A 115,185-nucleotide genomic window follows, 5' to 3' on the forward strand; every position below is an offset into this window, starting at 1 on the left:
TTCAACAGATGCTGAGCATTTCCGACCTTTTGGGCCAGTGAGGGCAGCCAGTTGTATTGTGCCCTGAGAAACTCTTAGAATTTGAAAGCACCCAAGCTGCTGTGTGGAAAATGGGATTTATGGGATTAAAGGTAAAAACAAGCAGAAGGAGGGAGGGAGAGGTTAATGCAATAACACTGGTGACATTATTACAGGTGTCATGGGAGGAGAAAGTCTAAAGAAGGTACCGATGAACAGGGTCTCGTGGGTGAAGAAACACGGAGCTGACATTGACCGAGCACGTTCCGTGTGTTTAAGAGACTGTACCAACCTCTTTGCAAAGGGTAGGTCACTTAGTCCTCTCACCACCCACAGTATCAAGACCCAACTATTCTCTCCTAGTTGACTAGGGATGAGCAAGGTGTGGGGCTGGGGTTAGAACCAGACTGTGTCTCCAGGCTGTGTGCTGACCCGCACCTGACAGCGCTGCTGCACGTCCTCGGTGAATGATGCAGAGTTATGGGACAGGATGAGGTTTCAGAGACTGGGACATGACAATTTTTAAAAACCCTTAAGCGTTCCACTGGAGGTCAAGTGCGTTGTACGTGTGAGTCTGGAAATCAGAACAACTCGGGGACTGAACATGGAATTTTTGGAGAGTTTGGAAATAGAAACTTTACTATGTTGGCACATACTGAAACTTTTACCCATGGAGAAAGAATAAGGAAGCACTCCAATTTAAGAAAGAAGACAGACAAAGTGTGAGGAAGAAAACGAGGGGAGTAGAGTCAAAACAATCTAGAAAGACTTTCAGGAAAGAGGACACAGCCAGTGTGCTGTGATTGCTACTGAGAAGAGAACAGACAGTGACCTTGGCGTACGGCAAACGAATCTCCCTGGAGACTCTGATTGTAGGTATTAAGGAATAACACAGATGCTGGGGAGAGCTTCAGGAGTATTTCTTACCTGAGCTTGAAGTGTCCTGCTACATTGTTCCCCTCTCTCTTGGGTCATCATGTGTCATCGATCCTGGCATCTCCCCAGCTGGAGATTTGCTTTCCTAGAAACTCGGAAAAGCAACAGAACGAAAGTCCTGCCTCCTCACCAAATTTGTCAGGGTGGTAGGAGAACGTCTCTTTGGAGACAGTTCTTTATTCTGTTTAAATAATCTGGAATTGAGTTTTTGTGATTTCATCCACAAAACATTCATGAATTCACTTGCAGCACCTCAGGAATGCATGTAAACACATACTATAGTCCCATTATTTATCCTTCATTTACTCACTCAGTGTAACAAACTATTAACTTATCGTCACATTACCTGTGAGAGAAGAGTGGTTAGTGATTTGCCACACATGACAGATAGAAAATGACAGTTCAGGACTTTAGTAACAGCAATAATAATAAAAGAGAAAACAGAATTTACCATGTGCCATGCTCTAGCCAAATGCTTTGATTTTATTCACCCTAAACCCATAAGGTAGATACTACTGTTATCCCCATTTTACAGATGGAAAAAGAGACACAAGGTTAAGGGGCCTGAGACGACAACACAAAAACTAAGCGTCCCTCTATGAGAGGTTTCCAGTATTTTTAAATCTGGGGGGATATTGAGAACTTACAAACTTCTTAAACTATACATACTCTACACCGCGATGGTCCCCTAAGATGCTTCACAAAATCACATACTTCAGGATGACACCAAGACACAGGGCTAAGCCGCAGTCTCTGCCATCTCTACAGGACCTCAGAAAAGGAGAGCATTAACCCACTTAGGTGGGCTACCTTGACTTCTCTATTGCTGACAGGAAGGGGAGAGATTTGAGAGGACAGATCAGGTGCTGCTTACAACGGAATCCTCCCCTCCCTTTTAACGAACTCAGTGATGTAAGATTGAAACAAGATACTTGCTTAAACACAAACCTTTATACGGACACCTAACCCAAATTTACGATTTCGTATTAATGTTCTCACTGTAAACTGACGGGTACAAAGTATTAAGCGTGAAAAACGAAGTACAGACCGTTCCAGGGTACATAAAGGAGTTAACAAAAGCAACAGAACTCACAAATGATAAACACTACCATCAAACTAGCAGAATAAATGGGAAATGACCCATATTGGTTAAGTGTGCAACTCTCTCTGGCGACTACATGGGGGGCCCTGAAAAGGGCCTTTGGGTGGGTGATATACAAGTTGCGAAGCAAAGACAAAAATGCTCAGCCCCCGAAGCCGTAGAGGGTGCGGCCCTGGCGCTTGAGCGCGTAGACCACGTCCATGGCCGTGACCGTCTTGCGCTTGGCGTGCTCCGTGTAGGTGACGGCGTCGCGGATCACGTTCTCCAGGAACACCTTGAGCACCCCGCGGGTCTCCTCGTAGATGAGGCCGGAGATGCGCTTGACGCCGCCGCGCCGGGCCAGCCGCCGGATGGCGGGCTTGGTGATGCCCTGGATGTTGTCGCGCAGCACCTTGCGGTGGCGCTTGGCGCCCCCTTTGCCCAGGCCTTTCCCGCCCTTGCCACGACCAGACATGATGACTCAAGCCTCTCCAAAGTTCTCAAACACCACGAGCCAGGGCGTCAAGCAGATCTTTTATAGCAAGGCGACGGACCTGTTTGAAAACATCAAGGGCAGGGGCGGGACCACACTCAGCTCCCGCCCACCGCCGTTTTCTCCCGCGCTAAGCTCAGCGCACACAGGGCAGGCGCGGCGCGTAATGCGACCGTCGGTCCTGGTGGCGTGGCGGGGCGGGGGGATGGGTGGCGGCACCAACGCACACGCTCTCCACAAAGAAGCCTCCTACCTGGACTTCACACTTCCCAGACAACCCGAGAAATACTCAGTTACTACTGGCTGTTTCCCTAGGAGACGCTGGAAATACAGTTTGAGGCTCATCACAGCTTTTTCGCTAAGTTTGTGTTTGTGTTATCAAGTCATGTCTGGTTCGCTAAACAAGGCTCGCAGGGATGCAGCTGGGTAGTCCTACGGGGGAACTAAGGAGAACGTTAAACCTTTCAAAGTCAAACCGGGTTCAACATCACTGAAGGCTGTGCTGAAGGTGGTAAATCTGTGCATCCCAAGGTGATGAGAACTTGTGCTGTGAGTTTCAAGTTCATGCCTTGAGCCTGTTCTTAGTTAGGCACAGTTTAGAGCTCGCGCGGTTTCTGCCACCGCGTTCCGTGCTCTACACCTTACACAGCCTCGAGCCGCGCTCTGGACGCAGCCTGCTGCCCAGCTCCCTATTTGACCTAGGGCAGTCTATATTCGGGTTTTGTTGTGTTTTGTTGTTGTTGTTTTGGTGTTTTCTTTTTTTCTTTTCATATGTCTAAGACAGTCTAAGTTACAGAGCACTGAAGTTTAGAAGGGATAATCCATGTGACATGTTTACTGTCTGCAAATAAACACTCACTCAACATCATTAGGATAGATTGTGGATACTCTCCGCTCCCCCCCCCCACTCCGTATTTACCCCTCTAAAGTGGTGGGCCTAACAAAGCACCCTAGTTTGCTACAACTTTCTTTCGAGAACTCCCTAAATAATGAACACTGAAAGATTGAATTCATCAGAAATTCCTTTGAGGAGTTGCAGCTGAATTGCAGAAATCTGGCTTCTCCAGGATCTGTGAGGAGGGCCTAGTTCATCAAAGCTGTTTTCTAAGTTGATGGTGCTTGGGGACAAATTCCCCATGGGGTTTCTACCCTCAGATACAGTGACAGGATGTAGGACATCTAGGAACTTGTATAGAACACAAATCCCATCTTTACCCCTACTATCCAGCAACTGAACCTTAGCGATTCCTGCATTTATGTATACAGGCAGCTACAACTGTGATGGGCGGGGCCTGTACAATGTGCCTGTGGCCAGCCCCGGGAGCTCTCAGTCATTTATACCCACCATTACACCTGCTATTAGATTACACCTGTCATTACACCTGCCGATCCTCCTGTGGTTAATTCTTACTCACAAGGGCGATCTTGTGACTTTAATGGATTAATAAAGAAACACATCTGTTAACATTTCAACAGTTTGGGATTTTGATAAATTTCATAATGGTATTGTCAAATAATTATTTTTGTATGTAATCCTATGTATATACTTTTAAGCACTTAAAAACATTGTCCTGGGAAGGGGCCCATAAACTTCCTCAGATGTACAAACAAGTCCATGACGTGAACTGATCAAGAACCCTTCTTTGGGATTATCCGAACCTTGAAAGACTGCGTTTTGAAAGCGAAGACTGTCAGAACGGTACACATCCTACCCCCAGAAGATGAACTGCCTTCAATCCCCCACTTTGGATGACATCTCCCTGCTTCAGGAGTCTCAGTGCAACCCTGCTAGTTTTGGTGAGGGGACAGAGCGGGAGTGGGAGCCGCCGTGGCCATATCAGGAACGTATTCCAGTTCAGTCTATGGTCACTGGTCTATCATCAAAGCCAAGCCAGACTCGTCTAACAACCCTGCTGACTGAAGGGCAACAAATTGGGGTAGCTCAAAGAATGGGTCTTATAGGGGTGCCTGGGTGGCTCAGTGGGTTAAGCCACTGCCTTCGGCTTGGGTCATGATCTTAGGGTCCTGGAATCGAGTCCTGCATGGGGCTCTCTGCTCAGTGGGGAGCCTGCTTCCCTCTCTCTCTCTCTGCCTGCCTCTCTGCCTACTTGTGATCTTTCTCTGTCAATTAAATAAATAAAACTTTAAAACAAAACAAACAAAAAAAAAAAAGAATGGGTCTTATACAACACCTGCCTCAAGGAGTTTATGACCCTGGAAGGCATGGATCCGGAAGTGGGTTATCTGTATGATAGACTTTGTGGGGACCCATTCAATTTCCAACGACTGTGTGGATGACTGGTTGACGAGATCTTCACGTGCCCTCCTTGCATGGAGACAGGGGATGGCACACTGCCTTCAACCTACGAGAATAACTGAGCCAGGGACCCTGGTCTGACCTCAAGTGAACCATCCTTTTTGGTGGTTTGGTTTTGAACTTTGTCACTGAGGCCAAAAAGCCAGGGATTAGGAATTAAGATCATGCACAAAAGTTTCTGGAAAATTCCTGAATGGCTACAGAAAGTTAGGGGGAGAAAGTAGGACAGTATTTTTATGTAAAGCCTTGATCCAGTGCTTAAAAATGTAATAGTATTTAGATCTTGTTATGCACCAGTGCAAAGGAATTGTGTAAAGTGTTCCAGCAGCTATATATTTAAATTGTGTGTGTTGAAGACCAAAAAAAAGATAGGGGTTATTTTTCTTAAATGAAATATCCCTCTTTTTCCACCACCGAAATTTTTTTATGAAGTTGCTGGCATTTGGGACAAAGTTTTATTAAAAGCGACAATTTATAAAACTGGTACAAAATAAGTAGTTTTAAGTTTCTTTGCACAGTTCTTTTTTTCCATTGGAAATGGAATTCATTGCCTTAAGTCTTTTTAAATAGTATATTATTATCTTTGGGGCTGGCTCTATGCTCAAAACCAGGTTTATTAATAACCTATTATAAGTGTTTCATCTGTTTGCAGTTAGGAAATGCAGAATTCAAAGTGATTGCCTAGCTTGTAAGCAAAGATAGATGCACTATCCTTTTTCTATAAAAATCAAGATAATGCCAAGAGCCCATTCAAGTAAACTGGGGGTTACTATTACCCTTTCCTGTGTGTGTTATGTAATTATTTTGGTTGTGAATATGATAATTAAAAGTCAAGGTAAATTTTATAAAGTATAAGAGACTCATAGTCATAGGAAACAAACCGAAGGGTGCTGTAAAGGAGGGTGGGGGGTGAAGGGATGGGGTGGCTGGGTGACGGACATTGGGGAGGGTCTGTGCTATGGTGAGTGCTGTGAATTGTGTAAGACTGATGAGTCACAGACCTTACCCCTGAAACAAATAACACATTATATGTTAATTGAATTTAAATTTTTTTAAAAGGTAAATTTTAAAAATCCTAAGGAAAAAAAAATGTGTCTGCATTGACTAAATAGTAAATGTATATCATATATATCTGATTCATTTTGTTTTTTTAATCACATATTTCTAAATCATATTTTATTTATAAATATTGATGTTATTATTTCATACCCAATTGTATGCCTCTATGTTAAGGTTTTCTTTTTGTTTCCAATTCCAATATACTAACCAAAATTTATAATTAAAGAAGTTTAACTGAACTGTATTTTTGCTTGGTTTGCATGATTATTTTACTGTTATTAAAATAAGCTATATCACTTAAAAAAAAGTCAAGGTAAATTTTACATGTTAAGATGTCTGATTTATTGAGCTTCAATTATGCCACCGTGCTTACGTCAAAAAAAAGTGGCACCACGGTGAAGCTGAGAAACATTGCTCAGTTGTAACAGTTTTTATCGCCCTCGCCCCGCAAGGACAACAAAACGCCCTGGTTCGGATGCATCTTCTCCCTCTTCTCTCTATTTCCGCAAGTCTACACACTTATATACGCTTACATGACCAATCAGCGAGCAGGGTACAGGAGGGAGCGAATCAGGCTGTGCACCTAAACGAACAACTTCGCTAGTAACCAATGCTGTTTACTTCCTCTTTGGGCGTTCCGCTGAGTCTCACGAGGCAATCCTAACCTGGCAACTAGCCAGGCGCCATCTTTTAATGGCGGAGGCCGCCCTGGCCAGGGGCCTGCCTCCGACAAGTTTTGATTTATTCCTTCTTGTGACCTCTTTCCCTTACTGTCTGGAACCATACAAAATGATACTTCATCCCTTATTATTGTAGCTCTGAGGTTATTGAAGTTATATAAACACATCTCATTCTCTGTTTCCTAAAAAGGAAAGTCTGCTGGCTGACTGACAAGTCTAAGCAGGGAGAATTAGGATAAAAGTATGTTGTGTTTTGCACACAAACACAGAATTTGTAGAACCACATGACTTTCCTAGTTGAAATCTCAAAGAGGGAGTTTCTCCTTTATTTTTTTTCTTGCAGTCAATGTAAGAGCACTCTGGATCTCTGAGCTTCTGAAGTGTTAGAGGTAGAAATGGTTTAGTAAAGATGTAGTTCATCATGTTCTATCTGTTCACCATGTGTATTTTTTCCTAACGTACTCAAAGGTAACGTAGCTGTTCAGCTCAGTGATGTTACAGCTAAGCATCATTCATAAGCAAATGGAGAAGCAATGCCAATCTAACGAATCAGAAACATTTATTTGATACTGAGTAGAATATTGACTCTAACACTTTTCTACATACAAATACCATAATCGAATTTTAGAAGAATTCAATATGTCATAAATACTTCTTAAAGATTTGACACTACTCTGTAGTATCCATATGTTGGTTAAATTTCTTACAAGCCCCATGATGGAAAGACTTGAAAGATGAATTTGAGAAAAACTGAGGATTATCAGGTTCTGTGAAATTATTACATGTGTCTTGCTTAAGTTTTGTTCACTAATTTATATCCACCCAATTACATAAAGCAAATTTTGGGGGGTGCAGAGAGGAGCATTGGGAAATGCCATGAATGTTGGTATGAAAACCACCCATTAGTAACAGTAATCTGATGGAGGTGTGTAAGGGTAAATGGCGATGATTTTCTCCACTCAGCAACAGTCAAGGTTATTTCATCTCCCTCTTAACATTTTATCTTGAAAAAATAATGTGTCTTAGTTTTCACTTTTCCCTTCAAAACAGAGATATTTTTCTAGGCATTAGGCCCCATCTCCTATTTTTGACAACAGAGAGATGTTTCCTAGGGTGAGAAGATATAACCGCTACATAATGTGTTATAACCCAAATAATTGCTAGATATTGGGGCACCTGGGTGGATCAGTTGGTTAAGCACCTGCCTTCGGCTCAGGTCATGATTTCATGGAGCCCCATATCAGGCTCCATGCTCAGCAGGGCGTCGGCCTCCCCCTTTTCCTCTGTCTCTCTCCCCAACACACACACACACACACACACACACAGACAGACACACATGCTCTCTCTCTCTCCTCTCTATCTCAAATAAATAAATAAAATCATTTTTTAAAAAGCCACTTTAAAAAAAAGTACTCTCTAGATGTGTAAAAAGATTCCTTTGGGATTAGCATAGTGGTCTCTCACAATATACAGAATTGTCACCAGCTCTATCCCCTGTTTATCTGACTTAAAAGAAGTAACAGATCCATTTTGCTCTGCTCTATGAGACTTGTGAGATTTTTTCCCTCCTAAATGTAGTCAGTACTGTGCTGAGTTACCTGAATGTAATTCTGTTAATGCTTACTCAGTCATGTGTTTTTTCTCTCTCCTCTACATTAATACAGAAAGATAACTTTGCTGACAGAGTTCCTTTAGTTCTTCAACATGTGAAGTGAACCCCGTAAGTTTCAAGTTCATTGACCATTTCTAATAAGAATATAGTCGCTGAAGCATCCGTCCTCTGTGTATACTGAGGTGAGGATCAAGACTGTCTCAGGAGGGGGGCGCCTGGATGGCTCAGTGGGTTAAGCCGCTGCCTTCGGCTCAGGTCATGATCTCAGGGTCCTGGGATCGAGTCCGGCATCGGGCTCTCTGCTCAGCAGGGAGCCTGCTTCCTTCTCTCTCTCTCTGCCTGCCTCTCAGTGTACTTGTAATTTCTCTCTGTCAAATAAATAAATAAAATCTTTAAAAAAAAAAAAAAGACTGTCTCAGGAGGGACATAGTTGGACTACTCAGAGCTCAGTGGTAGTCATTGGAGCTGGCTACTTTCTTCATACTTCCTCTGGACCTTCAATGGACTAAAAGGTCGCAAAGAACTCAAGTGTGCCTCAATTAATAAAAAAGAATGGGGGCTTTGTATGTAGAATTGACAGCTATGTCAAGGTGAATGATATATTTCAATTGGAAATGACATGGTGAGTTTGGTTATGTAGAGATTATAGGGAGAGTGTAGTCTGGTGTATGGAGGTGTGATAGCCAGAATATCCATAAGCATCCAGAAATATCCAGAAGCATCCAAAAATACAAGTTTGACATTTAGGCAAGAAGACAGACCTGAAGGGAGAGGCTTGGAAGTTATCCACATCACAGTAACTCATGAGCCCATGAAGGTGACTGGGGCAGTACCTTGAAGACTCCCTACATTGACGCGGCATAGACAAAGCTCTTCTTGGTACTGCCTCTCTATTATTTCCCCCATCAAGGACGTAATTCTTGTTCTTCTGTTTCCGATATGCACTGACTACTGCCACAGCCTGCCATGGCTCAGTTTTTCTGGAATTCATACTCCTCATTACTATCAATGAATAATCTTCAAAACCAACTATAATGAATCAAACCACGTTAAGAGGAGTAGGAATGCATTTGCTCCATAACGAGTGAATGCACAAAGTAAAAATGATTTATACTAAGTCGATTGTTCATCTGGTCTTACCCATTTGAATCACGTTCATATTTAAGTTAGTGACATTAACTTTCATGGTTCACTTGGATGTGCTAAAAGAAGTAATCAGTCATTTCTTGATTTTACAGGGATCAGAGATGAGGGTGAAACACTCACCTCTTAGGCTTTGCTCTGTGCCTTCCCAGCATTTCTTTCTTTCACTGTCATAGGGGAACACAGATTGCTACATGTTTTAAAATAAACATACTACATTAAAGAGAAAGAACTGGAAGTGATGAAAATAAAAATTAAATCACTTTCAACTATAAATGTATTCCCTATTCAAAATTAAACATTAGATATAATGTTTCTTACAACCTTATTTCCTTGCATAAGTAAGAAATATAGTAGCAAACATAAAACACGCTTTTCAAATATTGCTCGTCTCTCAAGTGAGTTCTGTGGATGTGTGAGGATGTGTGTCTTATATGTATATATTCTTTCATTCTATTACATTAACAGATTACCAAAGTTTATACTTCCCAGGCATGCCAGATTTCTGTACCCCAAAGCTCATGAATATTTTAATTCCTAACCCCCAATTCAATCACCGTAAGTAAAAGATTTTTTTTTAAACAAATAAAGAGGTCTAACTCTCTTTCATATCCTTCCTGGATTTCCTCTGTCACCATCTATGTTCACAGGACCAAAAACCGTGTCAGGAGGACGACACATTGCTGCATTCCCCGTTTTCCTGGACAAACCTTGAAATCCTGAAACTCCCAAACTAACACTCCAAATTGGACGAGAAGCAATGATAAAGCTTTTTCAAAGTAATGACTGTGTCAGAATTAGCTGAGAGCTAATGGATGGATGGACAGCTAAAGGATGGCAGCATCCATGATTCTCATTCTGTACAGAAAGAGACGAAGAGTCTATTTTGTTTCGTCATACGAAACAGGCTTTCTGGGTAAATCTCCATGAGAACTGAGCAGTTGTCGAATATATGAGGAGCCAAGAGTGTCTAGAATGTCACTAGAGAGCAAGAGGTTGGAAGCACAAAGGGAAGAATTTATATTTTAAGGGAAAATCGAGAAGTTGTCTCTCTGACCGGTGAATCTCTGAGAGTGTCAGGGGATTTTGAAAAAAGCGGAGACTAACGAGATACAAACTGGAAGAAGAAAGCATGAAGATCTCAAAGCAGGAGGTGTCCCGCTTCGCTCCCGAATAGAACCGGTGTGATTCCTCCACGGGAAATTTTATTTTTTCTGCTTTCCTCAGTTGTAACAAACACAATTCCGGGACAGAGCGGAGACTCGCTCGCTGTCAGGTTGGGGACGGAGCCGGGAGCCAATCAGCGCGCGGCGTCGTGGTTGTATATATACACACACGCGCGCCGGCCGCGCAGCTCAACTCCGAGACTTTCTTCTTCTTCTTCTTTTCCGCTTTTCCCGTCAGGAATCCCAACGCACGATGTCTGAAACCGCACCTGCCGTGCCTCCCGCTCCGGCCCCCGCCGAGAAGACGCCCGTGAAGAAGAAGGCCCGCAAGTCCGCCGGTGCCGCCAAGCGCAAGGCGTCCGGGCCCCCGGTGTCCGAGCTCATCACCAAGGCCGTCGCCGCGTCCAAGGAGCGCAGCGGCGTGTCCCTGGCGGCGCTCAAGAAGGCGCTGGCGGCCGCCGGCTACGACGTGGAGAAGAACAACAGCCGCATCAAGCTGGGCCTCAAGAGCCTGGTGAGCAAGGGCACCCTGGTGCAGACCAAGGGCACCGGCGCCTCGGGCTCCTTCAAGCTCAACAAGAAGGCGGCCTCCGGCGAGGCCAAGCCCAAGGCCAAGAAGGCGGGCGCGGCCAAGCCCAAGAAGGCGGCCGGGGCGGCCAAGAAGCCCAAGAAGGCCGCGGGGGCCAGCGCCCCCAAGAAGAGCGCCAAGAAGACCCCCAAGAAGGCGAAGAAGCCCGCGGCGGCGGCTGTCGCCAAGAAAGTGGCCAAGAGTCCGAAGAAGGCCAAGGCGCCCAACCCCAAGAAGTAAGAGTTTAGCTAGCTGAGAATGCTTCAACGGCTCTTGAAGTATAACTTCAACAGCCACACAGTTAGCCTTATGGAAAATGTGGTAGCACTTGGTTTCTCCACTGTCACAATGTAAGAAACCTAAAGTAAGTACACAGCAATCTTTCACAGAAAAGGTCATTGGCTCTGAAAAGAGCCTTAGAACTTAAGGTTGAAAGGTTCTCATCACTGGCACAGAAGAATTTAGGCCCTCTCGCCGCGGATGCGGCGCGCCAGCTGGATGTCCTTGGGCATGATGGTGACGCGCTTGGCGTGGATGGCGCACAGGTTGGTGTCCTCGAAGAGCCCCACCAGGTAGGCCTCGCACGCCTCCTGCAGCGCCATGACGGCCGAGCTCTGGAAGCGCAGGTCGGTCTTGAAGTCCTGCGCGATCTCGCGCACCAGCCGCTGGAACGGCAGCTTGCGGATCAGCAGCTCGGTGGACTTCTGGTAGCGCCGGATCTCGCGCAGGGCCACCGTGCCGGGCCGGTAGCGGTGCGGCTTCTTCACGCCGCCCGTGGCCGGCGCGCTCTTGCGGGCCGCCTTGGTGGCCAGCTGCTTGCGCGGGGCCTTGCCGCCGGTCGACTTGCGCGCCGTCTGCTTCGTGCGAGCCATTCCAAAATTAACCACAACAGGTTGCTGACGGAAATATGAAACCCTACCAAACTCTACTACTAGATATAGATACTCATTATGATTGGACAAATACTTGCTTCCTAGGGCTCCAAATGAAGATACTGGTAGTGACTGACATTCACTCCCTGAATCACATGACCTCCACTACATGTAGACCAAAAACTGTTTTCCATCAGAAATAGAAGGGAAAAAAACTGGGGGGGGGGGGGGGGGACCTAACATATTCCTCCAATCTGCTTGTTAACTGCCAGTGTTTTCAACTCTCGCGTCTAACTTATTTACAGTTATCTCTTATCTACCTCACCTGTTTATTTACAATGTCCTTTAGCTTTTGAAAGTATAATTTAATACCAGTTAGTCCAATGATTTATTTTGCTGGCTGAATAAAATTTTTATTAATTTATTTGACAGAGAATACAAGCAGGCAGAGAGAGAGAGAGAAAGGGAAACAGGCTCCCTGCTGAGCAGAGGACCCGATGCGGGGATAGACGCGGGGCTCGATCCCAGGACTCTGGGATCATGACTTGAGCCAAAGCCAGAGACTTTAACCCAGAGCCACCCAGGCGCCCCTGGCTGAAAAAAATTTTAAGTTTTGGCCCCTAAAACTGCTTTTCTTTAGATGGTTTTTGAAAAGATACCCTTGAGATGTGATTGGCCAAATAATTTTTTTACCCTCATTGGAGTGTACGAAGACTAATTTCAGGTCTATTTCATGAAATCTATTCAAACTCCGTTTTTTCAAAATTTTTTTTTCAAAATGTTTTTATGTAACTCCTAAATGTACCATTATCCCTGAGTTAATTTCATGCATATTACTATATCTCATTAAATACATAGTCATTCTACACTAACTGAAGGTTGTGTAAAATGGTGTTAAAAGACACCCAAAGTGTAAATGGTACAAAAACATCACTGTGTATCTTTTTAAAGTCATACTGAACCCGAGTTACAAGCCTCTGTATAAAAGACAAGAAATTCCAGACCATATACTATTGTAGTCCAGGTGGACCGGATTTAGGCCCAGCCCAGTAAAGTTGGATATTGGTTAACTTTTCTTAAAGTATAACTTCCAGATGATTTTGTCCACTAAGGTTCAAAAAAACTGCTTTCAATAGGATATATTAATAAAGGTATAATTTTATTAATCTGTAGATCACTAACTAGACTTGGATCAAACTTTCAACATAAACCAAGCATTACACTTCCCCTTATCTTACGAATGGCTTATAAGGCTACAGGAGGCCATTATTAATATACTTTTGAGGTGGACTCAACCTCTACATACCATTTTAATTTGTAGGTGGCAACTTTTTTTTTTTTTTTATGGTACTCTAAACTGAATGGCTAGTTTAACCTTTCTGAGGAGTTGGAAAACTAACTTCCATTCTTGCATCGATAAACTATCCTGCAGGGTATTTTCAATGAGCTACAGTTAATAAGGCAAATGTAAGCCCTTTCAATGAGCACGGGGGTGGCTCTGAAAAGAGCCTTTGGTTAAAATGGACCCCTCAATGAATTAAGATTCTATTTCTCCACCTTACTTGCCCTTGGCCTTGTGGTGGCTCTCGGTCTTCTTGGGCAGCAGCACGGCCTGGATGTTGGGCAGCACGCCGCCCTGCGCGATGGTGACGCGGCCCAGCAGCTTGTTGAGCTCCTCGTCGTTGCGGATGGCCAGCTGCAGGTGGCGCGGGATGATGCGCGTCTTCTTGTTGTCGCGCGCCGCGTTGCCCGCCAGCTCCAGGATCTCGGCCGTCAGGTACTCGAGCACGGCCGCCAGGTACACGGGCGCGCCGGCCCCGACCCGCTCCGAGTAGTTGCCCTTGCGGAGCAGGCGGTGCACGCGGCCCACCGGGAACTGCAGACCCGCCCGCGACGAGCGCGTCTTGGCCTTGGCGCGCGCCTTGCCGCCCTGCTTCCCGCGTCCAGACATTTTAATACTCTCTAGCGGGTATGCTCCGTAACGGAAAAAGAAAATGGGGATGCAAATCCTTCCAGCAAATGAGAAGCAATTATACTTACAAGCCGAATTGTAAATTGCGCGCTTTGATTGGCTAATACAATTTGGAAGTTTGCAACCAATGACAAAACAAAATTAAAGACACATATCCATAATATGTTGCAGTTTACATTTATTTATGCAATCGAAGTATAACTCTTTGAGCACTTCGGTCACATGGGAGCCATAAAATATGATCATTGTAAGCAGGGCACATATTTCTTATCTCAGAATCCTAGTTTTTATTCGTCATGCCATAGCCACAGAACTCTGTTGCCATCCCGGAAGAAGGGCTCCAAGAAGGCGGTGGCGCAGAAGAAGGACGGCAAGAAGCGCAAGCGCAGCCGCAAGGAGAGCTACTCGGTGTACGTGTACAAGGTGCTGAAGCAGGTGCACCCCGACACGGGCATCTCGTCCAAGGCCATGGGCATCATGAACTCGTTCGTCAACGACATCTTCGAGCGCATCGCGGGCGAGGCGTCCCGCCTGGCGCACTACAACAAGCGCTCGACCATCACGTCCAGGGAGATCCAGACGGCCGTGCGCCTGCTGCTGCCCCGGGAGCCGAAACTCAAAAAAATCCTGACAAAATGTCTTTGGATTGAACCCCAGAGACAATTAAGAGCCAGCCAATTTTTCAGCGTGAGATGTCGTGGCTTTGATAGTTAATGTAAGTGCAGAAGAGGGTTTGCTTTGCTGGAATGTTAGCCTTGCTGGTGTATGGTACTAGCGTCTTAAAACAGATACCTTTTCACTGGTGGAAAGAGAAAGGTACCAGTGTAGCTGATGGTAGGATGGACTTCCCTTGTCTCTACTGCCTTTTTTAACTACAAGTCTGGCCCATGTGGTGACAAGAGTGTTTCACTGAAGCTTGCTGGGATGTAGTGTCCTTTACATATTGGTTCTGTGAAAAACCAAGAAGGCTTAAGAAATTTGATAGCAGTATTTTTGTTTGTGGCATGTTATGCTAAAAAGAAACTGGCTTATTTCCAGATTAATCTTTGTACACTTCTAGTGGATTTGTTTGCTTAAGCCAATATAATTTGTAAGTACTAGTGGGAACAAACCAATGCATGAAAATTGAAAAACAAACATCACGGACTCCAATATGAGGTCATTTAATGGTAATGAGGACTTTCCCAAGGCTCCTTTAGTGAAAGGTGAGACCACTGGCAAAATTCCACATTGCAGTAATGCAGGCGGTCTAGGAAAGAAACTGCCTTTAAGGATATTTTGGTGCCTCTCCCTTAAAATTGTTATTTTCCTCCTGGGTGGACTTTATATCAGCTAATTTCTGTTCTACAAAAATTCTTTTTAAATTAAAAAAAACTTTATATGTGGCTGCCTGGGAGGCTCAGTTGGTTAAGTGTCTGCTTTGGGCTGAAGGTCCCAGGGTCCCAGGGTTGAGTTCCACATCGGGTTCCCTGGTCAATAGGGAGTCGGCTTCTCCCTCTGCCCTTCAGCCTGTTCCTGCTTGCTCTCTCTCTCTCTCTGACGAATAAATAAATAAATAAATAATTTTTTGTAAAAATGCATATGTCATTCTAGTAACACTACCACTCTCCTGGCATATGCAGATATGTATAATAATGGTAATGGGAATTTACACTTTTGTCCTTGTAATTAGAAACCTACTAAAAGTTATAAATGGCTGTGAATGGTATGCCACATGAGTTAAGTGCTAAGATTGCACATAGAAAATATTTTTAGGGCTTCAACCTACGTAGGAAAGAATTAAAACTATCTTATATTCTTGTAAAACTTCTCCCATGAATAACAAACTTTCTACTCCCTACACAGCACAAATGCGTGCGCACGCACGTACAAACACACACACACACACACACACACACACACACACACACAAAACAACATACAAAAGAATATATACATTTTCAGACAAAACAAATGCAACAAGGAGAGAAGTGTAAAAGGGTGATTTCTAAAAATACCAGGCAGCTGTATACATAAGCTTTTACTGTCCTAGTCAATTTTTGCTTTATATATTCCCAGAACTAAACAAATATCTAAACATGGTAATGACCTTTCTCGGAATTCAAGAATATCCTGAAAATATATATAGTAGTGTATCCATATATTCTTTCCACTTGTAGGACAGAAAGTACATAGCTTTCTATCCGATTTTTTTAAAAATGTGACCTGCGGTGCAAGGCATAGAAATGTCATCCCAATTATCTTTAACTGCTAACCTCTACAGGTCTATGAATATGCTGGGTTCCAGGACAGAGGACAATTAATGTTGCAGGTGGCAGTAAGATTGCTAATCACCTGATTTTTTAAAGGGAGATTATCCTGGATTATCCAAGTGAACCCAGTGTAATCACATAGATACTTAAAATTAGAAGAGGGAATCTGAGGACAGAACCAGAGAGATAACAGCCTGAGGGTCTGGCCAGAGATGGCTGGTTGGCTTTGAAAATTGAGAAAAGGGGCCCTTGAGCCAAGGAAAGAGGATAGCCTCTAGAATCTGGAAATGGCAAGCCAAGAGGTTTATTTTGAGAGAACCCAGAGAAGAATGCAGAATTCCTGACACCTTGATTTCAGCTCAGTGAGATCCATACCCAAATGCTGATCTACAGATTTATGAAATCAGAAATCTGTACTAATGTAAGGCATAAATTTCTGATACTGTCAAACCAGCAATAGGAAATAAATTAATACACCCCCATAGCTGAATAATTGATTCTATATTCATTGAGGTTAACATTATAACTAAACATATATGTAAATTTAAATGTGTAAATATTATCAGAATTACTATAGATGCATGTAAATTCTTCCTAAATATTGCAGGCCCCATAATGTTCAAATTTCTGTAGTTCTGAGGACAGCATTTTACATTTACTTTTTTCCTTGTGTTTAGGATGCCTGGATTTAAAGAGCAGCAACTCTAATGTCATGGAGTAACATTTGCTTCACTCATTGTAGTATTATTACTTCTGATTATAATTCTATTTTAAAAGCTTGCATTTATTATATATGAAGTGTAGGAGAAATGGAAAATTTTAGATGATAATGTTTATAAAAACCTTCTGCATTGCAAATCCCTCTTAAATGTGTATTTTTAATATAAATTGCAATTGTTTTCACGTGTCCATACTTTATTATAGTAATTACTAAATAGCAATGTTTCATTAAGTCTCATTTTATAAAGTGAGACACAGTGGGCGTGAGAACCAAAGATCATTTACATAGCAGAACATTCCCACCAAATTCTTCTGACTCTGGTCTCAGAATAAAATTCAAAGACACTTCAAACCCAGTAGATTTCTCAACACTTTAGTAAGTACTTTCATGTGAATGATATCCTCTCTCCAGCACTGGCCTATATATCTCATCTCTTTTCCGGGTGTATTCTTTGTTCAGCTTTCCTTAAGTGTCCTGAGTCACCTAAGAAAGGCTTGGTTAGACTGAGAGGAAACCCCATACTCTTTTGAACTGCATCTGGCCTCAAATTCAATTCTCTTCTGTATCCTAGAATGCTTTCCCCTACCTGGAAGAACTCAAGACGGTAAACTTGAGACTGTTAGTCCCTTGAAATCAAGGAAAAACAGAGAAAATGCAATAAACAAATGCTTTCAAATGTGAAGTAGTCATATCCCGTTAAATGAATGTGAATGGAGACTTGGAGGCAAACATCCCACAAGCAAATAGGAAAATATGGACTAGAGTGCAAAGCGCCAAGCTCTATAACACGGACACTATATAAAGAGAAATTTTAAAGCAGTAAAGGACTTCCAGGCTTCAATACGTGGTGTTAGGATATTCCTCATTTGAGGACAGTCTCCAAGGTAATTCCTTGTCAAAAGTGTATTTACCGTGGACACTGGAGATGGTATGTGGTAGTGTGGAAACCTGGCGATTCAGACACGAGCCCTTGGGACTCTTAATACCTTACATGCTAATAGCATTTTGTGTGTGTGTGTGTGCCCTACCTACACCAATTAAGAGAAATACTTAATATTACAACTCTTTGAAGGAGAATGGAAGTGGCTCTGAAAAGAGCCTTTGGGGTTGGAGGACAGGACGCTTACTTGGCAAGCTCACTTGGAGCTGGTGTACTTGGTGACGGCCTTGGTGCCCTCGGACACGGCGTGCTTGGCCAGCTCCCCGGGCAGCAGCAGGCGCACGGCCGTCTGGATCTCCCTGGACGTGATGGTCGAGCGCTTGTTGTAGTGCGCCAGGCGGGACGCCTCGCCCGCGATGCGCTCGAAGATGTCGTTGACGAACGAGTTCATGATGCCCATGGCCTTGGACGAGATGCCCGTGTCGGGGTGCACCTGCTTCAGCACCTTGTACACGTACACCGAGTAGCTCTCCTTGCGGCTGCGCTTGCGCTTCTTGCCGTCCTTCTTCTGCGCCTTGGTCACCGCCTTCTTGGAGCCCTTCTTCGGGGCCGGTGCTGACTTGGCTGGCTCGGGCATCTTGAACACTAACAACCCAATTCACAAACACAGACAAACACAAAAAGACCTAAAATGTCCGCCTGGATCCACAGTCTCCTCTTTTATAGTCCGTCTATGCAAATAAGGTATACAAGAATATGCGCATCTGATTTGATAACAAATTAGTGACGAGATATATGTAAATTTGAATGCGTCAAATGTTCTCTCTTATTGGTTGGATCGCCAAACTATGACTCTAACCAATCCCAACACGAGTTTTCCACTTCCATTCAGCACTATAATTGGCATCCTTTCGGTGCTCTCAGGACATTTCTTCTCGCTCTTCCTGTGAGTTTTTGCTCTCGGATAACACTCGCTATGTCCGGACGGGGGAAGCAGGGCGGCAAGGCGCGCGCCAAGGCCAAGACGCGCTCGTCGCGGGCGGGTCTGCAGTTCCCGGTGGGCCGCGTGCACCGCCTGCTCCGCAAGGGCAACTACTCGGAGCGGGTCGGGGCCGGCGCGCCCGTGTACCTGGCGGCCGTGCTCGAGTACCTGACGGCCGAGATCCTGGAGCTGGCGGGCAACGCGGCGCGCGACAACAAGAAGACGCGCATCATCCCGCGCCACCTGCAGCTGGCCATCCGCAACGACGAGGAGCTCAACAAGCTGCTGGGCCGCGTCACCATCGCGCAGGGCGGCGTGCTGCCCAACATCCAGGCCGTGCTGCTGCCCAAGAAGACCGAGAGCCACCACAAGGCCAAGGGAAAGTGAAATGTTAATAAAGCCAGCACTTCCTCCCGCAAACCAAAGGCTCTTTTAAGAGCCACCCACATTTTCTAAAAAGCGCTGAAATACCTACAAACCCTAGGTGACCTGTTAACCTACTCCTTAACTATTTGAAATCCGGGAAATCTTGTTACACTTCCACTGTTTTGAGTGTTACCTATTTTAAATACTGGGTAGCTCATGCTCCCCTAATGGCTACAAAGAGTTTATTACTATTTAAAGTATTACTTCCATCCCCTATGCGGTAAAATTACAGATTCATGAAGTAAGTTGCATAAAATGTTTAAAAATGCACGAAGACTCTCAAGGAAATTACAATTCTGTAAGGACCCATCTTAAGGGTGTAACCTATGTAAATGACAAACTATAATAATCAAGATCAAAATAATATCCACACGTTGAGACTTTTTTAGTATAAAAAGGCACGGTTTACATACAAGTGTACGTAATTATAAATACAGTATATTCAAACTTGCTACCAGAAAGTCTAAAACGTAGAAAGAAAAGAGAGAACAAAGGAGAGATAACTGGCCAATCACATGTCACGGCGGGCTTTTTAAATTTTTGGCGGACGGCATTCTTACTAAAAATTATTTTATTTCTTGGTTTTTGTCTTTTAACAAAAATGCCATGAATGTAGTGCATGAAAATCGACTCTAAATGAAATCTCACTTTTATGAACTCGATTTCAAGTAAACTAGGAGTAAATATGAACAAGAAATAAACTTTGATTCTATATTCAAATTTAACGGCAACCCAATCATTTCTCGCGAAAGCAACCTGAGAACCAATTAGATCACAGCGCGGGACCTGCGAACCAGAATGATCTATAAATACGGTCAGGAACTGCGGCTGGCTACTCTCTGGCCGGATTCCTCTCCTGCAGACGTGTCATGGCTCGCACGAAGCAGACGGCGCGCAAGTCGACCGGCGGCAAGGCCCCGCGCAAGCAGCTGGCCACCAAGGCGGCCCGCAAGAGCGCGCCGGCCACGGGCGGCGTGAAGAAGCCGCACCGCTACCGGCCCGGCACGGTGGCCCTGCGCGAGATCCGGCGCTACCAGAAGTCCACCGAGCTGCTGATCCGCAAGCTGCCGTTCCAGCGGCTGGTGCGCGAGATCGCGCAGGACTTCAAGACCGACCTGCGCTTCCAGAGCTCGGCCGTCATGGCGCTGCAGGAGGCGTGCGAGGCCTACCTGGTGGGGCTCTTCGAGGACACCAACCTGTGCGCCATCCACGCCAAGCGCGTCACCATCATGCCCAAGGACATCCAGCTGGCGCGCCGCATCCGCGGCGAGAGGGCGTAATCCAAGGCTGCTGTCTCTGGACTTTGAAAAAGGCTCTTTTCAGAGCCACCTACTTTGTCAAAAAAAAAAAGCTGTTGTACTGTTTACCGTGGGTCTCCTTTCGTGAAAGGAGTTTCTCTTCCAAGAACACTCGGGCCATGTTAGACGCTTGCAGTAAATTTTGTGACCCTCTTTTTGTCTGGCAAGGTCTCAATCCATCGCTTAATTTTAGAAAGACTCCACGGCTCCCCTGCCAGGGTCCCTCAAACTAGTTTGGCTTGATTAGAAGGGAAGAGAATGTATTCTAGATATTGGGTTAAGAGGAATAGCCACTTCTCTATTTACATGCAGCCTTCTGACCTTGAGTCTTAAAAGGACAACATTTACTATTAACACTGGAGTCAAACTCTAGGTCAATCAAGTGAAGTGCATATGTTTTTAGTGGGTCTCCAATCCATTCAGTATGCTAGAAAGCAAGTAAACCTTAATTTTTTTTCACGTGGAGAATTTAGTCTTCATGATTGTTACCTTGTGTGCTATCAAAGTATAAAACTCAAAATTTGCCTAGTCTCATACTGAGTTCTTCTAGTATATAAATAATAAATAAGAGATTATCAGGAAGATAAACCTAGTTCAAACCGAATAGGACATTTTCAAGACCATCAATAATTCAAAAAAGTGAAGGAAACAATATTCCTCTTCAGCATAAAGCTTTGGGGTTCCAGGCAGTTAAACAACAATCACAGGAAAGTTCCCTCCACCCTTCCTGTTTTCTACCTTAAGGCAGGAAGGGGTTAAAGGCTATTCTGGAGATCTCTAGAATCTTAGCAGCTCAGAGAGACACCAGAGAAATCAGCAAACCTTCCTGTTTCCTCCCACATATTTACCTTTCCAGGGTTCTGAAAAGCCTAAAACTGCCTTCCTTTGTCCCATCACTTCTCTGTGTATCTATTGTTCTTTCTCAAGATGCTGCATAAACTGCAGTTCTAAGGCACCTCTTTGAATTCCCAGGGTTTCTCCCATGTATATATGAAATACACGTTAATAAATGTCTGATTATTTTTCTCTTGCTAATCTGTGTTTTGAAACAGGGTTCCCAGCCAAGAACCAAAATGGATGAAGGGAAAATTTCCCTCCCCTGGAAAAGACTGAAATAAAACTAAAAGCGCAAATTTAGGTCAAAAAGGGTTATTGTCCTATGGCACAAATATAACTTCTAAATAATCTTTTCTACTGACATAATTTCCATCTCCAGTGACAAAACTCACTAAAATTATCAACATCCTACAGATTATCTAAATTCACAGATTTTTTACAGATATTAGACCCTAAATAGTCAAACAGAAGCACATTATCTTAAAATAAGTTAAAAAACACTAGAACAGGCCTTTTAGACTGTGCTCTATATGACAATGGAAAGAAAAGCAGTCTATCACTTTACTTTAACCTGATATTTGAGTATTTCTTAATAGGTTTCAGAGTTGTCCTAGTCTGGGTCTTCCTCTTGTCCTCAGTGACCCCATGACTGATGAAGAATCTGCTTTCCTCTCTGCACTTTCAACCTTCCTGCTCACCAGTGATGATTTGCCATGCTCTGGAGGGACTAGTGTTAAATTTCCCAGGCCCAAAGAAGTAGAAAGGACCAGCACCTCTATGACACCCTGTTTGTCTCCAGTCAAGTCAAAGTCACATGATATCACATACCTTTTCTCAAAAAGATGAAATTACAATTCAGAATATAGAAGATGAACATGTGACAGAGTTTACTTAAACCATCACTGACTGAAAAAGATAAAATGTTTGATCAGTTCAAAGAATACTAAAGAAATTAAAGTACTTATAAATAATTTAACATGGAAATATTGGAGTAGGATTGTTGAATGAGGTTGAAACAAAATGAGTAATGTCCAAGAGGTCATAAATCCTTGGGGATAGAGTAGTTCCACCTAATAGAAATTACCTGCATCTCTAGGAAATAGTCCCCTGCTAAATTTGCTATATTCAGTCAACCCTCAGGGAGATGATCAAAGTCCATCGTCCAACTATGGACTCAAGTGAAGCATTGTACAAAAATTTTTAAAAATAACAAAATAAAATGACATTAGGGAACAAAAGAGAGGCTTTTCAAAGAAAGCATTCCTCATCAAAGAAAGAAAAGTTGGATAGCCAGAAAAATGGTTGACCTTGGATTTCTTCAAGAGCAGGGTATCAGGAGATGGAGACTTGCTGAAATTCTATGCTAATATTGTTTTCTGAAAGTATAAAAGATACTTATAATTAATATTATAAAAGATGAGTCTTTCATCTTTTATAATATTAATTATCATGGCCCATCCTTTTTTCCTTACTTCCAAATCTCAGATGTGTCTAATAATGTGAATCCTTGCTGGAAAAAAAATACAAACATAGAACCTGTGAAATAAATTTCTGTGAAACTTCATGATGTAATTTCTTGACATTCTTACTATACTCATAAATTAAATAGTAAACACTGTAACTGTTTCTAGACTCCAAAGTAATTGACCTGTTTCTCTTATCTGTCTCTCTTGGTCTTTACCACAATTCTAAATACTGTAACCATTTTCTAAGCGTTCCCTTCCATTAGATGCTTTTTGTACTTCCACAGTGATTAATTTGCTTCTTTTTTTAAAATACCAGAATATATATTCCCTTGTACACACTTAAGCTCTTTCAGACTATAATTGGGTTAGTAAACATTTTTGGATGTTCTATCAACAAAACATACTTTCAGAAAACAATATTAGCACAGAATTTCAGCAAGTCTCCATCTCCTGATACCCTGCTCTTGAAGAAATCCAAGGTCAACCATTTTTCTGGCTATCCAACTTTTCTTTCTTTGATGAGGAATGCTTTCTTTGAAAAGCCTCTCTTTTGTTCCCTAATGTCATTTTATTTTGTTATTTTTAAAAATTTTTGTACAATGCTTCACTTGAGTTTGGTGTCACTCCCTTTAACTGGGTTTCTTAGAAATAAATATAGATGGTCCCTGAATGAAGGGGCACCAATCCCTCTCACAGTAGAAAATCTGGGTATAACTGCTGTCTCCCCAAAACTCAACTAATAGCCTGCAGTTGAGCAGAAGACATACTGAGAACATAAACATTTGATAAAAGCGTTTTATATATGATATGCATTACATACTGTATTCCTATAATAAAGTAAGCCTGAGACAAAAATATGTTACTAAGAAAATCATGAAGAGAAAACACATTTACCATGATCTATTGTGTTTACCAAAAACCAATCTACATGTACCTAGGCCCATGAAGTTCAAAGCCCTATTTTTCAAGGGTCGACATTACATTGAATGTCCGCCACTGCATTCCCAGTGCTCAAAAGTGGGTCCAGATTACTTAATCAGACAATGTAGTCCTAGAAGGAATTGTGTTTGCGGTGAGGTGGTGGTAAATCGGGAAAATATATAAATATAAATGTAACCATGCAAATTTAACACTGACCCCTAAACTCAAAGATTTACACTTTGAAAGATATAGAAGCAATGAAAAATAAAAAATAAAAACTGAACATAAATCCAGATTGCAAAATGCCAGACTGAGAGATTAAAGAATATCGGGAAGAAAGTCAGTCCCCGGGGCACGAAGACAGAATTTCCACAGGCAAAGCAGTTGGCAGGAAGTTCCACACTTGACCTAGGATTTACCGTTTGATTTTCAAACCATTTTTGTGATGTCGGGATGAACAGTTCCATTCTACAGAACAAACTGAAGTGAAATGGAGAGAACACGTCACAGAACAAACCATGGACCCCAGGTGAAGGGTAGGGAGGGTTCAGAGCGCAGGGACGGGCCTCCAAAGAAAAAGGAACCCCCACCCCGGACGAGAGTTCTTTCCTCCCTCCGCGAGACCATCTTGCCAACATCACTAATCTACCTTGACTTAAAAGACCAAAATAATTCAAGGGGAGGAGAGAGGCCAAAGCTTCGGCTACTTATAGATACTTAGAATTCAAAGTAATGTAAAATACGACAACGACTAGTCCACGGTGCGTAAGGATGTTTAGAGCTCAAAACTGAGAAACAGATTCTAGCTTGGCAGGTGCCATTATTTCAGTCCCTTGATAAACCAAAGAATTTTCCTACCAGGCCTTACCCAGAGCTTGAGAGAATTCAGGGAAGGAACAGGGAGGGCCCCGCCCGGCGCACAGCCTGGCTCGCGGTAGTGGGCGGGGAAAACCCGCGGGCTCCCTCGCCCCTCCCTTCCCCTCCCCCACCAAGCCCAGCCTCCGTCGTGGTTCTCAACAAGGTCCGCCACAGGGCTATAAGTTAACGCGAATCTTGCTGCTCTTTGTCCTCTTACCTGAAGCGAAATGTCTGGTCGTGGCAAGGGCGGGAAGGGCCTGGGCAAGGGAGGCGCCAAGCGCCACCGCAAGGTGCTGCGCGACAACATCCAGGGCATCACCAAGCCCGCCATCCGGCGGCTGGCCCGGCGCGGCGGCGTCAAGCGCATCTCCGGCCTCATCTACGAGGAGACCCGCGGGGTGCTCAAGGTGTTCCTGGAGAACGTGATCCGCGACGCCGTCACCTACACGGAGCACGCCAAGCGCAAGACGGTCACGGCCATGGACGTGGTCTACGCGCTCAAGCGCCAGGGCCGCACCCTCTACGGCTTCGGGGGCTAAGACTTTGCCCGTGGATTTAGTTTCTGTGAAAATCCTAAAGGCCCTTTTCAGGGCCACACACTCTTTCATTTGAAGGAGCTGGTGACATGAGTGTACGGACACTCGGCTTTATTCACATTTCTCCGCAGCAAGAATTAACAGGTGTTACCTTGTTACTGAAACTCGTTAATTGTTCAGATTACTAAAGTTTCAATACTGGGCTTTGCCAACATGAGGTTTTCTAAAATTTTAACGAAGCCATACTAGTTTACTGGCAATTCCTTCTGTCTTTTACAATTTCCTAAGCATGATTTAGTGATGCAAATAAGCCTCACATTCTCATAGGTTAGACTTGGTAAAATCAAGTTAACTATTTTCTGGGAGTAAAGCTTGATACTGAAGAAAACGTCTGTAATACTGTATTAGCCTGTTCAACTCCATTCTCTTTTGAAGTTTAGCCACATCAGCCCGTAGTTTTGCAACTCTAGAAAAGGGTTCCATGAGAAGCTCCGACTGAGCTCTACCAGTAAAGGCACATAGTGTTAGGCCTAGGTGGCAAACGGGTACTTTTCTCCCCCATAAAGTATTTATGTTTGGATTATGTAAACTGATTGCCAATAAAGTATTTTTTTATGACTATTTGACATAGGGAGAAAGCGCACGCGCACTAGTGGGGGAGTGACTGGCAGAGGGTGAGGGAGAACAAGACTCCCCGCTGAGCAGAGAACACTATGTGGGACTCCATCCCAGTACTGTGGGTTAATGACCTGTACCAAAGGCAGTCACTTAACCAACTGAGCCACCCAGGCGCCCCCAATAAAGGATTTTTAAGCCACAAAGATTTGGGGGTTATGCCTTTTCACACATATTCCCTATTCACACATATTCCCCTATTCCCAGCAATAGATAACAGATATTCTATAATAAAAGCAACAATGTTAATTCATCTCACAAATCCTCTGGTTTCTCAGCTTTAAATCAAAAAAGGGAGGAGCACAGGCTCCTAGCCCTATCCTGGGACTCAGCCACATGATATATTCTCACATGTACGTACTTGCAAAGGAAAGGCGGGACAAGCATCCTCCAAAATAATGACCAGGCAAATTATCTTCTGTGGTCTTGGCTTCAAGGGAAAGTCACTGGTAGTAGCCTATTTCAAAGCATTTTAGGATATTTGTAGCCTGTCTCCTTACCTCTTAGCATGGTTTCCTCTCTGCAGGCAAATTGAACCAGGATAATGTAGGGGCAGGGGAAAGGGGGGAACCATTATTTAGTTAACTTTCTTTGGGTTCTTAGATGGCTGGTATTCTTCCTCCCATCATCCTATGATGATGGCCACTAGAGCGGTTCCCAGGGCTCCCTCCTAGTGTTCACCCTTCTGTGATCTAGCCTGAGTGTGGACATGACTTATGATGGCAGAGATGATGAGATGGAATTTTCTGTAAATAATGAGGTTCTCTACCATGTTAAGTGTATTAGGTAACATGTCTTCCTCAATTGTTACATGCTGACTTTGATAGTCCAAGTATCCATGCTGGCAGGCCCAAATGACAAGAAATGGGCAGGGGCCCTCTTTAGGAATTAAAGGAGGCCTCCAACTAACAGCCTACAAGCCTTTCAGCCAACAGCCAACAAGAAAGAAAATGGAATAGTCACTCCTACAACCACAAAGAAAAGAATTCAGCCGCCCAGTGAGTTTGGAAGATGATATTTTCCCACTCAAGCATCCAAGACACCTCTATCCTAGCTAATATCTCCATATATAGGACTCAGCTACACCATGCCCAGACCCACAGAAACTGTCACATACTACATGTGGGTTGTTTCAGACTAGTAAATTCAAGGTCATCTGTTATGCAGCAATAGATAACTAAGCGAGTGAGCCAATATGCTTAGCCTCTTCCACAATCCATGTTCCATCTAAAATAACATATGAGGAACTGAAACTGCAATCATTATCTAATGGAAGAAACACATTTAAAAAAGGGAAAGGGGGAGGGGACCCTATAGTGGAAACATTCCCTTTCACGACTATATAAAGCTTCATACATATCCCCAACACTGAACCGGCACATATATCCATCAGGCCTTGCAGGCCTCACTGATGTCAAGCCCATCAACCTTGGCATGGACTCAACAATACATCTAAGTCATTTTACTTTCAGCAGCAAGAAAACAAGCTGTCTATGTTGAAATAATTAACACATGAAACCCGTTGGTTTCCATCCATATCTTGTGTGAGCCCTACAAACCCACATCTTTTCCTACTGTTTTTTTGTTTGTTTGCTTCGTTTTACTTTTGTTTTTTTGTTTTTGGTTTGGTTTGATTTGGTTTGGTCTAAATGAATACAGAAGTAAATGAGGGGAATAAAAACAAAAAATGAAAGTAGATCAAAATTAGGGTTTCAAAAACCAACTCAACACGCTATACAATTGATTACATCAATAGCAAAGGCAAAGTGAATTTTAAAATTGTTATTGTAAATTTGAAGAAGTATTTTTGAAGCAGTCGATATTAGTAGTTAAAATTAAAATTATAGGATCCAGTAATTCTTCAGGCCTAGTTCAATATCTATTCTATGACGACTAAGTGAGACTTGTTGTCCTTTGTAAAATAACTTCATTACAGGACTAACGTTAATGAAATACATAAAATTACATTGTTATAATGCGGGCTTTGCATTTAAAGCAAATAACCCAAGTACATATATTTAACTGTAGGCAACTTTAAGCTCCAGACACCAACTACAAAATAATTTTAAAATTTAAACGAGTAGACGAAACAGACGAAAAAAGTAATGAACGAAGCACAAAAACCAGACTGCCCTTTAGAGCCTTAGCCAAGTTCCTACTGTAAACATTCCCCCAAATCCATGCATACTATCAAAGAATGCTGAGAATATTTTTTATTAGTGCTCTCAATATGCAAAAAGTGAGTGGCTCTAAAAAGAGCTTTTATATAGCCAAATATAGGAAGACTTTCCTTGGCGCTAGTGTACTTGGTGAGGGCCTTGGTGCCCTAGGACACGGCGTGCTTGGCCAGCTCCCCGGGTAGCAGGAGGCGCACAGCACACCTTCTGGATCTCCCTGGACGTGATGGTCGAGCGCTTGCAGGCGTGACGCCTCGCCTGCGATGCGCTCGAAGAGGTCGTTGACGAACGAGTTCATGATGCCCATGGCCTTGGACGAGATGCCGGTGTCGGGGTGCACCTGCTTCAGCACCTTGTACACGTACACCGAGTAGCTCTCCTTGCGGCTGCGCTTGCGCTTCTTGCCGTCCTTCTTCTGCGCCTTGGTCACCGCCTTCTCGGAGCCCTTCTTCGGGGGCGGGATTTAGCAGTTTACAGCATGGTAACCCCGAAGCTAGAGAAATAGAAAAGAAAAAATGAAAAAAATGAAAAAAATTTAAAAAAGAAAAAAAAGGGGGGGAGAGGGACTAAAAATTCCCGAATGTTTCTAGCAAATATATGCAAACGAAGGTTTGGTCATTGGACCAAAACTGACCAGTAACTTACTAGTATGTAAATTAGGAAAACCAAACCGGCTGTTTTTATTGGACGAATAAACAAACGCTTTAAAGGACTCCGATAGGTTGATTTACAATACCGCTGGATTACTCTAAGTGCACACACACACACACATCCTTCCCAATAAAACCATATTTTTAAATTTTGGAAAATAAGCAGAAATCTTCGAATTTGGAGGCAAAACCAGGGAAGGAAATGCTACTATCGAGCCCAGTCCAGTCGTCCTTTAGCTTCTTTGGCTTCGTCACAAATCGTCCAGGGCTCCTCGGGTCTCTTCCAGCGAGAATCCCGAGATGCAAGACAGTATTGTTAAGAGATACATTTGAGGGGCGCCTGGGTGGCTCAGTGGTTTGGGCTGCTGCCTTCGGCTTGGGTCATGATCTCAGGGTCCTGGGATCGAGCCCCGCATCGGGCTCTCTGCTCCGCAGGAAGCCTGCTTCCCTCTCTCTCTCTCTCTCTCTCTCTCTCTCTCGGCCTGCCTCTCTGCCTACTTGTTATCTCTGTCTGTCAAATAAATTAAATCTTTAAAAAAAAAAAAAAAAAGAACTACATCTGAAGACTCGATCGTCGCCGTCTTTTTCATCGTATCCCATTGGAAACCTTTTCCTCAGGACATCTCCCCCGCAATTACACCCGAGCTGACATTTTTAATTCCTCAAAAACCAAACAGCATCGCCCAATCACCGCCATAAGTCAGACCCGGTATTAAAGAGCCCGGGGCTCCGGGATACCGCAATATTCATACGTGAATCCTGAAATAATGAAGTTCTTTATGCATTAACACCATGTCCTAGGAGACGATGCTACAATGAGCCAGATGTTTCCTGTAAGGATAACGAACTCAAGAGATACTTAAAGGGGAATTGGCAAATAAGGAAATACCCCCCAGACGGTCACGGGGTACCCGCAGGAAATGGCGGACGTTTCTTAAGAGAAATTCTAAAGCCCTTTCTCTTTCGAACATAATCTATTTTATCTAGCTAAACAGAAGAAAATTTCAAAATTTTGCGTAACGGTGATTAACGAGTTCTGAAGCACCATCGATGAAACAAAGTAACGGGGAAAAGAATTTTGTTAAAGGGGGCTGGGAAGATGGCGGCGGGTTGACATCGGCCAATCGGAAACGAGCGCGGATCCGCTGAGCCAATGACGGGTCAGTCGTGCACTTCCGGAACCGGGCCTCCGTCTACTCCTGGGTCACCACGATCCAATCAGAGCGATTCTGCTCCTGTGTAAAAGCAGGGCCCCGGGCTTACTCGTTTTTTGTTTTTTGTTTTTTGTTTTTACAGCTCAAGTGAGGCAATGGCTCGCACGAAGCAGACGGCGCGCAAGTCGACCGGCGGCAAGGCCCCGCGCAAGCAGCTGGCCACCAAGGCGGCCCGCAAGAGCGCGCCGGCCACGGGCGGCGTGAAGAAGCCGCACCGCTACCGGCCCGGCACGGTGGCCCTGCGCGAGATCCGGCGCTACCAGAAGTCCACCGAGCTGCTGATCCGCAAGCTGCCGTTCCAGCGGCTGGTGCGCGAGATCGCGCAGGACTTCAAGACCGACCTGCGCTTCCAGAGCTCGGCCGTCATGGCGCTGCAGGAGGCGTGCGAGGCCTACCTGGTGGGGCTCTTCGAGGACACCAACCTGTGCGCCATCCACGCCAAGCGCGTCACCATCATGCCCAAGGACATCCAGCTGGCGCGCCGCATCCGCGGCGAGAGGGCCTGAATTTGACTTCCTGACTTTATGCCAACTTTAAACCCAAAGGCTCTTTTCAGAGCCAACCACCTATTCTAAGACAGATGCCGTGGCACTCAATTTATTCTTCCATAAAGACCCAGCACCAACTAGGCACAGTCCTGAAAGGCCTTTGAGGACCATGGTATAATTAAATTCTCTCTAAAAACTACCGGTCTCCTGTGGGATTTCAAATACTAATTCCGCAGTTTTACTTTAAAAATCTGTTCTTCTTTATTTTAAACGCAGGCATAGTACAGTCAGGATTTGGTTTTCAAGTTTATTAGCTTTATCCTAACCTTTAGATATAACTAATTTCATCTTTTCTATGGTGGATGTTTTCTTGGTTCTTGCATTCTATGCCCTCTTCGAAGTTAGCTTTTTCGGGCAGTTGCAAGGGTTGACCCCTTAGTGGCTTTTGGGAACTAGACAGCCTTCGACTAACAATTCAAGGTTTCCAGGTATCTGTCCCAGAGGTTGCCTTGTTGAACATGCACGAACCCAAGGGGCCAGAATATTTGGTCTGCCCTTTGCCGAACATAATCTGAGGCCCAACTCCCTAGAGACCGCCAGGACCTTGAGGAGGGTGATCAAGGATATACTCCAATGCCTTTTATAGGGGGCCAACTCTTTGGTTATTAGCTGGGGGGTAGGGAGGGGGGTAGGTAAAGACCTCAGCTTTCCCTGCAGGCTTCTTGGCCTCCCTCTTCACTGGGATCTCTAATACAGGCTAAGCAACCAAGGAGAGCAGCTTGAATGGGGCTCAGAAAGTACCACTGGGAGTGAAGAACACAGGATTCGGATCCCCGTTAGTGACACTTTCTTGTTGTTGTTGTTGTTGTTGTTGTTGTTGTTAAGATTTAATTTCAGTAATGTATACACCCAGTTGTGGGCTGGCTGGAATTTACCACCCTGAGATGGAGATCAAGAATCACATCCTTTGAGCCAGCCAGCTGCCCCTTAACTGATACTCTTAAAAGAGGCTCTTTCAGTTTTCCTAAACTCTCTATATTATGCTCTAGATTAAATCTCACGAGAGTACCTCATATTTGTCCCTAAAACATGACCATCCTTTAGAAGCTGGATAGTTTTCTTGCAGAAGATAATCTGTTCTCTATCCCTATAAGAAAACAGTTTTCTGTTATTACTCATTCAACAGATAATCCTTTCCCATGGAAATAACAGGTTCCTCAGTTTTTAAACTGGTAGCCCAATAGAAAGGAAATTGGGAATCCTCTTCTGAAACCATTCGGGCAGTTATTTGGAAATGTAGAAGGATATTTGCTAATTGGGATAATCTATGCCATTTGAAAGGATTTCATCTATTTATATGCTTCAGGAAATTTAACTTTGGAGATGGGAGAAGTTATCCTTGACTATAGAATTAAGAAGCCTCTGTCAATTTTTTTATGGGCTTTTTCCCCTCAAAGGATCACAAAGGAAAGAGATTAGACAGGTCATACATTTAACAGAGACAAAGCAGTAAATAAGGTACACAGACAAGTTAGCCATAGTGAGAAGTCCTGGAGGTTTTATAGAAGAAATATTTGTTCTTGGAACTCTGAACGACATTGAGAATTGGGAACGTGGGAATAGGGATTCTAGGTCTCTACAGAAAAGAGTGTAGCTCTCCATAACTGAAAGCACTGGAGTATTGCATACTTGTAATGTTGGATAAAGACATTCATGCTGGACTGTGGTTTCCCAAATCCTGTACTGTCTTTAAGATTCTAGCACAGTCAGTTTTTTAATGTGTATTTCTCTCTCACCAATATTGGTTGTTAAGACATGAGGACATGATGACCACAAAAAACATTTTGTCATATCTTTAAATGCTATTTGGAAGGTCTAAAACATCTGGAATGGTCCTTTGCCTAAAACAAATGCTCAGAATCTTTTATACTTAAATTGGACTTTAAAATAAAAAATTAGGGTGCCTGGGTGGCTCAGTCTGCTATGCAACTGCTTTCAGCTCAGGTCATGATCCTAGAGTCCTGGAGTCGAGCCCTGCTTCTGGCTCCCTGCTCCACAGGGAGCCTGCTTCTGCCTTCTCCATCTGCCTCTCTGTTTGTCTCTCATCAATAAATAAACAAAATACTTTAAAATAACAAAAAAATTAAAATTATTGGAAAAAATGGGTGCCTATGTGGCTCAGTCCATTAAATGTCTGCCTTTGGCTCAGGTCATGTCATGATCCCAGGGTCGTGGAATCAAGTCCAACATCAGGCTCCTTGCTCAGCACAGAGTCTGCTTCTCCCTCTGCCCATGCCCCTCACCCCTACTCATGCTCTTTCTCTCTCAAATAAATAAAATCTTTTTAAAAATGGAGGAATAGGGGTTCCTGGGGGTCTCAGTGGGTTAAAGCCTCTGCCTTTGGTTCAGGTCATGATCCCAGGGTCCTGAGATCAAGCCCAGCATCAGGCTCTCTGCTCAGCGGGGAGCCTGCTTCCTCCTCTCTCTCCGACTGCTTCTCTGCCTATTTGTGATCTCCGGCTGTCAAATAAATAAATTAATAAAAAACTTTTTTAAAAAAATGTAGAAATAGATTACTGTTTGGTACATTATTGATTACAGAAATTAAAGATTAATTAAGTTCATGTAATTTTAATATATAATTTTCCAAAGTAGAAATAAATTTAATTAGTGGGTCACAAATTGCCAGAAGTCAGGTATTAAAGCTCCAAAATATAAGGACAGTTCAATCACAATCTACTAATATTATCTATTTTATACAATTATTATTCTATTACTGCTTTACAGATAAGAAAACTGAAGAAGGTTTCAGATAAGGGGGAAAGCCAAAACCTCTTCTATTAGGCATTACTATATTAATTAACCCTAACCCTAACCCTAACATCCCTTATCCCTGAGGGCTTTATTCTTAGGAAAAGCTGCCAGAGGAAGACTGACATCTTTATCTTAATTTTTTCATAACTGGTAAAGGAAATGGAATGATTTTGAAAATTTACAGGGTCCTATATGATTGTGAGGTTCTACTATACTATAATTATAACAGCCAGCTGCAAAAAGATATAACCAATGCACAATAAAAATATAACGTGACTATGGAAAATTTCTAGACTTTCTGTTCAGCATTCAAACACATTCATGTTTAAGACACATACACACACACAATATTTTTTTTTATTTTAAAAGGTATACATTGAATAGTAGTACTTGTTATCAATTTTCTAAGTAAATGTTTATTTTATAGGAGAAGAAGCACAAATATGATTCAGGTCACATTTCATATGTACCTACTGGTACACAAAGTTGTAGATCCATTTCAGGCTAACATGGTTGCCTATGATGACTAAAAGTCAACACAATTCAGAAATTCCATTTCATTCTGCATTCCCAACCTAACACATCTGACCATGGGTAAATATTGATATTTGATATCAAGAGACTTTTTTACCATTAAAAACTATAAATATTTTTTGTTTTCTTTTTGTAGTAGCCCCAACATATGGGGCAACATACTTCAGGAAGTAAGGAAAATAATGTATAAGTCAACAAAAGGGAATAAGGATGTAAAAGGGGCAGAGAGATTTAGTATTCTTGGCTTCCCACATAGAAAAACAGAAAACAAAATTACTCAATCTGCTTAATATCTGGGGATAATCTCACCTATTGGACAGAATTAAAAACTCAGTCCATTCTAATGAGATAATCACTTCACTTCTGTAAAAAATGGCTAAAAATGAAAAGATAAGAAACAATAGGTAGAGGCGAGAATGTGCAGAAAACGGTGCACAGTCTCATGCACTTATGCACTGGTCAGAATGGGAACTGCTACACCACAGTGCACCACTATCCAGCTTCCTCAAACATTAAAAGAGAATGCAACCCAATAAGCACACTACTGAGTATCCAAAAACTATGAAAACATTAACTCAAAGGGATACGTGCACCCCTATGTTTACTGCAGCATCATTTACAATTGCCAAATTATGGAAATAGCTCAATGTCCATCATCAGCTGATGAATGTATAAAGAAGAAGTGGTATAGATATAAACACAATGGTGGGGCACCTGGGTGGCTCAGTGGGTTAGGCCTCTGCCTTTGGCTCAGGTCCTGATCTCAGGGTTCTGGGATCGAGCCCCGCATCTGGCTCTCTGCTCAGCAGGGATCCTGCTTCCCCTTCTCTCTGCCTGTTTGTGATCTCTCTCTCTCTGTCAAATAAAGAAATAAAATTACACACATACACACGATGGGATATAACTTGGCCATAAAAAAGAATACAATCTTGCCGTTTGCAACAACCTGGACGGAGCTAGAGAGTGTAACACTAAGCGAAATAAGTCAGTCAAAGAAAGGCAAATACCATAGGATCTTACTCATATGTGGCATTTAAGAAATGAAATAAAAGAGCAAAGGGGGGTAGGAGATAAGGAGAAACCAAGAAACAGACTCTTAACTATAAAGAACAAACTGATAGTTACCAGAGGGGATTTGGTTAGGGGATGAGGATTAAAAAGTACACTTCTCATGATGGGAAAATAAAACAAAACAAACAAACAAACAAACCAAACCCCTCAGTCAATTAAAAACACACACTTAGAGAAGTGGGAAAATGAGACAAAGAAGAATAACATGCTAAGGTATAATTTAATGAGCGAAAAAAATAGGAGCATGTGAATGAATTTGCCATTAATAATAATGGCACCCCCCAGTTAAATATCATCAAAACACATATGAGAAGACTTTTTAACTAGGGGAATTTACTTATGGAGATGGAAGTTGAAACAGAATTGGAAAAACTCCCCCAGGTAGAGAGGAAAGAAGGAAATGGCAGGTGAGCAATTTGTTTGGAAAAAAAAAAGAAAAGAGGGGCGCCTGGGTGGCTCGGTGGGTTAAGGCCTCTGCCTTCGGCACGGTTTATGATCTTGGGGTCCTGGGATCAAGCCCCACATCAGGCTCTCTGCTCCTCAGAGAGCCTGCTTCCTCCTCTCTCTCTGCCTGTCTTTCTGCCTACTTGTGATCTGTCTGTCAAATAAATGAATGAAATCTAAAGAAAAAGAAAGAAAAGAAAACAAAGAAACAAATAAGGCATTGAAAGGTGAACGTGAGTTGTTATTAGTGTTAATTAATGCAAGCAGAATGTATTATGATGAGAAAAGACTACAAAGTTCTCACTTGAACCAAAGGCCATGGGAAACCAGGGACTCTATTCCTAAGACATGTTACAGAATGATCAGAATTGAGGAATTAGGGGCTGGAGCACTAGAACTACGAAGCTGGTTAGGAAACAATATCATCCCAAGTATGAGAGGAGAAGGAGCATGTAAGAAAGGAGAAAGTGTCGGTGGCCTGGACTCTTCAAACATCAACCTGATTTAGTGACTAACAGGAATAATCATTGCCTCAACGCAGTGCCGTGAATTCACTGTGCCTCCTCTAGCTCTAAAGAGTGGGGTGATTACTAAGCAGAGAGCAGAAAGCGGTTCCTTGAGCCTGGTCCTAAAACTTAATTGTGCCACAGACCTACACCATGTGCATAAGTACCCTCCCGCCTTTAAGAAAATTTGAACATGCACTTCCCACATGCCATGCTAAGACAACCAGTGGATCGACTGATATGATTTGTTGATTGATTGATTGGGTAGTGCGGCTTAGAAAGAACTACTCACACAGGCTCCTGTCTGAGGTTTTGCCATCCTCAAGCATCAATCTATTGGTTTTTCTAAACCTGGGGTTTTGCCACTGTGGTTGGTGGGACCAACTTTGTGCAACAAACAAGCATCAGAAACCCAAGCATGAGTATTTCAAGAGACCCTCATAGGGAGACCATCCAGGGATGTGACTAAATGGGGACTGGGAATGACTTTCCTGCCCCCTCGTCTTCCTGGTACAGAACACAGATAACTTCTTGACTCATGATTTGACTGTAACAAAAGTTTGGGGAGATGGAAAATAAATAAATTTCACATTCCCTCAATTTATCCAGATCTCATTCTCAAACAAGCCACTGTCATAAAGGTTTTTTGGACTCTTAATGGAAAGAAGAAATTAGAGTCTGCAAGTTCAATTGAGCAAAACAAACTCCTACTTCGGAGAGCTAGACAGATACTCATAGGCTATAGCACCTATTGTGGGAAAGTTTAAGTAGTCAATTTCAATAAGTTATTAACCAATAAGCATGGGAGAAGGATGCTGTAAACAAAGAAATTAAGTGAAAAGGTATTTAAACTATGAGGAATCTCTGTGCCCAATGGAGATATGCTCACCAGTCTATGACTTCTTTCCTACTATATTTGGACAGTCTGGGAAACCTATAGTCACCTTCTCAATACGTAAAGCATACAGGGTAAGAAAGCAACATTAAAACTGTTATCCACGTGTATTTCGTTAAAGTATGTGCATATAATAATGTTTCATTAAGAGCACATATAACTAGAAGAAGCAGGTAGAATAATGAACGTCAATGTCAAGAGTTCAGAATAAATGTAAACTTTATTTCAACATATCTGCAATACTTAAGTGATGAGAAAGCATCTGTGCTTGCCACTTGCAAGTAGCACGGCTGCACATTCCTAGTCCCCGGAGGTTTTTCAAAACCTCTGAAAAAGCCACATGCACTTGCAAAATCCATTATGATTAGCAGCCTACACACACAATTGAAGGAAATGCTAAACAACATTTATACTTTATGAAAATAAAAACAAAATGTTTCCCCATCCAGGTTTGCAGACCCATAATGATCTGAAGGACTCAAATTTTTGCCAAAATTTTCCAGTAAAATTAAGTGGGCTTCCCTGAAATAAGAAATAAAAATAAAAAGACCTCAGTCCTGGGAACAAAACATCCAGATGAACCCATCTAGGACTCATTTATTTTGCCCGGACCACCTCAACTCCTGGAACTTTCTAGCCAAACACGGAGCCAAAAGAGAACTCTTTCTTTTATCGTTTCTCTTTTCCTATTCCTTGCATATTCGGCAGAAATATTCCACAGCAAACCACGGCCCCCTGGAACCTCTCAACAATCTAGGGGATCTGGCAAGGAGGATGAATTATAAGCCATCAGAGGTGACGTTTACCTTGTTTTCTATTCCTTAGAATCAGGGTTGGAAATAATTATGCAGCTTGAGCGATGAATACCGAGAAGAGTCCCCCAAAGGAGGACTCCATGTGATCACGGAAAAGAATTCAGGATTCTCCATTGCTTCACAATATACACAACTTCTAATATCTCAGCCTCTAATTGGTGAAGTATTTTCTTTCTCTAGAGCACACGTAAGCCAAGAGTACCTTTGATTGGCTAACTCTCAACAGCCGCTGCAAACCAATGGGAAAGGAAATCTTACCGAACAGCCAGACTTCAGAAACCCCTTCCCCAGACTACCTCGAGGATTACACTTTCTTCTCTAAAATGTCCGGACGCGGGAAGCAGGGCGGCAAGGCGCGCGCCAAGGCCAAGACGCGCTCGTCGCGGGCGGGTCTGCAGTTCCCGGTGGGCCGCGTGCACCGCCTGCTCCGCAAGGGCAACTACTCGGAGCGGGTCGGGGCCGGCGCGCCCGTGTACCTGGCGGCCGTGCTCGAGTACCTGACGGCCGAGATCCTGGAGCTGGCGGGCAACGCGGCGCGCGACAACAAGAAGACGCGCATCATCCCGCGCCACCTGCAGCTGGCCATCCGCAACGACGAGGAGCTCAACAAGCTGCTGGGCCGCGTCACCATCGCGCAGGGCGGCGTGCTGCCCAACATCCAGGCCGTGCTGCTGCCCAAGAAGACCGAGAGCCACCACAAGGCCAAGGGAAAGTGAAGGCTTTCAACAGTTATTTCTTCCCAAAGGCTCTTTTCAGAGCCACCAAATTGCTCCTAGGTGAACTGTGACCCGAAATGGCTAAAATCCAGCTATTTCCGGCCTAGCTGCCCGGTGCGCGCTAAAAAAAAAAGACCCGTCGCTTTCAGTGAAAGCCAATCAGACTCCGGCGGTAAATTTTAAAAAACCTCGGGGGACTGACTACAAACGTGCAAACGTGCTACATGCCGAGAGAACAACAGGACAGGTGAATTTCCAAAGTAAACTTACTTACTCGTTAGTTACTAAGCTCTTTTGCCTGATAGAAGTGGGTGGCTCTGAAAAGAGCCTTTGAGATTTCCAAAGCAGGACATCCCGCTACAATTTTTTACTTTTTCTTAGGCGCCGCCTTCTTTCCCTTTGTAGCCTTGGGCTTGGCGGTTTTAGGCTTGGCCGCCTTGGGCTTCGGGGCTTTGGCCTTGGCTGGGCTCTTGGCCGCCTTCTTGGGCTTGGCAGCCTTAGCCTTCTTCGGACTCTTGGCCACTTTCTTGGCGACAGCCGCCGCCGCGGGCTTCTTCGCCTTCTTGGGGGTCTTCTTGGCGCTCTTCTTGGGGGCGCTGGCCCCCGCGGCCTTCTTGGGCTTCTTGGCCGCCCCGGCCGCCTTCTTGGGCTTGGCCGCGCCCGCCTTCTTGGCCTTGGGCTTGGCCTCGCCGGAGGCCGCCTTCTTGTTGAGCTTGAAGGAGCCCGAGGCGCCGGTGCCCTTGGTCTGCACCAGGGTGCCCTTGCTCACCAGGCTCTTGAGGCCCAGCTTGATGCGGCTGTTGTTCTTCTCCACGTCGTAGCCGGCGGCCGCCAGCGCCTTCTTGAGCGCCGCCAGGGACACGCCGCTGCGCTCCTTGGACGCGGCGACGGCCTTGGTGATGAGCTCGGACACCGGGGGCCCGGACGCCTTGCGCTTGGCGGCAGCAACACCCGTTTTCTTCGCCTTCTTCTTAACAGGTGTTTTCTCTGCAGGTGCGGGAGCAGCAGGAGCGGCAGGCGCGGTCTCCGACATTTTTCTGCTTTGCCAACAAAGACAAAAAGTACGCTCAAACTGTCAGAACGGCGTGGCCGGGAGCCCGGCGGCCGCGGCTTTATATAGAGAGCGGCTGAGTGGTGATTGGTCGCCTGCGCCGTGCGCCGCGCTGCTCAGAAGGGCTCCTCTGCTCCTCAGTGTGGCTGTGTTTCTTTCCCCTCGAAAAAGAAGAAAAATATAAGAAATCCGGGCATGAAATAATTAGAGATTTGGGGGAAATGGATCCAAGAGTCTTCGGGCTTCATTCCTGCCTTATTTGCTATACGTAGTTTCAAAACCAGTACCCTGAAACTTTGCCGATTCCCCCAACTCTCTTTAAGACCTCGGTCACATTGAGACAACTTTCAGATTTTCCTTAAAAATACTATTTCTCTCTCTTTCCTTTACACGTCTGTCTCTCAGGACATTGTTCTGCACATTCTTTTCTTTGTAGGTTTATATAAATAAGCTCATTTTTACTCAACTATACAAGGGAAGACGCTTTTTTCGCAAGAGCAATAGCACAGCTCTCCTCTAGTTGTTTGCACGAAGCCTTGGGGATTGGCACTGGGATAGAAAATTCTACGGACAAGATGGATAACTATTTTTTTAATAGATTCATTTTTAAGTATTACAGTGACCTGTGTGTAGACTGTGTTTGATCCCCGTGTTTAGGAAATTTAAACTTTTGAGGAAGGGGGAGGAGGAGCAAGGAAGTTCCATTCCTTTTTCACATAAAAAGTTCTAAATTGCAACTTTCCTAAAATAGTGGTAGAATAGATTTGTCAGACCTGGAACTGGCACTAGAGATCAACCACCAAATCTACAAGGAGGGAAAGTGAATTATGAAGCCTTAGAATGGTACTTCTACCTCATTTTACTAGTTAGGAGCTGAAAAACACAAACTCACGTATTTAAAACCCATCTCCTTAAAACTGGAAATTACTTAGTGACACCCTGTCCATAAGAAATGTTCCCCCCAATACTTAGCATAGAATTTATATATATCCTGTATTTTAAAATTATATTTCAAGTACAGATTTTATTTGGCTCTTTTCCAACATTGCCAGTAGGGACACAAGATTAGAAAGAAAAATTTATTCTTCTCATTTATATCACTCTTTCTGAATTCTCATAATGTTCCCTGGGCTTTTTACTAACAGAATATGAACTAGGCTGTCACAACCTCAATTATTTGGCTAAATGTTTCCACCTAAGAAATAGAACAAACATTTCTCAGCCAACGTGACCCACTTTACTGCATTCCTGTTGGTTTGCAACACAACAGACCTAATGAAATTAGGTAAGTGTTGAATAATGAAGCACAAATTTAATGCTATCTTCTAAATAAATTGAACTCTATGCTTGTTAAGACAAATAAACAAGAACAGTGTTTTGGTGCTAGCTCTCTTCTAACAAATACCCCTATTTCCAAAAATTTTGGTGTACTGGCTAACATTCCATGCTGACTTAAGAATTTTTTCAAATAAATCCAAGATAGGATCATCAATTTTGAAAATGTCATCTCTCAATGCTTAACTAATTCCACAAAAGTCCTTTGGCCTGGTTGTAAATAGTCATTTATTGATGGGCATGGACTGAAACGAGGCCTCTGGGACTCGAGTTCATGCTAAAAGCCAAACATGCATTCGTGTATAGACAGAATACATACAGGATTGGCTCTGTGGCACAGAATTCTCCCTAAGCAGGCGTTTCATGTGTGTCTACGAAGGGCTGTTTGTCTTCCTTGGTGGCATCAGTGTCAACAGCAGTGGTCCCAGACATTGCAAAAGCCCTATCCCTTTTCAGAGCAGAGGCTAGTATTAACCAGACCTAAAGATAGAGTTAAAACTCAGATTTCTAAAACTTTACAGTGTTGGTCATCATTGTAGTCAAAACATCAGTTTTTGAAAAGTCCCCAATTGAACAATTCCCCAATTGAAAACAATTGGAGAATTGTTCCCCAAGTTAAGGTAGGTGACACCTCCCACAGCAGATGCCACTGTTCTATTCTTGTACAGCTCTTACTGGTTTCTAGGGCTATGGAGGTTTCAATAAGTGAGAAGAACTTGGTGCTATTTCCTTCACTGTAGGTGATTTCTGCCCTTCCTGGAGGGCAATAATTGAGACTTGATTCCACCTGAAAAGTTCTTCCCCACATGTTTGTAGAAGGATGGGGTTTAGCTACGTATACTCAAGGCTCTGGCCTGAGACCCAGGTATTTATCCTAAGTGTAACATAAACAAGATTGTGGAAAGCTGGCTTGTCCTAAGGGACTGTGAACTTGATAGGCTCCACCTATTACTTTGGTTAGCACAAAAAAGTAGTGTTCCTTACTTGTGAAGCCTCAGTCTGTATATATCTTAAGATAATTGATTTTGCATTGGACTGAAACTTCTACCATTTATTTTATAGATGTAGAAATAACAGAAAAACCATAGTTGGATGAGTGATGGATAGTTCATTCAGGAACTTACGTTCTCCCAATTTTGCTGTCCACCTCCCTCTCATCCCAGTAAACCACTGTGAGAGATCTGGGTAGCGCAGGCCAGTCGGTGGCGGCTGTACTTACATGTACCAAAATTCAGTAATTTCAAAAGCTTAAGGACAAAAGTGACTGTAAATAAATATCAAACGTATACCAAAAAGAGTGAAGACAACTTAAGGGCTCTACAGCAGAGAGAGCACTGTGTTAGAATCACACGTGTTTGGGAGTGTCATGAGAAAACGCATCTATTTTAATTTCCTCCTATCAGATGGTCTCATCTGAGACCCACTTGAAACTCCAAGGAGAACTAGATCTCATTTTATTTTCTGTGAAGGACAATACTGACACAAACTTCCAAATTTGATTTTGTATATCCTATATGATCATCTTTGTAAATCTGATATTTGTACATTGATCTTTGCATGTACTAGACCCTAAGTTGTAGAATGAATGAATGAATTAGTGACTCTTCTTTGGTGCATGGGAGATCACTGCATCTTCAGTCTGAACGTAACTGTAACTAAGCTAAATTTCAAACAGTATCTGACTAAGGAGAATTCATAATCTCCTGAGTGCCTATACTATAAGTACCAGCAGAGAAGGATTTTTTTTTAATTACCTTTTATACTAGACAGAAGGGAGGCACTTAATATGAATGTATGGAATGAGAAAATACTGGCATTTGCATATAATAATAAGCATATCTATGTACAGAACATTAATTCTGTGACTCTTTGCACTTGGACAGTATTTCAGCTTATTAGCATCTATATTATAAATGCTGTTGATCTGCAAACTTTTACACAGCATGATACATCATCAATGTTTTGCTGACATAGATCAGTGGTAGGTGACAAGATCATAAGACCAGAATCAGAAGACCCCAGCTCTACCCCAACAATACCACTTATTAAAACAAGATTGGGTCTCTGAGCCTGGAATTCTTCATCTCTACAATGCAAATAGTGCTTTAAATTTTGGGAGCAAAGTGTGGAAATTCAATTAACATTTCCTCCCCTTCCTAGAGTTTCCTTTTTATCAGGAATGCTGAAAACCACCAAAGTATATATGTTCTGCCAAAGGGGAATATTCCCTGATCTGCCCAATTTAAGTAAGTGTTATTAAAATTGTAAGCATTAATACTTGCTTTTTTTTTTTTTTTTTACCTTCACTCTGCTATCCCTCGCTATTATGGACAACTGTAACGTCACTGCCTCCTTTTTTAATATACATGATTTAAAAAGAGGTGAAGAGATTTATACAATATCATTGATCTTAGAAACCCCACAGGCACAGGACAAGTCGCAGAAACCAGCGATTCCAGCCTCTGCAAGGACAGGGGAGTCAGATGCGGTCCCCATTCCCCGCCCCTCCCCTCGCTTAGCCCCGGCCCCGCCCAGGAAGGTGGGAGGAGGCGGAGGGGAGGACTCGTTCCCGCCTCCAGCGTTTCAGTTTCCTAAAAGGTCCGCGGGAGTGATATATAAAGGGCTGCAGGGAGCGCGTCAGTACTGCGGTGTGACGGCCACTTGCATCCTATCATGTCTGGTCGCGGCAAAGGCGGGAAGGGCCTGGGCAAGGGCGGCGCCAAGCGCCACCGCAAGGTGCTGCGCGACAACATCCAGGGCATCACCAAGCCCGCCATCCGGCGGCTGGCCCGGCGCGGCGGCGTCAAGCGCATCTCCGGCCTCATCTACGAGGAGACCCGCGGGGTGCTCAAGGTGTTCCTGGAGAACGTGATCCGCGACGCCGTCACCTACACGGAGCACGCCAAGCGCAAGACGGTCACGGCCATGGACGTGGTCTACGCGCTCAAGCGCCAGGGCCGCACTCTCTATGGCTTCGGGGGCTAAGCTTGGCTGCAGCTCCCGGGGCAGCAGCCTCGCCGCCCTCCCCAACAAAGGTCCTTCTCAGGACCAACCACTTGGTCACAGGAAGAGCTGCTCTGGGAAGACTTGTATCACTCGCTACTTCTCCGGTGTTTCTTATTTTGGACTCTAAACACGTGTCTTGTCCTTGGGTTTGTGGAGGCAGCTCCACAGCCATTGGCAGTTGGTGCCCAGAGATGGCCACGTTCAGCGAAACCCAGGCAGGAGAGGGGTGTGGCTTGTAGCTGCCAGGCCTCCCTGCCTCCCTCCTCAACTCTGTTCTGGCCTTTCCACCTAGGACCTCCTCCCTCCCTTCTCCCCGCTAGGCTGGCAGAAGAGGTGGTCTTCAGGCCCTGCTCATTTTGTAACTTTCAGAATCTGCCCTCCCTACCTGAAGACGGGTTTGGGCCACTGGATGCTGGGGAAAATGAGCCCTTCAGACCTCCATCAATTACTACGTCCTTAACTGTGTTAAACCTCCAAGTAATCTGGAGTATCCACATCTCAGTCATCCTTCATGATTATATGACTTTTTTGCACCATTAACTAAAAATACCCTTTCCAGTGACCTGATTGGCAAATCCAAAATAACACTAAACCTCTCTGCTCTGACCGACCCTGTGCATCCCTCCTCCCTTTGCATTCTCTTCACAGGGTTGTGAGGTGCCTTTCTTCCTGACCCAGATTCTCCATGACACTTTGCTTTGGGGGCCCGATTCCTCCCAATGAACAAACTTGTGTCCTCTTCCCATCAGTCTGAAGATCCTCCCTGAGTCATCTCTTCCAGACTCTTCCATAGGTGGTGGGACATCCAGGCACTGAGGAAGGAGCTGTGTATCAACTGAAAGGTGTCCCAAGAGGCCATCCCAACCTACTGCTCTTTGTTCAACGTAGTGTATAAGCTCTTAGGCCTAACCACTTTGGGGGGGCTTCATTTTCCTGTGAAGACCCCCACGAGCACATAAAAGTATTCAGTACCACGTGTAAGCTTTTCTTTTGTTAAACTGTTTTATGTCAGCTTCATTCTCAGGCTCAACCAGACACCTGGAAAGGGTAGAGCGATGTTCTTCCTCTTGCACACGGCCTCCCAGCCTGAGCCTCTCTACTCTTCTGTGACCACAGGTTCCTGCCAGATCTTTGCCTGTATCCCCCGCCCCCAGCCCCCGCCCCCGCCCCCCACCATCCCTCCACCTGCTGCAGAGACTTGAGTGATGCGCAAATTTCATTACCCCATCTAGGCAAAACCACAAAAAATAAAAAGCCTTCACTGGTTCTCCTAACACCTGCAGAAGGGAAGAAAGGCTCTTATGGAAAAGCAAATGACTTTGGAAAGATAAATGGGCCCAAAAAGGATAGATGGCAGATATTAATGTTTATGGCAAAGTCTGTCGAGGTGTGGTACCGACCTCTCATTTCTGGCAAGAGACAAGTGTCGCTCCCTAGGACAGGATGTATGATAACATCCCTTATTTTTCAGAGGATCTGCTTTTTTCTTTTTTTTTTTTTTAAGATTTTCATTTATTTATTTATTTGACAGACAGATTACAAATAGGCAGAGAGAGGGGAGGAAACAGGCTCCCTGCTGAGCAGAGAGCCCGATGTGGGGCTCGATCCCAGGACATTCAAATGCCTTGAGCACAAAGTTAACCCATAAGGTCGCATAGCGTGGGGTGGCAGATCCCCATCCCTTTCCCTCATTTAAGTTTCCTGCTGGAAAACTTCACCTGATTCTCCAGGCAAAATCGTGCCTAGGACTTCCTTACGTTCCAACACATGTGCTCCACACATGTACCTAACCCAGCTTCATTGTTTCCTATCCGGCTAAATAGCTGCCACACACTTATATAGCTCTCCAGATGTCTTGAAGGCGTGGACAGTATCTTCATTTTGACACTCTCAGGACCCAGGTAATGACCAGCACCTACTACTCACTTAGTAAATATTTGTGCAATGACTAAATGATTCAGTGGAATGGATAAGCTATCAGAGGCCACAAGTAAACTTTTATATGAATTCCTCTCCTTTAATAATTTTATCTGCTCCCCTAGAGCTTTTTCCTCTCTTACAATTTTCCTTGACGCAAATGTCAGGCTTGTGGCTACAAAGGGCTATTGCAGACTTTTAGATACAGATTGTAAACCCTCAATTCATAATAAAAATAATTTAATGATTCCCAATCTGGATGTCTAAAATAAAGATCCCTCCTGTTTCCTGTTCTCACAGGTCTTTATTTTAATGTCCACCTTTCAAAGAGGATAATTTTACCCAAAATTTTCTCACAAAAATGCCACTGTCATAGGCTCCTATGTAATCAAAGTGAGCCTGATTTCTATCACTATTTAATGAAATAGTCATATGTTGCGATAGAATTCCCAAGCTTTACTTTTCTTGCATGGGTTATAAGAGAAAGAATATAAAAGAGGGATTAGCAGCAATTTGGGGGGGGGGGAGTTGAGGGATCCATATCTGGTTTAAGTGTGATGCCAAAGAAACTATTTCTTGGGGTGCCTGGGTGGCTCAGTTGGGTGGGTGTCCAATTTTTGATCTCAGCTCGGGTCTTGATCTCAGGATCATGGGTTCAAGCCCCATGTTGGGTTCCATTCTGGGTGTGCAGCCTACTTGAAAAAAACAAAACAAAAAATATTTATTTAGTCCTATAACTAGGGTTGATCTTTTCTACAATGTATGAATTGCATTTACTTTCCTAAACTACAATGTATTTCCTAAAATACAGTGTATTCACTTTCCTAAAAATGTATGGTATTATGTTTTTAGCATATTCACTGATACAGTATGAAAAATAGTTATTGCAACAGAGATATTATGAAAATATTTAATCATCCAAGTTAATCCAAATGAACTTACTGTGAGTCAAAATGGTACATTTATTCAGATTTATTAACTGCCCTTCTGAATACAAGTTTAAAGTTCTGATTTACCTGCCTCTGTTGTGGGAAACAAAGGCAGAAGAAAAATGATATTTCCTTACTACCTACGGCCCTTTCACAAGTTCTTAAAACAGGCAGAGTGACCTTCCTTTTTAGGAACTCAGCTGCCTCAATATTAATACTTTACTAAGGGCAAAAGGCAATCATAGCCTGACCTCCAGGATCTTGCAAGTCCACTTTAACATATAAAAATTTCTTTGGAAACCTCCTTTATCTCTACTTCCCCCACCCCAAGATACGTGTTGGCAATCATCCTCTAAGCATATGACCCGCTGATATACATCTGAAGAGTTTCATGACTGAGTTTTTACTAAGTTTCCTAACAATAGCTAGGTCCTGGAAACTCAAGACTTACGCTATCCCTAACCCCCTCCCAACATTAAACTATGTAAAGAGCCACTCCTCCCAACCCTGGCGCAGTTCTTTCTGCCCACAGGTCCTCTTCCCATGCTCTAAGAAAATCACTGTTTCGGGCTCTCTGCTCGGCAGGCAACCTGCTTACTCCTCTCTCTCTGCCTGCTTCTCTGCCTACTTGTCATCTCTGTCTGTCAAATGAATAAACAAAATCTTTAAAAATCTAAAAAAAAAAAAATCACTGGTTTTGCACCAAAGATATCTCAAGAATTCTTTCTTGGCCATCTGCTTCAAGCCCTAATCTTTCCTACATCATATCCATTGATGTGGACTTTTAAAAAAATAGTATAATATAATATAAAGAAAAGATCAAAACACCATCTCATATAATAAATGAAAATATCACATCATAACATTTTAGTTTCAAGTATATATGGTTTGGTTTGGTTTGGTCTTTTACTGCAGAACTTGTAGGACAAAAAGTTTGTAAACTAGTGATCTATGTATTCTCTCCATCCAACCATTTGTGTGGTTGCCAGGTTAGAACGGACTTCACGTGCCCAGGCTTCCCAACAACGGTCTAGCCACCCTCACATCTAAAATGGAGCCATGTGGCCTGGCTCCGTGGATCAGTGTCCCCTTCGAAAGACTTCCCTTCAGAATTGCAGGATGGGACAGTAGAGACCAGAGCTTCACTTCTGCTGGGAGAGGAGCTGAAAGAAGGATCCAGACTTTGGCAGTAACAGCAGCCATGGCTTCCAGGGCATCAAGTACACGCTGAGTGGTGGCCTCTGTGACCTCAGTACCTGGAATGATTCCAAACATGGTTTCAAGTTTTGCACCTGAGAGTCTTCAGGCCTGGTTCCATAGCCCTCCCCAGGACGTGGTCATCTACCCCTTAAAACATCACCTTTCATGTTTGATCAACCAGAGTCAGTCAGTCTTGTTACAACCAAGCACTTGGAGTTTTTAAAATTTAAAAAAAAAAAAAAAAAAGGTATTAAATGGATTAAATGGTTTCAAATATTTTCTGGTCAAGTTTGTGTATTTTACGTACTTAAAGTTGCTTCCCAACACCAATGTGTAGGGAAAGTAAAATTATCGGGAGAAAAACAATACAAATTTTACTTTCCATATGCTCTGCAGTCTTCACAAGAACACGAAGACCCAAAGAAGTGGTTAGACCTGTGTATGTACAGCCTGAGTTACGCGAAAAGAGGAAATTATGGAACAGTGACTCGAATGGTAGAGGGAAGCTGAAGGAAGATGAGAGGTATTTTAACAAGGTCCACTTTCACAGATCTCTCTCCATCTCAGTTCCCATCTCTGGGGAGAAGAATGTTCTTTCCTCCTAGGACAGGAAGGGGCACCTTTCCCATGGAAATTTTATCTCCTGCTTTTTGGAAGGAAGGAAAGGGAAGGTCAGAGCACCCTTCTTGCATCTACTGTTTTTCAAGTGCCTTTAGATGAAAATAATCAATATTCTGATCTCTGCTTCTTTAGAACATGCTCCTCCTGTTGCCCATTGTGAGGGGTTATCTGTCACCTGTCCTGACCTTGATTGAACATCCACCTTAGTGCAAGGTGGTGACTCCACAGCACAGAGTATGGATAGGCACCATATCCCAAAGAGTTATTGGAAGCAAGCTGGTGCCCAGGTTTTTGGCTGATGGGAGGGGCCTTCCTCACTCCGGCAACTGCTGGGCCTCCTTCAGAAATTCCTTCCCAAACACCATGGCATTTAACTACTCACTGTCCCCCTGGATCTTTACTCCGGAGGCTAACCTACTCTTCGACAATATGGCCAGAAGTGACCTGGTCCATGTCCTTGCCCTCCAGCCAACTTCTATTCAAGGAGTGAGCATGAGGGGAATAAGACACAGGCTTCTGACACACATCATGGGACAGGTGTCCTGCTGTGTCTGTCCCCTCTCTGCATGCAGACAGATCATTACACTCACCTGTTCAGCCTCTCCCATAATGACACACATTCATTTTCAACGTGTTTTGTCACCTGTTTCATTTTCCTCCCATTTTTATTATTAAAATGTTCAAACAAAAAAGATGAAAGTTGAGTTGACCAATTATCTTTATAACCAACACTTAAATTCAATAGCTAAGCACAATTTACCACTGTTGTGTATATGTCTATATGCATATATATTTTTTTGCTGAGCCATTTAAAAGTAGATTGGAGACATCATGAGGCTTGAACCCCTAAATATTTCAATATCTAACTCCTAAGAATAAGGGAATTTTCCACATAATCTTAACATTACCAAACAAACAAACAAAAAAAAAAAGAAGAAAGAAAAGAAATTAATTCATAGAATGATTTAATATCCAGTCTGCATTCAAGTTTCCCCACTTGTCTCCAAAATGGCCTTTATAGCTTTATCTATAGATAGCCAGGATTCGATCAATCCATCTTGTTCAGTGCTCTATTACTTGAGTCTTTTTTGATCTTGAACACTCCTCCAACTTTTTGTTATGATTGACCTTTGGGAGGAACCAAACTAATTGTGTTCTATAATGTCCCACCTTCCGGTCTGATGTTTTCTCCATGTGATGGTGTTTAACTGACTCCTTATCCCCTGTACTCTCTGTAAACAGCAGCTTGAGGCATGATTAGGTTCCTCCACTTCTGTCCAAGGTGAGGCTCTATATTTATCACGCACAAGGGAAGGCTCAGAGGTAGTCGGTTTCTTTCAGTGGCACTAAATTACAACACTTAACTAATACACAGGAATGGGAGGGATGGAAGGAGTTGGGGGCAGAGGGTGGGAAGCATTACTCCCCTGTAAAGATATATTTTCCCTTTGCAAATAACATTGTTTGGAGATACTCAAACATCATTTGAATCTAGTGTTCCCCAGCTTTTTTCCAAAAGGTTTTAGCATTGGTAATCTTTGACCATCTCGTCAAAAATAGGTTTGACACAGGACAAAACTCTGTACAACAAATGCATTCAACAGGGCATATGCTAAAGTTTGTGCTCATTAATGTTTTTATTCTGAAGCTAACAGATCTGACTAGGCAGAACATAATATGGCTGGGAGACCCCACCACTTGCAAACACACACATACAAATGTATACTGAAAAAAAATAAAAACTGTAACACTAGAGAAAACATTGTAGCAAACTTCGCTAAACTATAGCTTAGCGTCGTTAAGAGAGGCCGAGCGGCGTGCAGAACTGCCGTGTCTGCAGGCAGCCCAAAAGATTCCTCATCCGCTAACCTGTCTAACCCCCCGTTTCACTACGTGCTGTAGTGATTTCACCACTTCACGCCTGTCGATCGTGAAAGTGTTCGATGCTACATTCGCAGCAGCTGTGTATATGTCTATATGCATATATATTTTTTTGTACAAACACTGGACAGCATCAGGTGACAGTTGGTGCCCGTGAACTTTCAACGTTTTGTATCAACACACCCCCAACCCCAGAGCAGCACCCAGGGGTATGTGAGAGATCCTTAGCAGAAAAGCAGGCGGCCCTGAAGAGGGTCTTTGGGTGAGAAACCAGGGAACCGGTGAGGAGAGCACAATGCTCAGCCCCCGAAGCCGTAGAGGGTGCGGCCCTGGCGCTTGAGCGCGTAGACCACGTCCATGGCCGTGACCGTCTTGCGCTTGGCGTGCTCCGTGTAGGTGACGGCGTCGCGGATCACGTTCTCCAGGAACACCTTGAGCACCCCGCGGGTCTCCTCGTAGATGAGGCCGGAGATGCGCTTGACGCCGCCGCGCCGGGCCAGCCGCCGGATGGCGGGCTTGGTGATGCCCTGGATGTTGTCGCGCAGCACCTTGCGGTGGCGCTTGGCGCCGCCCTTGCCCAGGCCCTTCCCAACCTTGCCGGGACCAGGCACAGTAAGTAGTCCCTGGGAATTACAATCAAAGGACTGTATAGGACTTCATACCAGCCCGCAGCAGTCCCTTTTCTAACAACTGTGCAGAATTCTGTGAAAACTTAAAACACAAGAAAAGTCGGAGTCCTCACCCCGTTTGTTTCTAAGGCCTAAAGTAGACACGGGATAGGGTGACTTACTGACATTTGGAAAATAAGAACCTCTAAACACAAGTTTCAGACATGTACAACAACGAAATGACTTCCTTCGTATATATGTACATGTGTTTCACGATTTATCTTTTCCATATATATTTTTGGATCATTGCCACACTGGAGTTTAATCAAGCCCAAGCCCCAAGAAGCAAAGGAATTCGTAAATATACCGTGGAGGAGCAGGCCAGGCTTCAGGTTCGGGATCAGTGAGTGGCAGCTTTCAAACTGTAACATTGAACCTGTTGATTTACCTGAGTTTCGGTAGACTTGCCGTAAGAATGTACAGCAGCAGTTGATAAGTTATTATAAAGCAAATGACTGGCATCTAGTTTGTGAAAAATAAGTTTGTATTGCCCAGGAATTCTATTCTTAAAAACAAAGTATTTTGGAAGGATTTCAAAACATTTCCAATACAACACATGAATACATACAGTGTGCTTTACCTAACAAATTAAGCATGTGTATTTCAACAATGAAGGGTTGCAGAGGAAAAGAATCTAAATTGTCAAAAGTCTGTTCTTTTCATATGGAGGACAGAAAGTGGAGAGCCCTTGTGTGGGCTTAGTGCATGTAACACAAGCAAAGCTATCATGAACTCTAAGGAAAAATATATTTGTTGAGCTAGTTACATGGTAGCTTAGCTTTAAGAAAATGTAAAAGATGTCCTTAGAATAAATAGAACTGTTAAATAAGAAATTTTAATTGCATACTTATGATGTTCAAAAAGAGCATGGATTAGCTCAGCCAAGTACCACATCAGAAAATTTGGAGATTAGGAATATCAAATTCTGAAAGTCCACTTACTTTTGAGGTAGGGGCAACAATATATAAAATATCACGTACCAACATAAATGAACCAAACATCAGCCCAATGGACTTGCCACCAGAAGAAGAAAGCAAAAGCCAGAGGAAAGCAAAAAACTGCTGCGGGGGGGGGGGGGGGGGTGTCAGGGATGTGGGATGCAGAAAGCACATTGTTTTCTTAAATTAACCACAGAATCCCAAGCAATGCAAAGTAGCAATCATTAAAGAATTGTCACAGCAGCTTTTTGTTTGATTGACTTGTTATTTTGCAGTAACTGGATTCACAAGAAGTTGCCCCAGTAGAGCCTAGATCCCCTTGAACCCATTTCCTCTCACAGTCGTATCCCATATAACCAGTGTCTGTTACAATATCAAAGCCAGGGAACTAATATTGGCAAAATGCTGTTAACTAGACTATCGGTCTTTTCAACTCTCACCGGTTTTACCCGTGAGTTTTACCATACACACATGATTAAATTTTTCTCCTGTTAATCTGTTTTTGTATCACTGTACAGCCAAAGAATCTGCAAGGGTAGAAGAAAACTTTTCCTCCCCAGTAGTCCTTTCTCACTAAGCATGATCCCCTTGAGATCCAGCCCAGTTGTTTTGTGTGTATCACTAGCCTCCCTTTTGTTGCTGAGTAGCATTTCATGCATGAATGCATGAAAATGTATTTAACCATTCACCCATTGAAAGCTGTGAAGCTGTTTCTTAATATTACGGCTATTGCAAACAAAGCTGTTATGAGCTTTCATGTACAACATTTTGTTTTGTGTCTCCCCAACCCCTCCTGAATTCTTGCCAGTTTTGTTTTGTGTTTCTAGCATTCCACCTTACAATTACATTTTTTAATGCAAAAGTAATGTAAAATGTAAAAATGTATGTAATGTAAAAAATGTATGTAATGTAAAAATATAAAAGTGGTGATGACTGGGGGCCTTATAACCTTCTTAATAGTCACAAAGAAACCACATGATATGTTGCTATTATTTGCAAGTTTGTGTCAAGTTTCCAAAATATTGCATTGAGTGACATTTTCAGTTGTTTCCAAAATCTGACTTCTGGGTTCTGTAGCGGGTAACTTATCTCACCAAGAACCTCTAATATTTGTTGAATAAACTGCTAATATCCTCGTTCTGTGGTTCCTGTCACAGGACTTGGGTTTTCACCAATGTGCAGCTGTTCAATTAGTTCCCCCAAAGCCTCAGGTGTTTAGTAATCCCCACAACGAGGGATAAACCCTGGGATGAGGCTAGGAGTTCCCACCACTGTCTGTGAAATCTGAATGATGTACAGATCCTCCATGGCGCTAGGGTTTTTTTTGTTTTTTTTTTTTAAGATTTTATTTATTTACTTGAGAGAGAGAGATCACAAGTAGGCAGAGAGGCAGGCAGAGAGGGAGAAAGGAGGAAGCAGGCTCCCTGCTGAGCAGAGAGCCCGATGTGGGGCTCCATCCCAGGACCCTGGGATCATGACCCGAGCCAAGGGCAGAGGCTTCAACCCACTGAGCCACCCAGGCACCCGGTGCTAGGGTTTTTATAGGATTCTGAATTTGTTTGTTGGGAGGAAACTGTAGAGCTGTTGTCTCCTTGGTTCTTTGAGGAGTAACAATGGATTAGGAACCACTACCTTTGCAAGGGCTGGGTTCTGCCCTAATGACTAACTCCATATTTCCCACACAAAACTAAGGTGCAGACACATTCTGCACAACCTTAAGGTTTCAGTTATGAGCCGCAACAAGTTCTGAATTCCTGGTGTGAAGATACTCAGCTACTACTCCAGCCCCAACCTTTGGTAATGGTGCCCTGCCCCTACCAGCTGCTGCCCATCCTGCCCACCTGCGCTGCTGCCGCCTCTGAAAACTCTGCAGAACCCACGCTTGAGGTACCAGTTTCCAAGACAAAAGAGTTGACCATTACTACAGGATGTACTGCTCAGTCAAGAAATGGACTGCCACCAAACTGCTCTCGGGGACCACTCCTCATGGGTTCCTGAACACAGGTGTGCACATGCCCCCGCATACGTTGGCAAACGTTGTGAACCCCTAGGATGCTTTCCAGGTTCCTCGAGGATCCATTCTTTCTCCTTTGATAATGAAATGTGGAAATCTATGCCTGGATTCCTGGCAAGTTGCCGTCGTGATTACGTTTTACGCATTCATGTGCCTGTCTGAATGTATCAACTGCTGACCTTGCAGACTGGCCCTGATTACCTATAGCACAGGCCGTGACAGCATGTTCGGTAGATTTCCTAAACCTGGAGCTATTGTTTTCCGGGGTGGATACATTACTTGCCACTATATAATAATTTCATAACTAACCTGAAAGCACTCAAACCCAGGGTTTTAGGAACCCCTTTTAAATACTCAGCCATACGGATGGCTCCAAGGAAAAAGCCAGTACTTGTTAAAACATGCTTTGCTGTAAACGCAGCTCAATCAGCTTCCGAGGAAACACGGACTGGCCAAGCGACGGATCAGACGTTTGGCGAGGATTCGGGCGAGGGCTGGAGCAGGGCAGTGGGCAGCCAGCGAGAGTGCACAGGATACCTATGCCACCCGAGCAGCACTGGCCGCCACTCCTAGCAGCCCTCCCACGCTTAGCCGGAGGAGGGGAGGCGGTAGAGGATGGGGGGTGCGGGGAGGGCGGAAATCCCACTCGTGCGGCAGCTCTTCAGGCCGAAATTGTAGGTGGCTCTGAAAAGAGCCTTTGGGTTTAAAGTTGGCGCTCTCCTTGCAGAGACTTAAGCCCTCTCGCCGCGGATGCGGCGCGCCAGCTGGATGTCCTTGGGCATGATGGTGACGCGCTTGGCGTGGATGGCGCACAGGTTGGTGTCCTCGAAGAGCCCCACCAGGTAGGCCTCGCACGCCTCCTGCAGCGCCATGACGGCCGAGCTCTGGAAGCGCAGGTCGGTCTTGAAGTCCTGCGCGATCTCGCGCACCAGCCGCTGGAACGGCAGCTTGCGGATCAGCAGCTCGGTGGACTTCTGGTAGCGCCGGATCTCGCGCAGGGCCACCGTGCCGGGCCGGTAGCGGTGCGGCTTCTTCACGCCGCCCGTGGCCGGCGCGCTCTTGCGGGCCGCCTTGGTGGCCAGCTGCTTGCGCGGGGCCTTGCCGCCGGTCGACTTGCGCGCCGTCTGCTTCGTGCGAGCCATAGTGAAAGATTGCAAACAGGATTTACAACTGAAAGGTCCCTCGCCCCGGCTCCTATTTATAAAGGCAACGTCCCCCTGATTGGTCCGAATCTTCAAATTCCGCGCGGTGAATTAAGTAACCTGGTGCGTCTTGTGATTGGCTACCAAAACTCACTTAAGAAAGTCTTGTGTCGTAATGTGCTTTTATCTTCTCACTTACAGTTCTCCGTCCCTTTTCCAGCCTGTAGTTTGTTTTAGACTGCCTTAATCGGTTTTGTTTTAATCCCCTTATTCGGTATTAACTTTAGGAGGACACAAAAATGAAAATTCATAGTTCCTGAGCTATAGTTTCAGAAGCTCTGCTCTTGGACCTGATTGACCCAGTCCATTTTCGTCCTTTATCGTTTCTCAAAGCTTCTGACCTTGAAGAAACGTTGTATTTTTTGCAGTGGAAACACCCTATCCCATAATTCCGAACGCCACTTCCAGATACCACTTCCAGACACTGGTTCTAGGGAACAAAAATCGCACCGCTGTTGAAATGTGACGGTCCCCTGAGCCTTAAACCTTAAATTTTGCCGACTTTGATCAAACTGGGAATGTCATGGCATAACTTTGAAAATATTCAGCTAATTTTTGTGTTCTCTCTCCTGCATTGAGTATCAGGGTAACTGCAATTTGGCGGGGAAAAAGGGTCATAAATTTATATCAGGCTTTTGTCTCTTTAGACGGGGATTTGGCAAGACACGCAAGACTCATAAATAGTTAATACTGACGAGACAAACTTCAGCTGTTTTTGAAAACATTTTTTTCTAATGGAGAAAAGGGGCTAAAGTTGTTGCCACATAAACAGCCAATCGGAAAGGAGATAGGAAGTCCCTTATTTGCGTAAAGTATTTCTACTGGCTGATTTGCTCCAATCAGGCATTAAGGTAGATTAAGCCGCTATTTGCATACAAGCCATATAAAAGTAGGCCAACCCGGCATCCAACTTTCATTTTAGTAGGTTTAGGTGTCAGATCCTCATCATGCCTGAACCCGCGAAGTCCGCTCCGGCCCCGAAGAAGGGCTCCAAGAAGGCGGTGACCAAGGCGCAGAAGAAGGACGGCAAGAAGCGCAAGCGCAGCCGCAAGGAGAGCTACTCGGTGTACGTGTACAAGGTGCTGAAGCAGGTGCACCCCGACACCGGCATCTCGTCCAAGGCCATGGGCATCATGAACTCGTTCGTCAACGACATCTTCGAGCGCATCGCGGGCGAGGCGTCCCGCCTGGCGCACTACAACAAGCGCTCGACCATCACGTCCAGGGAGATCCAGACGGCCGTGCGCCTGCTGCTGCCCGGGGAGCTGGCCAAGCACGCCGTGTCCGAGGGCACCAAGGCCGTCACCAAGTACACCAGCTCCAAGTGAGCCCGCCAAGTAAGCTTCTTGATATATACCAAACCCCAAAGGCTCTTTTCAGAGCCACTCATTCTTTCAACTTAAAGAGCTTTAATACTGAAATGTTTTAGTACTAGAAAAAAGCTGTGACCCAAGCTAAAAATTTCTATCTCCCACATTCCCATCCTTGTTTTCTCAGTAGCTTGTCTTACTGCGGCAGAAATGGCTTTAGGAAACGCAGAACAAAAAGCAAAAAAAAAAAAAAACCCTTGCTTTAAAGATAAGGTATTTGTAGTTGCTGAACTTTGGTTTAGAATTTCAGAAATTCTTCAGGACTAGCAGTTGCGAAAGTTCTGAGTTGTCCCTACAAGTTGAATATATATCGGGCATTCTTTATAGACTGGCTTGTCTAGAGAGCATGCTGTGCTCTGGGTCTGTGTGAGACCTACTTAGTGGAAAACAGGAAAATGTATACCTGGAAGTGTGAGAAACTAACTTTCTAGTAAATGGAAGTGGTTGAGGGGGAAACTTTACTGAAAAGAAAGGATGTCTTGAAGAATAACTCACTCAAAACTAATTATTTTGCAAGTAATAGAGACATTCAGGCTTCTTTGAAAAAGGTTAAACAGGACTTACAGGGAGAAGAGGAAGAAGCAACAGCAAACAGCCTAGGAACAGTGCAGTCTCTGGCTGTCAACACAGAAGCCAGGCGTGGGTAGTCTCCCCTTAAGAGAATTGATAGGAACCATTAGCAGAATATAATGTCAGCTATAGATTTTTAAAATACCTTGAAATTAATCTCAACCACGATACTTCAGTTACTGTCCTCACTTTTGACATTTCACCCTTCTAGACATTTCCCTTTTGGGGCAGGGAGGGCAGTGGTTAGTACAGAGTATTCTAGAATCGTAGATTAAATTCCTGTCGAGTGGAAGGACGAGGACTCTGAATTGATTCCCTCATGTATTGGAGCCTATTAAGTTCAGAAAGTGACAGGTACTTGGGAAAGATCAGTGAGCAGGATAGAAACAATCCTTGACCTCACAGGGCTCCCCGTCTAGAATGGACATTTTAGCAACCACACAGACTAACAGAAGGGGCAAGCCTCTGTCTGAAGATCACTTTAGCATTGCCAAAGCTGAATGGATTTAATCTTGAAAAGCAATTCTGGAAGGAAGGTAGAGTAAGAGACAATAATAAGGAAAAACAAGACAGCAAGAGAGGAGAATCGATGTAGAGGAAAGACACCCAGAGTTTGTGTTTATGGACTATAGTTAACTGCAGGGGCTCTACAGTTACACTTTCATCTAGCCATGTCTCATCTTTGATTCATGAGGATTTTGAGAAGTCCTAGTGGTATGTCTTACTAAAATACAGGATCTGATCTTGCTGAAATGCAGAAAGGAATGTTAGCATAGCAAATCTGGTCCATTGGTCCTTTTAAGGACTGTATTTTATTGTACCCCTATGAGTTAGTACTAGATACTCTTGGAAGTTACTGGTTAAACTAGATAAAAGTCTGTTTCTCACAGAGATACATAGCTCAGGCCTGGAATGGGGCCCCGCTCTCCTGAGGGAACTCCTCTCCCTGTGTGTAATGTGTGTTTGCTCTATTATTTGAGAATAGTCTCAAATACATTCTGCTATTAAATTCTGAGGACCAAGACAAGATCAAAAATTGGATGGATGAAACTCATAAGAAATGTTAAGTAGGTGATTTCTAAGTAAAACACTTCTAAGAAGTGTTAAATAGGTAAGCGAGGAATTCAAAAGCTGTATTTACCAAAAATCATAAATTAGTAGCCCAGAAGTCATGACACGTGGAAAAAGAAAGCAGAGCTCATGCGCTACACGTAGATAGGAAGAGAGGAAAGGACGGAGAAGTGCCAAGGATTTGTGAGACACCAAACAGTGATGAGACAGTCAGGATTTATATAGTCTTAAATTGTCCACCCATGTTCCACCCACCCACCCACATTAGCCACCTTTGTCCTCTGAAGACAACACCCACATAAAATGTATGGCTGCTTGGGGTGTCCCTGTCAGCCTACACAGGAGGCCATGTGCCTCAAAAATGGCGTGCCTCATAGTGTGTTTGACGACACTACAAACTAATCTAACACGTAAGTAATTTCCTACCTTTAGTCTAAGATGTCCACTCCAGCTCCAACTATCTTGTTCACATCCCATTCTGAAGGAAGGAGGAAAGGGTAAGGAGACAGCCCCACCCTTTAGTGAAATCCTGAGAACGGTGGAACACTTCCTTTGCTAATACACCGTTGGCCACAAATAGTCGATGGCCACACCAGCCACAAAACTTGGGGAGTTCAATTAGTATCTAAGAAAGGAAAATTCATTTCAGGAGACAACTACTTATCTGGAAATAAGTAGGTAGTTCCTGATTAAGTAGGTAATTATAAATTATAAATATTATTAATAAGAGGTAAACTGATGAGTTCTTACAGGAGGACACTGGAGCTTCCTGGTGCAACACAAATGAATTCTAAATATTGGCAATACTTGCTTCAGTTAAGAAGAAAATAAAACGATACAACTCTAGTTAGAATCACATTTTCTGTTTCAGACGCAGAGTGCTCAATGCTATTGGGAATCCCAGTTGAGCTAGAGGCAATCAGCGCAAGTCTTGGAAGATCAAGAAAACACGTTGGAAAGTGGAAGAAGACCTCCATGGGCAGATTCGTGAAAAAGATCAGGCTGAGTTTGGAGTCCAGTGGCAGCCCACTGGTTTTAATGTGCATTCCAAGTCCGACCATCCGGTATACAAGTTCAAGTCTTCCCTGCCTCAGTCCTGGCTTTTATGCTCTTTTATCTTAGTGGATTTTCTCAACTCCTTCAATCATTTCGTCAACTCATTGTTTATGTGTCAAACCTCCTGTAAGATTCAGTGTTGCCTTTATGCTAAAAGCTCTGCTCTCGCATTTCAAGAAACCCTGACAGGTTCCTCGGAGCCTTCCAAGTCTGAAATGCCTACCTCACTCAACTGGATGTATATCATTCAATTAAAACACAAGGGTGAACCAGCCATGGTCTTTGTTACTAGCACATGAAATCTTATCTTGTAGAGGACATGATAAGGTACGCAACTACAAAACAGCAATAAGACGTGCTTAAAATTGGAGGGATTTGAGGCCCACTACTTGGGCTGAAATTTGTGTCATCATTTACCAGCTGGGTGACCTTAGGAATTGTGAAGAACCACTTTGTTTCTATACTCTTTCTTCTGAAAAATGATGACAGTGATTATTTGGAACCTCAGATCTCTTAATTTTTATTTTAAATAAATTATCACACAATTAATACTCTTTTCCTTAATAACTGTTGTCTTTCAAACCATAAGAGACTCTTAATCTCACAAAACAAACTGAGGGTTGCTGGGGGGAGGAGGGTAGGGAGAAGGCGGTGGGGCTATGGACTTGGGAAGGGTATGTGCTATGGTGAGTGCTGTGAAGTGTGTAAACCTGGCGCTTCACAGACCTGTACCCCTCGGGCTAATAATACAGTCTATGTTAATTTAAAAAAATTTTTTAAATAACTGTTGTCTTTGAATCAGGCTGGTGGTCCTCCAGGAGATTAACACTCCTTTATTCCTGCCCTTGCCTCTTGGATCAGCATCCAAATTAGGTGTGCTCAGGAACCTGGACTCGTACTTTTTAAAAACATTAAAAATATGTGAATCAATACTGAATTTACCTAGCAACTCCAGCTTGAGAAAACAGAAGACAACCCTGGTTCTATCTAGTTATCTATCAGACCGCTGAGTATGCTCCCAACTTAGGATCTGTTTAGTCATCACTGTAACTTCTCCGTGGAAGGATTCTCTCACAGGTGTGTGCAGAGCTGTCTCCCTCCCAGATGCCTCCGGGGCATCTGAGGGGCCAAGTCTTCCCCACCCACCTTATTTAAAACTACAAGCCTCCACTACCACCCCACTCCACAGTCCTTAATCTTCTTGGCCTGTTTTCTTAATCTCTTTCCTACCAAAATACTGTATTTGTTTATTTTTGTTTATTTCTGGTCTCCCACAGTGAGAACATCCGTGAGCTCCACACAGGGAACTTTCCCAATGTTTGTCACTGCTCTGTTTCCGGCCCCTAGAACAATGTGGGACACATAGTAAGCACTCAAAAAGTTTTGGATGGATGGACAGATGGATGGATGTGATGAGGGAGCAGGAGGCTGGCTGAGGACAAAGCAAAAGCTGGCGCCTTGCACCCCCTCTTCACCCGCTCCCCTCCATATGTGTGGCATTCCTCAGGCACCCCTGACTGCCATAAAACGATAAATAGTTAACTTGCAGGGATCACAGTCCTGCAGAACAGGAATCTCCCTTGCCCTACAAGATGTCCTAGAGACCTGAACAGGGAGGTTACCTTATCAATAGCACAAATTTCCAGAGGCGAATAACTCTTGGTTCCTGAAGCCCTAATGTCCCCCTCCCACCATAAACTGGAGGAGACTGGGGTAGAAAGGAATGTAAATGATAGCCAGATCATAATGCCCCACCAAGAATCCCCCATTCCTTTACCACCTCCCCCCCAACCGTGGGGTATATAACATGCCCACCTTCACAACCCGGGGCAGCAGCTCTTCCTGCCCACGGGTCCTGTCCCCGTGCTTTAATAAACCACCATTTTGCACCAACGACGTCTTAAGAATTCTTTCTTTAGTCGTCGGCTCCGAACCTCCTCACCCCACCGAACCTGACTTAGGTTCTGGGACTTCATCAGATGGAGTGAAATTAAACCATGCAGGTAACACAAAATGGTCCTCCATTCTCTAGCAGCAGAGATAATAATTCCATGACTGAATTATTCAAATGACCCCTGTGTAAAGGAGTTCCCCTCACTACGCTTCTTCGACACTGTAGTTGGGCTACTAAAGGCCCCTAACCCACAGAGTTATTGGCTGGATTAAATAAAATGATCAATGTAGGAACCAAAGTATACTTTTGAACTAATGAAGTCACAGCTTTTTTACCTACACAATTTCCACAGCAGGTTTCATTAACACCCTTCTTGGACAACTGACGTAACAGAAACAGCTGTTACCCAGAGCCCGCAGCTGGCCATCAGAGGGCTTGGATACCTCCAGAAACACCGATGCTGACGGCCCCAGTGTAGTACAGGTGGGGAGCTCACCCCGGATTCTGACCCAAGAACCTCTTGCCTAGACCCTGAAGACATTTGCATTTGTAATCCGAATAAACGGGAGTCTGTTGCCTGAGGGTAAACATTTTGCCTGTGGCAAGACAAACTAGTGAATTTGAAAGACCAGGATATGAATTGCATTTAACCCCTAATTTTCAGAGATTTTCCCTTTTCTAACTATAAAATGCTCAAGGTCAGCTTCTATTTTCAAGGTCTGGAATGCACAAAGCAGGAAGAAAACTGGGCCATAAGTTTTGTACTGGAGCCCAATGGAGACTACCTAAAGCAGAACCTGCTTATATGAGAAACAGACACAGAAAGTCCTGTGTTCAACTCCTCTCAAGACCGTACACGTCGGAGCTAACGTCTACAAGCCCCTACTTGATCCTCTTCTCTCTGTTTCTCTGCCTTCATCTCCTCCGACTGTGCCCGGCCCATTGCAGGAAGCCTCCTGGGCAGTTCAGCAACCCTCCCCCTTTTTTTAAGGGTTTTTTTTTTTTTTCTTTTTAAGATTTTATTTATTTGACACAGAGAGAGAGAGCACAAGTAGGCAGAGAAGCATGTGGGGGCGGAGGTGGGGAGTAGAAGCAGGCTCCCCGCTGAGCAGAAAGCCTGATGCAGGGCTCGATCCCAGAACCCTGAGATTATGACCTGCGCCGAAGGCAGAGGCATCTTTCAAGTCTCTGAGTCTCCACTGATTCCGGATCTTCTTAGTGTCATCTGCACAGGTGGCCTTATCTAAGTCTCAGCTCCCCATGGCACTCCTTACTGTAGCTTTATTTTTCTCCTACTTACCGTTTAACATACTACATGTGGCATCTACCTGATGTATTGTCCCTCCTAGACTCACATGTAAATTCCACAAGGGCAAAGGATTCTGTCTGGATGGTTCTGAGTATATTCCCAAAGCACAGAAAATCATCTGGCACATCGCACGCTCTCAACAAAGATATGTGGAGTAAAAACACTTTTTTAATTCACCCACGTTAAGAAACATTTGTTGGGGGAATTGTCATGGCATAATGAGGTCTTTAAATGGTGGAAATGCTTTTAAAGTATTGAGAGCAAAAATGATACCATTTCCCTTATGATGATCAAGGCAGTGGGCGGAAGAGACACGGATAAAACATCTGGCTAGTGTTGGTGATGTGGAAGCTGGGTGCAGGGTACATAGAGTTTATGAAGCTAATATTTCTGCTTTCTTATATTGTGAAATGTCACATAATAAAAAAGTTTTTTTTAATGAAAAGATTAGGGGGGAAAGAAGACAAATTGATTAATAAATAATGGCCACGGAGAAAAACCAGGTGAATAAGCAAACAGGACTTTGTGTCCAGTGGGAAGATAGACAGGTCTCCACAGGTTGTCTGCCAGAAATCCAGAAGGTTCCTCTTTATAGCATCCCTTAAAACCCGGCATTGCCAATCACCCAAAGCAGACCTCATCATAGACTCACATGGAGTCTATACATAGTCTATATACAGAGCCCCATCCTAAGAAATTGCTATGAAAGTCAGATACTGTTTGATTCATTGCGGAGACTAACAGCCCTCAAGCAAGCCAGAAAATCATCTTTTAAGAGAGCATAACATTCTCTCTGAAAGCAAGCTACAAGAAAGCCTGGTTCCGTAGATAAATCCTTGCTAAAACTGGAGTCAAATCCAACAGGAGCTAAGCACATGATTAGAATTTATGTAGCATCTGTTCTCAACCCTAACGACCTATTGGAAGCACCTGAGTTTTGATTACTTTTGCCTGGGATCACCCCCACAGACTACAATTAAAATGCTACTGATTGGACCCCAGGTAAAGATATTTTTTTATAAAACATCCAATGGTCTGTAATGTGCACTCAATATTGAGATCACTGATCTCTATTAAGTCAAACTATCTTCCCACGTGCTTCTTAGAGAACTTTTAACTCTGATATAAATAAGCATGCTATTGTTCATTCCTGGTGAGAGTTCACAGTTGCTTTCTTGATGAGGCCAAAAATATTTTTTAAAATGGCCTTCTTAACTACTATTAGTGTAAACCACATGAGGTGAATCTGGTACAGTGTAAATCCTGACTAGCCCTGGGGGGGGTGGGGGGGGTGGCAGGGCGTGCAGGGGGGTTTCTGATGATTTTCATCTGTGGTTTGACACTTGATGGGTCAGAGTGTAAAAGCCATCATGACTGTCTTGGGCTCTGCTCCCAGTAAGCTCATTAGAAATTCTCGTAATTCTTTAAGTCAACTACTAGTCTGCTTTCTGCCTGTAAAGGTCATGTCATAGGAAAGCCCTAACTTTCAATTTCAACTAGAGATGGGAATTCAGCAAATTGGCTTCAAACGTGAAAAGACAACCGAACATGACCACATACATAGAGCTGGTTTTTCAACTGTCGTGGCCCAAACTTGTGGGAACTCACCCTTGCAAGGAGCAGTAGCAAACCAACAGCGACCTTCACCCAACTTCAACCTCTTATGGATAAAGGACCTCATCTTCCACCTGTGCCCGGAGAAGCTTAGAACTACCCTACACTAGCCAACAACCTTAGAGTGGATACTCCCCGTCCCAAGTCAAAGCGACTCTCGGGCTACCAGGTGCGACTTACATAGCATTTCTTCAGTCAGAAGTTACATTATGATATGCCCAGGTCAAGCTTGAAGGGCCAAGGAATGTAGGAGACCGCTCAGGAGCTTGCAATTCTGAAACCAAACACATCCTACGAAGTGTAAAAAACAGGAACCAACTCCAAAGATAACCTCAAAAGGCATGTAATACCTCAACAATTCGCAGTCACTATTACAGCCATCTTAGAGAAGTGGGTGGCTCTTAGAAGAGCCTTTGAGTTAATAGGACCAAAGAGGGGAAAGCTTTACGCCCTCTCGCCGCGGATGCGGCGCGCCAGCTGGATGTCCTTGGGCATGATGGTGACGCGCTTGGCGTGGATGGCGCACAGGTTGGTGTCCTCGAAGAGCCCCACCAGGTAGGCCTCGCACGCCTCCTGCAGCGCCATGACGGCCGAGCTCTGGAAGCGCAGGTCGGTCTTGAAGTCCTGCGCGATCTCGCGCACCAGCCGCTGGAACGGCAGCTTGCGGATCAGCAGCTCGGTGGACTTCTGGTAGCGCCGGATCTCGCGCAGGGCCACCGTGCCGGGCCGGTAGCGGTGCGGCTTCTTCACGCCGCCCGTGGCCGGCGCGCTCTTGCGGGCCGCCTTGGTGGCCAGCTGCTTGCGCGGGGCCTTGCCGCCGGTCGACTTGCGCGCTGTCTGCTTCGTGCGAGCCATCTTGCAAGGAGCTCAGGAGTAAAACTAAACTGAGGAGTAAGTCTGAAGACTTTACCATTATATAGACTCAGAAACCTTCCGATTGGTCTTGCATTTTTCAAAAGTCCCGCGCAATAAAGCCATTGGCTAAAGAGGGAAAGACGTGATTGGTGAATTACTACTAAACTCCGATTGGATGAATTAGTCAACATTCCTATCTCCGTCTTTATTGTAGACCGCGATCCAAGAAGTTAGCTTAATATTCTGCTTCATCTCAAATTCTAAACAAGTCACCTGGGGATCTACGTAGTGAGGCCTAAGATTCCGAGGGTCACGCTTTCAGAACAAACATGTATTTTCGTTTTTTTAAGTGGTTACTTTTACTGAACTGAACCTTGAGTGGCCTGGACTGACCCTTCCTATCTCCACTCTGGGAAACCATACGTTAAACGCCTAGCGGATGTACCAGTGTGCAACAAATGGTGACCGACTCCCGTACAGGGGCTAATTAAGCTTCACTCAATTCCTCCTTGAAACAGCTCGCGCCGATTTCCGGTCCTATAGCTCTACTTTCAATGGCTAAGCCATTCCAGGCTAGCACCCCTTCCACAGCGACTCACTTTACCCCTTTTCTTCTCGCTTCTCTAACTCTACTAAACACGACTCAGGGAACAAGGAGTTAAACTGTACATCTAGAGACAAGGTATTGTAAACGTTACCACCAGTAACTAGCTTTTCTTCAACTATAGTAAACCCTTGCTTACATACTAAGAAAGTCCCCTTACCCTGGGCCAAAGTACGATTAGACATCCAAAACAAGCGACACTAAGTAAGCTACCGTTGGCCTACCCAGACTGTAACCAGTTAAGGCTTACATAGTAGAAAAGCGGGACTCCGATTTGGCTACAAGCTTTTTTGTGAAAATGTGGACGGCTCTGAAAAGAGCCTTTGAGTGAGAAAGGTTTTAACTGGATACACCAGTAAGATACGTTGATTCACTTGCCCTTGGCCTTGTGGTGGCTCTCGGTCTTCTTGGGCAGCAGCACGGCCTGGATGTTGGGCAGCACGCCGCCCTGCGCGATGGTGACGCGGCCCAGCAGCTTGTTGAGCTCCTCGTCGTTGCGGATGGCCAGCTGCAGGTGGCGCGGGATGATGCGCGTCTTCTTGTTGTCGCGCGCCGCGTTGCCCGCCAGCTCCAGGATCTCGGCCGTCAGGTACTCGAGCACGGCCGCCAAGTACACGGGCGCGCCGGCCCCGACCCGCTCCGCATAGTTGCCCTTGCGGAGCAGGCGGTGCACGCGGCCCACCGGGAACTGCAGACCCGCCCGCGACGAGCGCGTCTTGGCCTTGGCGCGCGCCTTGCCGCCCTGCTTCCCGCGTCCAGACATACTCAGCAAAACCACAACGCACCAAAAAGAGAAAAGGAGCGCTTCACTAGGCAAGAGGCTAGAGTATTATAGTCTGCAGCGGTTTCGTAAAGCAGCCTATGCCGTGGGCCCAACACAAACCCCAGCCAATCAAAAGGCTCATACAAATCAACCATCCTCCTAATTTACATAGGGCGTTTACGGTTGCAAGGTCAATTTACTTAAAGTTGGATATATGGGGGAAGAGCCAATGAGAGTTTAGGATAATCAAGGAGCCTATCAGGGGTTAGGATATTTCAGAAACCAATCAGAAAGCTCAATTCTGCAATCCCTAATTTGCATACACACCAAATAAATAGGAGGGCGCTGGGCCGTGGGCGTGCATCTTTCGTTTTGTGGAAGAGGTGATATACCAGCGCCATGCCTGAACCCGCGAAGTCCGCTCCGGCCCCGAAGAAGGGCTCCAAGAAGGCGGTGACCAAGGCGCAGAAGAAGGACGGCAAGAAGCGCAAGCGCAGCCGCAAGGAGAGCTACTCGGTGTACGTGTACAAGGTGCTGAAGCAGGTGCACCCCGACACCGGCATCTCGTCCAAGGCCATGGGCATCATGAACTCGTTCGTCAACGACATCTTCGAGCGCATCGCGGGCGAGGCGTCCCGCCTGGCGCACTACAACAAGCGCTCGACCATCACGTCCAGGGAGATCCAGACGGCCGTGCGCCTGCTGCTGCCCGGGGAGCTGGCCAAGCACGCCGTGTCCGAGGGCACCAAGGCCGTCACCAAATATACGAGCTCCAAGTAAACTTGTTACCTTTGTCACCACTAACGTCATCAGGCTCTTTTAAGAGCCACCCACGTTGTCACTTAAAGAGCTGTAACTTTACAAGCTTGGTGAAAATAGGAGAACAAATGGTATTTGGTTTTGGTCGCTAATAACTATCTGGGAACACAAGTTTTCGGCAGGAGACCATCACCAAGGAATAAATCTGTAAGTAACCGAGACTACCATGCATTCTGCTTCGCTACTCCATAGCTACTAAAAGCAATACCCCTATGATCCCACCTCGAGAGAGGGCTTTACCCGTTTTCAGTTTTTCGTTCTCCCATTCCTCTAGATCGGGAGTAAGGGGAAAGCCGTTCTCCCGGGTTTGAGTTGCCCTAAATCAAAACAGGGGAGTAAGCATTCTTGAGAAAATGAAACTACTTTCCTCCACCCCCTCACTCCCTTAACTTTTTGTGAAGTTGGGAGTGGCTACAGCGGCATCTAATGGAACAGGGCACTGTCTGCAACTTGCATTTCTAAACCACAGTGGGTGACTGCCAGTCTCAAACGCGCGTCCTTCCTTTTCCACTAAGTTCTTCACCCAATATTTTAACGTAGCTAAATATTGCCTCTTGGCAAGGTCAGAAACTTCCACTAGTTTTCTACCCGGCTGAATACACAGGGGTTTAAAAGACCCTCCTTACAACTGGAAAACATGAAGGGGGAGGAAGCAAGTGAAAGTCTCCATCTGTGATTTGGCGCGCGGGGGTGGAGGGGGGGTAGGAGTTGCGGGGGAGGCATTAAGAGAGAGATCTGCCTCAATTTCTCAGCCTCTTCACTCCTCAGCCTTTTGGAGTCCCAGAGTTCTCCCTAAACCTCTCCGTGACCCCAGTGATCTTGTCCTCAGTCACATCCTCATTCCCTGGGATTTTAAGGGAGAAGAGTTAAAAAGGAATTACCATTCGTGTGCTTGTCCTTTGCCTGATTTCAGCCTGCAGTCATACAAAATGGAATCTCCCATTTTACAAGGGAATGACCTGAGGAATTAAGGTTAAGTAGCCCCTTACATAAATAAATAAAAATGGGATCTGAATCCCCATCTAAGGACTGTTGACTTTTTCTCAAACTAGAGACCGGTTGCAATAATAGGAATAGGGTAACAGGCTCAGAGGGAAAACTGACCATTAGAATAAAAGAAAAGTAAAACTGACCAGGAGATAACACTTGTGATTCGATGCATAGCACAGTTTAAACCGGCCAAAGTATAAAACAAGATATGGAAACTAAGGATCACTAGGCAGCAACTTTGGCTTTTCTGAGCACTGTGCTGTAGGGGGTAAACCATGAGCAGTGGCAATGTATAATAGCTCAGAAATCTGCTTCTCCTTATTAGCTACATGTCTTTATCTACAAGTCTCTACAAAGTAGATCTCTGTGAACATTAATATAAGTGATGTGGGAAAAGAAAAGCAAGGCAAAAGAAAAAATTAAATTTCCTTACTTCCTACAGCCTATTGGCAAGTCCTTGAAGCAGGTAGAGTGACCTTCCTGTGGGAGCTCAGCTGCCTCCACGTTTATACCTTGCCAGAGGCAATCTTAGCTTAACATTTTGGCAATGCCCCAGAATCCTGTAAGTCTACTTCAATACATAAAAATTCCCTTGGAAACTTTTTTCTCTACCCCCACCAAGATATCTGTTATCGGTCATTCTCCAAACATATGATTCACTGATAATACATCTGAAGAGTCTCATGAATGAGTTTTTACTAAGTAGTAATAAATGACTTTTTCCTAACAATAGCTAGCTCCCTCAAGGTCCTGAAAACCGTCTTTCCAAAATATCTTGAAAGCTTGTGCTGTCCCTTACCCCCTCCCAACTTGAAAGCATATAATGGGCCAAGCTTCATGGCCCCACTGCAGCTCTTTGAGCCCAGGGGTCCTGTCCCCGTGCTTTAATAAAACCACCTTTTTGCACCAAAGATGTCTCAAGAATTCTTTATTGGACATCAACTCTGAACCCCAACCGTTTCCTTACATAAGTGACTCAGGTTTGTAATGGGGTTTGTGAAGAAGATTCCCTAAGCCCCACAGGTAATTAAGGCATCCATTTCAGGCTCTCCAAAGCTGATTTTAAGTGCATTTGAAAACAGTTCTTGAAAAGACATATACAAGCGTGCCTTAAGGAAGAATCTCTTAGGACATGATACATTCCTGATGGCCTGTTTTCAATGCTAAATTTGGGCCAGTTTCTTAAGCCTTCCCAAGCATTTCCTTATCTCTAAAATGGGAATAATGAGCAGTAACCACCATGTGAAATTGCAGAATGATCAGTAAAAGAACACAATAAAGCATTTAGGACAGTACCTACTCAGAGGAAAGTCTCCCAAAATATTAACTGTAGCTAAAGCCTCTGGTTGAAGTGTGCCCAGGTCCCACAGGAAGGTGCGCGTGGTCCTGCCCATATTAGAATCTGAGTCTTGAAGCTTTGAACAAGGCAGTAGGCCACAAAAACTACCAGCAAGTGACACTAATTAGGTTTCCTTGTCTGGCAGTATGAGCAATCTATATCCCCCTACTAAGAGTCTAAACCACTCCTTAGAATATCTCTGGATCCTGTGAACTCCTTAGAGGACAACCTGGGCTTCCCTGGCAGACTTCCCTTGCCTCTGCCTGCCAATTCAAGCAACATGTGTCTCATTTTCCAGGGACGTCCTCATGTCTCACTAGTACTAAGGGTACCTCATTGAACAGAATGTTGAGTTATAAGGAAGGAACCCTGGAAATTCACACAAGAGCTAAGTAGGAGCTTTTTATTCCTGTTTTGTTCTCATGCCTCCAGTTTTCTTTGCCTAATTTCTCTGTAGCGTCTGGCCAGTCTGAAGAATCATCTTCAGAAAAGGAGCTGCACTTTTAAAGCAAGAAGAAAATCATGAAATTGCCATCCATAACCTTTCCCAGACTAGGGAATTCTAGGGCCACGCTTAAGATTGCTGCTGTGTTGCCAACAATTTAGAAGACTGCTATCAGTCTCATTTCATAAAAGAACTATACTTTGATACACTCAAAGGAAAATCAGATAACCTCAAAATAAGAAATCTTTATACCAAATAAATGACCCACAGTCAAACATTATGAGCAAAACATGAAACTTTATCATAGTAAATCACTAGAATTTGGGGATTGTTCATCACAGCATAATTAGCCTAGGTGGATCAAGACAGTATTACACTGGATCTAGTTTCTGGGAATTGCTTTTATCAGGGAACAATGAGTTGCCATATTGCTACATCTGGCTAAAGCTCATTTGTTTTCAGAGCAATGTTAGATTGTGTGATTATGCCTGATTGTGTTATAAATCACCTATCTATTGGTTGACATCTGCTTGGTTGTTTGCATTTTTAAAAAATGTACAGGAGGAGCACCTGGCAGTTAAGGGCCTGCTTTTGGCTCCAAGGGCCTGCCTTCAGCTCGGGTCATGATCTCAGTGTCCTGGGATGGAGCCCCATGTCCTACTTCCTCTCAGCTGAGTCCTGCTTCTTCCTTTCACCCTGCTTGTTCTTTCTGTCAAATATAAATAAAATCTTAAAAAAAAAAAAAAATGTATAGATGCTTTGCTGGAAAATATTAAGTAGAAATTTCATAATATTCTATTAATAACATGTGTGGATTACTTATAATAATGGACTATAAGGCTTAAAACCAGAAAGTGAGAAGTAGATATAATTATAGGGAACATTGTCAGGAAATCTGCTTTAACCCTGTCCCTCCTCCCCAACTAGCTAAGCTAAGCTGACTCAGAGACACTTTTTTCAATGTTAAAAATGAAGGACTCGAACAAATCATTGGTTTCCAAATGCTCATCTATGGTTAGTATCATCAGTCTGTCCCAGTTTTCTCTATTTTCTATTTTCCCTACTCTTTGTAAAAGTGAAAGTAAGGTCGGTGCAGTAAATTTTAATTTAAAAGTTATATAAAGGTTTTTAAAAAGTTATATTAAAGGTTAATTTACATGTTTTTAATCCTATAATTCCTCACTGATATATTGTCTTCTGTCTAAAATGTACAAAAACTGCCTGCCTCAGTCGTTTGAGTCTCAATTTCATTATTGGGCCTCTGCACGCAGGTAATAAAACTGCATTTTTTCCTCCTGTTCATACGTCTCGTGTAAATTTTAATCCAGCTAGAAGAACCTTGAAGGAAGAGGGCTCTTTCCTTCCCTATACTTAGTAATTTGGGGTGAAGAATCCCGATGCCTGTATCTACAGGTTTTAAAAAGTCCCGCTCATTACCTAACAACCGTATCTACGTGAGGTTTTCAAACTCAGAAAATTTCGGGGGCTACGCTAAACACGAGCTGTCAACCCGCGAGGGACTCTCCGTCCCACCCCACCCCCACCGCCGGGAGTGCCTCCGGGACCTCCGAGCCCGCGGGAAAAGCGCGGCCAACCCGAGGCCGGGGCGGGGCCGGCCGTTCCGCGGGAACTCCTCTTTGTTCCCCCGCCGCCCGGCGCCGCGGGCCTGCTCCCTTTGTCCCTCGCCCGCCCCGCCATCTTGGGCACGGAAGCCCGGCGGGGAAGGCTGGGCCGCAGCCTGCCCGCCGGGAACCCCCACTTCCTAGACATCAAGATCCGAGCGAGCACTTCTATCCCCGAAGTACTCGAGAACAGAGGCGACCCCGTGGGAAAGCAGACAATGCCACGTGAGCTCTCTGCCGCCACAAACACGCTGAGGGCGGCTTAAACAGACCCGAATGCCGCGAAGCATTGACAGCACAATTTAGTGAACTCCCGAGTCCGAAAGTAATCACGTTAAGTCAACGCACCAAGGAATAACTGTAATTTCTATTAGTTTTGAAATCTTAAAAGCACCGATGCTTAAGACGGGATAAGGAAGGCTGCAGCTCTCTCAAGAGACATGTGGGCGGCCCTGAAAAGGGCCTTTGGGATGAGAAGTACGGCGGGGAAGAACGGTCTTAGCCCCCGAAGCCGTAGAGGGTGCGGCCCTGGCGCTTGAGCGCGTAGACCACGTCCATGGCCGTGACCGTCTTGCGCTTGGCGTGCTCCGTGTAGGTGACGGCGTCGCGGATCACGTTCTCCAGGAACACCTTGAGCACCCCGCGGGTCTCCTCGTAGATGAGGCCGGAGATGCGCTTGACGCCGCCGCGCCGGGCCAGCCGCCGGATGGCGGGCTTGGTGATGCCCTGGATGTTGTCGCGCAGCACCTTGCGGTGGCGCTTGGCGCCCCCCTTGCCCAGGCCCTTTCCGCCTTTACCACGACCAGACATGATAGCTACACAGAAAAAACTTCCGAGAAATGCAAAGCGGTAGTTGGGGCAATCGCCTTATATGTGCAGATTGCGGACCTAATTGAAGACTGGAAGCGCGCGCGCGGGAACAGCCGTTTCCCGGCCCCGCCCCTCGCGGCGAGCTCGGTGACGTCACGGAGGCTGGGCCAGAGCGGACAGCCTCCCCCTCCCCGTCCGCCACCTTGCCCTCTGCAGGGACAGCTACAGCGCCCTGGGTCTCCGCCTGGGGATTTCGGACCCCTGAACCGCGTCACACTAAAGAAAGGAGAGTTAGGCACTGACTGTCTTGCCGCATGGCGTGCCTTGTGCGATCGCGCAGGCGTCTGCGTGGGCCTGGGCGCCCCCGGCCTTCCTGCGCCCGGGAACCGGCCCTTCCCTCCGCTGGCCTCGGCGCCGGGCTCACGCGGCCAGGCGGCACCTCCGTCACCAAGCCTGGAGAGTGTTCTTCCCAAAGGCGAACGCGCGCCTGGTCAGGGTCCCCGAAGCGGAATGTTCGCCCGCCGCGCGGAAGCCCGCCTTCCTTCCCTGTTGATTAAAGCTTGTCATTCTCCCTTGTGTATCCTGCCACCTCTCTTCTGCGTCCGAAATCTAAACAGGGTGCTCGTGTTGCCTTCTCTGCGCCTACTTTGCTCTCTCTTTGATTCTGGTAGCGATATTACTCCTAAGAGAACTGGCAGCTCGTGGGAACCGAAGGGTTGAAGCAAACAAGACCGTGCGTGGGTTCTTCCAATAGGAGGAATAGCCTTACTACACAGTTAAGAGTATTACTAGGAAGGCTGTTCTCCCAGAAGCAGAGTGGCGCAGCGGAAGCGTGCTGGGCCCATAACCCAGAGGTCGATGGATCGAAACCATCCTCTGCTAATAGGGTTTTGCTACCGCACCACTTTAGCTGAAGCTTTGTAGCTTAGTGTCACGACACTGAAAGAAAAGAGACCCAGATTTTTGTTTTGTTTTGTTTTGTTTCGTTTTGTCTAACTCCGGAGTTTAAATTACTTAAATAAACGTGAAACTGTTTACATTCTCTAGAGATAAATAGAACGTCGGCAAAGCACAGTTATTATTAACTAATATGGCTTCCCATAATAAACGTTATTTCTAGGGGTTGCCCAAGTGATAGTGCTATTGTTGCCACCAGTTATCACGACAGTCTCATTGCCACAGGAAGCCGGGGAAACGCTAAAATAAGCTGAGTGTGGCAGTGAGGGCAGGGATGGAAGTCCTGATAAATTTAATCTTCTATAAGTAATTCAGAAAGCCCCACTTGTTACGTAGTTGTGGCCATGGGGCTAGAGGGATAGACAAGAAATCTACCGGGCCGTCCCAGCGCCAAACCTTTGCAATTCAAGAGTCTTAATCTTCGAAGTAAATAAATAACAGTCTGAGCCAGAGTGTAAAGTTTTGGTGGCCACGATGGAACTCTGACCTGAGCAAACCACTTATGTGGTCGCTGCTGCCATCCTTTGCAGTCTCTAACAGGACTATTATCTATGCTCATTTTTTAAAGTGTATGTTTTATATATTTCTCAGAAAAGATCCCTATTCAGATATTTATGTGTCAGATACTGTGCTAAGCACAAAGTAGCCTACAGTCTAGACATATTTTCAAACAAGTATGTATAGTAGAATAAGACATTTCTTTTAAAAGATTATACACCAAATGTAGTGAGAATAAGGAAAAAATGATTGTTCCTGATAGCCCCATGATCAACCAGTAATTGGATGAATTTCTAGAAGGACTCCCATGACTGAACATATACTCAAAGTTAAGATTTATTACAGCACAGGGGAAAGTGCAGACACAGCAGGAAATAGATATTCTGATTAAGTATTCTGACAACCTAGCTCATAGTGACCCACTGCTTCAGGTACATAGGATAGCATCATGATGCAGTAATTAAGTGAACATTCCGGTATTTTAGTTTACAGAGTGTGACCAAGGGTCATCACCATGGCTACAGACATCTGTGAAAACTTGAGTAAAATAGGTTTGCTGCATTACCTTTGCCCTGACAATGCACCAGTTTGGAAAAGAGGTTTCTAGATAGGGAAATAAACAAATAAATAAATACAAGGAGGCATAACAGTTAAGAGTCTCTAGAGAACTACAAAACATTCAGTGTGCTCAAGCACACTGCACGGCACGGCAGTGAGGGAGATAGGAGGAGAAGGATTTGGGGAGAAAAGTAGAATGGCTGTATTCTGATCATCTCCCATTCACCCTAGAGGTGAAGGAACAGTCCTCCGCCCTAAACAATGCCAGATGGCCAGACACACCATGCTCAACACTGGGCAGATGAGATGGGTAGCTGTTTACCAGTCACATATACTCACAGCCTGGAGGGGGAGGGCACAGCATGGCACGCAGGTTGGCTAAGATCACACTCCCGAGTGACCAGCAAGGGCTGTGGGAGGTAAGCTTTGTAGCAGACAGAGAAGAGTGACCGCTGGCTTCCTCCAAAGGATGGAACTGGCTTATTTTCTTCCTTCCAGAACCAACAGAGAGGCGAAATCCATTAGGCTGAGGAGCTGGGATGCACCTGGTCTGATTGATAGAGAAATTAGCGAGGTAGAAAGCATATCCTATGAGAACAGGTGAATTCCCAGGACTGTTTAGGGCCCTGTAAGATTCAAAGATGCCAAAGGAGTCCTTGAAATTTTAGGTCTTCCAACATAATACCGAGCTGTGGAAGAAGAGATAAGGAAAGGGACAATCATAAGGAAGTTAATATGCAGTGCAAACAGCTTTCGATTTTATTCCTCTATGGGCAATAAGAAACTATCACCAAGTTTGATCAGAGGAGTAATATAATCAAATTTTCTAGCCAGAAACAAAAAATCTCTGCAGCTTTCAAGTTTATGGTCTGGTCTTTGATTGTGTCTTTGTTTTTTATTTGTTTTATCATAAACTATACAATAATGTCTTTTATAATGTATAGGGTTTTAAAAAATTATTTCTTTAACTTCAACTTCAACTTCAACATATACAGGCACAAGTAAGCGGACTAACGTATTGGAACTTGCAAACTTGATCACTTCAGAGAGAAGAGAAAATTATCCCTTCAGCCCGCTAAACCAGAAAGCCAATTCATCTGCCCACCTCCAAAAACATGCAGTTGAAATGATAGATGGATTGACTCCCCCGGCCCCAACCATCATTCACAGCCATAACCAGGCCCATATTAGCAACACATTTCTCGTCAATAATCATTAACTGTCCAAGGCTTTCATCATGATCTTCTGCTACAGATATCTGGGATATCTGTTTCTTAGGTATCCCCAGAAAGGACATTGACGCTTGAGGGGAAAGGTCATTGACACCAAGACACCAGTCATCCTCAAGAATTCTTTTGGCTGGAGATCCTTGCCAGTGATCTTCCTGAAGATTGTGTCTCCCTCCACTGGGCTGGGTGACTGAGCCTTGGCGATCTCCTCTTACCACTCAACCCAACACTAACCATGATGTTTTAGCCACCATCTTCCTGCTTCCAGAGAGAGAGGAAGAGAACGAGTCCATAATCAGATTTTCGCAGGATAAAGGAATCTTTGAGTTAAATAATACCCATATTAAAAATGATCGCAAAATTCAAAAATATATGTATTTGAGAAATTCAGCATGTTTTTATTGAGCTCCTACTATTTGCCAGATGTAATCCTGTGGATAGGGAAAAAAAGACTGTATAAAAGACTCCATTTCTGTGCTCCAGAAACTGCTAATTTAACATCACAAATGAGCCAAGAGGGCCAAAGCTCCCAAGGCCTGGGATTTTAGAAAATTAAGGTAATTCGATATGCGTATAGTCGACATTATCCTCAAACAAGGTGCATGAGGTCACACAGATTCACTGATGAACTCAAAAACAGTCATCCAAAATGTTACTTGAAATCTCTATCACTTTATGGGGCCAAGCGCTCTACAAAACATTATAAACTCTGTAAATATCTCGACCATACAAAGAATAATCTTATTGCAACACATTTTTGTGTTGAGTCATCTATTAACTGTAAGAATTGTTAACAGTCGAAATTTTTGTAATCCTACTGGAGTGTTTATTTCTCAATATGTGGAAGCTTCAGATAACACTAATGACCTTGGACCATTCTAAACCCCTCCTGAAACGCCAACCAAAGATTGCTATTCTTCTCCAAACAGATAGAGACACACGTGGGAAAGTGCTCTGATGTCACATTACAACAATCCAAGTAAGTCCCAGAGGAGTATAAGAAGTGGGCCCTGCAGGTATCCATGCAGGACAGCGAGAAAGAAAATGGTGCAGATGCTAAGACTTGCCTTCTGGGTGCGGTTTGCACAGTAACTGTCAGGAGGAACTTCCAAGGACCTAGAGTCTCAAAATAGTGAATGCGGACAATATGCAGTATTTTGGCAGCTTTCAGGTGCCATTAACAGCTTTTCTGCTCAGGAGTGGTAATGTCCATGACTTTTCTCCCCCTGGAGGACCCAAGACCGAAATAACTGTCAGTTCCTACCCTTCCTGAGTCCCGACTCGGTGGCCCCAAATAACCCTGATCATCTGGTTTCCCTTTCTTCAATAGCGAGAAACGCGGGTGGCCGGCGTGCTCTTTGACAACTCGGGACGGGTCGGAAAGTTCATTATACTTTCTAAGTTCTGCGGCAGAATGTCACAGCTGGGGACCACGTGGCCTAACGGATAAGGCGTCTGACTTCGGATCAGAAGATTGAGGGTTCGAATCCCTTCGTGGTTAGTCCTTTTTATGCACTCTCCCAAACTGCTGTATTTTATGTGCTGGGAAGAATCGCTCGTTACCTGTTTTCCAAACCCGTTTCTTTTCTTCTACTCTAATTTTTTTTAATATTTTTTGTTTTTAATTTAAATTCTACTAGCCAACTTCTAGTACACCAGTAGTTTCAGATGTCGTGTTCAATAATTTATCACTTACATATAACACCCAGTGCTCATCACATCAGGTGCCCTCCTTAATGCCCATCACAGGGCTACCCCATCCTTCCACCCAACTCCCCTCCAGCAATCCTCAGTTTGTTTCCTAGAGTTAAGAATCTCTCATGGTTTTTTCTCCTCTCTCATGACCTCCCACTCTGTTTTCCCTCCCTTCCCCGATGGTCCTTTGCCCTGTTTCTTATATTCCTCGTATGAGTGAAACATATGATAATTGTCTTTCTCCGATTGACTCATTTCGCTCAGCATAATCCCCTCCAGTTCCAACTCTAAAGAGGTCCTTCTCAAAGACCTGCGGAGAACCAGTGTCAAGACCCAAGAGAGGCTGAGAGTCAAAACTGGAGCAAGGCCGTCCCAGAAACTGAGGACTCCCAAGCTCTCCTCAAATTTGGATTTTAAGAGCCTGAGTTTCATTTTCACAGTTTCAAAGGAACCCAGGTCTGTAAACCGACCGTTCTCTCAGATTTGCTGAGTCCCAGATCAAGGCCAGAGCCCAGGGGCCAGGACAGTGGGAGCTTTTTGCTTCTCCTGTTTTCCTTCTTTTCCTTCACGTTGGTCTTCTAGTCTGAGTCTGCACATCCTTGCAAGATCTGGCTGCTGAAGTCTGTGTTACGGGTTTTCACTCTTCCCCCTCCTTTTCCTTCTTAACCTCCCTTTTTCCTTTGCTTTTATTGCTGTCAAAAAAGGATGACAACAGCCCAGATTCACACCTAAATTACAGAACAGAAAAACATAAGGTAATGAAAAGAGCCCAGCTGCTTACAGAGTGTGTAGGCAAGCAGGAAAACAGAGAAGACAGCTGCACAAAATACACAAAGACACATTTTTGTGCCTAAATAGCTGAATTTAATAATTTGGGATGAAGAAAAAGTAATTTCCAATTCTTGACTTCATGGTGAAACACAGTTCCTTCAGATCACGTGAAGGATGCTTTCACTGGGTGAAAGCAATGAATATTAAAACAAGGTAATAATTACATCTTCCTTTCCCCAGCCTCTTTTTTAGATGTTCGGTATGACTCTGGTTTTCCCTAGTCAGCTGTCGCGTCCAAATTGTACAGAGTTGGGGCTTGAGCATTTGTTGCCACGCATTGAGATTTCTCAGACTAAAAACAATTGCTATGTGTTAATGTCATGTGAAGCCACTCACTGTCCCTTCCTCACAAAACGTACCATGTACACTAAGTATCCTTTTATAAACCAGAAAAAGGATATACTCTCGAAAGAACTGAAATCATGAAGACAGCAGATGTGTGTGAAGCAGGCTCAACAGTGCAAACATATTTAAAGGCCCAGCCTGACTCATGTCTACTAATACGCCATTGATTGAAGTCAACCTCATGCCCCAGCCCATAGGCCAGGGCCAACACTCCACCTCTTGAAAAGCAATGGAGAAGTTACTAGACAAAGGGCTTGGATATAGGAAGGAATGAAAAACTGAGGCCAATACTTTAGTCATTTGAGGAGTCAATGCAGATTTACAAATTCTAGAAATCATTTATCCTTTCCTATTATCTTACACCTATTGCATTTCATCTTAAAAATGAGTTCCCAAGTGTATGAATTACATGGATTTTGAGAAAGAGAAGAGCAGTGCCTGACACTCAGGGCCAGGTCTGACGCTCACAGCTCAGCCTTGGTGTTGCCAGGAGCTGGCCTGGCCCTCACAGCTAAGCCCTGGTCAATTCCTGTGGAACATAAATAATTTTAAATAATTTCAAAGGCAAGGCCATTCTGTGACCCCTAGGAAGCAAGATAAAAACAAAAACACTGTCCATGATCATATGTCCTACTTGGATCTTCTCATCTTCCACACAAGAATTATTAAGATAACCAACCAATCATAGAGTTACTGAGTCACTTGCTAGATCACTGTGATCTTTTGCCTCCCTCATTGCAACAAGATAATATATCCAGCTTTGTTCAACTATAGTGTGTCTCTCATAGTCTTTGGCATAAGATCAATTATCTTGAATTTTGAAGCACTAAATATCACAGACATAAGGACAATGGACAGTTTTGTGATATCTTCCTTTCATCCATCACCTAGCCAGGTTAAGGGGAGAAGGGTTAAAAAGTTGGAGACAATATTTGCATGTCACAGGAGTGACAAAATTTTCCAGTTTGCCATATCTTAACATGCTATGTTTTTGTTGAGATATGGGCTGTCTTGGGCCATGTGACAGTCTTAAATTTTTATTTAAGAATTTTATCAATATTTTCCATTGTGGGGGGGGGGTGCTGGGTGGTTCCGTGGGTTAAAGCCTCTGCCTTCAGCTCAGGTCATGATCACGGGGTCCTGGGATGGATCCCCTCATTGGGCTCTCTGCTAGGCGGGGGAACCTGCTTCCCCCCACCCCCCGCCCGTCTCTCTGCCTATTTGTGATCTCTGTCTGTCAAATAAATAAATAAAAATCTTTAAAAAAAAAATTTTTCCATTGTGATTTTTTTTAACATTATATCATTTTTAGTGGTCTTCTTTTATTTAGGAGTTGTAAACCATCTTCAAACTATGTATATCATATAACCAGATATTGTTAGATAAAATTCAAAATCAGATATTGCTTCAAATTTCATGCTTTTGTAAGCCTCAATCTTCATGAGGCTTTGGATCATGACAAATGTTCTTCAGAAGAATTTTCTAGATATCAAAAGTCACAGTCAGTCGCAGGATTTGAACATGTTGGAAAGATTTCATCACCCTAACCAGGTGATCTGAAAGAACTTGGTTTCCATGAACCGTAATAAGGAAAGCCTCGTTAAATGATTTTTTAAAACAATTAGTTTGGTTTCTGCCTCCGTTTCCGCATCACCTGAGACAGGTGCTAGAGGGGGGGCGTTTTAGATACATCACCTCTACAGTCCCTTCGAGTTTTGTGATCCCACGCTGTGTACCCGACCCCTTGTTCTAGTTCACAGTAAAGTGAAAAGAGGAGACAGGAGAGATTTTATGGGATTATGTGCTCAAATTAAGATGTAACTGGCAGAAGAGGACCAAAGCAGGAAGAAACCAGTAGAGGCTGGAGCGCGTGTAAGAGATCTTTGATTTAAATTAATCCAACTGAAATACAAAAAAGGAGAATGGTGCCTTTCTTTGCGAATTCACCGGAAGAGTACCTAAAATCTGGGCCTTGCAAAAGGATTTTTTTTTTCTTGCCAGAAGGAGGCGCGAGCATCACCTGCGCGCCCACCACCTCTCGGAGGGCTGGACCGCCCCTGGAACAGCCGAGGTCACGGTTGGGGGGCGGGAGACCCAAGCGGGCCGAGGGAAGCGCGTAGGGGAAACGCCGAGGGGCGCGGTGCCTGCAGCCCCGGTGGGAACGCGGGCAGCAGGGGCCTGAGGGCCTCTTGCGCGAGCAGCTCAGGGGCGGGAGAAGTCGGAGAACTCGAAGTCCGGAACTAGGGTTTCAGGCCTGCAGTGGAGACCCCGGGGGCGCCCTGAGCCCCCGCCGCGGGAGCAGATTCGGTGCGGCGCTGCCAAGCAGGCCGTAGCCCCGGAAACCTCCGTAAAACGGTTAAAGAGGTAGGTCAGGTAGAGCGGTCTCGCCCGTTTTTGGCTTATTTCTCCACCCGCTTCCTGCAAAGCCCGCCGACCGTCTCGCTCACCAAGAGCTAAAACCTCACTCCACCGGCGCACTGGGGGAGCCGCCGACGAGGATGGGATTCGAACCCACGCGTGCAGAGCACAATGGATTAGCAGTCCATCGCCTTAACCACTCGGCCACCTCGTCACCTGCAGGGGAGGCCTCAGATAAGTCTTATGTGGCGATGCTGAGCACGGCACTCTCCGTTGTTGATTATATGTTTTATTAAGAAAGAAGACCTCTGTGCTTTCTGTAAGGGGCCTTCCTGCCTTGATAAAGGAAAAAAATAATAAAGAAGAGACTATAGTCCCGGGAGGGAGGGGTTTGGGGAGAGGAGGGCGGACCCGAGTAAAAACCAAATGCACTTCCTCAGGAAACCTGGCAGCCTCCGACGGAAGAACGGAGTTCATGGGTGCTTTGGTGTTAGAAATCAAGTTGGTTTTCGTCACTCCTTTAGGCCATGGACGTTGAAAGCACCATGAAACGAGCTGTATTGTGCCTGTTATTGCAGGATCCTCCTCGGCAGGGTTCTCAGATGTCTGGTGTAGAGAACATCAGCGCTTCTTAGAAAGAGCCATCACCTCCCAGAAGTGCGAGCGAGGGACTGGTGAGGAGCCGGGGCTGGGAGGTGAAGGTCAGATCCACTGGAACTGGTCCCCAGTGTCAGACCAGAGATTTCGGGCTTTATTAAAGAATTTTAGGACCATCGGACAGAGTTTTGTTTTGTTTGTTTTGTACAGGCAAATTTGATTTTAAAAAGATAATTTATTATTGTCATTTTTTTTTATTATTATTGCCTATTTCAATGCCCTCCAGACAAAGACCACCAGGAACACACCTGCAGTTGGATTAAGTTGGGATTGTTGCTGCCGCAACTAGGGAGGGCACACACCTGGAGAGACCTTGGAGGATCTCAGTTAAAGGGGGAGTTTTAAGACTTTCTTAAATACAAACGGCCTTCTGTGTTTCACATATTATGCCATATTGTTAACCAAACACAACATTCTTTCATGATTAAAAAAACAAAACAAAACTCTCAACAAGTTTGATACAGAGAGAATGTACCTCAACATAATGAAGGTCATAGACAACCTTCCCATTGGATATAACTCAAATAATGAATTTATCCGAAATTGGATAACTACATGCAGAAATTGAAATTGGACCTCCATCTCACACCACTCACAGAAATTTACTCGAAATGGATTGAAGACAATCCACTTATAGTTAGAGTTATAAGATAAGAAACCATAAAACTCCTAGAAGAAATCATGAGGGGGTTAGCTCATTGATGTTTATTTTGGCAACGATTTTTCAGATATGGCACCAAAAGAAAAAAAAAATCAACAAGTGGGAAGTCTATCAAGCTAGAAAGCTTCAGCACAGCGACAAGAAATCAAGTTGATGAAAAAGTAAGCTGTGAAATGGGAGAAAATATTTGCAAACCACGTGTTGAGAAAGGAGTTAATATCCAAAATATACAGAGAGAACTCAGACAGCTCAGTAACGACCAAAAAAAATCCAATTTAAAACTGGTCAGAGAACTATGTCAAACTAGACTTGTTGGCCTCCTCCTTCAGTCTTCCAGCTCCTTTGCTTCCAGGGGTCATTTGCATGGACCTTCCTTTCACAGAACAACGCTTCTCCAAAGAAAACATCTAAATGGCCTGCTCAACATCACCAGTAATCAGGGAAACGCAAGTCAAAAACACCATGAGCTATCATCTCATGTCTGTTACAATGCCTATCACTAAAACGTCAAGAGAGAAGAAGCGTTAGCAACTCCGTGGAGAAAGGGGACACACGGTGCACTGTTGGTGGGAATGGAAATTGGGGCAGCCACTGTGCAAAACATTAGGGCGGTTCCTCAAAAAACTAAAGACAGCAATCCCACTTCGGGGTTTTTATCCAGAGGAAATGAACACAGGTTATCAAAGAGATATCTTTGCCATATTGTTGACCAAACACAAGATTCTTTCATGATATCAAAGAGATATCCAAGAAATATCCCATGCCGGGTGCAGCATTATTTACAATAGCCAAAACGCAGAAACACCAGTGTCAGTGAATGAATGGAGAAAGAGGAAGCTGTGCACACATACACATTCATACTACAAGGATACGCAGAAACAGTGGAGTCTTACTCAACCGTAAGAAGGAACATGTCCTTTGTGACAATGTGGTTAGAACTTGAGGGCATTATGCCCAGTGAGACAAGTCAGACACAGAAAGACAAATACTGCGTGGTCTCACTTCTATATAGAATCTTAAAAAACTGAACACTGAAATTTTAGAAATACAGAGTAGAAAAAAAAAAAAAATACAGAGTAGAATGGTGGTTACCGGGGTCTGGGCGGGGGGGTGGAATTGGGGAGTTGGGGGGTCAAAGGGAACAAAACTTGCTGTGAGAAGATAAGTGACTTCTCGAGAGCTGATGCACAAGCTCGTGATTATAGTCAACAATATTACATTATATAAAGTGGTAAGACATCCTATCTTAAATATTCTCGTCACACAAAAAGGAAATGGTAATTCTGTGACACGATGAAGGTGTTACGCAATGCTGTGCAACATATAAAAGCATCAACACGCTGCACATCTCCCACAATGTTCTATGTCAATTATATCTCAAATTTGAAAAGAAAAAAAAAAAAAGGCAGGGGGGGGGTACTTATTGTAACATTTGTCTTCTGTTGGATGATTGAGGGAAGGGACAAGGAAGCCGGACTTTGTCCTGGGTCAGGAAGGGAGGGCATAATTCTGTGATCTCGTATCTTCATAAATTCTATCTTGAAAAAGGTAATAGAATGAAGCTAAATTTGGAACACTAGCGGTCCCTGGCTGCTTTTCTCTTTCTCAACTACATTCAAGGTCATTAAACAAAAATAATAATAATAATAACTCTGCATGTGTGCACGCACAGCTCTATGACGTGATCGGGATTCAAATTGCAGGCTCTAAGGAGGTACCAAGGAATGATTTAATAGATAGAAAATGTTAATTATCAAATCAATATAATAAATACCTGTAAACAGGTAAAAAAAATACAGAGTTGTACTTGTTTTTAAGCTTAAGAGGGTGACAAATTCTAAAATGTTTCTGGAAAGAAAAAAATGTATTTGGGTTTGGTGCTGTTAGAGCTGGAAACGGTCAAAACCTATGACCAGCGTTAAACTGAAGAGTTCATTGATTCTTTCATTGATTCAATCTTTCCAAGAATATTTATCAAGCTTCTCTTATGTGCCAGGCCCTGTTCTAAGTACAGAAACGAACACCATGCATAAAATCCCCTCTCCCGGTGAAAGTGAATTAGGCAGAAATAGGCAACAAATAATTAAAAACTCAAAACATACACTATGCCAGAAAGTAGCAAATGCCATGGAGTGGTAGCCAGCTGAATACGGTAGTCAGGGAAAAATCAGCTCAGTGGGCCTCACTGCTTCTAGCACATTCGAATCCAGGAGGAACTTTGGGAAAATAGCCACGTCTGGGCATTACACTCTGAGATTCTGATTCACCTGTCAGGAGTGATATTAGAAGAGTGATAGTTGAATTCTTCAATGCTGGCTTAATTGTAAAGAAAGATAAAGGAAAACTATAAAAGCTAACACACTAGAAGTAATTTTCCCAATTGGGAGGTACTGGGAATTGCTCTTGATATAGCAATCACTGACAAAGCCATAAATAAAATAAAAATCTGCTTGCAAAGTATCAGTCATAGCAGAAAGCCATTCAGCTTCGGGATCTCTAGAGCCTTTGAAACCCAGGATGGTCAACGTACTTTTTCTAAAATACCTTCCCTTCAGTGAGGGCTGGACCCAGGGACTTGCTCCTAACCTACAGAACACAGTAAATGTGATGGGATCTCACTCGCATGATTAGATTACAACAGATTGTGATTTCTGACTTTACCAAAACATTCGCACGGTTGCTTTCTCAGCTCACATGCTTTGACAAAACAAGCTGCCACGTTGGTAAGGTCCACGTGTCTGGACTCCAGCCAGCAACCAGCCCACAACTGAGGCCCTCAGTTCCACAACCTTTAAGCAACTGAATCCTGCCACACACAACGTGACTCTGGAAATGGATCCTTCCCCAGCTGAGCTCTGAGATGACCCCAGTCTGGCCCGTACCTTGAAGGCCGATCACAAAAGACACCGAAGCAGAAAGACCCAGCGATGCTCACCGTGGAGACCCAGAGTAACTGTAAGGTGAAGAGCGTCTTGTTTGAAGTGTCAGTGCTGTGGTAATTCATGCCGGTCCTGCTGGTAATTACACATTGGATAGATAACCAGGAAACTCAGGAAGGCCTGAAGGCCCAGAGAGCCTGTGGCTGGGAGGGAAGGCCATTGAGAAGGTGGAGACACAAGGTACCCCAAGATTGCCAGATCTGAGTTCAGATGTCAATCATCCCACCAGGGAGCTGCTCTAGAAGAGTCTCTTTTAAAAAAGGCATGTGGGGGATGCCTGGGTGGCTCAGTTGGTTAAGCAGCTGCCTTCGGCTCACATCATGATCCCAGCGTCCTTGGATCGAGTCTCCCTCTGACTCTGCCTTGGACTGACTTGGACCCTGACTTGGACGCTTCTCCCTCTGACTCTGCCTTCCACTCTGTCTGCCTGTGCTTGCTCTTGCTCGCTCTCTCTCTCTGACAAATAAATAAATAAAATCTTTAAAAATAAAAAAATAAATAAATAAAAAATTAAAAAAGGCATGTGGAACCTGGATCCGAATTTTTCCTCTGAGAAAAGTCCTCATGAACAGAATCAATCCAAAGAGCATTAATAGACATGTGCTGTTTAGTACTGCAGGCTGTGGTAAGCTGCACCATGGCTTCTAACAAAGGCCCAAATCCCAATCCCCAGAACATGTGAATACATTACCTTACCTTTATAGATGTGATTAAATTCAGGATTAAAATTAAGTTGAGATGAAGAGATTATCCTGGACTTTCTAAGGATACCCAGAGAAAGGTCAGAGTCAATAATAGGAAACATGACTGCAAAAGCAAGACGGGACACAGGGAAGAGTCCTCTGGAAGCTGAACATGGCAAGGACACAAGATTCTTCCCTGAAGTCCCCAGAAAACCTGGTGACATCTTGATTTCAGATTTCTGATCTCCAGAACTGTAAGAAAAGTAGACTGTGATCTTTGAGCCACTAAATTTGTGGTCATTTGCTACAGCTGCAGTAGGAAATTATTACATTACGTAAACGTTCTAATGTTCTAAAACATTGCCATGACTTGGGCTTAGCTATGAGGAAGTTTGCAGGGCTTTTTCTAGAACGATGTTTAGAGGCCACTGGAGTTTCTGGGGGCTTTTCTTTTGCTGTCACTGAGAACACTGGAGAATATGCTTGAATGAAAGAGAGTCAAGAGAAGGAATTTAGGGTCCAATGTCTAGAGAGAGTGTTGATCACCACACATGGGACCTCTGTGACAACAGACCTTCAAGGGAAGACATGGATACTGTTGCATCCGGTCAGTAGATCTTCAAAGTGTGCGGGTGTAAATTCAATCGAAGACACATTTAAGGAGGGCCTCTGGTATGCCAACAGTGGAAACTCTCAAATGACAATGATGGTGGGGGTTTCTCTCCATGGTCGGGACATTTTCAGGTCTACAGAGGATGTGCATGAACCTCGTAGGAAGAAAAGTCACAGGTGGGGCCTGTGACATATGAACTCTTCATCACCAGAAGCACATAATTAACGCCCGTGGATCTGACTGACTTCAGGCACCAGACCAAGCAAAAACAGGCACCAGGAGGGATTCTAAGGGGGCGGTGGGGGAATAGTCAGAGACAATTTTCTCTTGGCCAAGGACTCTATGTTGATTTGGTTGTGGATTTGGAAGTAAATGGCATGTGTAGAATTCCAGAAGGTGAGTAAACGAGTTAGAAGAACCACAGAAGGAAAACTGCCCATGGATGATGAGGTCCCAAAGAGATGTGGACTCAGATTACTGGGTTTAGAGCCCACAGTGCTCACCATAGACTCCTACACTAGATCTTAGCCAAAAGGCCAAGAAGCGATCACCAAAGAGTCCTTTACCCAGGAGATTTCTGATGGAATTGTTATGCACATTCTTGCTCCTGGCCCTTACATTTTGAGGAGCTACAGGAGTAGAAAAGAAGGAAGGGTTTCTGGCACAAAAACTGTTAGGGCCTTAAGACTAAAGCAGATAAGATGGACTTTGGGATCCTGGGGAGTCAGTGTGAGTGCTCTTCAAGGACACAAAGGTGGTATAAAAAGGTCATTCTTCATAAAGTGAGAAGATAGTAAGAATTACAGAACGCTCTTTAGATGGAGAGAGCGTGAGTGGAAAGATCCTGCCCACATACAAGGATGCAATAGCGATTTGAAATATGGGGGGAGGTCACCAAAACCAGAGCAGGTCCCACCGAGATTTGAACTCGGATCGCTGGATTCAAAGTCCAGAGTGCTAACCATTACACCATGGGGCCACATTGCACTTGTTCCTGACGGAATATCTCTGAATATTCAATGCAGAGTTTTTCATTGTGTTCAGCACGTTGTGAACTATAGTTAGAATTTCTTAAATATTAATAGAAAATCTGCTGTATCCCAGAGAGCAAAGCAACTGGGGCGCACACGCATCAGGAGCTTCTCAAGGTCACGTTCATGTTAGAAACTAATGGAACCCGAACCCAGAACTGAGGTCTAGGGTGTGAAACAGTACTTAGGGTATTCGGACGACAACCTGCTTCCTCTGCGAAGGAGGAGGGGCACAGGAGGACCGACGTAGAATTCCAGAAGAAAGCGCAGAAAACAGCGTCGACTTGCAGTGTCGCCTCGCCGACCGTGATGAGCTTGTGAGGTGCGCAAGGGCTCAGGTGTTTATGGCCAAGTCAATGCGCAGGTGTATTTAAGGGGGAAGGACACGAAAAGGTTGAGAGGTCCCACCGAGATTTGAACTCGGATCGCTGGATTCAAAGTCCAGAGTGCTAACCATTACACCATGGGGCCACGAACAACCGCTCTCCAAGGCAAGCTTTTGGACGCTCTTTACAATGAGTGGCATGTGAGTGGCACTTGAGTACCTGTCCGGAACAGGTGGAGAAGGTTCACTGTCCCAGAATCCAAGGAGGCAATAAACTTGCTCCGCGGGGGGTTGGGGGGCGGGACCCAACAGAGCTTATCTTTGCCTGGAACTTTCCCCAGGGTCCACGAAGGGCTTAGTACCGCATTCTTGGAAAAATCTAAACTTTGCATATACTAAATTCCTAACCTGGACAGTGAACATTTGCTACCTATGGGTTTATAGAAGAAACTGTCAACACCAAAAAATCTCTTAGGACATGTGTGAATATAGAAGATGCAAGAAAAAATTTAAATATAACATGGGAATTTTCTAGTAATTTCAAGGATTAAGAACTTTCACATTTCTAAGTTATTTTTACTTTCTTCTTTTGGATTATCTTCATTCTGTAATGGATCGATTGCAAGTGTAATAAAAGAAATTTTTGTTACATTTACTCTTATTTATGTTGCATATACAGTATTGTGTATGTGTTAAGTTTTATACAGCAAAACAGCTTTGTGTTTTTGTTTTGTTTTTTTTTAATGAGATTTAGCCAAGATCTGAAAACAGTTTTGAAAATTCTCTATCCTGTACTTCCTCTCTGCAATTCTGGCTTACTGAGTGGAATGATAGGAGGGACCCAGGAGGAGGAAAGATTGGAAATTTCTATTTGAGATATTGATTCCAAAACACCAAAGGTGCTCAGGAGTAGGATAGTAATGCCCTGCAGGAACGTCAAGCGGAAGAAGTAAGAGGCAAGCAAGGTTTCAGAAGTCAGACCCAAGCTGGATTTCAGATAAGGAAATAGAAAATTAAAGAAAGAATTAACCCTGGGCCTTTTTTTCAGCATCTTTATACAGTGGTCTCAGAAATGCCTAGTGTTTTCCCAAAATCATTTTCAAAAATATTCTTCACTCACTGTTACACTGAAGGACTAGACTGCCTGTTTACATTTCATGGGGAAATATAATAATACCCAGGAAAACGGTGTATATTATGCTATTTTGTGTGCTTTGCTCTTTCCGAAATTGGTCCAGCAGGTGTTAACACCTGGAAAGAAAACACTACTCCGTAGTCGGCAGGATTCGAACCTGCGCGGGGAAGACCCCAATGGATTTCAAGTCCATCGCCTTAACCACTCGGCCACGACTACACGACTGCTGACTGTTTGTCTGGATATATTCCCATGAGAAATAACACCTTTCCAGTTTACAAAATGACCTTTCTGTTGATTTCCATGACAACTGCTCTGGAGTACCTGCCATCACACTAAAAAGAACCTGCGAGATACCAAAGCGATTGCTAGGGTGGCACTCAGTCCCTAACAGGTGTAATGGCCCTCTAATCAGAGACTGAATTTCAACACACTAACCAGCCACACTGGAGAGATTTGCCTCTGTTAAAGACAGGAAACGGGATTTGCAACAAATTACCTTGGGGATTCTTACTCATCCAGAACTGGTCCACAGACCCTTTCTGATAGTGACCAACTTTATTCACTCCCTTTTTCGAAAATCTGCTTTTGAACCAAAAGTTACAAGAAGGATAGCAGAGGATGGTTTCGATCCATCGACCTCTGGGTTATGGGCCCAGCACGCTTCCGCTGCGCCACTCTGCTCACTCTGAAAGCATTGCCTTTTTCCATATTTAAATTTTAAGAAGATAAGCTTTGGCGCCTTCTGAATTTTCTGGTTATTTTTCAGTGATCGCTGCCAAGACAATAAGGATATCTTGATCTCCGTTCCAATAGGATGATGTTTCGGCTCATTAGAAAACAAAATGCATGCCGATTGGCATAATTTCTGAAGAAGAAATTGCAAGAGGGTTAACTTTAATCTTTCTCAGCCATATTCGGATACAAGAAACACAGTTACGTCACAGTATTTTTAGTTTGTAATTTTTTAGGGAAAATATTTTTACCCCTGCCGTGGTTTATGAAAAAAACGGACGTTGCATTGGCCGGGAATCGAACCCGGGCCTCCCGCGTGGCAGGCGAGAATTCTACCACTGAACCACCAATGCCCCACGAACTAGCATCCTTTTATTTGTCCTCATAGCTACAGTTCCATTGTCTCTGCCTTATTAGTAAAACATTGATATGGTATGTTTTTTCTCCTGGATTCCTTAAATCCGATTAAACAAAAAGCTATACGGAAACACTCTGAGAAAATTTGTGACCTAGAAGAAAGGTGAAACTGACATGTGGCCCTTGGAGACTTTTGAAGGTGAAAAACAAGTATAAATACCCAACATAAAAAACTGTCTTTCCTTCAAGACAATTATCATACGATCTCACTGATATGTGGAATTTCATAAACAAGGCAGAGGATCATAGGGGAAGAGAGGAAAAAAATGAAACAAGAAGAAACCAGAAATGGAGACAAACCATAAGAGACTCTTAATCTCAGGTAACAAACTGAGAGTTGCTGGAGGGTGAGAGGTAAGGATAGGGTGGCTGGGTGATGGACATTGGAAAGAGTATGTGCTATGCTGAGTGCTGTGAACTGTGTAAGACTGATGAATCACAGACCTGTACCCCCTGAAACAAACAATGCATTATATGTTAATATATATCTATATCTACATCTATAGATATACAGATATAGATATGCAAAGTCTTTCTCCATCCCCTCCCCACCGTCCTTAAATCATTAATGAAAACAAATTCTGAAAATATCTCATTTTTCTGATGCAAACCAATTCAGTTAACTACTAGGTCACAGCACTCAATCCAAGTTTGAAACAAGTTATCTTATTTTGGAAAAAAGACCTATTGTCATTCTGCTATGAGGACCCAAGCTTGGGCAAGGAAGGGATAGTCATCAGAAGTGAGAATAGTAAAGAAAATCCTGCTGAGGTCCATGTGGGGTCTTGGAATCAAAAGCCAAAGGGAGCCTGGAAATAAATAAGAATTAAGGCCCCTGTTTTTAAGGACTTTTCAGTAGTTTGGAGAAAAAGCCAACACAGAAAAACATTAATGATCGATGAAAATTATCTTTATAACGAAGTGAGTTTTGAGCTTGGGTTTCAGGGAGGTAACGAACTCCGAATCTGGATTATATGAAGCAGGTGAAAGCCAGGAGGTTTTTCACATGCCTCTATCTTGCTCTAGACTCTATCTTTTCACCTCTTCACAACAGAGAACTTACAGTATTTACTTGGCAGCTATGATTAGGATGCTTTGAAGGGGAAGAATGGCAGGAAGCTACAGCAGCAAATTAAAAGGCTATCAATGTTGATCTTAAAAGAAGAATTTGGGCCATAAAGTAGGTTTCTCCAAATCCTAACAGAAGAAAACAGAACTGGACAGAATAAGGCATATAAATCACCTTGGTACTTCTGAGGGAAACCGTGTTTTTTTTTTTGTTTTGTTTTTGTTTTTTGTTTTCATTTCTTCTTCCCCCTAAAAGGATACCTACAACTGACCCCAAGTGATTTGAACACGCAACCTTCTGATCTGGAGTCAGATGCGCTACCCTTATGCCACAAGGCCACAGTGAGGAGGAATTAGGATTTAAATCCTAGTTAATGCTTTATCCTTTCCTTCAGGTTCTAAAGATTTGTCTTTTTATTGGCGGAGTTAATCATTTTTGTCCGCTCTATCCATAACTTCTCTCATGCTTTGTTCAGAAAGAAAAGGAATTTTTAAAAAAAGGAAAAGAAAAGAAAAGAAAGGAATCGACCAGATTCAATATTGACGCAAAAACCCAAATGCTTCCTTTTGGGCGGAAAAAAACTCAGTGTTTTCTCATGCTCAGTCTTTCCACTTATTAAAGTTCTTCTGTTTGGAGACAAATCCCATACTTATTGGGTTTAGATCCACAGTGAAATGAGAGTCATAATGGTTATACATTTTGCGCTACTACTTTTCCTACAATTCACTAGACTCCTCCCTCTTCTGAAACAGGCCCCCAGCCCTGCCCAGCCCTGCAGTGCCCACCCTGGCCAGGCACCACCTCCCTCCTTTCTCAGCGTCTACCAGTTCCATACTCAACCTGCTGAAAAGCTCAGTCTCCAAAGTCAAGTTTAAATGACATCTCCTTGCAACTGATCGATCACTAAACCCTACCTGTGAAACGAATAATACACTGTATGTTAAGTAATCAAATTTAAATTTTTAAAAATAAAAATAAATAAATAACATCTCTTCCTAAAATTCTCACTTGCTCCTCTCAGTCAGAATGCGTGGGCCTTCTGGTCTGTATAGAAGGCCACAAGCGACAAGTCAGAGCAGGATCTCCCTCCAGCCTTGTGAGTCTCAGAAAGCGCTCCCTGGAACTGGAGCATGACATCAGCGGGACACTTGTTAGAAATGTTCATCTTTGTCCACACCCCAGAACCACCCAGTCAGAAGCTCTGGAGGTGGGCCCTGGAGGTCTGTGTTTTAACAAGTTCTCCAGGCGATTGTGATTCAGGGGATGGTTTGAGCATCACTTCCCCAGCCTGGAGATGACATACTTTCCTGTCTCAAGAAAATAAATGTCCAGTCTTCTTCCAGGGTGTAGGAAAGGCAATGGATGAGTGGGCTCGGGCTTCTACAACTCAGGGCCACAGATTGGGTTCGGGAGTCTAGAAACACATCAACCCTGTCAGCAGGGTTTCTAGATGATTCTCTTCTCCTGGGGTCCACGTGGTGTGTCTTCCTCTGTGTGTGTGTGTGCCAACCTCTTTTTATAAGGACACCAGTCATGCTGGGTCAGGGCCCACCCCTATGACCTCACCCTACTTTATGTATGTCTTTGGAAGCCCTGCCTCCAAATACAGTGACATTCAGGGGTGCTGGGGGTTAGGGCTTCAGCAAGTGAAGGCGGCTGGCTGTAGGACATGCAATCCCACCCCTAACAGGCAGTTTCCAGAAGAGCACCCCTGCTGACCATCCCTGAGCCTGGCCCTGGGGCATGAAGATGGAGGGTTTATGGGTAAATCTGACCATTTGGCCGACTCTTTGCTTTTTCCACGCGACTTAATTAGGATTCAGCTTTCTGGGATCTGACAAGTCATCTATCACACCTCCATGGGCCTCCCAGATAACAAACTACGGTTGCTGTGATCTCCTGTCCCCAGTTGTTTTTGTCCTAATTGAACTTCTCTGTTGGAGTTATTTTGAGCGGGGTTTCTGGAGTGTGCAAAAGTGAATTCTCTCATTTATCCACAATCTCTGCCTGCCTCCCCCCACCCCCAGCCCTTGGCTCAGGCGTCCCCTTCTCGATGTGGCCTTTTCTGCCAGATCCCTGTCCGAAGATAAAGCTCTTTCTTACTGGTTATTGCCGCACCATATTCCCCTCCTTGGTGGTTATCTCAGTTGTAACTTTACCATGGTTTTTTGACCATTAGGATCAACTGGTTTCTCCAACTAAACGGTGGGATTTCTTTTTTTTTTTTTTTTCCCCCAAGATCTTTAAATTCCAGTTAGTTACCATACTGTCTAATATTAGTTTCAGGTGTAGAATTCAGCCACTCGTCCCATAAGTGTAATCCCCCTGCTCATCACAACAGGCGTCGCCTGCATCCCCAGCCCCTTTTCCCCCAAAGCCCCAACCCCCTCCCTCCGGGAAACCTCGGTGTGTTCTCCGGCTTAAAAGTCTACACTGGAAGGTTTTTGGAAATGCCTTGGTTTATAGTGATAATTTCCCTTGGTGGTTGTTATACCGCCAAGATTATTTTCTTTCAACAAATTTTAGACACACATCCCCCCTCAGTTGACAGGAGGACCACGTGGCCTAATGGATAAGGCGTCTGACTTCGGATCAGAAGATTGAGGGTTCGAATCCCTTCGTGGTTGTCGGGGGTCTTCTTTATTCTCCCTTTCAGACACTCGGGTGACCTCGGTGGTCCTCGGTGGTCCACTTTTCTCGGTTAAAGTCGGCAAACACAATCTTCTCCTTTTCACAATAACCTAATAGCTTCTTCACCCGGGTTTGACTCCTCCACCCCTCACTCTTTTCTCTTTGTTCCTTTGTCCCCCTTCTCCCCCGAGCGTCTGTCCCCCGACAGCAGCGCAGCCTCTTCTCTGGGGCCGCAGACCAGCCGCAGTGGCTTCTCGGAAATGCAAACTTTCCCGGCCAGCCGCCCCACCCGGTCCCTCTCAGCGCTCCCCTCCGCCCACAAAGTCAGGATCTTTGGGGCGCTGTCTCGGACCCGGGGTTCAGCCCGCGAGCCCGAGGAGTCCTGACGCCCGCAGCTGCCCGACGCCTCGCACCTGCCCACCTGCGCACCTGCATCCCCAGACTGCTATAACCGCGGGACGTGAAGCTGTCGTGGGAACACCAGGAAAGCCTGTGGGGGGTTGGGGACAAGGCAGCGGAAAGGTCGAGCTTCACGATGCCCTCTAACAAATGTAGGTGGGATTAGATGACTCCCCATCTGCGATCCCCAGAGAAATCAGACACTCAGCAAAAAGCATTCACGATCTCAAAACCCTTAGGACCCTTAGGGGTTTGGGAAGCAGCGCGTGCAAGGTGTTAAAGGACCACCTCAAGATTAGTTGCTGATTCCAAAGGGTAAAAGAAATCTCCGAGGGACCCCTGACAAGTGCCTCCTCGAGTGACGTACATACTGTAGCGAGTAAGTCAAGCCCCAATTTTTAACAGAACTCTAATCTAACCAAAATAGACCTAATCGATCATTTTGACTTAACTTCTAGTTTGAAGAGGGTCAAGGAATAAATTGAAAGTTGCCTTAAGGAAACAATGAGCCGGATACGGAGAGTGGGACCTTCTACAAGAAGATGGGCTGGATTTTTTCTTTTTTTTTTAAGTCGATGTCAATAACAGCAACAATAAGCTGGCGCGAAGTTCTGAACTGAAACGGACCAAGGAAACATTACAAATCAAATGCAGTGCATGCATGAACTTTGACTCGATCCTGGTTAGAAACCCCAGCTCCGAAAAACATACTTAGAGAAATTTAAATAAGGCTGACATAGTAGATGTTTTTATAAAGAATCACCAGAGTTTTTCGTTATGATAATGGTATCCTGGTTATATAAGACATGGGCGTGGTTGATTCACGAGTACATTGTGATGTCCGCAAAGGAATTTTATATTCCCGAAGAATACGGTAGATAAGACTAATAGGGCAAAATGTTAACAGTTGTTGAATCGGGGTGGTGGGTATACAGATAATCCCTTACTTTTTCAACTTTTTTTACGCTTTAAAATTTTTGTAGTATAAGTTCCAATTTAAAAAAAAAAAAAAAAGTCTTGGAAGAAGCTGTCCTATTTAAACAGAGGCCCTAAAGAAAAGGCACAGAGCTCTCTCATTGCTGCCCCTCCTTGGATCTCTCCAAAAACCAACTTCCAGCAAGACAGAACTTTCTTCAGTTTCTTTCATATTCTGTGAGGCTTAGGTCTAGAACACCACACCCCTTTCCAACTTGGCTAACTCCTACACATCTTTCAGATCTGAGCTTAAATATGATTCATTCCACATATAGTCATTGAGTACCCACTTACCCATCCAGAGGCAGCAAAGGTAGAGCTGGACACTTTCTTCATGAAACTTGAAGTCTAATGAGTGACTCTCCAGGCACTTATCTAAGATGTCGGGGCCTCGGGCTAAGCATGACTCCTAGAGGCTACTTGGCCCACGGGACCTCACTTGTCACACTCACTTGTAAATGTTCACTTCTATAATTGTTTACTCTGGAAATCACTCAAGGAGCGGCTATACTTTTCTTGGTCTCCACTGAATAGCAGTACCTAGCAGAGTGCTTGGCATGTAATTGGGCTCAGAATAAAATTTTTGAAAGGATGAAGAAATGAATGAATGCTTTAAAATATTTTGATCTTTACCAAAAAATAGAAGACAGGTTTCCCTTTGGAACATTTTGATGGGTTCCTCTTTCCCAAATTTAAAAATGATGCTTACAATAACAGCTAACATTTATTGAGTCCTTATTCCAGGCCCTGGATTACGTGTCTGAAGACATAGGGTATCTGTAAGGACATCTGTCGGATTATTTATTGAGGATAAAGTTTCTACTTGAAGCATGAGCAACCTGGAGAGGCAGAGGGAGAAATAGACTCCCTGCCCAGCGGGGAGCTCAATGTGGGGCTCAATCCCAGGACCTCAGGACCATGACCTGAGCCAAAAGCAGATGCTCAACCAACCGACTGAGCCACCCAGGCACCCTAGTTTTCACATTTCCATTTATAAAATGTATTTTTCATCTCAAAGCATTTGATATTTGTGTTTAATTATTAATATTTTCCCAATCATTTAAATGGCTTAGTATATAAAGAAATATTTAGCCTCACCTGGCAATCACCAAAAGGGTTTCTACTAGGATCTAGCCAATCAAATCGTTTGTTTTAAAACAACCAATGGGTTATATGTGTATGTTTTTAAGTGGTATATAACAGAAGTTTAATATAGATTTCTAAACATTAAAAAAAGTACCTACTTCAGCAAGAATATGAGGTTTTTTAAAGGATCATTTAAAGGGGATAATTTAAAGAGAATTATTGCAACATATGGCGGATTTGTTTTCTAGAAAAGACCCAATGAGCATTCTCAATTTACCATGTGCTGGAATGGAAGTTGGTTGATTCCTCTTTGGTTTCATTAACGGGGATTCTTTGCTTCCCTCTCTTGTATTACTAAATCCTGAAGTAGTCTAGAATACATGATATATACGGTAACATGGAGGAGATCGAAAAACGCTCGTGGAAGATGTAGTCGTGGCCGAGTGGTTAAGGCGATGGACTAGAAATCCATTGGGGTCCCCCCGCGCAGGTTCGAATCCTGCCGACTACGATGGTTTGCCCTTTTACATACTTGCACCTTCTCCGCTCGGTGTAATTCATCTTCAACCACAGCCTACTTTTTTTTTTTTTTTTTTTAATTTATTTTTTACAGCCTACTTTTAAACATTAGAACATTCCCTCAGACTTTTTCAGGTTACATCAAAATGGAGTTCTTATTGACCACGAAAGAATCACTGTATGAGTGAACAAAAGCAAAGGAACCAATAGAACTCTTTTGTTTGAATTCTAAGGTTTTAGGGTTGGAAATCCTGGTAATAAGAAAAAAGGAAGTCGAAAGAAAAGATTTCACACATTCATATTTAGAGCAACATAGCAAATCGACTACTTCCTTTTTCTATAAGTGTAAGTAGGCAAAGCCCGTATGGGCCAGTGGCGCAATGGATAACGCGTCTGACTACGGATCAGAAGATTCCAGGTTCGACTCCTGGCTGGCTCGTTATTTTGGCTGTCCTCTTTCAGGTCCCCAATTCTCATCTGTTTTAGGCCACTATAATTATACATATAAATTTTCTTTTTAAATTTCTTTTGTAACATCATTTTACACAAAGTGACAAAATTGTTAACAATACAGCCACCCGTGATAATTCTCTACTCATTTCTTACATATGTAAATTTTCTTTAAATCACATCATTAAATTGATTGTTTTCAAAATTGACTAGTACTCACATTAGATGATAAAAACTTACAAGAAGGAAGACCTTTCATTCTTTGAAAGTAAAAATTGGGAGTTTTGCAAAGACTATTTCTAAGTACCAATTCTTTTCCTCTCTCTTTCTTTCAAGATGTACTTTTTCGGAACAGTTTTAGGTCCACAGCAAAATGGAGAGGAAGATACCACATGCACTGGGCCCCCCCACTCCCCCATTATCAACATCCCCCACCAGAGTGGCACATTTGTTACAATTGATGAACCTACTTTGACACACTGTAATCACCCAAAGTTTATAGTGTACATTACAGTTCACCCTTGGTGTTACAGTTCTGTGGGTTTGGACAGATGCAAGATGAAATATATCCATCGTTATAGTATCGGGTAGTGCATTTTCACTGCCCTTCCCCCACATCCTCTGAGCTCTCTGGGCTCTGCCTATTAATTCTTTCTCTGCCAAACAGCCTGACAACCGCTGATCACTCAGGGTCTCACCATAGGTTGGGCTTTTTCAGAGTGTCATATATTTGGAATCATATATTATGTAGCCTCTCAGCTTGACTTCTTTTACTTAGTAATATACAATTAAGTCTTCTCCATGTCGTCTAATGGCTTGATAGCTCATTTCTTGTTAATGCTGAATAATATCTCATTATCTGGGTGGACCACAATTTATTCATCCATTCACCTACTGAAAGGCATCTTGATGGCTTCCAAGTTTTGGCAATTACAAATAAGCGGCTATAAATATCTGAGTTCAGGTTTTTGTATGGACATATATTTTAACTTTTTTGGGCAAATAACAAGTAGTGCAATTGCTGGGTTGAATGCTAAGAGTATGTTTAATTGTGTAAGGAACTGGCAAACTCTTCCCCCCCTGGCTGTACCATTTTGTACTCCCATCAGCAGTGAATGAGAGTTCCTGTTGCTCCGCATCCTTACGAGCCTTTGATATCAGCGTTCTGGATTTTGGACATTCTACAAGTGGTGTTGTGGTATCTCACTGTTGTTTCAGTTTTTATTTCTCTCATGACCTATGATGTGGAGCACCTTTTTGTATGTTAATAAAATATGCCGATGGGCTTTTTTGACACCACCAAAGCTCCGTATGGCATACTGCAAATTTCGTTGGGTTTTTTGTTTTTTTTTTTTTTCCTACCCTTTTCACATAGACATAATTTAAAGAGTCAAACCTTTCACAAGATTAAATCTCTTCTTTCTTGCTCCCAGGGCTGAAGGGAGTAGATCGCCGTGGGGAGAAAAGAGTCTTGCCTAGCAGAGGATGGTTTCGATCCATCGACCTCTGGGTTATGGGCCCAGCACGCTCCCGCTGCGCCACTCTGCTACAGGAACTAACGGCCTCATAGTTAATACCCAGCTCTTTCCTGATTTGTCTACCCCACCCCCACCCCCGTCTTTTTCTTCAATCCATAAACATTTAAAAATGGGTTCTCACTTTCCCCTTCGGAGTAGTGATTTGTCGCTCAGCCTGAACTAACTCCTAAGAGAAGGGTTAAGAAGAAATGGAAAAAGGTTATTGCGGATATGTTTCCAAGGCTTGCTTAGATGGGACAACTGTTACCGCACGCTGCGTGAGCGTGTACATGATAGCACAATGTCCGCTGAGATCCCAAATGCCGTATCTTAAACTTATTGTTACACAAAATGTGATGTGTGACGGTGATGACGTAAATGTGCTTTCCCTTTGTTCCATGTTGTAACGCGATGGTTCATGATCTGTTGATGGGGGGCGGAAGTCTGGAGCCCCAGGTGAGAGCAAGACACACACTCCTGCACATAATCCTGACACAGAGTTTTAGGGGATTCACGGAACTTCTAGCCCAGCAGGCTTTCTCTCATTCCTCCTAGTCTCAATTTGACAAACAAAACTGTGTTCAGGTTTTCCGGGTCTGGAAAGGAACTGACCTCTTCTGTGATTTGAAGTGGTAAGAAATCCCAGAGAGCCAAGGGTGGGCTGGCTAGGGGACCTCTCCAGCATGGAAAAGCTGAGCCAGGTGTGCAGCAGGTGAGCAGAGGTCACCTACTAGAAGCAGATTAGTTGTCTGAAAAGACCTGCCAAGGTTCGGAAGTTTAGAAAGATATGTGGATGAAGAAATGGGTCTGCGAGCTCAGAAGCGAAGGTCGGCAGCTTTGGGATTATTAATGGACGAGTTGGTGAAATTCAGAATATTTGCAATAGAAGAGTAAAAATGTCTCTATGAGCTTCCCAAAAAAGCCCCAAAATACAACCTCGATATTGTATGCTGCCAATTATTTACTTTTTAAAAGTATTTAAATGAGGATAGCCAAGGTGAGAGAAAGCAGGGAAGGTACCTCTCGGTTCCTTCTTGTATCTCACTTTCCAGACCTGGACCTTCCCCAGACGCTAAAACTACTGACCCCGACGTGATTTGAACACGCAACCTTCTGATCTGGAGTCAGACGCGCTACCGTTGCGCCACGAGGTCCTCGAGGGCACCCCCGATTTCTTTACCTGTCAGCCTGATCCATGAAATTAATCCTCTGCGCGCGGTGAAGATCACGTAGGTGAATAAATATAGTGCCTGGCTGCCTCCTCGATCAAAATGCTGTCCCTTCGATCACTCCCCGATTCGGCTTTCCAGTTGCTTCTATTTACAGCCCTTCCGATCCTTTTTCATTCCTGTTTTTCTCTAGATACATTAAAAAAAAAAAAAAAAAAAAGATGTTTGGAGGAGTTTCGTTGGTTTTTGGTCTTTTTAGAAAAATGGACATTTTGTCTTTTTAGAAATACGGCTATTTATTGAAGGGCGAGGTAGGGGAGGTAGGGGAGGTAGCAAAGAAAAATCACGTGTCCTCTCTCGCGTCTGTCCGGGCGACCCGGGCGAAGTTCGAGTTTGTTTCCCGAGCGTAGACTGCAGCTGGTGCGGAAGGAGGTCGAGGCGGGGGCAGCGCGTTGTGAGGTTAGGGACCTGGAAGAGGGATGTGTTGGAGCCCGCAGCACTGGGAGCTGGGAAGAACCGGCCTTTCAGAACCGACCTTTCAGAAAGTAAACCACCAAAGGTTTGGGAGAATCTGAGGCCTCTTACCAAAAAATGGGTGTACAAGCGTGCTGCTGCCATGTCAACATAAATTTATGTTTGGGGTGGAAAACGAGGTCAAGTGTAATTCTGTGTGTTTAAAACTAAATTGAAAGATTCACACCCATTATGGTGGTTATTACCAAAAAAGAAAGACAAAGGTGTTAGCAAGATACGGACAATTTGGCACTCTTTTGCATCACTGGTGGAAATGTACAATGACGCAACCACTTTGGAAAACGGTATAGTGGTTCCTTGAGAAATTAAACATAGAATCACCATATAGACCAGCAATTTTACTTCAAGGTGTATAATCAAAAAGGTTGAAAGCAGGGAGAATTCCATTTACATGGGGGTTCCTGGAATAGTCAAATTCAGAGACAGAAGGTAGAATGGTGGTCACAGGGACTGAGAGGTGGAAATGGGGAGTTGTTTAATGGGGACAGAATTTTATTTTAAGATGATAAAAAGTTCTGAGAATGGATGGTGATGATGTTTTCACAGCAATGTCATTGCTCTTCTTGCCACTGAATTTACACTTTAAATTTGTCAAAATGGAAAACTTGGTTATGTATATTTCACTACAATAAAAAAAATACAAAACTCATTAAAAAAGAAAGGCACACATAAGGAGGAACTGGAGGTTAGAAAAGACAGCCACATAGGGGCAACATGATGACTTTTCACTGTCCCCTTTTTGGATGCGAAAAATGACACACTGGGTGTGTTGTGGGTAAGGTTGGCGTCTCCCCACCCGCCTTCCTTTCTGTGCTCTGTCCCTGCCGCACTGGCCTCAGTAAGGGAAAAATCATGGAAGTTTCTTTGTGAAGGGAGGCAATGTCTTCTTCACCCTTACTTCCTTAGTGCATCTCTTTAAAAACACAATATGTTCAATATGAGGTCACACTTTTTGATTTTACAATTTCCTTTCTGCCCCTTGGCTGTAAACCCATGCCATTCATGAGCTATACAAAAGATACAAGGTATATCCTTTGGGGGGGGGGGGGAATAGAACTTTGAATGGATACATTTTACCAGGCAAATTATTTTTAACTGTATAAATTTGTGTGAATTCTTTCCAGAATTTTCAGCACTTTTGTGCTACCTTATACACCTGTAAATGTGATAGTGTTTAAGTAAGTCATAAATTGGATTCCCTCTTCTAATTGGTATAGAGATATCTTTTGTTGGCAGGATTAGTTAATTTCCGCAATATCTCCCTGCTCCAGGCTGGTCCCACCTCAGGGCCTTTGCACTTGCTGTTCCTGCTGCCTGGGCTGTTCTTTCACCAGATTTTTTCAGAGCATGTCCCCTCACCTTTGAGGTCTTTGCCAGCTTCCCCGTCCACTCTGATCAAAGCTCTATGCCTCCCTCTCTGCACACCTCTCCTCCTAGCTTTCTTGTTCTCTGTAGTATTTAGCAGCCTCTAGCGTACTATATGTTTTATTCATACATTTATTTATTACCTATCAAAACTAACTAAATTAAGAGCCAAGACACAGCCACTTCAGGGCTCTGTGTGGGAGGTCCGCTTGCCCTCCACATTGTATATTCCCAGGGGTTACCACACCCCCTCCCCACCACATCAGGTGTACTGCTCCCTACAGAGAACAAACACTAGGGAGTTTACCCACAGGGTTGGCAGCCGCTCGGGAAAGCAGACTCTCAGACTGGCTACACATCTTTCCCTTGGTTGTGGATCTCCTGTGATCCAGAATAAATGGTACATTATTGCGGCAGAGGCTGCTCTTGTCGGTTTATCAAAGTCCGTTTCCTTTTCCCGTTGGAAACACACCTGTCTCATCCCACTCAGGGAGCGAGAGCAAAGACAGCACAGACTGGGGAGCTGAACAACCAACGTTTCTTTCCCACCGTTCAGGAAGCTGAGCGTCCCAGTTGCTCCAGATGGCAATCGAGAGCCGGCGACTCTTCGCCTCGCGGGCACAGCTCAGAACTCTTCTCTTCATCCCCTAAGTGCGATACAGTTCCGAGGAAACAGGGAGCCCCTACATTAACTCCTGAGTTTGTGGCCCACAGAATCCAAACAGATTCACGGGATCTTCTAATTCTATTACAACGTTCTTGCCGGCAAAACCCCCGTCTTTCAGTTCTTAGGATCCTCACGGTGTGTAGCCCTTGGCTTGTGCATTGCCAGGACCCTTCTCTCATCTCCCGGCACAGGTGGCTTGCTCCGCGGCGCGGTGCGCGTGCAGACACCCGCAGCGGCCACTAGGGGGCGGAGAAGCCTAAAAATGACCAAGTGGGACCAGAACGGAGGGAGAGGAAGTGGGAGAAGTGGAGGGAGCAAGGAAGGGAGAGACGGGGGAGAGAGGTAGCTGGAGGTCCGCCCCAGAGGCAACGAGAGGTGGAGGGGAAGGGGGGAAACAAGTTATGGCGGGGGGACGTAACTGTCTGGGTGGCAGTTAGGATACTTCACATCTGTCAAAGATAAAAAATCCAACTAAATAAATTTGAAGATCTAATAGACTCTGTTGGGCGAGCCCTCAACGGGGAAGCTTCCAATCTAGCAAGTAGGTGGGGCTCTGAGGGGCGCTATAAAATGGGAGGCTTTTATAGGAAGGAGGGTGGCGCAAGGAGGTTATTAGCAAAACAAAAGGCAGGATTGTTTCGGGCAAAGTTGCCTTCACCCCAGGACTGTGAGGAGGAATTGGAGCGGGCCCTGGGAGAAGACCACCTCGTTTTGGTGGGGACCAGAAGGTTTCTGACTGACCTGTTAAGACTGCATTTCTGGGGGAGATTAGCAGTGCAATTCGGTCAGGTCTAAAGCCCTGATTTGGTAAGTGTCCCCATTTGAGGCCTGTGGTTTTCTTCTTGACCTTTTACAATGGGTTATAGATACTGTTTCCTTTTTCCTAACAAAAACCCAGTTAGATCATGATTCCTACGCACTTTTGTGTTCAACCTGAAATACTGTGGATTAAAACAGAAAACAGACTTTATACGTGAAAAAATGAAGAGAAAAAGTTGAGGTGGGGCTGTCCAGACTGCTGGAGCTTTACTCGATCTTACACTTTTATTAAATCCATTTCTTTTTTTTTTTTAATTACATCTATAGGAGTTTGTTTGTTTGTCTGTTTAAGATTTTATTTATTTAATTGACAGACAGATCACAAGGCAGAGAGGCAGGCAGAGAGAGGGAGAGGGAAGCAGCCAAGCAGAGAGCGATGCGGAGCTCCATCGCAGGACCCTAAGATCATGACCTGAGCCAAAGGCAGAGGCTTAACCCACTGAGACACCCAGGCGCCCCCTAAAGGATTCTTTTTACTATTTTCTCTACTTCCATGTATATTTGGAATTTTCCTTAATACAAATTTTTTAAATAGGCTCCAAAAAATGGCATGAACATCTAACTAGTACACTGTTGAATTATAAAATGGCACAAAACTTTAAGAATTCATTTGGGAAGGAAAAAAAGGAATTCATCTGGGAACAGATACATACATTGATCCACTCCACAAATAATTAGCAAACCCCTAAAATGTATCAGAGACTGTTCAAAGCACCAGGGAAAGAGTCGACTGAGACCTATGGAGACATAGAGTTCATGCTCTACAGTGATAAGAAACAAACAAGATGCCTGAAGAAAATTGAAAAGAGGTAAGATAGAGCAGTGGTTCTCAGACAGGATGGAGATGATTTACCTGCCCTCAGGGAACATTTGGCCACATAGGAAGGCATAATTGATTAACACAAATTGGGGGGGTGATGCTCCTGGCACCTAGAGGGTAGAGTCCTGGGGGGCTACTAAACATCAGACCGCGTACAGGATGACTCCCCACTGTCCGGGTCTAAATGTCAATAGTGCTGAGGTTGAGAAACTCTCCAGCAAGATGGGGCGGTTAGGAGCAGCCTGTTTGAGGAGGTACTGGCTGAGCTGAGCTGAGACAGGAATTATGAGAAATAAGGCATCTTCTGAGAGGAGAGTGTGCAGGCAGTGGAGCAGAGCCCTTGGAGCTGGAAAGCTTTCACCGGAAAAGGAATAGACAGAAGGCCTTTGAAGGGAGGTGACTGAAGGGTAAATGGGGGAATGGGAGATGGGGACAGGTCATAGAGGATGTTCCACTGGGGTCCATGAGCCTGAAGCACCAAGCTCACTCAAAATGGCAAGTCTCAAGCCCCACCCCAGATTTACGGAGTCAAGTCTATATTTTAATGAGATCCCCATAGGGGGCATGGAGACCCATATCTCAGGGAAGCACGCTCTGGAGAATGGTTAAGGAACTTGGATCTTATATAAGCTGCAAGTGTTGCCAGCTGAACTGGGAAGACCCCAGGTCATGGGGCCTTGACCCAGCCAGAGCTGAAGGAGACACCAAAGGTTCTTGGTCGTGTCAGGAGGAGGAATTCAAGGACAGGAATTCAAGACGCAGCAGAGTGGACAAGGGACACCGTGGAAAGTTTACTAAAATGAAAAGTACACTCTGGTGAGATGGAAGGGGAGGGGGAGAGAGAGGTGCACCACCTGGGGGGTGGGTTTCTATCTTTTACTGACAGTTGTTATCAAGGGGGCGGGAATAGTCATTACTTGGAGCCGGAAGCAGGCTCAGGGGTTTCCGGTTGTGGCGCCGCCATCTTGGGCCTGTCCGGTGGGGTTCGGCTTCTCGCTAGGTTTCTGACCTTCCCCACAGCGGTCCGTGGCCTCCTCCTTGCTGGCCTCTGGGCGTCCCCTTAGAGCCTCAGTAACTACCTACCCTGACCCAAGGACCCCCGGGGGGCATGTGGGGAGGCTGCCTTGATGACCCTCCTTCCCCGGGATGTGAGGTACGCGTGGCAGGACCGAGTGCAGAGCAGGGAGACAGCGGCTGCCGGCTGTGCCAGAGATGGTGGCGCGGGCTTGCGTCGTGGTGGGAACTGTGCAGGCGCAGAATGTAAATCAGGGTTTTTTTGGAAGTCGAGCTGGTAGGACTGGCTGGTGGTTTAGATGCTGGTGGAAATGGGGAGGATGGAAGCAAGGACTTTCCAGTTTGGGTGGAGCAGATGCGCAGATGGCAGGCCACTAGGAGAAAAGTAACTCAGCCGGGTTTCCTTTGGTGTTGGGAGTCTGTGTGTGTGTGTGTTTTGTGTTTAACGCATGCTACTTCTGTGGTCAGAGCTCTTCTGTCGTGCATAGTACCAATTCCCCCCAGTTCTTCTGTTGTCAGCCATGTGTCTTTGCCCTGCAACATTTCCTTTTTTTTTTTTTTTTTAAGATTTTATTTATTTATTTGACACAGAGACAGCAAGAGAAGGAACACAAACCAGGGGAATGGGAGAGGGAGAAGCAAGCTTCCCTCTGGTCAGGGAGCCCACCCCACTTGGGGCTTTATACCAGGACCCTGAAATCATGACCTGAGCCAAAGGCAGACGCGTCGCGACTGAGCCACCCACTTCCCCCCCCCCCCACCTCATGCCACACCTCCTTAACTTTGGGCTCGGCCAGTGGAATATTGGTGAAGTGGGCCAGAGCTCTAGATGGGCTTGATATCATCCCCTGAGATGTTTGGTGTTTGTTTTGAGGCATGGTTACAATAGAAACCTGTCTACTAGACACGCACCCAGTATAAAGTAGGTGTTATTACCATTATTTTTTTAAATATAAGAATGGTAAATCCTTGCCATTGATTAGTTGGGGGATTATTTTGGCTATATCTGAGGTTCCTATTTTGTGACTTTGAGCAGCGTCATCATTGCTGAGCATGGGGCCGGGGGTGGGGGGGGGGTTGGAAGGAACCTGACTGAGGACCAAGGACCCTTGCTTAACTCCAGGGCCGAATCTGGATAAGGGATAATTCCAGGGACGGGAAGGGAAAGCCTGTTTTCCAACCTACTTACTATTTCATGAAGTCTATTTAATGAGGAATGTCGCCTTTTATTCAACAATTAGAAATCACAGATTTCAAATGCAGGATAAAAAAAAGTAAAGCAGGGCGCCTGGGTGGCTCAGTTGGTTAAGCGACTGCCTTCGGCTCAGGTCATCATCCTGGAGTCTTAGAATTGAGTCCCAGGATCAAGTCCCACATTGGGCTCCTAGCTCCGTGGGGAGTCTGCTTCTCCCTCTGACCTTTCCCTGCTCTCTCTCTCTCCCTCAAATAAATAAATAAAATCTTAAAAAAAAAGAAAAGTAAAGCAAATGAGTTTTTAAGGTAGATAATGACGATCTCCCTCACTCTCTCATCTCTTTTGTTCTGTTTCTTCAGCCAGTGGTTGGGTACCTACCCCTTTCTTTCAGGCACTAACTCCAGTTCCGCTCAAGTACACCAATGCGAAATACAAGAGGCTTCACCTTACAGAAGCTCATCTGATAAGGGGTTGGGTTAAAAAGTCAGCAGGGCCTGGGCATTTGAAACAGTACCCAGAGGAGACTGGATATCCTGAAGTCAAACTTCTCGAATTCCACAAATTGGCCTCAGGTAAGGTCTAGTTTTAAAACAAACAGAAATAGGGGCTAAAGGGATTCGCTCCATTCCATGTATGGATTAGCCTGTCTTTGCAAGCCTTCAGACTCTGTCAGTTCGAAATTACCATCGCCAGAGCTGAGAACAGCATTTCTGGAGAGTACCTCTCTCTTGGCTGAATACAACCCCACAACAAACAGACACACAAAAACAAAGCAGAAGAGACTGCCAAGGTTTATTTGTTCTCTCGAGTGCTCTCAGATATGCTCCGAGTAACAACATCTTTCCCCACTGAGGCTGAGGAACTCATCCACCAAATTCATGTTCTCCTTCCAGAGTATAGCATTATCTCTGGTGATTAGCTGTCCAGCAGTGGTGGAGGATGGAGAGGGGAACCAGGACGGGACACATTTCCCAGCATCCCTTGCATCTTGGAGGGGGGTTGGTCCACAGACTGATTCTCTGCAATAGAATATGGGTGGAAGTGAGGTGTGTCACCTCTGGGCCAAAGCCTTTAGGAAATGGTCACATTCTCTTTCTTTCTGGCCCCAGGTGGAGGACTCTGCTGTGAGAGATGGGAGTCCCAGATAAGGGGTCACACCAGCAAAACCTACCTGCCAACCAGAAGCAAATGACAGTGACAATGACAATGAAGTGAGCAAGACATTGATTACTGTTGAATTAAGCCCCTGACATTTTGGAATATCATTGTTACAGTACCTAGCAATAGTCTAAGCAATATATATGCCGTCCATGTTATAGCAACCGGTCTTCAGGGAGGCGATGTTTGCAAACGTTTCCTCACTTTCCCCAGCTCAGGAACCCGTCTTGATGCAAATGACATCAGAGGAATTTGGTGACGTGCGCCTTGTCATGTGCCTGGGCACATGACCTTATCAACAAGTCTAGGGCTTTGGCATGTCTGTCAGGCAGTATCTGGGCGGGTGGGGGGAAATGCGCCTTCCGCAGCCCTTGCCTGAAGTTTCACATCCAGTTTGGAAATGCAGGCTGCTGCTGCGCACCAAATTAATGTGGATCTTCCAGGCAAGAATGGAGTGTTTCATTCTCATTGATAGGATTTCGAGCTTGAAGCTTTTGGTAGCCTGTGGATTTGAAAGATCACATTTCCCAGCGAGTAAGAAAGCAGGAAGCACTCAGAGAAAGGGCTCATTTGCATCTTTGTGGGGGCCGCATGACATGGGGAGAGACAGTATTCCCTGTTAGCTATGCAGTTGGCTTTAGCAAATGTGTCTATTATCCCAGCCTGCCTACCGGACAGGCCAGATTTTTACATTCCGATCTAACTGGCGCTTCCTCACTCCTCTGTCATGCCATGCCCACTCCTATTTTACTGTGTCTCTGAACTCAGCCCCATCCCTGTCCTCAGTCCTTCACAGTTTTATGGCTTTTGTGCCTGTCAGTCTTTGAGGGATCTCTGGAGCCCTCGGGTCCTCAGGAACGTCTGGTTTCTTCTTGCAGGAGCACTTCTCCCAGCAGGTGCTGGGAACGGACAGAAGGGAGCCCTCCTGCTTCCAGAAGCCCTCTTGGAGGCAGTCTTGATTCTCATTGGGCGTGGCCAGGTGCCTTGGGCCCCACTGCCAGTAATATCAGGAATGGCCAGGTATTTAGGAGCTGCGGATCCCCAGATAAAAATAATCCACTGATCATTCAGAGTGGACAGCAGAAAGGTATTCCTACACATGTTTTGAGTGCTGTATTGGTGCCTGGAGAATTTCATAACTGCATTTTTCTGCTTGACGGGTGAGCTGAGTATCCAGGGGAAATGCACTGATGTCTGCCACTTATTTTAAAAGGCATGAAACAAAAAATAAGGATTGAAGTACATCAGAGAGAGAGAATAGGGGGCTGAATGGAAGGCTAGATGATGTACTAAGTAGCAGTCCAGAGCTGATCCCTTCTGAGTGTACTCAGACCTCTCAGCCCCTGGCCTCCGGGGCTTCTGCTCATGTCTCCGTGGGACCTGGGGCAGATGCAGAGTTCAGGCTCCAAATCCACGTCAGAAGTCTCCGGGCTGGTCACTAGGAACTCCTTCCCCCACCTTCCAGCTGTTTGTGTGATGCCTTTGAGAAAGACACAGGTTTACTTCCAGGAAGAATTCCTCCTGACCCTGTAGTATCAGGTAAAGAACTTTCTCGTTCTGCTCCATGGGGTTTGAGGGTTTACTTGTGTTCCCAGTAGCTTTGGTGGCCCTCTGTGTGCACACTGCTGTGGGCCCCGGGATGCTGACCTGTCCAACCGAAGGCCCCCAGGCACACACCCGCGGCCAAGCAGGTGGTCTTTATGACCTGTTGCAGCAAGGGGAGCGTGGGCCAGGTGGAGCTGCAGGGTGTCTCCAGGAAAGGGTGTCAGAGAGGTCGTGGCATAGAGCCTGGGCTTGTGTCAGGGAATTTGGGGGAGGGCTTATGGAAGCAGGGCTTTGCTCTGGACTGGGAGCTCCCAGGGAGGTGGGGGAGGTGTTATTTATCCAGCTGTTTAATAGGTCTGATGGAGGAGGAAGACTGTGTGCAGGGAGGCAAAGGCTGTAACGGGTGAAGGTTCAGCAGTCTGCCGAAGCCTCTCTCCTGGCGGGATGTTTGGTCCCCGCCGTGGCGAGGATGGCATTCATGTTTTCCTCCACATTCATACACAGCTGTTGAGTAACCTTGTGTCATCTCCATCCATCGTATTGACAGAATGCTTTGGTCTGATATTGCTGTCCTGTGAAATCACTTGTGTTCAACAAAACACTGAGACCAGGTTGGTGGGCAGCTGTTGAGGGCCGCATTCCTCCCCGGGCACCCTCTTGCCTGTGGCTTCTGGCTCCGCATGGTCCATGGGGAGCCATAGCAGATGCTGGAAGAGGGAGAGAGGAGAGAGAGAAGTCGGGGTACTTATGCCCCCAGGCTCTCTCCCTCCTGGGCCACCTGTGGCTGGCTACACATTCCCCTTCAGAGGTTGCACACAATGCCTCTTCAGAGAGCCTCTACATGCCTTGGTTCTTCTAGGTCTTCAGAAGAGCCTCCTCTTCTCCTCCTCCTCACCTGGGGGTAGTTGGTGCCAGCTGCACCATTCCTGGCCCTGCAGTATAGTTCTCGCCCACATTTTGTAAACAGCTCCTTGGGAGACCCTTCTTGTGTTATCCAAGGTGAATGTGCTGTCTGATGCCTGTTGAGAGTCTCCCCGAAACAGGAGGCTCCGCAGAACACAGGCTCATTATTCCTTCCACAGTTATAGGCTCTGATAGCACTTTGTTTGTTTTGTTTGTTTTTTGAAGATTTTATTTATTTGTCAGACGGAGATCACAAGTAGGCAGAGAGAGAAGGAAAGCAGACTCCCCACTGAGCAGAGAGCCCTATGCAGGGCCCAATCTCAGAACCCTGGGATCATGACCTGAGCCAAGGACAGAGGCTTTAACCCACTGAGCCACCCAAGAGCCCCTCTGATAGCACTTTGTATTGAAGTTGAGCATTATGAAGATGGCAGCATCCTTCTGGAGCTCATGACCACTGGCTTTAGTCCCCAGCCCCAATCCCGGTGGAGGAGTGCCAAGGGATAGAGCCCGCCAGCTAAGGCAGGGCAAATAGAGCAGGTCTGTGTGCAGAACAACAGCTGTGAGCCTGAAAAGGGCTTTGGGGCAGGCAGGTCTTGTGTCATTCCAATTCCCTCCTGGGCCAGATAAAGACAGCCCAGCCCGTGTCTGCATAAGAAGAGGGGCCCCTAGACAGCCTCCCGTCCAGTGTGCTGAGCCAGAATGGAGGGTGCAGGTTCATCCACTGTTGACTTATTTGACTCAGGTCCTCGCAGTGAGTGTGAGGCACAGAGCAGTCATCCCAAGCCTCCTCGCTCCAGACAAGCTTCTTTCCCCCACAAAGCTGTTTGGGCCAGAATCTCTGCTAGGCAATGAGAATTGGTCAATATTAGACCCTTAAGAAAGACAAATGGTAAAAATGGGGGGAAAATACGGACAACTCATATCTTAGAGAAAAAGCTAATCTCCGTAAAATAGAAAACAACCCAGGAGAAGGAGCAAAGGACATGAATTACTCGTTCACAGGAAATGACATATGAAAGTTTCTGTAAAGTTTTTCCAGCGTGATAAACACAACACCAGGCAAAGTGGGTGCAAGGCAAGATTTATTAAAAACGCTCTCCGGTGAAGTTCCAGGGCTCAGGAGAAGGCGAGCCAGGAAAGTTGCGCCGGGAGGCGGTGGGCACCCTCGGGCGAGGTTCTGGGACTCTGGAAAGCAGAGTGGCAGAAGTCGCGCCCAAGGCAGGGAGGAGGGGGCTTTTAAGGGGTCTCGAGGGGAGCTCAGGGGTCTTTTGGCAAGTTTCCCTTATTTGGATATCTCGCCTGCTCATCGGGGTCCCATTGGTCCACTGGAGCCCTGGGCGGGGGTCTCAGATTCCTGCCTGGGCCTTTGTTCTCCTGTCCGAGCTCAGGTCTTGTGGTGGGAACTTTCACCATCTTAAGTAGCCCTTTCTGCCAGCCCAACATTCTGACCTTTTGCTTAATATAATGGTGTCAGGGCCATTGACTCAGTTCTGGCTACTTCCTGCTGGTGGGGGGCATCGTCATAGGGGTAGTCGGAAGTGGGCAGGCGAGAGTAGGGCTCAAGGAGGAGTTGATTGACAGACACTGGGGCAAGTTCTTGTAGGCGACCTTGCAAGTACTGGAAAAGACAGGGAGCAACTGAGACTAGAAGGAGGATTACGAATACAGGTCCCACCAGAGGGAGCAGCCAGCTTCCCCAGGTGTAGGGGTCCAGGCTCCAGGAGGGTGTGTCTCACCGCTGTGCTTAGATCCGATCCCTGAGTTTTTTGATCTTGGAAGTAACTATACCTGATTGGTTAACAAAGTAACAACATTCTTCATTTAAGAATAGGCAGGTCCCCCCTTTTTCGGCAGTCAGAAGGTCTAAGGCCCGTCGGTTCTGTAGAGCTAAGGCTGCCAGGCTGGTGACTTGGCGTCTGTAGGGCTGTGAGGGAGTCAGCAACCCGATCTGTGCCATCATTCAGGGCTTGGAAGAGTTTGTAATAAAAGTTGGTGGAAGTCCCTATCCCTGCTGTTCTGGTTGCCATCCCTGTGGCTACTCCTGCCCCTGTTATGAATGGGAGGAAGGCAGCCCTTCCTCTAGGGTGTTGGGGGAATAGGATGGACAGCAGCTGGGATTCAGAGTAGATGGTGGTAGAGGGAGATAGTAGAATGAATATACAGCCTAGTGGTCAGGCAGTGATAGGTTCCCTGAGGGCACGAGAGAAATATTCCCAAGGGAGTTCAGTACGGGAGGGAGGAGTTAGTGATGTTGGCAGCTGCGGTGGTAAGCGGGGGAGGACACATTAATAATTGGTATGTTTTCCCCAATGGGGCTGATATGGATTGTATTATTTGTGGCTATGAAGTTGGGGAGGGCCAGTCAATAGGGAGGGGTATCCCTACGATGTAGAGTGAGGTAAGGTGGTTAGGATAAAAGGGGCGGGGAAATGGCTGGAAGGCTATGATTTATAAGAAAGGGCCGGCCGTGTAGTAATTCGAATGGGCGTAGCCCGGAGTCTGGTGAGAGCCAGGGGCAGAAGTGTGGGCCAGGAAAGACAGGTCTCTAGGGTAGGTTTGGTGAGTTGGGCTTTGAGCAGCCCGTTGGCCTTTTCTACCTTCCCCGATGACAGTGGGTGGTACGGGATGTGAAGTTTCCAGGTTACATTGAGGCTCTCAGCAACCTATTGGGTTACACTGGAGATGAAGGTGGGTCTGTTGTCTGACTGGAGGGTCCGGGGCAATCCGAACCTCGGGATGATGTGCTTGATGAGTATTGTAGCCACCACGTCCGCTGTTTCTTGGGCCATGGGGTATGCCTCGATCCAGCCTGTGAATGTATCAACCAAGGTTAATAGGTAGCGAAAGGTTTTATGGCGAGGCATGTGAGTGAAATCCAGTTGCCAGTCTTGCCCCGGCTGATGGCCTCGGAGCTGATGGTTAGGCCCCGGTCTGCGGATTCCTCCTTGTGAATTCACAGTGGGACAGGTTTTGCAAGCCCTGTGGACAACTATGATTACCTTAGATAAGGAAGGATGATAGAACAATGGCTGATGAAATTGGTGAAGAGCCTTTGGGCCAATAGGGAGGGATCCCGGATGTCAGTAATCAAGGTGTGCGCCAGATTGTCTGGCAGGGCAATCCTGTCCTGAACGTAGATCCACCCCTTATCTCCAATCTTTCCTCCCCATGCCTGGAGGACTTGTGTTTCCTCTGTAGAATAGGAAGGCTGGTGAGGTGTGACTGGAAATCCCTTGGCCCCTAGGAAGTTAAGTAGGGTGGGGGTGTCGTCCTGGGAGACCGAGAGGGAGGGGCTCTCCTCCAATCTGTGGAGGAGGTCATCCACATATTGTAGTAGGATACTGGCCATAAGGACGCACTGCTGTTAAGTCTGTAGTCAAGGCCTGGCCGAAAATGTGGGGCTGTCCCTGAACCCCTGGTGTAGGACAGTCCAAGTTAGTTGTCCAGAAGCGTGCGTGTCGGGATCCTCCCAGGTGAAGGCAAAAAGAAAATAGGAATCAGGGTGCAAGGGGATGGTGAAAAAGGCGTCCTTTAGGTCCAGTACTGTCAAGTGAGAGGTGTTTGGGGGAACGTGAGAGAATAGGGTGTAGGGGTTAGGAACGACTGGGTGGAGGGGGACCACGGCCTCATCGATAAGCCCCTGAGGGCTTGCATACTGGGAGGATAGGGGTGTTACAGGGGGAACTGATGGGGATCAGGACTCCCTGACATTTAAGCCTTTCTATAGGTTTCAGGCCCCGGCAGTGGGCTAAGGAAATAGGGAGCTGAGCTCGAGAGGGAAACTTGGGAGTTATCCTTAAGCTGTACTTTAACCGGGGTAAGGTAGGAAGGTAGGAGGAAGCGATGATGGGCTCTGAGGTGTCCCACAGCTGAGGATCTACAGCAGGTAGGTCATCTGGAGCGGGGGTCGAGGGAGTGGAGAGGTGCAGGATGAGACGGGTTGAGGTGGAGGGAGGGGAGGAGGGGAGAGGCAGACAGTTGCCCTCAGTTTCTGGAGACTGTCCCTGCCCAGTAGAGGGACCGGGCAGGAAGGAATCACTAGGAACGAGTGGGGGAAGGGGAACCCATCCAGGCTACAGGTAAGGGGAAAGGTCACTCTAGGATTGGAGGAGGTCCCATCGATCCCCATAACAGTAATTGGTGAGGTTCGAGGAAGTCCCGAGTAGGAAGGCAGAACTTCCTGGGGGCCAAGGGATTTCGAGTCACCCCTCACCAGCCTTCCTACTATACAGAGGAAACACAAGCCCTCCAGGCATGGGGAGGAAAGATTGGAGATAAGGGGTGGATCTAAGTTCAGGACAGGATTGCCCTGCCAGACAATCTGGCGCACACCTTGATTGCTGACATCCGGGATCCCTCCCTATTGGCCCAAAGGCTCTTCACCAATTTCATCAGCCATTGTTCTATCATCCTTCCTTATCTAAGGTAATCGAAGTCATCCACAGGGCTTGCAAAACCTGTCCCACTGTGAATTCACAAGGAGGAATCCGCACACCCGGGCCTAACCTTCTGCCCCTGGGTCCAGCAGAAAGGAAAAGGACTTACCCGCTACCTGGAGCGCAACCCTGGGCTCGGCCTGGGTGAGAGGGGTGGCCAAGTCTGGACTTCGTCAGTCCTCCTCCAATCCAAGCAGTTGAAAGGCCGGACTTACTGTCTCGGGGGGTCCCCCACGTTGAGGTGCCGAAGATACCTCGAAGTTAGGGCAGTCGGATTTCCAGTGGCCCATCAAATGGCATTGAGGGCAAGGCCGAGTTGGTGGCTTCGGATTGGGGCACTGGCAAGCCCAATGTCCCTCAGCCCTGCATTTGAAACAAGCCCCCCCGGGGGGATGCAATTGGTTGCCCCTCTCTCCTGGCTCCCAGAGCCGGCCGGCCGCAGGGCTGCTACCAAGGCTTGGGTCTGCAACTGAACCTTTTGTTGGAGTCTGGCTTGTCGTTTAAGCTCAGCCGCCTCCTCACGGGAATTAAAGACCTTAAATGCCATTTTCACCAAGTCAGAAATGGGGGTCTAAGGGCCCTCCTCACCCTTCTTTAACTTTCTCCGTATATCCGGTGCCGATTGAGAGATAAAATGAGTAGCCAGTACCGTGGCCCCCGCAGGAGAGGTGGGGTCCAAGCGAGTATACTGGGTTAAAGCTTCAGTCAATCAGTTAAGAAACATGGTGGGGGGTTTTGTCAGGAGCCTGGACAATCTCCCTAATCTTGTCATAATTAATGGCCTTATTAGAGGCTGCCCGCATGCCGGCTGTGAGACATTGGACCATGCAGTCGCGGCGCCAGTGGCCATCTTGGCCATCCTGATAATCCCAACCTGGTTCTACAGCGGGGACCCCCCGGGCTCCAACTGGCATGGCAGCATCAGTGAGCTGGACCTGATCCGCGTGCTCCGGGGCAGCAGCCTGGATGCGTTCCCTCTCCTCTGTGGGGAGGGGGGAGGGGGTGGTCTGGACCACATGTAAATCATGCCAGGTGAGGTCATAGGGCCAGATACTGCAATTCTTTGATATAGTTATCAGGATTGGCCGAAAAGGAGCCCAAACTTTTCTCAATTTGGGAAAGGTCTTGTAGAGAGAAGGTCACATGAACTTGAACAACTCCCTCAACTCCAGCAACCTCCCTTAGGGCCCAGACTAAATCAGGGGAGGGTTTTCGAGCCCTAGTATGGGTGGAGCCACACAGACACATTCACACAGTC

General features: G+C 44.9%; 15 protein-coding genes and 5 pseudogenes across 22 annotated transcripts; 10 read left to right on the forward strand and 10 right to left on the reverse strand.

The window, feature by feature from the left end:
* Positions 1-1,886: 1,886 nt before the first annotated feature.
* LOC309865299 (histone H4) lies at positions 1,887-2,567 on the reverse strand. The gene has a single exon (XM_082731566.1). The coding sequence runs from the start codon at positions 2,508-2,510 to the stop codon at positions 2,199-2,201; it is 312 nt and encodes a 103-aa protein (XP_082587692.1). The 5' UTR covers positions 2,511-2,567; the 3' UTR covers positions 1,887-2,198.
* On the reverse strand, positions 2,556-13,943 carry LOC309865272 (histone H2A type 1-B-like). Of its 2 annotated transcripts, none has more exons than XM_082731532.1 (2): positions 13,508-13,935; positions 2,556-2,589 (listed from the first exon to the last, which is right to left on the reverse strand). In XM_082731532.1, exons 1-2 carry the CDS (start codon positions 13,894-13,896, stop codon positions 2,571-2,573), a joined length of 408 nt encoding a protein of 135 aa, XP_082587658.1. In that variant the 5' UTR covers positions 13,897-13,935; the 3' UTR covers positions 2,556-2,570. The 2 variants fall into 2 exon arrangements, with proteins under 2 accessions (XP_082587658.1, XP_082587657.1); XM_082731531.1 differs by lacking the exon at positions 2,556-2,589 and adding an exon at positions 11,597-11,927 and having other exon boundaries at positions 13,508-13,943.
* LOC309865270 (histone H1.4 pseudogene) lies at positions 9,266-11,520 on the forward strand (annotated as a pseudogene). The gene has a single exon. The product of its transcript is annotated as a histone H1.4 pseudogene (transcript).
* Positions 13,944-14,083: 140 nt separating the features above from the next.
* On the forward strand, positions 14,084-17,829 carry LOC309865271 (histone H2B type 1-C/E/F/G/I pseudogene; annotated as a pseudogene). The gene has a single exon. The product of its transcript is annotated as a histone H2B type 1-C/E/F/G/I pseudogene (transcript).
* A 134-nt stretch (positions 17,830-17,963) lies between these two features.
* Positions 17,964-18,465, reverse strand: LOC309865293 (histone H2B type 1-C/E/F/G/I). Its single transcript, XM_082731560.1, has one exon. The coding sequence runs from the start codon at positions 18,405-18,407 to the stop codon at positions 18,027-18,029; it is 381 nt and encodes a 126-aa protein (XP_082587686.1). The 5' UTR covers positions 18,408-18,465; the 3' UTR covers positions 17,964-18,026.
* A 216-nt stretch (positions 18,466-18,681) lies between these two features.
* LOC309865282 (histone H2A type 1-B) lies at positions 18,682-19,198 on the forward strand. Its single transcript, XM_082731542.1, has one exon. It carries the CDS (start codon positions 18,747-18,749, stop codon positions 19,137-19,139), a length of 393 nt encoding a protein of 130 aa, XP_082587668.1. The 5' UTR covers positions 18,682-18,746; the 3' UTR covers positions 19,140-19,198.
* An 811-nt stretch (positions 19,199-20,009) lies between these two features.
* Positions 20,010-20,529, forward strand: LOC309864260 (histone H3.1). Its single transcript, XM_082729602.1, has one exon. It carries the CDS (start codon positions 20,048-20,050, stop codon positions 20,456-20,458), a length of 411 nt encoding a protein of 136 aa, XP_082585728.1. The 5' UTR covers positions 20,010-20,047; the 3' UTR covers positions 20,459-20,529.
* A 4,242-nt stretch (positions 20,530-24,771) lies between these two features.
* On the forward strand, positions 24,772-25,258 carry LOC309865298 (histone H4). Its single transcript, XM_082731565.1, has one exon. The coding sequence runs from the start codon at positions 24,786-24,788 to the stop codon at positions 25,095-25,097; it is 312 nt and encodes a 103-aa protein (XP_082587691.1). The 5' UTR covers positions 24,772-24,785; the 3' UTR covers positions 25,098-25,258.
* Positions 25,259-27,924: 2,666 nt separating this feature from the next.
* On the reverse strand, positions 27,925-28,409 carry LOC309864176 (histone H2B type 1-K pseudogene; annotated as a pseudogene). The gene has a single exon. The product of its transcript is annotated as a histone H2B type 1-K pseudogene (transcript).
* LOC309865263 (histone H1.3-like) lies at positions 27,968-39,126 on the reverse strand (the record flags this gene model as incomplete). 2 transcript variants are annotated; one of them, XM_082731523.1, is made up of 2 exons in its annotated part: positions 27,968-28,439; positions 37,636-39,126. In XM_082731523.1, the coding sequence occupies one exon, from the start codon at positions 39,124-39,126 to the stop codon at positions 38,461-38,463; it is 666 nt and encodes a 221-aa protein (XP_082587649.1). In that variant the 3' UTR covers positions 27,968-28,439; positions 37,636-38,460. The 2 variants fall into 2 exon arrangements, with proteins under 2 accessions (XP_082587649.1, XP_082587648.1); XM_082731522.1 differs by having other exon boundaries at positions 37,369-39,126.
* LOC309865276 (histone H3.1) lies at positions 29,785-30,495 on the forward strand. Its single transcript, XM_082731536.1, has one exon. The coding sequence runs from the start codon at positions 29,906-29,908 to the stop codon at positions 30,314-30,316; it is 411 nt and encodes a 136-aa protein (XP_082587662.1). The 5' UTR covers positions 29,785-29,905; the 3' UTR covers positions 30,317-30,495.
* LOC309865280 (histone H2A type 1-B pseudogene) lies at positions 37,617-38,381 on the forward strand (annotated as a pseudogene). The gene has a single exon. The product of its transcript is annotated as a histone H2A type 1-B pseudogene (transcript).
* A 4,001-nt stretch (positions 39,127-43,127) lies between the features above and the next one.
* On the forward strand, positions 43,128-43,534 carry LOC309865301 (histone H4). Its single transcript, XM_082731568.1, has one exon. It carries the CDS (start codon positions 43,153-43,155, stop codon positions 43,462-43,464), a length of 312 nt encoding a protein of 103 aa, XP_082587694.1. The 5' UTR covers positions 43,128-43,152; the 3' UTR covers positions 43,465-43,534.
* A 6,796-nt stretch (positions 43,535-50,330) lies between these two features.
* Positions 50,331-52,947, reverse strand: LOC309864177 (histone H4 pseudogene; annotated as a pseudogene). Its single transcript has 2 exons — positions 52,909-52,947; positions 50,331-50,656 (listed from the first exon to the last, which is right to left on the reverse strand). The product of its transcript is annotated as a histone H4 pseudogene (transcript).
* A 1,381-nt stretch (positions 52,948-54,328) lies between these two features.
* On the reverse strand, positions 54,329-54,821 carry LOC309864864 (histone H3.1). Its single transcript, XM_082730746.1, has one exon. It carries the CDS (start codon positions 54,793-54,795, stop codon positions 54,385-54,387), a length of 411 nt encoding a protein of 136 aa, XP_082586872.1. The 5' UTR covers positions 54,796-54,821; the 3' UTR covers positions 54,329-54,384.
* A 941-nt stretch (positions 54,822-55,762) lies between these two features.
* LOC309865284 (histone H2B type 1-C/E/F/G/I) lies at positions 55,763-59,471 on the forward strand. The gene is made up of 2 exons (XM_082731544.1): positions 55,763-56,192; positions 58,738-59,471. Exon 1 carries the CDS (start codon positions 55,803-55,805, stop codon positions 56,181-56,183), a length of 381 nt encoding a protein of 126 aa, XP_082587670.1. The 5' UTR covers positions 55,763-55,802; the 3' UTR covers positions 56,184-56,192; positions 58,738-59,471.
* Positions 59,472-64,066: 4,595 nt separating this feature from the next.
* On the reverse strand, positions 64,067-64,594 carry LOC309865274 (histone H3.1; the record flags this gene model as incomplete). The annotated part of the gene is made up of 1 exon (XM_082731534.1): positions 64,067-64,594. One exon carries the CDS (start codon positions 64,592-64,594, stop codon positions 64,184-64,186), a length of 411 nt encoding a protein of 136 aa, XP_082587660.1. The 3' UTR covers positions 64,067-64,183.
* LOC309865283 (histone H2A type 1-E) lies at positions 64,067-65,961 on the reverse strand (the record flags this gene model as incomplete). Its single annotated transcript, XM_082731543.1, has 1 exon — positions 64,067-65,961. The coding sequence occupies one exon, from the start codon at positions 65,959-65,961 to the stop codon at positions 65,569-65,571; it is 393 nt and encodes a 130-aa protein (XP_082587669.1). The 3' UTR covers positions 64,067-65,568.
* Positions 65,962-66,360: 399 nt separating this feature from the next.
* Positions 66,361-66,837, forward strand: LOC309865290 (histone H2B type 1-C/E/F/G/I; the record flags this gene model as incomplete). Its single annotated transcript, XM_082731554.1, has 1 exon — positions 66,361-66,837. One exon carries the CDS (start codon positions 66,361-66,363, stop codon positions 66,739-66,741), a length of 381 nt encoding a protein of 126 aa, XP_082587680.1. The 3' UTR covers positions 66,742-66,837.
* A 4,673-nt stretch (positions 66,838-71,510) lies between these two features.
* Positions 71,511-72,490, reverse strand: LOC309865297 (histone H4). Its single transcript, XM_082731564.1, has one exon. The coding sequence runs from the start codon at positions 71,984-71,986 to the stop codon at positions 71,675-71,677; it is 312 nt and encodes a 103-aa protein (XP_082587690.1). The 5' UTR covers positions 71,987-72,490; the 3' UTR covers positions 71,511-71,674.
* Positions 72,491-115,185: the final 42,695 nt, after the last annotated feature.

This window comes from Mustela nivalis (genome assembly GCF_964662115.1).
Source record: "Mustela nivalis genome assembly, chromosome: 5".
NCBI lineage: Eukaryota > Metazoa > Chordata > Mammalia > Carnivora > Mustelidae > Mustela > Mustela nivalis.

Coding starts and splice junctions, on each gene's coding strand:
- LOC309865299 (XM_082731566.1), bottom strand. CDS start 2,510: ATGTCTGGTCGTGGCAAGGGCGGGAAAGGCCTGGGCAAAGGGGGCGCC.
- LOC309865272 (XM_082731531.1), bottom strand. CDS start 13,896: ATGTCTGGACGCGGGAAGCAGGGCGGCAAGGCGCGCGCCAAGGCCAAG. Junction 11,928..13,507: donor CACCACAAGGCCAAGGGCAA/GTAAGGTGGAGA, acceptor CGCACGAAGCAG/ACGGCGCGCAAGTCGACCGG.
- LOC309865293 (XM_082731560.1), bottom strand. CDS start 18,407: ATGCCCGAGCCAGCCAAGTCAGCACCGGCCCCGAAGAAGGGCTCCAAG.
- LOC309865282 (XM_082731542.1), top strand. CDS start 18,747: ATGTCCGGACGGGGGAAGCAGGGCGGCAAGGCGCGCGCCAAGGCCAAG.
- LOC309864260 (XM_082729602.1), top strand. CDS start 20,048: ATGGCTCGCACGAAGCAGACGGCGCGCAAGTCGACCGGCGGCAAGGCC.
- LOC309865298 (XM_082731565.1), top strand. CDS start 24,786: ATGTCTGGTCGTGGCAAGGGCGGGAAGGGCCTGGGCAAGGGAGGCGCC.
- LOC309865276 (XM_082731536.1), top strand. CDS start 29,906: ATGGCTCGCACGAAGCAGACGGCGCGCAAGTCGACCGGCGGCAAGGCC.
- LOC309865301 (XM_082731568.1), top strand. CDS start 43,153: ATGTCTGGTCGCGGCAAAGGCGGGAAGGGCCTGGGCAAGGGCGGCGCC.
- LOC309864864 (XM_082730746.1), bottom strand. CDS start 54,795: ATGGCTCGCACGAAGCAGACGGCGCGCAAGTCGACCGGCGGCAAGGCC.
- LOC309865284 (XM_082731544.1), top strand. CDS start 55,803: ATGCCTGAACCCGCGAAGTCCGCTCCGGCCCCGAAGAAGGGCTCCAAG.
- LOC309865297 (XM_082731564.1), bottom strand. CDS start 71,986: ATGTCTGGTCGTGGTAAAGGCGGAAAGGGCCTGGGCAAGGGGGGCGCC.